Raw genomic sequence first — 144,179 nt, 5'->3', positions numbered from 1 at the left:
AAGGCTGCCCAGCTGTCCGGGCCAGGTGGAAATCAGTGTCCTTTCTGCCACACCATCGTGGACAGCTCTGGCCGCTTGCTTAACTCGGGGACCCCCCTTTGCTGTGCCTCCCCTCGTCTTCCTCCTCTTCCTTGCATACTGTCCAGTAATAACTGGCAACATACAGTCCAGCCCTGGAACCTCAGAGGCCAGGACCAAGCTGAGATTCTGGTGCATTCCTTTTCAAAAGAAGGAAGAGGCTGCCTTTAACTTGGCCACAATCTGAAACTCTGAAAATTCCAGTGATTCTGCAGCACAAAGGCTTCAGGTTTACAGGACTTGCAACTGCTTTCACAAACTCTCGAAGCCTTAAAGATCAGAGTGATGGAGCTCAGCAGTATAGCAGATCCTCTTACTTCCCAAATCCACAAAACACAATCCACTGGGTTTGGTACCTGCAAAGTCTTGCCGCCATCCCAGGATACATTCCTTTATTTTACTAAACCCACCTCATTCCCTGTCGTCTCGGACAACCTCCTCTACCCCAGCAACAGGTGTTTCTTGAACTCCAGTACAATCTCAGCACTCATGAGACAAGGGGAGAATCTCAGAAGCCTCCAGGTCTATTCTTGCCCCGCTGCCTCTGCCCACCTTCTGACCCGGGCTGCAGCCTCTTCCCTTCCCATCACATGCGCCAATTCAAAACGCTTCCCAGGGTTCCCGTGGTTTCTCCTAGTTTTCTGGTTAATTCCTGGAATCCAGCTTCTCCAGGAAGCTGGTGCCTCCTTGGTTTGTCCAGGGCTGCTCTGAGACAGCCACACAGCAGTCAGCCAGACTGGTTCACCATCTGCATAAAAGCTGCAAGGTGATGGTGATGTCTAGCCAAAAGGAGGAGGCGGGGTAGGAGGAACGGAAGAAGAACAAAAGGCAAAGGGCTAAACGGCATCCCTTTCGAAAAGAAGCTGAAGGAGAATAGATATATGTATATATATCACTTTGCTGTACACCTGAAACTAACAACATTGTAAACCAGCTAGACTCCAGGAGAAAATAAAAATGAAAAATAAAATAAGATGCATCCTTTTCCACCCTACAAAGTCCAAAATCTTTTACCACCCGGTTCAAAGCAGAGCCTACCCTGTCACTAACGGGCACTGCGCGTTCATTTAAACAACACTTCGAGCACCTGCTCTGTGCCGGCCCTGGTACACTGGCGAAGGAGATAGGCAAGGCCAGGCCTCACAGAGCGCGCAGGCTTGGGCTCCCGGCACAGGACAGCATGAAGGGTTCAGGCTGGATGGTGCAGGAGCAGAGAGAGAGGCATGGCTGAAGCCAAGTGCGCAGAGCAAGCAGGGCAAGATCCCCCAGAGCCTCGTACTCAGAGGAGTTGGAATTTTAAGTACAATGAATTCTTTATTTTTTAAATTTTTATTATTTATTTTTGGCCGCACCTCGAGGCATGCAAGACTTCCTGACCAGGGATCAAACCCACGCCCCCTGCAGTGGAAGCGCAGAGTCTTAACCACTGGACCGCCGGGAGCCTTTGCGGGGGTTTCAGCAGCAGAGAGGCATGACCTGATTTACATTTGTAAACCCCGCTCTGCCTGCCCTGGGGCTCCTGTAGCATTATCCAGAGAGGAATCTTCTTGGCACGAGAAGAACTCCGTGCAGCCGCCTGAGTAGACATCCCCTCCTGCACTTTAATCTGCCCCAGGAGGGGACGGTTATCCCACCCAGTCTAGCTTGGGGTGTTGCTTTTGGGCCTCCAGGTTTGTAAATCAACCTCTTATGCAAAGCTATGAACTAGATTCTGTCCAAAGTCCTGCCCGCCTGTGAGGTCCTGTGAGCAGTGAGTGGACTGGAGCCCTCTGCTTTAAACCATCGTCATGTTTGCTGAATGAACCAATGAAAAAGCAAGTAGATGGCTGGCTGGCAGGAACGTGTGTGTGTGTGTGTGTGTGTGTGTGTGTGTGTGTGAGAGAGAGAGAGAGAGAGAGAGAGAGAGAGAGGGAGAGAGAGAGAGTGTGTGTGTGTGTGTGTACGTGTGAAGGGAGAGAGAGAGAATGAGGGCGCGCTGGAGGTAGCTAGGGAAGGGTCCCCGGGGAGGAGGGATGGGTCAAGAGCCCCAGCGGAGAGATTGATCTCACCTCTTAAGCGCCGCCTGCTTATTCTGGGACAGCGCTCAGTCTGCCTTCCAGGCTCTTTGGCTGCCTGGAGACAGGCTACGTAGATGGCCCGAAGCAAGCGTCAAAATCTCCCCAGGTGCTTTGCGCCCAGTGGGCAGATAAATCGCCTTCTCTTCAGACCCCACAACTGCATCCAGCCCGCTCTGGGAGCCCAGGCTTTTTCCACATCCCTAGATGTCCCCTCTAGCCGCAGCGGGGTTAGGAGAGCCCAGGAAGGAAGAAGGGGGTGTGGCTGCAGAGACCCCAGGTCAGGGCTCCCCGTGAGGCCAGAGACAAGGTGGAAGCAGAATCCACCCCCATCCCAACCTCAAGGCTGGCCCTCGGATCCCCAAGCACCCTCCCTGCACACAGGTGGGTGCCAGAGTGCTGAGGGTCGGTGCCAAAGGCTCCCTGACCGCGCCATCGTCCCCCACGGCCCAGGCTGCCCCTGCGCAGGGGATCCAGGCCACCAGGCGCCTGCCATGGGTGAGGCTGACACCTTCCACCAGGAGCCGCTTTCAATACGTTGGTCGGAACCCTGCGTCGGACCGGCTGTTCCTTCGTGGGGTCTGGGCCTCCAGAGGGAGAAACGAGCTTGACGTGGAGCAATGTGCCGACTTAGGCTACCCAGAAACGGAGAAGAAAATGCCAGCACTTTGCCGGGAGGCCACCCTGCTTGCGAAATCGGCCTTTTCGGTTTCTGGTGGGAAGTCCCACTCTGCTCTGTTGGCAAAAAGACAGGGAGAGGGAGAGAGGGAGAGGGAGGGAGGGAGAGAGACAGACAGACAGACAGACAGACAGCCAGGGCCCCACGTCCTCGGCAAGGTTGCTTTTGTTCTCCTGTGAGGGAGAAATGCTTTCCACATGGTCTGAGTGCAGGAGGCTTCTTTCCCCCTGCGTTTGATCCCTGGACACCGCAGCGTGTAAACAGTCATCATCCCACAGACAGTTTCCAGAAACAGAACCTCACTGGCTGACCCCACTCCCGCCTCTGAGGGAGGTGACCGCATCCCCGCACCAGCCGGCACCCGCCCCCCTGACCACCTGGAGCTGGACCGCTAAGTCCCCAGGAAGCTCATCCTGGCAGAGAGGAAGGGCCTGAGGCAAACGCTGCTCTCGGTGGCCGTTGTCTGAGGTCACCCAGGCTCCCTGCCCAGAACTGCCTTCTCTGGGGCCCCTGGGCTCCACGACTGCCTGAGACAGACCACGGTCCTCTCCTCCACCAGGGAGATAAGATCCCATGAAGACAAACCAGGGCTGGGGAGAAACACTCTCACGGATGCCTGTGGGCACATCGGATACTGTGGATTTCCTCTGTCTCTGCCGGCAATTTGTAATAAATAAATAAATATAAAATACTCCCTGAAAATGGATAGGATCTCTGAATAAGCACTTCCAGTTCTAGGAATCCATCCCCAGAAAAATAAGCCAGGAATGTGGCAAACAGAAAAAATGGGAAACAACCTACGTGCCCAATCAGAGAGGATTGAATGGTCTCTTCTACTTTGAGTCAACAGTTACAGACCCCTAGCAAACATAATTTTTGAGAGCACATCCTGATAAATAAATGTGTATTTATTTATAATAAGTTGTGTATGGGTACTGTGGTACTACACATGTCATGTGCATTTAAAAACATACAATATGGGCATTCTAAGCAATATTTTAATTTTTATTTTATTCATTAATACCACAGCAATGTTTAGGCTTTGAGAGAGCAAGTGATTTGGGACATGCTCAATCGTCGTAATTACCACTTTGTGATGCAACTGTTGAAAGTTCAATATATTTCTCTGCTTGGTTATAAAGCTGCCATGATTGAAAGTAATCTTTTATGAAGGCAGATACAAATAGGAGGAAGGCATAATTGGGCACACGATAAATCAGTTAATTTTTCGTTCTCATCTACTAAGCATACAGAGATTTGTTCTGGAATGGGGCTAAGTAAATTTTCCATTTCTATGATGTCAGTTAATCCATCCTACATTTTTTTAATACTTTTAACAAATGCATCCAAAACACGAAAACTTTCATGGGAAAATCTTTCAACGAGTTAGAAATTTCTGTTTCCACATTTTAAACTGAGCAAATATGAGAGTATTTATATATAACTGCATTTTTTCCAGCAATAAAATTGCATAACATTGCCATCCACCTGCCATAACAATCGCATCCACCTGCCAATGCAGGGGACATGGGTTCGAGCCCTGGTCCAGGAAGATCCCACATGCCGTGGAGCAACAAAGCCCGTGCGCCACAACTACTGAGCCTGCACTCTAAAGCCTGCGAGACACAACTACTGAGCCTGCCTGCCACAACTACTGAAGCCCATGTGCCTAGAGCCCGTGCTCCGCAACAAGAGAAGCCACCCCAACGAGAAGCCCATGCACCGCAACAAAGAGTAGCCCCCGCTCGCCGCAACTAGAGAAAGCCCGCGAGCAGCAACAAAGACCCAATGCAGCCAAAAAATAAATTAATTAAATAAATGAATTTTTTTTTAAAAAAGCGGGCGCTCTATTTTCTATCTGCTCTTTTACCTATGTATAAGAACAACATTTGTTGTTGCTGTTTTTAACCATTATCGCAAACAGTATTTAATATTGAGACTATATATCCTTCAGTTATCCTTCTTGTACTGGCTTACAAAAACATACTTCATGTGTTTTGTTTTTGAAACAGAACTCAGCAAATACTGTAACCGAATCATGTTGAAAACGTGTGAGATTTCATCCACCTCTAGAGCAAAACTTCCACACTGTGTTGTGTGTTCGAATACTTGTTTCTCCAAATATTCAGCAACTGCTTTCTATGCATCATCCAGTAGTATTTTCTGGCAAAAACTACATTTAAGTTCATCCCCACATTTTCCCCACGTGTTATTTTGGCCAGTTTTACCCTGGTAAGTGGCTTTTAAGCTTCTAAACATTTATTAGTAGTAGTTGAGTCAAAACGTATAAGTTCAGAAATATTTCTTGTCTTTAAACATCGGTGGAAAATGGTGAAATTTGTCGTTATAGTCTCAATGCCTTTTTTTTTTTTAATGTCCTGCCTATGGTGATATTCTTATTAGCTCTCAAGGTACACTTAGAGTAAGGCCATTACAAACGGAATGGCTAATATATCCATTATTCTCTCAAAACGTTGATACGTTTGAGGCTGACTTATTTTCAGGTCTGTTTATGTTGGTGGTGTTCTTACATCTAACAAGAACTATGACAAGCTCATACCAGACACTGAAGAACCTATTCTGTTATCTTCTTGTTTTCCTCTCACTTTCTACATTTTCTTTGCAGGCAGCTTTTTCAGCCATCTGTCCATTTTGTGACAGTTATTAAAGAGTATGATCTGGAGATCTCTCTAACCAAAAATCAAAAACTGCAGTAAATTGCAGTTTGCTAAAAGCAAAGAAAGTTGTGGGGTTCCCCACCCCAAACAGCCTCCCCCAGGACCATGGGCACCACCTGGTACCATCAGGCTCACAGACTGCATGCAGCACCATGGTGAGTCCAGACATCAGCTTATTTGGGGATAAAAATAAATAGCAGAGGAAGTTGCAACATTTTCTTCCCTCACCCCAGGGGACTGTCTTGCATGTGCCTCACTTTGGAGACCACAAGGGAATACTTTGCAGTTTTTAAAAATTATGTTATAGAAGACTATATACAAAGATACAGAAACAGAGTCACAATATGCTAAATGGAAAAGATCAGGTTCAAAAACAGGATATACACAATAATTTTATTTTGTATATAAAAGTGTAATTCAAGATGATTCAAAGAAATGGAAAGGTATCCCATGCTCTTGGACTGGAAGAATTAACATTGTTAAATGGCCATACCACCCAAAGCAATCTACAGATTTAATGTGATCCCTATCAAATTACCCATGTCATTTTTCACAGAACTGGAACAAATAATCCTAAAATTTATATTTTAGGAACCATAAAAAACCAGAATTGCCAAAGCAATCCTGAGGAAAGGAAACAAAGCTGGAGACATAACCCTTCCAGACTTCAGACCATACTACAAAGCCACAGTAATCAAAACAGCATGGTCTTGGCACAAACACAGAATATGGATCAACAGAACACAACAGAGAGCCCAGACATAAACCCACACAACTAAGATCAATTAATTTTTTTTGTGTGTGTGGCACGTGGGCCTCCCACTGCTGTGGCCTCTCCTGTTACAGAGCACAGGCTCCGGATGCGCAGGCTCAGCGGCCATGGCTCACGGGCCCAGCCGCTCTGTGGCATGTGGGATCTTCCCAGACCGGGACACTAACCTGGGTCCCCTGCGTCGGCTGGCGGACTCCCAACCACTGTGCCACCAGGGAAGCCCCGATCAATTAATTTTTGACAAAGGAGACAAGAATACACAATGGTGAAAAAACATTTTTCAGCAAGTGGTGTTGGGAAAGCTGGATAGCCACACGTAAATCAATGAAGTTACAACACACCCTCATACCATGCACAAAAATAAACTCAAAATGGCTTAAAGGTTTAAATGTTAGACATGACACCATAGAACTCCTAGAAGAGAACATAGGCAAAACATTCTCTGACATAACATCATACCAATGTCTTCTTAGGTCAGTCTCCCAAGGCAATAGAAATAAAAGCAAAAATAAACAAATGGAACCTAATCAAACTATAAGCTTTTGCACAGCAAAGGAAACCATAAACAAAACAAAAAGACAACCTATGGACTGTGAGAAAATATTTGCAAATGATGCAATCAATGAGGGCTTAATTTTCAAAATATACAAAGAGCTAATACAACTCAGTAACAAAAAACAACCCACTCAAAAGGATAGGCAGAAGACCTAAATAGACAGTTCTCCAAAGAAGACATACAGATGGCCAATGACAAGATGCTCAACGTTGTTAATTATTAGTGAAATGCAAATCAAAACTGCAATGAGGTATCACCTCGCACCAGTCAGAATGGCCATCATTAAAAAGTCTACAAATAACAAATGCTGGAGAGGGTGTGGAGAAAAGGGAACCCTCTTGCACTGTTGGTGGGAATGTAAATTGGTGCAGCCACTATGGAGAACAGTATGGAGTTCCTCAAAAAACTAAAAGTACAGCTACCATATGATCCAGCAATCCCACTCCTGGGCATATATTCAGACAAAACTATAATTCGAAAAGATCCATGCACCCCTATGTTCATAAGCAGCACTATTCACAATAGCCAGGACATGGAAACAACCTAAATGTCCATCAACAGATGAATGGATAAAGAAGATGTGGTACATATATACAATGGAATACTACTCAGCCATAAAAAAGAATGTAATAATGTCATTTGCAGCAACATGGATGGACCTAGAGATTATCATACGAAGTGAAGTCAGAAAGAGAAGACAAATACCACATGATATCACTTATATATGGAGTCTAAAATATGACACAAATGAAAGAGAAACTGACTTTTATCTATGAAAGAGAAACTGACTCATAGACATAGAGGACGGACTTGTGGTTGCCAAGGGGGAGGGGGGGGTGGGGGAGGGATAGATTAGGAGTTTGGGATGAGCAGATGCCAACTATTATATATAGGATGGATAAACAAGGTCCTACTGTATAGCACAGGGAACTATTGATATATTCAATATCTTGTAATAAACAATAATGGAATATGAAAAGAATATATATATATCAATATATAACTGAATCACTTTGCTGTATACCAGAAACGAGCACAACATTGTAAATCACCTATATAATATCGATGATATCCTGTTAAACTCAGTCTCTTTCCAGTTTAAAAGTAGAAGCCCCATCCTCGTGGCTCATCTGACTGCACGGGGATGGCTGGTGAACACAGACAGAACGCAAGGACCTGAATTATCTACGAAGGACAAGCATACTCCCAAGCCACCAGCCCTAAACAACTACAGACACAGGCTTTAGGGACATTAACTCAGGGACAGGCCTGTGAATTGGACATGGCCAGTTACCTGGAAGGGTTTGGCCCAGGCCTGTGGCAATGGCAAAGTAATAAGACTACCCTTGGGCTTCTGTTCCCAGCTGTGGAAGGGGCAGAGCAGCAATGCAGTGTGGTGGAACAGCAGCCACATGCGGTCCATAAAGCATCGTAGCTGGTGGGAGACATTATAAAAGGCCTACTCGAGTTGTCGAGCAATGCAAAAACCCACTATTCAGCATCTAGAACAGCTGTGCACGACATATAGGACCCCTGGGACATCCATACCAACCAAGGGATCCACTTTACTGGCCGTGAAGTTCAGAAATGGGCCAATGAAAATGACACACTGGCATAAAATAAATGAATAAAAATAAAATAAATTTTAAAATAAAACGAAAAAAGTGTATACACACACGTGACATTTATTCACGTACACGGCAGGGAGCAAATGCTTCACGCTGTCACCACCTGTGTCTGCCTGCCCCCTCGAGGTAAGTGGGTGCGGGGTGCCCACGTCCTCCTGGAAGCGAGGGAGCGGACACAGCAGCAGAGCTGTGCTTCTGTGCTTGGGGGATGGGAGATGGGGGGCTGCAGTCAGGACTCGGCTTAACGAGGGCAGGCCGTGAGCCAGGAGCTGCGCGAAGCCCGGCCGGGTACCAGGTGCCGGCGGAGGGCGAGCACAGGGCGGCGGCCCACTTCCCAGCTTCCCGCCCTGTCCCCGGCGGTAGACTGCCTGTCAGCTTGGTCTTAGCAACGACCTGTGTTATTCTAACACGGTTCTTCCAAGGGGACCTCACCAGACTTCACGTCGTGGCCTCGCATGTCCGACAACGTGGTTTGGGTGCTGGGTCAGGAGAGAGACGGTCTTCACAACCGACGCAGACATGAGGCGCCAGCACCTGGGGAACATTAGGCCGTTGGCCCAGGGCTGCGGTGCCACACTCCCTGCTCCCCGCCGGGCCTGCTCAGCCCTTCGGTCCCGCCTGCCCCCGCTCCAGCCGGGCTGGCTTTGGCCTCCCGCCCAGGTGGCCTGGAGCAGCCGGTGCGAGCCCCCGGCCTCCGTCCTGACCTCCGCGTTGGGAGGCCTTCCAGGGCTGGCAGGGGCCCAGCGCACATCCCTGGGGTGACCCGGGGCTGACCGCACATCCCGGTGGCTTCAGACCCCGCGCCCACCGGAGCGCGGAGACCGGGGGACAAAGCGGGTGAGCCGGGGGCCCTGGGTGCCGTCTCCGCCCCCGCCCCAAGGCCTGGGCTTGCTCCCTCTCAGACTCTCACCTAAAAGCTGAGGCTCCATGGGCCCCGCCGCGGAAACCAGCGCTGGGCCCGGCAGCCTGCTCGCGGGGCAAAGCCTCTGCCCAGAGAGATGAGGAATTGAAGATGTTATTGCCTGCACCTGCAGGGTATTGAGCCCCAGACGACAGGCCCTTTACACACGTGCTGCCCTTTAATCCCATCAACAGCCCGGGCCAGGTGGGCTCTTTCATCTTCACTTTTACAGATGAGGAAACAAGCTCAGGGAAGCTGAATAAATAAATTGCCCGACGCCTCACAGCCCGGAAGTGGGAAGCTGGACCTGCCAGCCCCACGTGTGTGTCTGGGGACCCTGCAGTCCATTTCTGAGGCAGTGCAGCTGGAGTTCCGACCAGTCGGCAGGCAGGTCACTGGGGTGTCTGTCGTGAACTCTGTCCCAAGGTACACTCTGGCACCCACCGAGGACGGGGCAGATCGGCCTATGTGGCACGAGGCCACCGGGGCCAGCAGCTGGGCACATAGCTCTCAGAGACACCCCGTCCCCCTGGTGGGACTTCACTCCCCACCCAGACCCAGGCGGGGCTGCGAGCACCGAAGTCCCCGGACCAGGCCTTCCCAGTCCATACCTGATCTCCTCTGAGATTTGACAGGAGGAGGGGGCCGGGATGCAGGGAAATACAACTGAGTCTGCCATGAACCCACGTGGCTGACGAACCAGCTTCCTGGGCCCCCAGCTCAGCCCACTGAGATACACGCGAGGGAGTGTGTATGTGTACGTGTGTGGGTGTGTGCATGTATGAGTGTGTGCGTATATGAATGTGGGGGTGTGTATTCATGTGTGTGTGCATATGTGAATGTGTGTGTGCATGTGTGTGGGTGTGTGTGTGTGCATATGTGAATGTGTGGGTGTGTGCATGTGTGGGTGGGTGTGTACATATGTGAATGTGGGTGTTGCATGTGTGTGTGCATTGTGGGTGTGTGTGCATATGTGAATGTGTGTGTGCGTGTGTGTGAGTGCATATGTGAATGTGTGAGTGTGTGTGCGTGTGCATATGCGAATGTGTGTGTGTTTGCATGTGTGTGCATGTGTGTGGGGTGTGCATGTGTGAATGTGTGTGTGTATGTGCGTGTGTGTGTGCATATGTGAATGTGTGTGTTCATGTATGCATCTGTGAGTGTGTGTGGCAGTGTGTGTGTGCATGTGTGTGTCTGTGAGTGCACGTCCAAGTGTGTGTTGAGGGGGACCCAGATTCTCAGCAGCCCGAGCTAGGGATTGCACTTTAGTTTGAGGCACCAAAGGCCACACATGTGCTCCCCACTCCCACCAGCTCTGGGGCCTCCTCCTATTTCATGGAGAAGAAAAGCCTCACACAAATGTAAGAGGCCACCAGGAGAGTTGATTATGATGTTGAAGAGCTAATGCTACCACCCACGACTCTCTGTTTACAAAGGACACTTGCTTACCGTCACTCTCGTAAACTGTGTGTACCGTGAGCATGTAAACTGTGTGTACCGTGAGCACTTGGTGGGCAGGGCCCTGAGCTCTCATTCCGGGCAGGCGGGAGGAGAGGGGCCACTGCTGTTGGGCGGGTGAGAGCAGAGACAAAGGCACAGAGGCAGCTGCTCTGGCCCCAGATGCGTGGCGGTTAGGGAAGGTGACAGATCCCGTTAAGGGATGCTGCCCAGCACACACAGGGGAGCCGTGTCCCCATAAATCAACATCAGGCCTAGGTCCTGGGAAGGCTCCTGCAAACCTGGGGCCCAAACAGGCTTCCTGCCTAAGAAAAGACGGGGAAAAGGAAGAAGGGGTCAGTGGCTGTCCTTCAACACTGAGAACAGGGCCCTGAGGGCAGAGGTGGAGTGAGAACTTCAGGGGTCCCCAGTCTCCCAGTCCTGAGCCCCTGGGAGAATCCCGGGGCTCTGAACTGAACCCGAGTCCCCCTAAAACGGAGTTCCTCTGCTGTGTTCATGATTACCCTCTCTATCCAAAACTTTATTCCCCTTCTTGTCCTACACAAGCTCCCCTCAGGACAGAGGAGTGTCAAAGGAAAGGCGGGACTGAAAACAAGCAGGACCCCTCGGGGCCCTCCTGGCTACAAAAGCCCCTCTGCTTCTCCATTTCTTGTTTGTAGAAAAAGGCTTTAGTCTCCTAGGCCTTCCCTGAGTTCCAAAGAGCAGATTTAAGCAGTTACTAATTAGAGAGGTGAGGGAATGCAGAGAGAAAGGAAAAGCAGTTAAACAAGAAAAGTAATGACAGGGATTTCCCTGGTGGCATAGTGGTTAAGAATCTGCCTGCCAATGCAGGGGATATGGGTTCAAGCCCTGGTTGGGGAAGATCCCACGTCTTCCCCGGAACAGCTAAGCCCATGCACCACAACTACTGAAGCCAGAGTGCCTAGAGCCCATGCTCTGCAACAAGAGAAGCCACCACAACGAAGAGTAGCCCCCGAAGAGTAGCCCCCACTCACCACAATGAGAGAAGGCCCATGTGCAGCAACGACGACCCAACGCAGCCAAAAAGAAACAAATAAAATAAATAAATTTATTTGAAAAAAAAAAGAAAAGTAACAACAATGGTTCAGGGATAAAACAGAGTCCTAGTTTGAAATTCCCTGGCGGTCCAGTGGTTAGGACTCCGTGCTTCCGCTGCAGGGGGCACGGGCTCAATCCCTGGTCAGGGAACTAAGATCCTGCATGCTGTGCAGCGCAGCCAAAAAGAAACAAAACAGGGTCCTAGTTCCTCCTCCAGGGATGTGGGTAACAATCTGGTGGGTACCTTTTAGTTGTTCTTTAGGAACTAAGGACACCCTGCCCCCAAGGGGAGGATGCTGACCACAAGCACTAGACCCCAGACTGGTTGGAACTGGCTGATGATTGAGATTCCTGCAACATCGCCCTGTTACCTCACCACTAACCAATCAGAAGGAAGTCATGCATCCTGCAGCCCTCCCCCCAAATGTGACCTTTAAAAACGCTCCCCTGAGAATCATCAGGGAGTTTGGATCTTTTGATCATGAGCTGCCCATTCTCCTTGTTTGATGCCTGCAATAAATACTATACCTTGCTTCACCCCAACCCGGTGTCAGTAAATTGGCTTTGCTGTGCCGAGGGCAAGTGGACCCAAGTTCGGTTTGGTAACAGAATCCCTAGGGCAGCCAACTTGGGCCCAGAGCTGCCCCACCTGGTGCAGACAGTCCTGCAGCTGCCAGGGAGAAGGTGTGCTTGTTCCCTCTGGGCGTTTGCTTCTGCTCCTGCATCTGCTGCAGCTAAAAGGCACTTCTCCCCGAGAACCACAATGAACTCATCTACAAAATGGGCTCAGGATTAGTCCTTTCTGACCCTTCCAGCTCCTCCAGTTCTGAGTCCACAACTGTGCAGAGATTCCCCCTGATGGTGGGAAGGAAGATGGTCCCAGCACCTCGGAGCGGGGAGAGACCCCGGCAGGCACTGAGCCTACTTCCTGCATTTTGCAGAAGAGGAGACCTGAGCTGCAGAGATGTCACATGCCCAAGGTTAAGGATGAAGCTGCGAGCAGGACCCAGGCGCCTCGGTGGCCTCCCAGAGCCCGAGGCAACAAGGCTCTGCTTTGCGGCGGCTTAATTTCTGAAATGGCCCTTGCGCTCTGAAACAATGACACTGAAATAAAAGCTAACGGGTTTTCAGCTTAAAATAGTGACTGTTTGGTAAAAATGAGAACGCGTTCAGCTCCAGCTCTTCAGTTTTGCCATGGCTCAACTAACCCTCACCACCTCCTGCAGACAAAAGTGGGAATTAATCACTACTATTCACAGAGCAGCACTGTTCCTGCAGCCTCTCAACGATGCTGAAGCCTTGGGAGGTGAACACCGACTTCCAATACTGTGCAAACAAAGTGTGTGTGGGGGGGAGGCAGGACTGGGTGACAGGAGCCCAGGGAAGGCGCCCTGCCCATTGTGGCCCACATGCTCTCTTCACCAGCCCAGTGAGCCACACACTCTGGGAGGCACTCTGCCTCCTTCACGTGAAACCCTTTAGCATTTAGAAAGGCAAAACCTCTACTGAGCACAAATAAAGATCTTTCCAAAACGGATGGGCAAGTTGCACAACACTGTGAGTGCACTAACACTGCTGAGCTGGACACTGAAGGGTTAAAATGGTAGCTTTTATGTTCTGTGAACTTTACCATCATTTTTTAAATGGGGAAAACCCCTAAGGGGAATAAAGAGAAGACTGGTCCATTGTTTCCAGATCTGGCCTCTGGAGAGATGGCATAAGCCCTTGTGCTCCCAGGAGCCTGGAGCAGCATTGAGCCCAGAGGGCCAGGCCAGCCGAGCTCCCAGCCCCGGCCAGCGAGTGGTGCCCAGCACCGGCACGTGCCTCAGTTCGGGGCACCCTGCTGCACCCTCTGCCCGCACCCTTAGAAGCCAGGACAGACCCAAGGCTGCCGTGTCCATGGGGCCAGAGTCAGGGCAGGGCTGAGCTCAGAGCACTCAGATCAGGCTGCGTCCGCACTAAGTCTAGTTGACAGGGAAACAGTTCTCAGAGGCCGTGTTCCAAAGCCACAACCCTTGAAAGGGAGAGTATAAAATAGCCGTCAAAGAGAATTCATTCAGCTTGCCAGGTACCGTGTCCAGTAGACACAGACCTCGCCCTGCTGGAAACCCCAGGAGATGCACCTAAGTCTGTGTGGTCACAGGGCCAGTGTAGGCGTTACAGGACCACACAGGCAGGACACTGTTGCAGAGAGGATCAGCCTTGAGGAGCTGTGCTAGGAGGAGCCCAGGGCATGGAGTTCATGTCAGAAAAACTGACTTCAAGAAATATATGATTCAATTTACAATAGCGAAGACATGGAAGCAACCTGTGTCCATCAACAGATGAATGGATAAAGAAGATGTGGTGCATATATACAATGGAATATTACTCAGCCGTAAAAAAGGATGAAATAATGTCATTTGCAGCAACATGGATGGACCCAGAGATGATCATACTAAATGAAGAAAGACAAATGTAATATGATATCACTCATGTGAAATCTAAGAAAGTAGTACACATGGACTTATTTACAAAAAAGAAACACACTCACAGACATAGAGAACACACTCACAGACATAGAGAACACACAGTCATAGAGAACACACTCACAGACATAGAGAACACACTCACAGTCATAGAGAACACACTCACAGACATAGAGAACACACTCACAGTCATAGAGAACACACTCACAGACATAGAGAACACACTCACAGTCATAGAGAACACACTCACAGACATAGAGAACACACTCACAGTCATAGAGAACACACTCACAGACATAGAGAACACACTCACAGACATAGAGAACACACAGTCATAGAGAACACACTCACAGACATAGAGAACACACTCACAGTCATAGAGAACACACTCACAGACATAGAGAACACACTCACAGTCATAGAGAACACACTCACAGTCATAGAGAACACACTCACAGACATAGAGAACACACTCACAGTCATAGAGAACACACTCACAGTCATAGAGAACACACTCACAGACATAGAGAACACACTCACAGTCATAGAGAACACACTCACAGACATAGAGAACACACTCACAGTCATAGAGAACACACTCACAGACATAGAGAACACACTCACAGTCATAGAGAACACACTCACAGACATAGAGAACACACTCAGACATAGAGAACACACTCACAGACATAGAGAACACACTCACAGTCATAGAGAACACACTCACAGACATAGAGAACACACTCACAGACATAGAGAACACACTCACAGTCATAGAGAACACACTCACAGACATAGAGAACACACTCACAGACATAGAGAACACACTCACAGACATAGAGAACACACTCACAGACATAGAGATCACAGTCATAGAGAACACACTCACAGACATAGAGAACACACTCACAGTCATAGAGAACACACTCACAGACATAGAGAACACACTCACAGTCATAGAGAACACACTCACAGACATAGAGAACACACTCACAGTCATAGAGAACACACTCACAGACATAGAGAACACACTCACAGACATAGAGAACACACTCACAGTCATAGAGAACACACAGACATAGAGAACACACTCACAGACATAGAGAACACACTCACAGTCATAGAGAACACACTCACAGTCATAGAGAACACACTCACAGACATAGAGATCACAGTCATAGAGAACACACTCACAGACATAGAGAACACACTCACAGACATAGAGAACACACTCACAGTCATAGAGAACACACTCACAGTCATAGAGAACACACTCACAGACATAGAGAACACACTCACAGTCATAGAGAACACACTCACAGACATAGAGAACACACTCACAGTCATAGAGAACACACTCACAGACATAGAGAACACACTCACAGACATAGAGAACACACTCACAGACATAGAGAACACACTCAAGACATAGAGAACACACTCACAGACATAGAGAACACACTCACAGACATAGAGAACACACTCACAGTCATAGAGGACACACTCACAGACATAGAGGACACACTCAAGACATAGAGGACACACTCACAGACATAGAGAACACACTCACAGACATAGAGAACACACTCACAGTCATAGAGAACACACTCACAGACATAGAGAACACACTCACAGACATAGAGGACACACAGTCATAGAGGACACACTCACAGACATAGAGGACACACTCACAGACATAGAGAACACACTCACAGACATAGAGAACACACTCACAGACATAGAGAACACACTCAAGACATAGAGAACACACTCACAGACATAGAGAACACACTCACAGACATAGAGAACACACTCACAGTCAAGGGGAGGGAGGAGGGGTGGAGTGGGAGTTTGGGATTAACAGATGCAAACTACTATATATAAAATAGATAACCAACAGGTCCTACTGTGTAGCACAGGGAACTACATTCAATATCTTGTAATAACCTATAATGGAAAAGAATTGAAAAAAAGACTATAGATGTATACATATATATGTAAAATGAAATCACTTTGCTGTACACCTGAAAGTAACACAATATTGTAAGTCAACTATACTTCAATGAAAAACATACATGATCAGATCCTCAAAAAGTTAACACAGAATTACTATATGACCCGGGAATTCCACTCCTAGGCATATGCCTAAAAGAATTGAAAGCAGGGACTCAGACACCTGTACACTCGTGTTTATAGCAGCATTATTCACAACAGCCAAAGGTGGAAACAATCCAAGTGTCCATCAGTGGATGAATGGATAAACAACAGATGGTGTATATACAATGGAATATTATTCAGCCATAAAAAGGAAGTAAATTCTGACACACGTTACAACATGGATGAATCTCGAGGTTATGATAAATGAAATAAGCCAGTTAAAAACGGATAAGTAAAAAAAAAAAAAAAAAAAAAAAAAGGATAAGTAAGGGCTTCCCTGGTGGCTCAGTGGTTGAGAGTCCGCCTGCCGATGCAGGGGACACGGGTTTGTGCCCCGGTCCGGGAAGATCCCACATGCTGCAGAGCAGCTGGGCCCGTGAGCCATGGCCGCTGAGCCTCCGCGTCCAGAGCCTGTGCTCCGCAAGGGGAGAGGCCACAAAAGAGAGGCCCTCGTACCACAAAAAAAAAAGGACAAGTATTATACAATTCCACTTATACTAGGCACCTGGAGTAGTCAATGTCATACAGAAACCCAGAGGGGTTACTAGGGGCTGGGGGAGGGGGAATGGGGAGTTATTGTTTAATGGGGACAGAGTTTCTATTTGGGATGATGAAGAAGTTCTGGAAATGGATAGTGGTAATGGTTGCACAGAATTGTGTATATACTTAATGCCACTGAATTGTACACTTAAAATGGTCCATTTATGTATATTTTACCACAATTAAAAAAAAATTCTTCAGTTACTTAACTCTGCAGCGGAAAAAAACCCGCATCACTCCCAGGTTGCTGCAGGCGTCCACAGGCTGGGAGTGGGGCAGCCGGCAAGAGCGTCGGGTGGACTTCTGACTCCTGCAAGGAGACAGATTTCCAAGCATCTCGGCTGCTTTTACCCTAACGGCTGCTGCTAAAATGGGCAAACTGATGGGTTTTAGCTTTAACAGCCCCTTGGGGCAAAGAAACAGAAACCGAAGCCTGCCTCCCCCACGCACACCGCGATAGGGCGCCCAGCAGAAGACCCTTCCCGCAGGGAGGCCTACCCCGGGGCTGCACCCGTTCTCCACCCCCGGAAGCACACTCACCACGGGGCCCATGTGACAATGGCCTTGGCAGCTGGCAAGGAAAGCGGACGACCCAGGCCTGGCCACTGGCGCTAGACTGAATTTACAGCCTAGATTCACAGGGAAACTCGAGCCAAGCATGTGTGTCAGAGGGTCCCAGATGGGCCTGCTCCGCAGGTACAGGTCAAGGTATGCTAGCAGCCACGCCCACCACGCCGCCAGCGTGACGGCCTCCCCATCACCCCCTCCATACCCTCTCTGACCCCTCTCCCTCTTCCGTCACAGCTCTGCTTCCTCCCGTTTCCTGGGAGTCCGCTGCTCTCTCGCCCTGGCCCCCACGTGGGCTGGACATTCTCTCTGCCACCAGCAACCCTACTCATCCTTTTGACCTCAGCCCCAAAGGCATTTCCTCAGGGAAGCTTGCTCTGACCCCAAGCCTAAACCCCTTTTTAAATACACTTTTATAAACCTGGTTCCTTGCTTTCAGAGCACTTAAATCAGTTTTGAATTATACTTTTATTAGTGGGATCATTCAATTAATATCTCTATCCCTCACTAGACTATAAACACCCTGACAGCAGGAAATATATCTGGTAATATTCATCATAATTCCAGTGTCTAACACATTGGATGGACTCAAAATTGTTTTTGAACAAATAGCTCAGAAGACTTGGGGTTTGTCCCAACTTTGCCACTTGTCTTATGACCTTCGTCAGCCACTGATCTTTCTGAAATTTGGTTTCCCTTCTCGTATAATGGAATAACGTGACTTATATTTGTGTGTACACATTTAGTTTTATTGTAGCAAAGCAACTTGTACTCTTTTAACATTTAAAACTGAGTGTCATCTTTCCTCTCCAGTGAAACAAAAAGAAAAATCGAAAAATAAACAGGAACAAAATTGCAATAGAAAATGTCAATTGCACATAAGATCCTACAGGTCCTGCCGGGTCTCCATGGAGTGGCAGGGCTCAAGTTATCATTAGCAGAGAATTTTATTTTAAAAGTGTCATCTTAAACTGCAAGGATGTCTGTTAAACACCACAATTCCCGGGGTTCTTATAAGGACCAAATAAAACGCAATATATGAAAAATGTAAGTTTTATTACAGGATTGCAGCTGGAGTAATATCATATTTTGCTCTGTGATTAACACTGATTAGGCACTTACTGTAAACCAGACACTATGCAAGGTGCTTCCAAGACATTTTCTCATTTAATCCTTGTCTTAAAAGCTGCAAAGAAGGTGTGATTGTCTGAATTCTATATATGAAGAAATTGAAGTTCTTAGAAGTTCAAGAAATTTGCTTTGACTCCAGCTGAGAAATACGGGATCGGAACTCAGGTCTCTCTGATCCCAGCGCCTGCACTCTCCTGACCCCCAGCCTCGGGGTATTCTCCAAGCTCCCCCTCGCCCAGAGCTGCTCTGGAACTGACTAGTTGGCTGGAATCAAGGAGGGAACGCCAGAGGGTCTCTGCTTTCCATGTCCCTCCCAAATTCACTAGAAGTGTAGTCACCAGAGCACAGCATTCCCCAGTATAAGGGCAGCTGGGCAAGAACCCAGATCTCCTGGGGAAACCCAGGTCTGCAGAGCATCTCCCTGACTTTGGTGAAGGGGGCCACCGGCCTCAGGTCGCCCCAGATCTGCTTCAGTTCACGATCACTCACCCTGCCTTCCACTCACAGGCGTGTTCAAGCAGCCCTTGAGTGTCTAAAAGATCGTGCAAGGAGACGGTGATACCAAAGGAAGTTCTTTTTCAATTTACAAAAGGTTTTCTAAAAGTGATTTTTCAACCTAAGACAAAAACCAGCTTTCAATTTTTGCCATTGTCTCCAGATCCAAAAGCCCTGTTTCCTAAGTTTGAACAGAACCACACCTCGTCCACTTTGGAATCAGTTTAGTTTCCATTTTGCTCTTTGGAAGGCCTTCCTGTGTTTATGGCAAAGTTTTTTTCAATGTCCATCACCCAAGGAGCAGAAGAACCCTCTGCATTCAGTGCGTCTTGGGGGTAACAAGTGACAACCAGAAAAAAATTTTTTTTAATTTTTTTTTTAAAGAGTGACAACCAGAAGAGTTTCCACTATTGTTTTCTAGGACCCTAAAATTAATTACTATGAACAATTCCAAACAGTAAATGCCTACATCTATGTAGGTTATGAGTGGGTAGATATTTTATTTTAAATATAAACATACTAAGTTTACTTTCTGCAAAGAGACATTTCCAACTCCTACCTCAAGCTCAAGGAAATTAAACCACCACACATACACACACACACACACACACACACACACACACACACACATACACACACACACACCCTGAGCCGTATTTTCACCAAAGAAAATGAACAGAGTAGACAAATCAGTCTGACAGGTAATTTACCATTAACGGTTTGATTTCATCAGTCTAGCCACAATGCATTATGAACCAGGAAAATTAGACAAGTCAAGAGCATGATAGCATCAGTGTTTAGTGTTTATTCTCCATTACCTGGCAGCACAATTATTCTCAATAAAATATAACTGTTCTCTAAGAGAAAGACTTGAAGCTGTTTGGCTAATAAAATAGTACTATTAAAGTTTCAAGCAGACTCAGCTACTTGGACAAAGGGACCATGTGCCTTTTATTGATGATCACTGTGACAGCTGGAAAACCATGCAGATTTATCACTCGGTTTAGAAATGCAGGGAAACAGGGCATTCTCCACACAAATAACTTCCACAGCCACTAAATGAAAAATGTTTTTCTCCTTCCCTTTTGAATGTCACGCAAAATGTAGTCATTTTTTAACTGAGTTGACAATTCTGTGTTGGTTACCCCAACCCAAAGTAACATATGACAAAGTTATTGAAAATCTTACATCAATATGAGATATATTAATAAATGTCACACATGCTCTGGTGCCCTAAGCCCAGGTATAAATTCATCCAAAAATGATGAAAAGAGTCTTAACAGTTAGCCTTGCCTATCAGACTTTTCAGAAATTGAGTTTTCAAAAACAGGTAAATTGTTTGAGATTAGCCTCACACACAAATATTCCTGTCATATGGGGGAATTTTTCTTCCCAATGCTCTGTTTTGAAAAAAAAAAATAGTGGAATACAACTTTGGAAAAATGTAGATTCCTTACACTTCAAATGTAATTTCAATGTTCCTAATTTTACCATTGTAGCCCTTATAACCAGTCACCAAACAAAGCAGCTGAGAATCCAAGAAAATCTTCAGTCTGAAGATAGTGTCTTCTTAGAAGCGGAAAGATAGTCATTTCAAGAACATCAAGGCCAAAAGACGGTAAAGGGCAGTTTCTAAGGCTTCATGAGGTCAAGCCTAGCTCGTTCTACCACAGAGACACTGAGGGTTGATGTAAGAAGGGAAGGAGGACTTCCCTGGTGGCGCAATGGTTAAGAATCCGCCTGCCAAGGAAGGGGACACGGGTTCGAGCCCTGGTCCGGGAAGATCCCAAATGCCGCGGAGCTACTAAGCCCATGCGCCACAACTACTGAGCCTGCACATTGCAACTACTGAGCCCGCAGAGCCACAACTTACTGAAGCCCACACACCTAAAGCCCGTGCTCTGCAACAACAGAAGCCACCGCAATGAGAAGCCCCCGCTCGCCCTAACTAGAGAAAGCCTGCGCGAAGCAACAAAGACCCAACACAGCCAAAACTAACTAAATTTATAAAAAAAAAATTTTTTTAATTTTAAAAAAAGGGACTTTCCTGGTGGCGCAGTGGTTAAGAATCCACCTGCCAATGCAGGGGACATGGGTTCGAGTCCTGGTCCGGGAAGATTCCACATGCCGCGAAGGAACTAAGCCCGTGTGCCACAACTACTGAGCCTGTGCTCTAGAGGCTGCAAACCACAACTACTGAGCCCACGGGCCACAACTACCGAAGCCCATGCACCTAGAGCCCGTGCTCCACAACAAAGAAAAGCCACCGCAGTGAGAAGCCCACGCACAGCAACGAAAGAGTAGCCCCCGCTCGCCACAACTAGAGAAAGCCCACGCACAGCAACGAAGACCCAATGCAGCCAAAAATAAATAAATTAATTTATTAAACAAAAAAAATTTTAAAAAGAAGGGAAGGAAGAGGAGGGGAGGAGGAGTAATAGTAGTAATGATAATAATCAAGCTGAAAAAAAAAAATAATCAAGCTGTAGCGAGGGCTAGAGTCTACAGATCACACAGCACTTGCAGTGTGAGGTATGATTGAAAGAAGAGGGAGGAATACACCTCATATCTCATTCATCCTCCACTTGCCAGTTCAGCATCTACTGACGATTCTTGCCTGAATCCCTTATTACTTTCATGGTTGCTCTTCTCTTTCTTCTTCTGTTCATTTTTCTCCTGGATTATTGGTCTTTTACTTCCTAATTTCTAAGAGTTCTTTAAATATTACGGAGATTATTTCTTCGTCTATGACAGATTTCTTTGTCTATTTTGTTAATCATAAAAAAAATAGTAAAAGAATATATAGCTAATAGTTACAGTAAGAGAAGTGAAATATTGAAAACTACTAGAGTCAAAAGAAGACCAGAAAATGAGGGGGAGACATTTCACTTTTATGGCTTTGATATTTCCAGGAACTGAGGACAAGAGACCAAATATTGTAACAAAAGATACTCCCACTGCTCTTACCTCTCAGGCTCTCAGGAAATTCCAAGTGTTTTGGGAGCTGTGAGCCAGGAATTGCAGACAAATACTAAATACATACAGAAAAAAATTTTTATATATATTTGAATATATATGACCAAAATATATCTGAATGACCAAATATATATTTCTTACAAATCACAATAACGCAAGTAAGAATTCTATGTTGGCAGTTTGCTTTCAGTATTTTACTGTTTTTGTTGAGAAGTCAGTAGCCAATTTTATTATTGCTTATGAAGGTAGCGTTTCTCTTTTGTCCCCACTGTTTGGTGCTCTCCCTATGACATCCCTACAATGATGGGGGTTTTGTATTTATCCTGTGTATTCAGAGAGCTCCCTCCATCTATGGTTTGTCGATTTTCAATCTATTTTTGGAAAATTCCCAGCCATTCTCTCTTCAGATGGTGCTTCTACCATATTCTCTCTCACCTTTCCTGGAAGCCCTGCTACATGGATGTTAAATTTTTTTCACCATTTCCCATATAACCCTTATGTTCAATTCTTTATTTTCTATCCTTCTGTCTCTCCAGGTTTCAATCTGGATATTATCTGTTGAGCTATCTTCTGGTACAATTCTCTCTTTAGCTATGTCTAATCTGTAAGCTCAGCTATGGAGTTCTTAATTTCAACTACTGTATTTTTCAGTCCCAGAAATTCCATTTGAGTCTTATTATTTCTAGTTCTTTGCTGAAATTCTCGATCTTTTCATTCAATGTCTTAAACATACTAATCACAGCATTTGTAAAATAGGACAATTCCAATATTTGGAACTCATGTGTAACTATTTCTATTGTCTGTTTTTTCTATTGATTTTGGTCAATTATTGCTTTTATTCTCTGCTTTTTTGCTTTGTTTTGTCTTGTTTTAATTTAATGCCAAACACTGTGTATGAAAAATTGTGACTTAGATGTTCTGGTCCCACAGTGAGGCTAAGCTTCTTTTAAAAGTTTTAAACACATCTCCCCCCTTTTTTATTGTGGCATAATTTACATGCAGGAAAATGTGAAGATCTTAAGTGAACAGTTTGATAACTTTGACAAATACACACCCCACATCTATCAAAATATGGCACATTTTGTCACTCCTTGGGCCTCTTTCCCAATAAATTCCCTCTCCCCACAAAATAAATATAGAGATGAATGTATAAACAAATGCAACAGAGACACAATGGAATACCACGCAGCAATAGAAAGACACACAAACACCTGGGTGAATCACAAAACGCTACAGTGAATCAAAGAAGTTGGACAGAATAGAGTATCTGCATAATGGTTACACTTATATGAATCTCTGGCAGAGTCAAATCTCATCTAGAGTTATAGAAAAGCCCATCGGTATTTGTGCTTGGGACCAGGTCTGGAGAATAGATATTGGCCAAAATGGGCTCTTGGAACTTCTGGGGATGATGGAAATGGTCTTTGTCTTGTTTGTGCTAGTGGTTTACACAGGTGAGTACATCTGTCACTAATCAAACTATACACTTAAATGGGCATATTTTATTGTATGTAAATTGTACCTCAATAACGTTGATTTTCAAATGTTACCAGGTTTTCCAGTTGTTCTCAGCTGGAGAATCTTGATTCTCAGGGACCCAGGGGATGACAGAATTAGTGTTCATTTGTTTAGTCTCCTGTTACATATACACCAACCAGAATAATACCACCAATGCAATTACTAAAAATATTTTTGAATTTTTGCATATGTCCTCCCCATTCTTCGTAACAATGGTACTGAATCTTCATTTGGAAGGGTGTATGTAGTCATTAAGGACTATCTTTCCTCCCTGTTGGCCCTCATTTAGTCTTATTTCTATTATAAGTAACTAAATATTTAATACTCAACCACCAGTCCTTATGCAGATGTCTCCAAGACATTTTGGTAGCCTGAAACTCTGTAATCTGTAAACTTCTGTAATCAATTCTTAAAGATGGGATCATGAGAAGAGGCTTTCTTGAATTCTTAAATGATGCTGATAACAATTTGTGCCTTTTATATTTCAAAGTCGTTTTGTTAGATAGGAAATCCTTGACTTTCTTGAGAATCTTAAACACATTGCTCCACCTGCATCTGGTATAAAATAGTACAGCTGAAAATTCTAATAATCTAGTAATTTCCTCTTTACAGTCCAGTAATTTCACTAGAGTACGTCTTATTGATGGTTATTTTCGGTCAATATTAGTTATCTGGTGTGCTCTTTCAATACATAATTTCTAATTTCAGGGAAGTGTTTCTTTTATATATATATATATATATATATATATATATATATATATATATTTTTTTTTTTTTTGCAGTACGTGGGCCTCTCACTGCTGTGGCCTCTCCCGTTGCAGAGTACAGGCTCCTGATGTGCAGGCTCAGGGGCCATGGCTCACGGGCCCAGCCACTCCACGGCATGTGGGATCCTCCCAGACCGGGGCACGAACCCGTGTCCCCTGCATCGGCAGGCGGACTGTCAACCACTGCGCCACCAGGGAAGCCCTAAAATATTTTTAATGTCTTTTTCTTGCCTTGGTTTTCTTATGAACTCCTATTGGTACTATGTTTGACCTTCTTTACCTATCTCCAATGTCACTTTTTAATCTTTTAAAAATCTTTAAGTCTTTTTTATTAAAAGTTTTACACCTTCTATTTCTTTTAAGGCATTATGTTTTATTTATCTGCTCTCATTATGTTTTATTTAATAGCTCTTGCTATTTATGATCCTAAAGTGTTTTATTTCTAATTCTTTCCTGAGTTCTGCCGTCTTATAATTCTGATTTGATGTTCTTTCATGTCTTATACTATTTCTTAAAAAGCTCATTTTGCAATAAAAAATTAGTTTTCTTTTATGGGCACATGTTTCTGGAATGCTCCCATTTTCCATAGGGGTGTTATTCTGCTTATTCTTTTTCCTTATAACTTCATATGGGATTTGGCCTTGATGTTATTATTTTGCTCATTTTCATGTACAATTGATTTTCCTGAACTTATGGACTAAGGAGTCAGGAAAGCTTTGTTAACTTCACAGATTCATTCTTGTGTTGTTTCTGCATTGTGTTAAAAAGTATGGCAGCTTGATTCCTGGGACTTCCTGGCTCTACTTCCCCTGCCCACCTTGAACTAGACAACCTCCTTTATCTACTGTCCCTATCCCACCCAATTTTGATTCTACTCCCAGCAACTTTTCTTCAGTGTGAGGCCTTGTCCTGGAAGGGATCTCTGGCAAGTTGGTTTTGAGAATTCCTGGGGTGACAGTGACTCAGCCCCTTCAGTCCTGGTGGTTATACTGTGGTTCTCCTGCCCTCGCGTTTACCAGATGCTACCCTACTGCCTCTTTCAAATGCTGTATGCTTCCAGATCTTGGAGCTGGTGGTGCTTTATCCCCAGCTGCTCGTATTTTGGGAGTTGTGAGGGTATCTTGTTACCTAGCTTTGCTGTCAATGTCATCATGCTGTTGTTCTAACATGGGAATTGAAGAACTAGGCCATCACCACTACCTCCCAGGAATCCTTTCCATATATTAATTTTCATACAGGAGGTGTGATGTGGATTACTTGTGTGGCCACTGACAATGTGGTTAAATCCATGCTTTTCCTGACACTTCAGCTGAGAATGTCCCACTTCACATCTTATTGCTTCGTGCCACGATGACCCACCTGCTGTTTAAAACCAGGCCTCATCCGCTGAAATATGCTTCACCAAAGTCTTTGACATCTCCTGTATTTATCTGACAAACCTGCCTAACTTCCACTCCACAAGTACTCAAGAATTATGTCATTCTCAACTCATACCCAATCACGTAGCGATAAATCTTAGTTCAATCTCAGCAACCTGGCCTGGCCACTAGTAGCTGACTGGGAAGGCACATTTATAATAAAACTACTGAGACTGACCATTTCAATTCACCCACTCAATAAGGGTTTATGTCAGAACTAAATATACACCAGCTGTCATAATACCAATCTCAAAACCAGAAAATGGGACTTCCCTGGTGGTCCAGTGGTTAAGACTCTGTGCTTCTGTTTTGCTTACCGTTATATCCCCAGAGGTTAACACCATGCGTAAACACCTAATACAACGTCACTGAATTTGTTGAATGAATAAATGGGATCCTAGCAGGTTGTTTATATTAAACTCTCTTCAGTGGGGGATGTTTCAGTACTACCTGTTATTTAAAACAGCAATTTCATAGTGTATGATGCTGGCTTTGTGGAACCACTGATGCCAACTGAATATGCTCCAGCCGCTTCCGAGTGTGGTAAGATGGGTAAGGAGGCTGAGCTGTTGGTACTGGCAGTGCTCAGGCAATCAATCTGGCTAATGTAACAGGCCAGGAAACAGGGCCGTTATAAGATGCAGCCAGGTGTCAGAAACACCACATCTGATCTGGTTCCCAACGTAAGGCATTGAATTCAGGGAACCTCATGGTCAGAACTAAAGATATTGGTATCTTTAGCTACTGTCCCCCTTTATAACGCAGCTGTGCTGGCTTCTGTAGAGGCCTTTGATTCCTCTTTGATTCCCTTCCTCTTTAAGTCTTTGATTCCTCTTTAAGTCCACTGTGGACACAAGGACCTCAGCAAGCCCCAATACGGCCTGTGTGAGTAGCCACACATCTGACTGTCCAAGGCAAACAGCAACTGCTGAGGCAGGCCACCTCCAGATTCATAAGAGATGTACACAACATATAAAAGCAAGAAAACAGACGTTTCAGCATGCCCCATAAATAAAAATTTAGCTTGAAAACAGATGTCCACAATAGGTAGACAAGCTACATGCTTCCTCCTCAAATGATACTATGTGAACATGCCACAATATGCTTTACTTAAATTCATCACAAACTTTTTTTTTTTGGCCACGCCGTGTAGCATGCGGGATCTTAGTTTCCCAAGCAAGGATCAGGGATTGAACCCGAGCCCCCCGTAGTAGAAGCGTGGAGTCTTAACCACTGGACCGCCGAGGAAGTGCCTGTCACAAACTTTAAACTGAAATAACATAACTAACCAACATCCCTCAGGCTTCTGAGCCGCTAACCAGCCATCAGGCTGTAGGCACTCACATGCACTCTGGGCCTCCATAACATAAGACTGTGAGTGTGAGAGTCCCTATGGTTCTGGCCTGCTTTATCAATCAGTGAGACTCCGTTTTACCTGACTGTTAAGATACCCATTTCTCTTGACTACATATATAAACAATCTCTCCAAATGCCCAGGAGGCGGCCCTGAAGGCCATGCGGAACCCGCACTAGTCATGACCCTGACCGGACGGCTGTTTTCACTTCTACCTCCGCAAGGGCTCTGTTGATAAGAGCTTCCACGACGTTGTCACTCTGGTATCAGCAGGTTCCATGAACGTTACAAGGTTCACGACAATTTACAAGTTTCAGTGCTACCTGCAGTGCGAGCCACAAGGATTAGAACTACCTAGAAGATCTGGCTGTCAGTTAAAATCTTTACCAAAGACTGCTCTTCTGAAAACGTGGAGAGAGCAAGTGAAACAGAGGGAGGGGCAGGCTGATGAGAAAAAGTAAGAAACCAAACTTCTTTAAATTCGTATTGTAGTGATTTGTTAAACAGTTACCTTGTCCTGGAAGTGCTCTGTTTATGAGGACCATGGAAGTGCTTTTTTCTTTCCTGTGGGAGAAGGGAAGCAATGAGGGAAATGAAAGAGTTCATTTGAGTGCCATATTCACATAAGGCTAATTTGAAAAAGCTCAAAGCAGCTGAACACATTTACGGCCAGCACTGCCCCACAAAACTTCACTTGAGAAGGCTAATTGAGATTCTTCAGGAGAACTCCCGGCCTTCAGCAGTTAGGGAACGTTTCATTAGCATTCTGAGCCTCCCCCTTTTCTAGAAGGCTAAGTGTGACTCTGCCTGGCCTGGGTTCACGGCTTGTGAATTTCCAGCAGAGTCTAATCACTATCATTGTAAGGCTGCTGATGCGGTTTTGCAGCCCCTTTGCCTTTTTTTTTTTCCTTTTGGTTTCAAACTAAAGTTGCATTCAACACGACTGTATTAGTTATACAGGAATACTGTTTAAAAAAAAAACAAAAACAGAAATGATGCCCCACCTCCAGGACTGTAACATACAGGCTGAACTCGCTAATTAAGACACCTCTGTCTCAAACTAGAGGCGTGCTTTCTATAAAAGAGAATCGTTAGAGCTGACGGCTGGAGTTCAGAGACCAGTAAACTCAATAAAATCTTATATTCTACCATTTTCAACTCTATATAGATGCAGTATTTGAACAGTTGACTTTTTAAGATCAGTGAGAGGATGACACCCATTTGACTATGCTTATTTTTTACTAAAATGACATGTTGTAGGTTCCTCTGTATATTTTTTTAAATGCTTAAAGATGTTGGAGAAATCAGTGTCATGGGAAACTGCATGTTTACTTTAAACATTTAATTAGAAGCCTCTCCCACGAACTAGGAAAAATTTCCTCTCACTGCTATCTTAATATCTATTATTACAGGCTTACAAAGAACCATAGGATAAAACTAAAATAGTACAAAGGTCTCCAGGTATCTGCCATGATTATTATTGATGAGTTTTCATTTGTATGTAAGCAATGACACATACACACACACATTCACATACACATATATGTGCATACGTGTATATAACACAACTGCCTAGGCCCGAAGTGCGGCTGAATTATTCCATCTGTACTTTTCACATAAGAAAAACAAAAATCTATACATTTGCCTCTATCTAAAAGGTAACATCGTCTTCCAAGAAATATTTCATAATTTTTCTAGAGTAAAAGGTAAAATTTCTTACTGCTGTAACATTTAAATAAGTATTTTACTTCTATTGGATTATAACAACATACTTGAATATACTTTTTCCTTTCAATTTCCAACTACTTTTTTTAATGACATTCTGAAGGAACGCCTATTAGTAAATGAAATTCCACTGACAATTTATTTCAGCCTTTAATATATTTTCTACTAAAAATCAAGCTGTCAAGACAGAAAAATATTACTGGTTTTGTTATGACAAGAAAACAAGTGAGAATTTTTAATTCACAAAGGATGAAAACACAAGACATTGATCTCATTATACATACAATATTACAATAAGCTGATTAGCTGTGGACTATTAAAACATTCAAGACTTCACATACACACAGGTGTACTTGGAAACAAGAAACACAGGACAATTTTAATCTTTGATATGTCATAACTACCAAGAGAAAGAACATCACTGATTTGAGTCTAATTGTTTTCCTGGCATTACAATCACTATATAGGCCAGGCCTAAAGCATACTGTATATTGTTAAGGACATCTTTAGGCAAATACAAACATTCTCATTTGGGAGCTTTTTCTCCCTACCCAAAAAACAATACTTTCCCATTGCTGTCAAGTAGCTTGGTTTGTTATCAATTTAACAAGATCACAACAACAAACAACATTTTCACCACAAAACTCAGGTGAGAGGTTTTTACGCAGGTCATACAAAAAATATTTGTCCCCAAGAAAAGTAATCTGTAAATTATAGATGCAACCCTAAGAAAAAGAATCTTGGTTACAAATCATTCACTTTCAAATATTGATGAAAAAATAAAGAGTGGAGGGATGGGAGGGGGTGGGAGGGGATGGAAGGGGTGGGAGGAGGTGGGAGGGGATGGAAGGGGTGGGAGGGGGTGGGAGGGGGTGGGAGGGGTGGGTGGCAGAGGCACTGGCATGGCAGGGAACACAAAAGGTGTGAAACGAGGAAAACATTTGCCACAGGAAGTACTGGATTCAGTTGATTTTTTAAAAATGAGGTATTCTATAAGAGTGTGCCAGTAAATGCAAAAACAAAACAAAATTATAAACCAAAATACACATTTCCAATGGAAAAATCTCTAAACCTCTTATAGTTTTCTTTATTCGGATTAGACATTTCATATACAGCAGTTAATCTAGAAAAATACATTTTAAAAAATCTTCAGCAGACCATGCTCTCTGTAACAAAACCTTCCAAACCCTGTTTTATTATACAAACCAATCTACAATAGTAATGCAAAAAGAAATTCTCAAATTTAGCAATGTCATTTTCGATCTGACTTCCCTCTAATTTACATATGGGTTTCCACTATTCATACTGCAGTTAGAATTCTGTAATAAATTTTTTCTAATGTATTCTGTACATATTAAATAATCTAAAAGGTTCCTCTTGTAGTGCATTTACCATTTAGCAAGTCTATTCAGCATTGTTCCAGTACCATTTGCATTACAGTGATTTGCCTGTAAATGTAATTAAAATCTAAAAGTGCACACAGTTAACTTTCTCAAATAACGGCCTATTTCTGGAGGAACCCTAATATTCACGGAGAATTACCAATATCGTGATTAGAAATGAGAGGTTAGAATGTACTCTGAGACTATATAACACAATTATATACATAAGCTAAAGGACAGTGAGTCTTTAGCCTGTATTTACATCAAACAACATTGGTTTCCACAGGATCATACCAAGAACTCAGTATGGCACTAGGTAGATTAGGACTGTTAGCTACAAGTCAGTGTAGCACAGACAGCCCCAAAATACCCTGAACCGGCTTATGCTAAATTAAACTCCAGTATATCACAGTGTTTTAAGTGCTGTTAGTATGCTGCTGTGCTACTCCGTGAAGACAGCAAGCCTTCATCGAGGGATCGCATCTGGGTTATAATGGGTCCTAGCAATCAGGCTGCCACTGCATGCAGAAACCCCGAAAAAAAACAACACAGGTTTCAAAACAGATATACTTCATTTTGTTTAAAATGCCCAGGAGCGTTTTCAAAATAGGTGATAGTAAGTATTGTTCTATCGAGTGATCAACCTATTGAATCATGAGAAGAAATTCTACGTCATCCAGTTTGAGGAGAAAAAATGTAGTATTCTTACCGAATTATCCAGTGTATATGACTGGTTAGAATCGCAAGTTTTGATTTTTACTGGAATTCAGAGTATGAAATGCAAACATTCAGGATAAAATTAATTCAAACGTACACACAGTTCTATCAACTTGCAACAGAGCAGCAAATATGAGGGCCTATCACACATCTGGACTCTCCCATTCCCTTCCGGTCCCTCAGAAAAGTGCAAAATCAAAGAGTCACTACTTGGTCCAAACATAAAATACATCAGGTGTAAGGACTTGGAATCTGATGAAATCCGGCTTCTATTCCACAGGTTCTCTTCAGTAAGAGTCAACGTCCGAAGATGGAATTTACCTCGAGAAGAATTAACTCTACAATCTGATTCTGGTAGACGGTATGAACTGCTATGTTGCCAGTCTCCTTCTCTGGCTTTAACAGAGTAGGACCGAACACAATTGCTATACTCTGATACGTCATTCTGTTTTTCTCTCCGTTTTCTATCACTCTAAGAGGAAAAACAAAAATTTTAGTTAAAAGAGAAAATTTTTAAATAGGGGAAATTCTTCAAAAAATATTATAAACAGCTTGCATTTAGAAAAGAGAAATAATGCTCATTTTCCTAAGGTACATATAAACTATTTAACCAAATAGAATTCAGTCTGAATAGCACGTAAAGCTTTCTTTTGCATAAACACAGCTGAAAGGTATACATACTCTCACAAACTTTAAATGTGTGATATTTCAGCTTAGTTTTAAAAATAAGACATAGACTTGAATACCTATTACAATTCAGGTAACAATGATTCCTCCGCTAGGGTGACGGGGAAAATATCATTAGGGCACAGAGATTAAACTTTGAATTTTACTCATTTTATGCTATTTTTTAAAAAAATCTCTCATACTGTGATCACTTATTTTAGTAATCTCGTGTTCTTTGTATCAGAAGTTTCAGAGTGACTATGTAGTAACTTAGACCTAATTACCTTGACTTCAAGGTAACTGAATATTCCTCACTTAACCAATCTCATCTTCATCATAATTAACTTTTAGCAACAATTTCTGAACACTTACTACGTGCTAGGCATTATATAAATGCTTCACACATGAAATCTACTTCAATGTATTCTTTATACCGAACCGTTTTACCTACGAGGAACTGGGGCTCAGAGAAGTCATCTTTCTCATGTTACAAACAGGCGAGCAGCACAGCGGGGCTCTGAACCTAGGTCTGCGTGGCCCTGGCCCCGGGGGTCCTACACCACATCTCATACCTGTGCACTTCTCCGACCTTCTTTTTCCCCCTAATTATGCCTTCTCTTTTGTGGTGAGACTCTTACCTTTTGAGATGTCTAAACAGAGTCTGCATTGTGTCCTGATTAGGCTTTGGCAACTGTTTGATTAGATCCTTCACAGCAGAGACACGCTGTCTTGGTTCTTGTTCTGAAAAAAGACAATGACTGGAGATTTTGCATGAAACTGAAAGCAGTGACATTATTTTGGAACCTGGTATTTGGTAATACACAGTGACACCTGGTGGTTACATTTAAAATTTCTGGAGTAAAACAATCCTTTGAAAAAACTTGTTTAAAATATCAAGCAGTGTTGTAGCAGCTACAGAGGGTTTTCAACATCTAGGGAAAAAACCGAGTGGAGTTAATTACATACTTACTAATTGCATTAACAAAATCATTAAAATGATTAAATGTAAAGAGAGGTTCTGGTAATTCTCGAAAAAACATTTTCAGTGCTCCAGTGATGACATGAATATCTTCCCATTTACTATCCTTCAAGTCCAATTTCTCATCTGGAAAACAGTAGGAACGGGAAAGTTTCTGAAATTATTTTAAACCAATTCTAACAGTTGTGAGTTATTTATTCTGTATATAACAATACATGATCTTACCATGATTGACTGTAAACCTCAGCTTCTGGATCACTGCAAGGTTGCCACTAACTCTATAAATCCCATCAACATCCAACCCTAAGAGACAAATAACAATAATTTTATGTTTAAAGTTCTTGTTGGCGTCTTCTAAAGATGCTTTCATGTTTTAGAATTCTTATTTATTAACATTAGCCTAAAATAAAATTACTCTTTTCCTCTAAATGGCTTTTTATAGATGCTTGGCAGTGAGAGGGGGGTGGGGATTCGCTCTGCATCGTCTGGTAAACAGCAACAAGTCTACTTTATCATGCAGACCGTGGATCACCATCTCAAGGAAATCATCTCAAACTTGAAACACTAGCAATTTAAGATAAACTTCGGCAAACACCTGAAGATAATTCAAAGAGTAAAGGAAGCCAGTAGACAAAATCAGCCCACCCGTTTCTCGGCACGTCACTTGAGAGTGTAAATGTACATATTAAGGTGCTCTCTGAATCAAAGTGCTTGTCATATTAAGTGCTTGTAATAAATAAACTTAATACAAGCCAGCAGCTAAAATAATGGTTCTATAAGAACAGATAATTTGATAGTTATTAATTTCTTTTACATATGAAACAGAATCATTTGAAATTCACGCAATGAAGCCCAAAAATTCATATATTCATTAAATGATAATGATGCACACACTTAACACTATCTAATGTGCTACTCATTTAAGTTCCAGTAAAGCCAAGGAGCATGGCGTCTCTATTGTCAGGCTGAGAGTCAGAGACCTGTGACTAGCAGAAATTACATTTTATGCAAATATTTTAATTACACAAGATATTTTTGATGATATACTGATATAAGTTAATGGGACTGCAGTCAAGATACTGTTATTTTAAAAGCTAGTATAAATATTATAAACATGTTAAAATTAACCAAAACAGAAATTAGTTTAAGTCTTCAGAAGTACAGGAAATGACATAAAGAGGATTTGTCTATTTGCACACTTTAGAGTTGATTTAGCAGTTTGGGAATGTCATCTCATTTTTATTATAAACAGAAGAAACTTCCCCTTAGTAAGTAAACACTATCTCCTCCTGTCTCTTACACTGCTGGATCATTTCTTAATAAACACAGTTTCACAATCACCACGTCCATTTTAAGCAAATGCCAACAACTCCCAATGGCTTCAAGGAATACCATACGCTGAATCAACCCTAAGTACTGAACATGCAATAGATGACTGCAAAGGCCTTAATTTGAAACAATGCAAAAAAAATGTTTTTTTGCAAAAAAGATGCTTTTCTTGACAACTTATGACTATAAAGAACTTTTGGTTGCAACACTCAAAATCATAAAAATCCTAGAGATTTTGATGGCAAAACAATGGGTGGTGTGCTTAACTTTAAAAAAAATTCATTTTCTTACCATATTGCTCAACATGTTCAATGCACAATTTCACAAATTTTGGCACGGTGCCATTCTCTCTCTGACACAGATTAGCAAGATTGGCTCCAAATACCTGATCTGAAAGAGATGTCAAGAAATGAGTCACCTTGCTAAACTTTAGTTCACAAAATGGCTAAATGATTCACAGTGCAACAGAAGATACCCCTGCATGCAGACACTTTCACCACAACGCACGCCTGTCTGATCTGCACTCGCCTACCTCTTCCGACTCCAAGCTCCAAGAACACCCTCCTTCATTCCTGCCTGGCTCCCTTCTTACCTTCCCCTCCTGTGCGGAGATCAACCTTCCCCCAAAGGGAGCTCCTTCTCACCACTCCTGGTCTCAGCTAAAATGCCACCTCCTTTTAAGAACCCTCTGACCATCCTAAGGCAGCCCAATTCCAGTCACTCTCTGTTTTATCACTATGTCAGATTCTTCAGGTAAGTCACCATTATTCTAAATTACCTTGTCTGTCTCTCATCTTTATAGAAGTTTCATGCGGGCAGGGACCCTCTCATTCTTGAATGCCAATAGTTATTCCCAGCACTGAGGCTCAAGTCCACCACTTAGCAAATACTCAAATATTTTTTAAACTATTAAAACGTGCCCATCTGGGCTTCCCTGGTGGCGCAGTGGTTGGGAGTCCGCCTGCCGATGCAGGGGACACGGGTTCGTGCCCCAGTCCGAGAGGATCCCACATGCCGCGGAGCGGCTGGGCCCGTGAGCCATGGCCGCTGAGCCTGCGCGTCCGGAGCCTGTGCTCCGCAACGTGAGAGGCCACAGCAGTGACAGGCCCGCGTACCGCAAAAAAAAAAAAAAAAAACACATGCCCATCAGATTGGGATTGACATATATACACTAATATGTATAAAATGGATAACTAATAAAAACCTGCTGTATAAAAAAATAAAATAAAATTCAAAAAAACAAAAAAAAAAACACATGCCCATCGTGTGCCAACATCTGATTTCACAAAATATATCAAAGTCCGTTCTAGTAATCTTTCAACCCAACAGTTTTGAAATTCCACATTAGTGCTAAATATTCAGGAAAACAAATAAAATACAGTATTTGAAGTGGATGAACAACATCAGAAAGTGGCAAGTTTGTATTTCTCATTGAAAAGGTCTGACGAAGAATGAGCAGCAGTTTCTATCCATTTATTTGTGAGGCTTTTTTGAAGGTTCTAAGCTCAACATGCTAAATTCACGTGCATCATCTGGGGGTGCCTGCTTACCCTTAACTCTTTAAGGCTGCTAATCTGAATCACTTAATTAGCTGAACTCTTCCTAGAAGTTTTAAATAGCTTTTTAATGAAACTCATTTGTGTATTTTAATCTAGATGCTTTGCATAACAGATGTTTCTGCAATGGTCTTTGTTAGAAACTTCATAATCAAAGACAGCTCTAATATATATGGTATAAATTATGTTACCTTTTCCTATAGTTTTATTATGAACAAATGTCTCTGTTTTGAGTCATGTGTTAGAAAATTTTATCTTTGGAATTAAACATGCTTGTAAAAACTAAAGGTATATATATACAAGTATATGTGATTTTAAAGAATACTTTCCTATTAAGAAAATATTCTGTTAGTACATTATGGTTCTTATACATGAAAATAAAATGTAAAAATTAGTTAGAAAAAAACACTTTATCCTAATTTTAAAATTACCTTAAATGAGAACTGAAGGCAAACCATCAAGAATAAAATTGTACATTATCTTTTCTTTCTACAGCTAGTGATTACCTGAAATTTCTTCTGATCTGTGCATCTCAAAACTAAAAATCTGTCATTCTGAAAATCTCCCACGCCACCCCATCACATCCATGTAGCTCCTCTGGTACAGGGTTTCTAAAAAGCTAATTTGGTATTTATGTCTGTTTGATGCTTTAGTTAAAATAAACTCTTCATGTGCATTAAAAAATCAATTTTAATTACTCAAATGTATTTTAATCACTGAACCTGATAACTTTATGAATAAAGAATGAGACATTTTTACTGTTTGGAAAATTTTCAGCTTTTAATGTAAAATGTCTTACTTCCGATTTAGGCCAAAGTTCATTATTATAAACATCATTTCTACCTACCTTTAATATAACCTTTTTCACGAACAGCTTGCAAAGTGGGGCGTCGTGTAAGAAATTTCTTTAAGTTTTTCTTGGTTTTTTTCTGTTCTGAAGAATCTATGCTAGATACTTTCGTGGCTTAAGACAGATAGATATTAAGCATTTTATAAAATAAAGGCTTTTTTGATGAAAATTTTTCCACCTAGTACTCAAAACATATTAATCTCATATATAAAAAATCACAGTATATAAATTCAGTTTTTCTAACTTTAATACGGTTTAAGAGTAACACATGAAGAATCAAACACTAACACAATTTCAAAGTGACAAACCAAATGAAACATTTCATTTTTATCACTAAACACTGACCGCAAACTGTGCCTTCTTTAGTATATGTGCCAAGACATTTGTAAGTCATTCTAATTTATATTCATTATTTCACAAATGATACAGTCTTGGACTCTCCATCAGGTTTAGACGGTAAAATGACCAGCAAAAAATAAAGTAACCAACCCATAAAACATAAACAAAATCCCTACCCTTCCCCATACTCACTGAACTAGGAGTCAGGGGATATATATGTATAAATATCCATCACAACTATTTGTACTTCAAGCTAAGACTCATCATAACTATCTCTACTCCGAGCTAAGGATGGGACCACCTGGATTTCCACATGGCCTGCAGACCTGATTTATCTTTGGGTTACAATAATAAAAATTCAGGAAGTAAATTTCTTGAAAATAACCATATTTGAAGAAAGTTGAGAGCACAAACAATATATTAGTAAAGAATTAAAACAATAAAAGTTTCGTGGTTTACACTATTATACAGTGACAGTGTCAGTAACAGGCCTAAACTTCATAAGAATGTGGGAGAAAAAAAGGAGAACTGATTTTCTAACCATTCAGTTAATGTGAAGACCAAAAATTTCTCAGTTAAATGTGGATTTGTTAAAATAGATTTAAGCAGGTTCAAGTCACGGGTAATGGCCTATTTAAAGCACATAATTCACAAGAGGCCTGTGTTAGAAAATGCAATCCTTGGGACTTCCCTGGCGGTCCCGTGGTTAGGACTCCCGTGCTTCCACTGCAGGGGGCACGGGTTCCATCTAAGATGCCTCATGCGGCATGGAGTGGCCAAAAAAAAGGAAAGAAAAGAAAATGCAATCCTTACAACCGCTGGCGTTTCTCTGGTCCTGTAACATAATATGTGGTCTGGAGATTAAATGCACAGACATAGCCCAGTCTAGAGGCGGCTGCCTGGCATCCAACAGGGAACTATGGTACATACCCCGTGACTTCTGACTTCTTAATGTCTAAGGGTCTATCTAGAATCTTAAACAGTAATTATATATTTTCCAATCAATGAAGTTCAGCTTCCTAGAGGCCTCAACACAAGCGCATTCTGTTGTGCGCATTTTTTTTCTCTTGCAAGGGTATCATAACATCTTAAAATTAATGTGATTCCATCGGGGTGCATACGATTAGGCTGAAAAGTGATGATGAGTTGGGCTTCCCTGGTGGCGCAGTGGTTGGGAGTCCGCCTGCCGATGCAGGGGACGCGGGTTCGTGCCCCGGTCCGGGAAGATCCCACATGCCACGGAGCGGCTGGGCCCGTGAGCCATGGCCACTGAGCCTGCACATCCGGAGCCTGTGCTCCGCAACAGGAGAGGCCACAACAGTGAGAGGCCCGAGTACCGCAAAAAAAAAAAAAAAAAAGATTATGAGTTAACGAGGAGAGAGAACACTGAACCACTGAGACCGCAACTCCTGAATCTTAGAAGTCTTGCAACACTGGAGAGTCCACTCAGCTTTCATATATTTACTCTAAACCTTTGCTAAGAGAAAAAGCTCACTCAAACCACTAGCAACACCGGGAAAGAAAACTTACAACGCGATTTCTTCAGATCCTTATGGTCCTTTTCTTTATCGTGCTTTTCTATTCCTGGTGAATCTGGTACGTCCTCCTCAATCGCTTCATCGGGTTCTACTGTCTGTTGGTTAGAGATTTTCCAAACACATATTACTTTTGCTATTACTTTAGATGTAATTCTCAGAATGATCAGTAGTCAACTCTTCCAAATGATTTTAGGGAACCAATTAGTATATACGATATATGATTTAGCTATTTGATAAATCTTTAAAAATACTCTTCCCCCTACCCCCAATGATGGCATTAACTGAATTTCGATAAAGAAAAAATTATTGATAATTCACAAGGATAATGCGCTTGTACTGATGGTGATGCTATCTTGCCACATTTTGATCAAGCGACAAGTAATAACAGTTAAAAGGTTGGGCTATATAATCTGTGGTGATAGAACAGGATGATGGTACATTGTTGATGATAGGACAGATAAAGCTAACTAGCAATGGTACCTTAACTGCTTCACACCAACAATCTTTTAAAATTGCACTTTGTGTCAAGTTAATTGACATCACTCATTACTCACAGACCTACGGATATCAGGAATTGAAAGAAATCCTAGAACTCATTTACAGCCTAACTACGGTCACTTTTACAAGTTAAAAAGCAGACTGAATTCTCAAAGCTAAAAACACTGCTCTGCCTTTTACTCTGAGGTCCTCTCTCCACCCAGAGTTTATTTTTGTGCACAGTGTAAGGAAAGGCTCCATCTTCTCAGACATCCAGCTGACCCAGCACGTGCTCTACCTGGCACAGAGTGTCCAAAGGTACGTGGGTCTGTCTCCAGGCTCCTTATTCTGTTCCACAGGTCTGTATATCTATCCCATTATGGATACACAGCTTTATAAGGTCCTGCCTGACATATGCTACAGCAAGTCTTCTTCAAAGGTGTCTTGCATATTCTTAGCCCTTTGCATTTCTATATGAATTTTAGAATAAGTTTGTCAAGTTGCCCCAGAAAACCTACTGGGATTTTGAATGAGATTCAAAAATCTCAAACCTACAAATTTATAAGCCATTTGGAAGAATATTATATCTTTACATAATTGAATTTTTTAATCCATGGACATACTTCTCATTTAAGTTTCTGTCAATGTCTCTTGATAAAGTTTTGTAATCTTGCCCATCTCTTTGCCCTCAGTATCTTTTGCCACTTTGTAAACAGTACACATTTAAAATTTTTAGAGTCAATTATATGTTCCTCTCTTTTCAGTTGGCTTATTCCCTGAACCCTTAGGCCTTAATTTAAAAAGCCACTTTCTCTGCAAGGCCTCCCTTGATCCCTACACTAGATTAGCCCCTACTTAATCAGGGTTTTTATAGTTCATTATATGAACTGTTCAGTTGTCTGTCCTCAGTAACCTTCTGTCTTTGACTGTAAGCTCCACGCATTAGGTGAGCATCCGGTTGCACGCTGCTATACCCCAGTGCGTAAGGCACTCACATGTGTGTGAGATGGACGCGGCCACCCTTGCTTTCAAGGGGTAGCGAGCACATTACAGTGACTAGACCTGCAAGTCCGTACTGGGTAGAGGAGAAGGTACATTTGAAAAGACTGGGCTCAGGTTGCTGAATTCTAATAGGAGTCACGTAAGGTTTCTGTGCAGGGGAGGATTATAAAAGTGACATCAGGAAGTTTCATACAGTAGTGGCATTAACAATGCATTGGTGGGGGATGAGATGAAATAAGGAAAACTGTTTAGGAGGTTACTCTTAATATCAACATTTAAAGGCCTGCCCATGGTTTCAGGAATAAATGGAAAGAAAGGGACAAGGTTCAGAAACATCACACAGTATTACAAACTGCAAAGGAAGAATTCACATCTAGATTGGTAAATAATTTGCTAGAAGAGGTAAAAGTTGGAGGCGGAAGAGTTAAAGAATACTCAGATTCCAAATCTGGGTGATTTGAACTGGGTGAATCATAAAATTTTGGAGCTTAAAAGGATACTTGGAGACAATCCAGTGCAATCTCTCTATTTTTTTTAAGTAGAAAAACTGAGACTCACAGAAGGAGAACACCTTGATACAATCACAAACCTTATTAATAATGAAGCGTCACCTATAAAGTCTCTGAAAGACATCTCCATCTCCACTAAAGCCAGTGATTCCCAAACTTTTTTTGTCTCCATTTAGTTTAAAACCTGTATTACATACTCCCGTAAGTATTCACTTTCATTTCACTTCTGTCACTGATACATGATCCTTAATCAGGAACCATGTCCCCATATGGTGAAGGGGTAAGAGTACAGCCTAAGAAAGTACAGCTTCTGGTTGGTTATCACTGCTCTTACAAACACAGCTTCAGAATATAAATGCGAGGTTCTTTTTGGTTGTAATACACATGAGAAGAAATTTTCCAGGAACATGAGGGTACTCTGAGTAGAAAGGTCACTAGGAAAGAAAAAGTACAAATGACAAGACGACAGCTTCATGCATCTCACCATTTTGCTCAGGATCTGTTTCCACCAAATAGGATGATTTCCAAAGCATTCACTCCATGAATAAATACTACATACTAGGCACAGTTAGACCGTCCCTACCTCCTGAGCTATTTTCTTTTTGAACCAATGCCTCATGTGAAAGTTATGTGAAATCTACTGGTGGCAAAATCCTATAAATGCCAATGTTAAATCACTCATCAGCCCCTGGGAATTGCTAAACTAATCACTGTCTTTCCTACCTCTTTCAAAATATGTATTTTTTAAAAGTATTTTTTAATATAAATTGGAAACTAGATATATAATAACCAGTTAGAAAGCCAAAAAACAAAACAAGAGAAGCAGCTCTAAAGTTAAAAAAACATTTACCTGAGTCAAACACATACCTGATTACTGATAGTGCTACTAAGAACTTTAAACCACTCATTGATAACAGCATCATTATCAGACTGAATCAGCAGTTCGGTCCCTTGACGGGTTTTCAGCTTTAGAGATAAGAAGGAAAAAAAAAAAAAGCACGGTTAGTGCTTTCAATGAAGTAAATAAATACATTTAATTCAAAGTCTACAAAACCACCAGAAGATTGGATGCCATATATCATATTAATGGTGGAAAGGTTACAGTACTCCACAGTGATGGAATTATCTTTTATTTTAGTATAAAAGAATACCAGCTGGATAATTTTATAAAACATGACGTTTTTCTCACAGTAAATTCTCAATGAAAATCTAATAATTTAGGATCCCAAACTCCGTCACACAAACAACATAAAACTTGCTGGAATCTAGAATACTTTATCATTAAAAAATAAGTTCAAGTACCTACGCTGTGCATTTTAAATGAGAATTGAAACATAATTTGTTAAGAAATAAAATCTATAATATTTTAACATAAGTTTGAGAATTTCTCTCTCTGGTTAATAACAAAAAATATATAGAGAAAGAGAATATACAAGAGTTAGACTTTCAATATTGACTATTTAATAGGAAATTATACATCACAAGCCTTCTGGACAGAAACATCACTAAATTGTAAAATCATGAACTAACTAAAGTAAGGACACGATATATGATTCTACATGAACGCAATAACCCATTTATGTATGATCTCCTGGGTTCAAAGTTTCTCACACCTGACTGAGGAAGAATTTTGAGGTATTTATAGAAATCATTCCTTCTATTTTCTGTTTGGTAAGTGTCTGATTTTCTTTTTTCCTAGAGGAACATATGGCAATGTTTCCCAAACAACATTCTGAGATACATTCCTCAAACAGCTCCTGAAGTAATGTTTTAAAAGGCATTCCTCAAAAAAATAAAGAACTCATTATGTGATGTTAATTTGGGAAGTGCTAGATTGAAAAGAGCTAAACAAGACTCTATCCTTCAAGACTTCTCAGAGTTTTGCTATTCCAGGGTGCACCGTGACTTCCTAACAGAGGAATAAAATATATACTTTCTCCCAAATTTATTTGACCATGGGACCTTCTTCATTCTGGAATGAAACAAGGCTACCTCAGGTAACAGTGACTTCCTTTCCTGCATTTCTTCTAGAAAGTGGGCCAAGATACTGTTAGAGGGTCTCACTTTGTAAAAGTAAGGAAAAGCATGCAGTCTCTTTGCTTGCAAAGAAAATTTTTTTAATAATCTAGCGGGGGAATAATTTACAGATGAGGAAAGCCCCAGGTGCATGAGAACAAGCGCTACATTAAAAGCACAGAGCAGCAGCATCTGTGCTATGGTAATGTTTCTTGTGGGTCTTGGAAGAGAGGGAACATTTGACAAGGAGAGACTAGCAACCGTTGGTATTAAAGGCAGATCCATCAGGAGCGAAAACCATCAAGACAGGAAAACCCGGGTTCCACTTGGGAAATATCAACTGTTCTAATCTGCCTAGACGACAAGTAGGAAAGCCCTGAGACAGGAGAGATTCTTTGCAAAGACAGTCCGAGCGCCCTCTGCCCTCTGCATATGCAGCCCTGTGCAGTGTTGCTGCCCCTCCACCAGCGGGGGGGCCGTGCTTTAAGCCACAGAACACACTGCTGTTTGGCTCTTACATCTGGTCCCCAAGAAGCCTTGCGGCTCCCACTCTGGCCCCCCCGGAACGCTGACATGTGAAGAAGCCTGGGGTCACCTCCTTGAGGAGGAGAGATGGTGACCGGGAGCCCAGCCAACAGCTGGCACCAACCCGGAGGGGGGAACTAGACCGTCCAGCCCCAGTCAGGCCACTGGATGACTGAAGCCGGGTGACTGGACCCAGGTGCGACCAGAAGAACCATTCAGCTCTGCACAGGCCAAACCAAACAAGCAAAACGGTTCTTTCCTCAGGCTACTAAGTTTGGGGATGGTCTGTTAGGCAGCAATAAGTAACTGATACAGGATCGTGCATTACCGCGGAGGGCTTTTAATGGCAAATAGGAAAGTTTTAATTTGTTTTTTAATATTAGATTTGGTAGGCAAAGGGAACCACACCCTTTTATTGTTGCTGGGGAAAGGCACGACTTGTGGAACAAAGGCTTGTAATACATCTTCGGAGATCCAGTGACTTCTGCAAATGAAGCCAGATCTTTACACCAGCTTTTTTCCTTAAATTATGAATCAAAGTAACTTAATGACTAACTTTGCCTCAACTAGTCACACTGAAAGAGCATTTCCCGAAATAACTCAAAACAGAACATGAAGCTACTATGGTTAAGAATGTGGATTATACTCAGAGAATAATTTATTACCTCAAATACATTCTTTTTGCTGGATTTATCCTTTGAAGCCATCTCAATCGTTGCCCCCTTAAGGTCCACCGTGAACTCTGGTTTGGACTGATTACTCCCAAACTTCGTTTTAGAAAAAAGGAAAAACCTTTATGTTATATTCATGTACATGTGTGTATCCAAAAAGAATACGGCCAATTTTATATTGTTAACAATAAATCAAAAAGGTGGTCACCTCAAATTCCTCTTCTCTTTTCGTATTATAAAATAACAATTCCTACTTTAAATTGAAATTGAAAAATGTAAGACATGATTATATATAGTTCATAGAAAAGGAAACAAAATGGCTCAACCTCCATCATTATAAGAAAAATACAAAATAAAGCCATAGTAAAATCTTTTTTCACCCATTAGTGCAAAAACAACAAAAAAAGTTCGATGAAAAACTGCATTGGTGAGGCTACAGAGTAACAGGCCCTCATTTGCAAGCAGGATATAGATCAGAACTCCTAGAGAAGAAAAGCTGCTCATACGGTATTTACAAATTTATAAAGACATGTATCCTTTGGCTCAACAATTCTATATTTTGGAATTTATTCTAAATATCTATGACTAGGTAAAATGATGTGTTCAAAAGGCGATATTCTTATATACGTATAAATAATATCTGGCAGAAAAACAAGTTCTTTTCCACCTAATAAATATTCTCTAAACCTGATTTCGTGCTTTCAAGGGTTATTTTCTTATCAACTATTTATGTTGTCAACAACTAACAATAACTTGTAAAAACAACATCCTAAGCCCCATGTTCTTCTATTCAGCCTTTGTTAGAAATAAAAACTAGAGCCAGGTGCTCTAAAGCCTCAGCAATTTAATGAGGAACCGTGAACAGAAGAGGAAAACAGTTGACATGGGTGGTTTGAGAAGAAGCAGCACTTAACTATTATATTTTGTTAACCAGACAAGGAAAAGATTAGAAAATATCAGAAAATTTATGTTAAATATAGACCTACTCTGTATCTTGCCATCATAACTTAAATTTCTGTTTAGTCTGTTAACTGAGAATAGAAAATAGAATTCCTATGTTAGTGTAGGGTTTGGGGGTTTTAAAATCTTTAAGAGCTGATGAATTGTAATCTTTAAGGTCATAAAGATTTGTTACAGGAAATTTCATTTGCTAAAATATTTTCAAATTATGTTTGTCATTGGAAATGGATCTTACCCCCCAATCCTGTGATAACTTACCGCTATTCATAACATTAATGACTACTTCGTAGTTTCACATTTAAAAAACGGTTTGACTTCATCTGTTCCCGTTTACTTCATCTTTTCAGTGTGGACTTAAATAATATACTTGTTATAACTAAACAAAACTTAGGATGTTATATTGAATTTATTAGTGGAATCAAAACAAAATTTAGGGTATTTCATGGAATTTTATTAGTGGCATCATAATAAAATTCACAACAAAAATTTCAACAATTCTACAAAGCCTTTGCCTTCCTTAGTACCTTTTGTCATTCAAAAGACATGTAATTAATCATAAAGCTATGATGGGCACAGATAACTTTCTGAGCAAATTTGATATATCTCAAAAGTCACAAAACTTAAATGGACACATTTAACAAAATGATAGAAATCAACTTAATTTAACTTGTCATCATGACATGTTCTGTAGATAGTTAACTATAAGGTAAGATATAAGTAGCCAACCAAATAAGTTATAGCAACCAAATACAAATATCAATACAATCACATAACATGGAATGCTATAAAAATGCTTCAATGTGGTTGGCAAAATTTCGGGTTTGTTACCCATTATTTCTCAAAATCTAGTCCTGCTTTTCTCTACTGTAATCATCGCTCCAATACATTCATGGCAAAGAAAACAGAACGACCGTGGCAAAGGACATGCAACAAGAAAACATACAGTGACAGCGGACACGGGAGCAGATTTTACATATGCGACAGCAGGCCGGCGGCTGACAGAGTTTGTCCAAGAAGAAAGCAGCGAGAGCAGGAGCTCAGAGACTGAGCCCTGCCGGCAGAATGACTTGATGGGAAAAGGGAAGAAAATGACGATGTCATTACAGTGCACAATGGCAAAATGACGTACAAGAGAAAACCATAACGGAACCAGAGAGGACAAAAACAGGACTCCGTAAGCAGGTAACACAGGCCAAGCTGCATCTCCAAAATATTTTTCAAAGGCCCTAGAATTTATCTCAGAGTATTTTCTGACTTCTGAATTTATTCTATAAATTCATGTTTTATTTTTAAGATGAATGCTTTATACAACTTACTTTAAGCTAACTTGTTCTCCCGTATACTCACAATGGAAGCCTTGGGGGAATGCAGAGGAGTCCCTGAGCCCCTCCTATGGCCTGCGGGCCTTGTCTTCTGGTCCCTGTCCTCTGGTCCCTGTCCGCGTCCTCTCTCGGGAGAGGCCCTGCCACCCAGCTTGCCCTCCCCGTCCTCTAGGACAGTGGAGCTCAACCAGAGGCGATTCTGCCACTTGGGAACATCTGGCAATGTCTGGAGACACTTTCAGTTGGAGGTGGGGTGCTGCTGTTACCTGCTGAACCCCCCAATGCATAAGACAGTCCCCACAACAAAGTATTATCTGGTCCAAAGAAGCCACTGTTTTTAGAAATTTGAAAGCATCGTATAAATGAATTTGAACAACTACCAATATCTGTGGGGTGACTTTTGAAATACTCAAGGAATATGAGTATTTAAATCTGCAGTGAACACAGTGTATGTCGTGTCGTCTTGTGACTGTGCACGTGCTGGTCCCCCTGTTACAGTGTAAGCTCTGAAGACGGGGGTCACTCACTTCTGAACCCCGAAGCCTAACACCAGGCCCAGAACAGAGCAGGCTTTTATGTCTGCTGAACAAATGAGGTGAAGGAAGTAAGAAAAGAGAAAGTATAATTTAAGTTACTGATACAACAACCCGGGAGATAACTAATATTTTCCGGAAAACAAGTGGCGTCTACCTATCCCGAGGAGAAGGAAAGGCTCGGTGGCTTCTGGATGGTACAGCACTGGTGTAAAATCATCTTACAGCGGGGCTGCGTGTGGCATATGCGCATTTCATTTACTCAGTTTTTACTACCCGTGAAACCAAAAATAAACACGAAGCATGAATGGTTTTCTAAAAACAGAGCTTCCAATGTATGGATGGATTTACTCAGCGTCCCGTCGATGAGTACATGCCCTGGAGTAAACTGGAAGATCTGAACTGGCTGTTTCTTCCAGGGGATCTCGGTATAGGTTTTTGCACCAAGTGTGACACTAATCTGTAAAGAACCATACTTCTCCAGCATGGCCCCGGAACAAACCATCTGAACCCAACTGAAGGAAAAGCAATCTCTTCTAACATCAAAGGAAAAAACTGGCTCTGCGAGAGACTGACTTCTCACAGCATCTTCCCGAGAGACACTCAAGGGAAATTTTCACTACAGGTGATTTTTGTCCTTTGGGCTTATGTGTTAGCCTCAGGTTAGGTGTGATTTCACTGTATAAACAGGGTAACATTTTACCTACGGAAGATCTAGCTGGTGACCGAGCAGGGAAATAAAGCTAGGATTCTTTCAAACCCTTTTTGAACAATCCTAATTACTGGGTTAATTAAGAAGCATCTTGCATATTTCATCAGTTTTTAATATTCATGAGTGTTGTATATGCCAAAATATATTACACACACTTACATGCTTTTTATTTGAATAATCTTACTAGCTTTTACTTAGGCCACTTAAATTAGTTTTCGTTCCCTTAATATGTGTTACATATGGGAAGAAAAAGCAAGGCAGTCTGAGATTTTTTAATTAGCCATAAAATAAAAATTAAGAATTGACTGTACAGCCAAGCATTTTATCATATCTGTTTAGTTTTTAAGACTATAAAACACCGTGTGACTATGTTTTATTTAATTATACCAACCTGAAATGATTACCATAATGTACCGTATTATTAACAACATATTAATAAAATTTCATTTAAAGGCAAAAATTCAAAGAGTGAATCTCTAAAGTTAAAACTCCATTAAGAATTCTTCAATTTCAAAATTGGCTAGCTCAGTGAATTTTAGGCTACGCTTCTGCTATTACCACATGGTAATGCTATAACACAACTTCAGCTGATAAACAGAAATACCCCACACCCTCTGTCGGCGTTAGTTTTAATCATGAGTTCTGAATTATGTAAGGTCCCCAAGAGACCTTCATAAAATGCAACCAGACTGTACTAATGGTTCTGTGCCAGGGTATTCACTTAACATCTTCAATTTTTTTTTTAATTTCATTTTCTTTAAATCACATGCATATCTGCCTACCTCAACGATGCCTCACTTACCACAATGATCTATGTACTTGCTTTATCTGTATATACCACAACCTTCAATCTTTAGGGGTCAGTAATTATCAAATAAATGACCATTATCCAGCTTTCTTCAGGAACTTTTTTGTTATTTTAATCTCTAATTGCTTCTCCATTCCTTTTCTTTCATTCACTTCACTCAGTGTCAAATAAAAGTTGAGCCACAAGTAGGAAGAAGAAATAACTGCATCTTCTTCTAGAAATGCATTAATATAAACAAAAAAGTATCATATGCTTCACCTCAGGGGAAAAAGGAGAAATAATTATCAATTTACTTTAAGACAAGTCAAACAAAAATTTCAGTCTTAATCTGGAAAGCATATCACAGGTCAGTTCCACTGTACTGGCTGACCAGAGAGCAAATCAAAGCATCAGTGAAGCAAAAGAGAAGAAACATTCCAGAAAGTTCACATTCATGCTCAATCCAGCAGATCTGGGGGGTTGCCATAGCAGAGTATTTGAGGACTAATACGCTCTGTGGCACTCCTGGCTCAGAACAATGTTACATGGCTGCACTGTAAACGCAGAGGACTAAAATTTGCTTGAATTTTACACATGGATTTCTCTTTTATCAAACGTAAAGTCCATAGGTCCTGTTAATTTTAAATCAACTCCGTAAGTGTAAGAAACACTGGTTAAGGCAGGATATAAAGCAGACTAAAAACATTAGATTAATTTCATTTTAAAACCTTTTTGGAAATACCCAGAGCATGGACTCTGGAGCCAAAATGGTACCCAGATCTGTCACTTAGTAGCTGTAAGACCTTGAGCGAGGCACTGAACTGTTTTATACTTCATTTTCTCATCTCCAACAGGGGGAGAGGGAATGATAAACAGTACTCTCCCAGAGTTAAGAGGATAATATATATACCATCCTCTACACTTAGAACAGTACCTAATATATTTTCAGCATTCAAAAAATGTTAGCTATTATGATAGGTCACAAATTATAATTTTTGGTATTTGTGTTACAAATAACCAAGGAGTAGCGATAGTAAACACTCAAATATACAAAAAGCTTCAAAGTCCCACAGGTAATGGTGACATTTCTTTTTCTTCTCAAAGCTGGCTGATGTCATATATAGACATGGAAACCTGACTAGTATCCAAGGGTCAGATCACAATTCAAGGTGGGGCTTGTCACATGACTGCTTATTTTCTGACTAAATATCTGAAAGAGCCAAGTCACAGACACAGGAAAGCTTTGGCATCCTGAAAACAGACCAAGAAATATATGTTCTCTAATGCCCAAGTAGTAAGGTCACCTTTCAGTTCAATGCATAAAATATAATTGGTTGGTTTTAACAATATGAGTCAGACTTTTCTAAGTAGCCCTTTTCTTTCTCTTGTGAGTCAAAATGCATCTTTAACTAAGAAAACCTCATTTACTGTTATTTGCAAGCTAGCGGTAGCTGGGAGGACTCTGGAATACTTTGTGAAGTTCAGGTGCAACACCTTCCACGTAATTTAAATGTAGAAAGCCTCCAAAGAAAAGAAATACTTGCCCAACTTGTGCTACTTCCTTGAGTTTTGGTAAACAGTAAAGATGAACCCTGCAACACGGCCCAAGAAGACAACCAGTTCTTTCTGTAATGATAAAGACGGCCAATTAAAGCTCCGTATCCAGTTTTCCCCCCCAAATTTAAAAACTTAAAACCTACTTAGCTGTTATCAATGTTGTCCACAATGTACAATCATACTGACATTCCAATTGTTTTTACTGGGGATATAATTCTAATGGAAATTACAATCATTTTATGGTCCCAAAACTAATGAGGTCAAGGAGAGATGTAAGTTATCAGAATAACCACACACCTAACTATGTGCACATGGGGGTAATCCAGCACATCTGTGATCAAGGACACTAATTTAGAGTCACATGAACTGCACACTGCATTTGGCAAGAATTCTTATTCACAATTAAAAATTCGACAAACATGCTCATCTTACGTAATTCTCTGTAGATACAGATTGTTTTATATCTCTTAGTTATCTTCCTTCCCTTAATAAGGCTATACCAGGTAAGCGGTAGATCGTATAAATTACATGCTGGTTGATAACTAAGGTTACTACTACTAAAATGAGGCTTTCAAAAAATCTTTCCTAAATTACAGAATCAACACACAAACTATATCAAAACTCTGAACGTAGAAATGTATACAGAAAAAGGCCCCCTTTCTTCTCCTTCAACCGCCTCTCCAGAGGTAACCAGTGTTTACGTTATAAGGCAATTTAATTGCTGGCAGGCTAAAACGAACGTCAAATGTATCTTCCACAGGAATTTATTAAGGCTCGCCTTACAGCCAAACATATGGCCAGTTTCGTGAAAACTTTATAGGCACTCAAAAGAAGGTTTATTCTCCATATTCAGAATGTAGAATTTAATATCTACCAATTTGACCTACTTGATTATTTTACGACTTTTTATGTCCACTTGAACTTGAAAAGTGAAATAAAGTTTACTCCTACTGAATCTCTATTTTTCCTTTTATTTCCTGTTGTTTTGCTTATGGTCATTAACATCACTTACTCAGTGAATGGCTATTTCTAATGATGAGATCTTCACTGTGGATTGATCCACAGTGCTTTATCATTTTAAAGATGCTTAGTGCCTTCTCCCTGAGTTGAACCTGTCTGCTATTAAGATCCCTATTCCTGCTTTACTTTTTTATGCCTTTGATATGTGTTATTTGTTTTAACTTTTCTGAATCGTTTTTCAGATGTCTCTTTTGTATGTAATATTGAACTGGGTTTTGCTTTGTGTTCCAGTCTGAGCACCTTTTTCTTTCAACGAATGAATATAGTGCATTTACATTTATTTATACTGATACGACACATATGTTTGGTATCTGTTCTGTCATCATTTTATTATATTTTCATTTTATTTTATTATTTTGTTTTGTGTGGACCTCAAGATATTTTGGAAGGATTTATTTTCATTGGTAAATTTATTTTATATTCCATCTTATATTTCTTTAGATAATATCTAACTTCTCTATGCTGAAAAATGCTAAACTATATTCCCACTTTAAAATATATATATATGTATTTCCACTTTAAATAAACTTTTTGAGTTTAATTTTCAAAATAAAAAAAAATGTAGAATGTGTATCTCAGAACAAATATTGAATATTTGGATACTGAATGAATGACAGTATCCAAATATTGAGTTGCAGGTAGAATTAGTCACACCTTTTTCATGGAACCAATTTTTTCCTGAACAAACAACTGACGGATACACTGATTATTTAGACTTGACTACTTGGCAGGTAGACATTATCTCAAAAATAAATGAAGTGAGCCTTTCATTTCAAGGAAAATAAATGATAGTATATGTTCACAATAACAAAGCTTTCAAACAGAAAGCAGAATTCTGGAAAACTTGGCACATCTGCCACTGTGAGGCTGACAATATTCTAAAACTTAGTGACTTTGATGATGATATTAATGATTTATGATTCTTTGATATTGTAAAATAAAATGTGCCAACATTTGAAAAATCGGCAAACTTAGTAAACCAGTATTTTCCAAATTACCTACAAGATGCTACAAAATTATGCATAGGTAAAGATTCATTCACAATGCAACACAGGCCCATGGATTTTAATGTAACTGTACTAAAAGTTCAAGGAGAGTTTTTCAGAATCTTCATTGCAACTAACATTTTTGGCGTTTTGGTGTAGCAGAAAAATACGCACAATTATCTGAGAAGGCTATTAAAATATTCCTCCCTTTTCCAACTTTATCTATGTAAAGGAGCATTTTCTTTATATACTTCAACCAAAATAATATGTTGCAACAGACCGACTGCAAGCAGAGATGAGAATCCAGGTGTCTTCCATTAAGCCAAATAGTAAAGATTTCTGAAAACATAAAACAATGCCACGCTTCTCATGGAAGTTTCCGGCATGAGAAAATACAGGGGGTTTTCTTCATAAAAGATGTTATTCATGTTAACATGTAACAGGTTATTAGTTTTAAAAGAGTTAACAGAGATTCTTAAAATTTCTCAGTTTTAATTTTTTACAGTAAATAATTCTAGATAAACTATATAGACAAAAGTTCTTTGCACTAACCAATAATTTTTAAGAGTTTAAAGAGGTCCTCAGAACAAAATGTTTGATAAACACTAAAATACAGGAAATTAAAATACCACTGTGCTCAGCTCTATATAAATAAATTTGAATATAATGAAATGGATGATATTCTTAGGAGAAGTATTCCAAAAAGCATTCCAAAGTAAGTAGAAAATCTAAAAAACTAATTATCACAGGAAAAATGACAGCAATGAAAACAGGGAAAGTGGCCAAAGACCTACCTGCACTACATATGCCCAAAAGGGAGAAAAGAAAAAAAGATCCAATTCACATGACTTCTACCAAGGAACAGCTTCAGGAACAGGTAATTGCAGTATTTGTAAAGCTATTTCAAAGCACTTAAAAGAAAAACTTCCAAGTACCAAAATCTGACAAAGTTCAATTAAAGCAAATCTAAAAAACTCAACTACATGTAAATTTTAAACTCTTTCTTAAACAACAGACTGATCTCACTTTGGCTATAAAACCCTAGCATTTCAGCGGTTTTTTAAAACTGGGGAAAATGGAACTTACCTTACAAAGAGTTAATTTCCTTAATTTATTAACCAAAAAAAACCAACAACCCAACAGAAAAAGAGACAAAGGGTATAAACTGATAATTCGAGGACAACAACAAAAAAGAAATAAAAATGGCTTGTGGTACTCTACCCCACTAAAAAGGAACGCAAGTAAAAACACCATTTTCTCTCGAATCTCTATTAGCAAAGATCAAAGAGTTTGACAACGTACTGAATGGACAAAGGCATGGAGAAATCCAAGGCTCCTGAGGTTGGAACTGACTGAGGGCCTTAGGGCACAATTTGGAATTGTATGAAAATGTCCAACTGCATATGGCCTAGCAATTCCACTTTCATAAAATATGTTCTACAGGCATATCTACATACTTGCAAAATGAACCGTGCAAGACACTGAGGGTAATACTGTTTGTAATAGCAAAAAATGGAAACATCCTAAATGTCTACCAATAGACACACTTGCAAATAAATAACAGTTAAATAAACTATGATGCAGCCATACAACATACAACTATGCAGCAGTTAAAAACTATGTGTCAGCTGTACATGCAATGAAATGCACCATCTCCAAGATAAACTGTTAAAAGACTGTGTTAAAAAAATTAATCTATGCACATGTAAATGTATCTGTTTTCTATCTCTGGAGGAAGACAGTACACCTCACTAGACATAACTGGTTACCTCTGGGGAGGGAAACTGATGGCTGGTCACTGACTTCTGACCACATGTTTTGTGTATGTTTGTATTTTGCCATGTGCATTTATTACTTATTGAAAAAAATTTTAATAAAGCTAATGCCTGCTCAGAATCCTCCGCCTTATCACCTCTGAATTTAATCTTACCTTTAGAAATAGGTCAAGACAAAGAAAAATTTTCCTCTACTTCCTGACAATCTTATATCCATCATATTAGAAAACACATTTGAAATTCTTTGAACCTGTTAATCACTTCTACTAGAATATAATTATATTCAGTTTTTATTTATATCAATCAGATGAAATGTGAGAACATTAATGATCTGTGTACTTACCGAACCTTTTTCCCATTTTCAGTAATTTTTGTTACATTTAATAATCCATATTTCTCTTGACCCTATGATATGGAACAGAGGTATTACTGTTTATAGATCATTCATACAGACAGTGAAGTCCAAATTCTTACATAGGACTGAATCAAAATGATCTGGTACTCTAAATATTAGCTTAAAAGAAAAGATCAGTCAGTGTGTAATATGGTTAGTTCTAGACTACCTTAAGAATATAATTTCCTAATACTTCTGTAAAGTTTTTTTCAGTTATTTTTGTAATTAAACACTTGGTCTGGGCTTCCCTGGTGGCACAGTGGTTGGGAGTCCGCCTGCCGATGCAGGGGACACGGGTTCATGCCCCGGTCTGGGAAGATCCCACATGCCACGGAGTGGCTGGGCCCGTGAGCCATGGCCGCTGAGCCTGTGCGTCCAGAGCCTGTGCTCTGCAACGGGAGAGGCCGCAACAGTGAGAGGCCCGCGTACCGCAAAAAACAAAAACAAAAAAACACTTGGTCTTCTCAAGGAATAGCAGCCATAAGGTAAAATCAAATTAAATTTCCACATGAACGCTACAAATCAGCACTGGAAAAATGATTTATGACTTCCTGTTCAAACCAAGTGATACGATGCTATAAATACCACAAAAAAGGAACTGTTTACTTTGCTGTCATTTTAGAACAGCGTAGTCTGAAAATTATTTAAGATACTAACCTACTTTGTCAGAATGTGAAAATAAGTAGGTAGAACAAATGCAGTGACTGTATTTAATAAATTACTTAAAAGTAAGTGGCACTATGCATAGAACTGGCCTTAATGTGGCATAAAGAATTCAATATGTTGCTTCATTAAACATATTATCAGATGGCAAATTGAGCTCTGGACAAACTAGATCTATTAGTCAGCTGATGTAAAAAACAGCGACACAGCTTTATCATCAAACCCTAGGAAGGCAAAAGTCACTGTGCTCGAGTTAAATGTTATCTTAAAATTCTTCCAGGTGGAACTGAAGAAGCACTTTCTCATTGCTCTAGCCTTCTATAGTCAAATGAATTTAATCAAAATGCGTTTGTGCCCACAGCAATCATCCATTAGTGAGCACTGTCTGAAAATGACCAAGCAGTCAATTTTCCTTCAGTTAAAACACACACACACAATACACACACACAGAGGAAAAAATAGTCTCAATGCAGAATTTATTTCTAACTATTTACCTCAGCTATTTTCTCAATGTACTTTAATTAGAAAAAAAACTTTCTTGTATGAGAGATAAACATAGCATTATTTTCTCACTAATGTCTAAAAGATAATGTCTGAAAGTTTTGCCTGGTCTGATAATAACTCACATCTATAGACAAAGCTGACAAACTATTATGTTATTCACTTTTGTTATACTGGGAACTTGGGAAATATCCATATTACTATAATTTTTTCACAAAGCATAGGTTGGATCTCCTAGATATGCAAGTCTGAGACATTTCATAAGAGCTCTCTGTTGCCTCTCAATAAAAATATCAATTACACAGTGATAAGTATGCACAGGATGTTAAGTAAGAACTTTCCCAATTTACCATCAGAAGCAGGGAGGGAAAGAAAAACTTTCAATGATCCAGGAACTAAGTAACATTAATCTGAGAGGATGGGCGCTGGTGATGTGAGCACAGGAACTCGAAGGGCGGAGGTGGGAATAGCCTATTAAAAAACACCAAAGCTGGAACTATGCAGGGTGAAAAAGCAGACACAGGAAGGAAATGCCAGCATCAAAACAGGAAGAAAAATGGAAGGGACAGCCACAGTGACAGACGGCCAAAGCCTACGGGGGAAAGAGACGCTCTGGATCAGGGATTCTTACCTGAGTCATGGCTGGACCAACACCGCACATAATCGTGCGTGTACATGCACCACTCAAGGGAAAGGCCCAGAGCTCCCATGAAATTCTCACAGGGACCAAGGCCCAAGCACTAATGCTCTAAGCAGTAAGCACTCTAACGTGAACATAAAATAAGAACAAAATGTGCCACGTCCCAAACGTACCAACACAATGACCATTACCACGCGGTGTGCAAAGTCAGAGTGCTCTGAGGAAGGCATACCTAACTCCACCTGAGAGGGGAGCAGGGAGGAAGAGAAGCTTCCCGGAGATCCTGACCCAGGAGCGAGCAACAGGAGTCGGCCACACAGAAGCGACGGACAGGCGAAGGCACAGAAGCTGGAAGCGCATCATCTCTACGCGGCTTAGGTTCCCTCAGCGTACGGGGTGCAGCAGAGCAGCAGCAAGGGGGGGGGGGGCAGCGGAACGAGCAAGGCGGGAGCAGGTGACGCAGCGCCACCGGAACGGTGTTCTGATAACTCCTATCAATGCAAGAGGTGCTGACGGCCTGGCCCAGGGAGAGGCCTGAGAGGGTGAAGAGGGGCCACACGTGAGAGCGACTCGGAAGGCAGGACTGACAGGGACAGGCCGGGAGGTAAGAGGCAAGATCGGGGAGACTCCCAAGCTTGAGCAGCTGGGGGCCCTCAGCTGCAACGACAAGCTTTAGAGGAGCCGTCCCTGACCCCTGCGGTAGGAGCTCCTCTGCCCTCCAATGACTGACGACAGCCCCCAGGTTGTTTCCTTCGTCGCACATAATGCAAAGCACAATTACGTATTATTTATTCGCCACCTACTGTCAGGCTGTCCGTCGGGACCACATCTGCTGTGCTCACCATGTATGACAGCGCCCAGCACAGCGGCTAGCATGGTGCCGGGGCTCAACACATGTGTGTTGAAGTAATTAACCAACAAAGCAGCCGTGCTATCACACTACCAAGAAATGTAAGAGAAGGTCAGTGATGGAGAAAATAAAGCTTTAACTTTTAAGCACTGAAGTTCTGAATTTGACATCAAAGTGACAAGCAGGCAGATACAGGTTTGGCTACACAGGTGTAGATTTCAGGGGGGAATTTAGGCAGATTACCATTTCATACTGTTTGGTGTACTCTTCTCTACTTAATATGATTCAAAGTCAACCAATGTTTTTGTGTAGCTTACTAAAATAACTTCATAAAAATACCTTGTTAAGTCCTTTAAAAACTGCCCATACTCACACATGATATTTCTTAGTCCAAATATGTCGATACTCTAAGGGAAACTTCGTGTTGAAAATAAGCAGGAATGTTTTAATATGAACTGGCAAAATATGGTTAAATTTTAACCAAAAATATTGTAGTAAGATTGTCCTATCCTAATTAAGGCAAGAAAACCATAAAATGTCAGTCCTACTGAGTAATCTGGGGAAACTTCCACAGGTTCATAATCACTTTGCAGGCTCCAGAATTTCTAATCGATTTTATTCATTTAGTAAGATAAGCATTTCCCAATTTTGGCTAATAATTATTATATATCAAAATCAATACCTCCCATTGAAATCTTTATCTTCAATCATGTTATAATCATGTAATAAAAAGATTCTTTCTCTGCAGAGTAAGTAACCTTGCCCTGTGATACGCTGAAAAAGAACCAGTGTGACAGAACTTCCAGAGCAGGCAAATCCATGCAGACCTTCAAACTAGAGGCTGCCATGCAGAGGGGAGGAGAGGTGGGGAAAGGGGCAGTGGCCGCTTAACGGTAGGGGGCTCCCTCTGAGGGGATGAAAGTGTCCTGAAACTGGGCAGGAGTGACAGCTACACACATTTTATACACTAAAGCCACTGAACTATATACTTTAAAGTGGTTAATGGCTAATTTTATGTTATGTGGATTTCACCTCGATTAAAAAAAATGTTTAAAGAACCAGTGTTATAAAAAATTGTTAAAATCATGTTTTTAAAAAAGGTTTTAGAATAGTAATATTCAATGAAAAAAAATTAGCCGATTTGTCCACTAAACCCTTTTGGTAACGAACGTGTTGAAATGCCCTTTTCTCCAAAGTGGGTAAAGCATTTTAATACCATAATTGGAAACACAAGGTCAAAAGTTCAAGTTTCCAAATTATATACTTAAAATTGTATTCAGTATTCAGTAAATGAGAATTTTAAAATGCATATCCTCATAGGCACACTGGGACAAACAGAGACGAGGTTCTTAGATCAGCCTACAAACTCCTGTTTAATCCACGTGTGGCAGTCATATTTTAGAGAAATACCAATTTTAAAAAAACGTATACACTACCTATTTCAAAAAAGGACTTGAGGGCCTCCCCGGTGGAACAGTGGTTGAGAGTCTGCCTGCCGATGCAGGGGACATGGGTTCGTGCCCCGGTCCGGGAAGATCCCACATGCCGCGGAGCGGCTGGGCCCGTGAGCCATGGCCGCTGCGCCTGCGCGTCTGGAGCCTGTGCTCCGCAACGGGAGAGGCCACGACAGTGAGAGGCCCGCGTACCGCAAAAAAAAAAAAAAAAAAAAAAAAAAAAACAGGACTTGAAGTGACTATGAAAAATAACAATGCATTTGAAAACTGGAAATAAGACAAGAAAAAATGAACATGTTTAAAATTTAGATTAAGGGATGAAATTTTAATCTGGTTTGATTGGAGGAGACTGAATGAAAGCATCATATGCTACGTGAACAAAGCCTGTCCAACAAGACCATGTGTTCTACGACTCCACGCATGTGCAGTGTCCAGAAGAGGCAGACCTAGTGAGATAGAAAGCACATTGCTGGCTGCTTAGGGCTTGATGGGATGTGGAAGCAGAGGGGTGACAGCAACGAGTACTGCTTTTTGAAGTGATGAATGTTCTAAAATGACTGTCCTGATGGTTGCACTTATCTGAACATACTAGAAACCAATGAACTGTACACTTTAAACGGGTGAACGGTGTAGTATGTTAGTCATATTTCAATACGGTTTTAACAAAAAAAAATTAAAAAAGAGAGATTCAATAGGCAATCTGCAGAGATTTAAAGATGCCATGAGGTAACTAACACTGATTACGATGTCAGTTTCTTTTTCTTACCACTAAGGCTTTACACCAACCAGATTTTAACTCACAAAGAACCAAAAAAAAGAAATCTGCTTGTATTAACTGGGTAAGAGTGGGAAAGACAGGCAAAAGACTCCATTCAAACAGGGCAAGAAGAGAAGAGGGAGCAGAGGCTGCAGGAGGAAAGAAGAGACTCTGGGGAGCAGAAGCCCGGGGGGGCCAGACTGGGGCTTGGGGGGAAGGACGCTGCACACTTACAGGGAAACAGAACAGCCTCAGCAGAATTAACAGAGCCGTTCCTGTTTTCCACCCAAAGGTAAATGAAGAACGAAACAGAACCCTGCTGAGGCAGTTCCTTGCCGTGGCCACCAGAGGGGACCCTGAGTCTGGGGCAGTCAGGTGACTGGCAAACTCTTGTGAAAGGGGTAACTGCCTGGGGGAATAATTTGCAAACTGTCCTTTTAACTCCCATGCGAACACTTATAAACTCATGTTTCCAGGATTACCAAGAAATTCCCTTTTACCAAAATGTAAATAATTTATAAAAGGTCTTCTCAGAAGTTACATATTACCCATATTTAAAATAAGTTAAAAAGCGTTTCTGCCTCTTTTCTAGATGGATGGATAGATTAAGAATACTGCAGTAATAGCACCTTACATTCGTACAGGAAATCCTGACAATACCACTAAAATCATGTTCACTTTGATCTTTATTTAATGTTCATGCACCCAGGACTGTGTTAAATAATGCAAAAGATAAAAAGTATTAGAAAGCAGCCCCTCTCTACCTCTCTGAGTCCCTTCAAAGTTTAAACCCTTAGCAGAGAGCTGAGGGGCACATGAGGTAACTTTCACACCATTAACGCCATCAGCGACTTGAGAGCTCAAAGAAAAAGAAGAGATGCTGTTATGCTGAGGTTAGTGTGGGCAGGCCCTAAGGGGTCATCCCACTGGTCAGCACGAGATTAACTGTAGGTGCAGAGAGGCTGAGGACCACGGTAGGCAGGGAAACCACCTGTGCAATATCAGCAGGACGGGTGGACAACACGTGATAGGAACCAAAAGACCTGATTGCTCAGGGGATGGAGAAAAGAGCCAGACAAGGAAAACAGCATCTGTGAGAAACCCGTGCCTCTAGAAAACCAGAAGTACCCTAATGAACAAGAGTCTGTTATAGTTTCTTAAAATTAAGGCAGTAACAATAAAAGTTTGTCTTCCGGAAAGCTTTAAAAGTTTCATTTCTTCCTTTTAGCAAAACCCCACAGAACAGCGGCTCTATGGCGCTGGGGTTACGCTGGCCCTGCTCTAAGGAGTCTTTTCCTTGTCTAGTGGGGAAGACATTAACTGAGGGTTGGAAGTTCCTATAAGAAATAGGAAATGAGAAGAGTTACTCGATTTTATGGAATCAAATAACATATAATTAAATGTTATTAAGAGTATCACAGGGAAACCTGACCAAATCTAGAGGATCTGAAGAAAATTCCGAGCCTGAACCAAGCTCTAAGGAATGACCAGAAGTTGACCAGGCAAAGACGTCGGGGAAGATGGGTTTCAGTGAGTGAAGGGGCTGGAGCTGAAGAGCAGGCTCCTTTGCAGAGAGGAGAGTAGCAGGGCTGCAGGAAAACACACAAGTGGGGGCAAGGAGGGGGTATGAGGACCCGGGACAGGCGCAGTGTTGCAGAGCTCGTCACGAAGTTGCATCCTCCTTCTAAAATGAAAGAAGAGCCGCTGGAGGGGAAGAGCAGGAGGGGCAAATCACAGGCTAGACTTGGGGACGGGGGCGCTGCAAACACCAAGATCAAGTAGGATTCCTCCAAAGTTACGACTGAAGAGAAGGGCTTCCCTGGTGGCACAGTGGCTAAGAATCCACCTGCCAATGCAGGGGACACGGGTTCGAGCCCTGGTCCGGGAAGATCCCACATGCCGCAGAGCAACTAAGCCCGTGAGCCACAACTACTGAGCCCACGTGCCACGACTACTGAAGCCCACGCACCTAGAGCCCGTGCTCCACAACAAGAGAAGCCACTGCAGTGAGAAGCCCGCGCACCGCAACCAAGAGTAGCCCCCGCTCACCACAACTAGAGAAAGCCCGCACGCAGCAACGAAGACCCAAGGCAGCAAATAAATGAATGAATGAATAACTGAAGAGAAGTCACTGTATCGCCAATATTACCTGGCCTAGGTTGGGCAATGCATTTGACAGCTTAGCGGGGGGGCGGGGGGTGGGGTGGGGGGGAAGGCATCTAAGGCTCGTTAAGGACGGAAATGATTCTTACCTTTGGACTGCTGGCCTGAGGAAGGAAGGGTGAAGTGTAATTTGACAGTATTCTCCAGGGATTTTTATATTTATGTTTAACAGCCAAACATAAATTCACTGCTTACAAATATGGTATATAAGTTGATCACGAAGATACCATATTTTACATAAAAGGGGGAATTTTTAAATCAATAAAATCTGATTTTTAATTTAAACCTATTATCTGATTATTTTTGAAAGACCAATGAACTTTAATAGAAGCCCAAGAGGTATTTTTAAACATTACACTTAGAGAAAATTAATTTACTGAAATTGATTGAAGTAATTGGACTATATTATCTATAAGCTGCTATCATACTAACTGTATCTTGGTTCTTTGGTGAAGAGGGAGAAGACTCATTTTCAGGATAGCAGGGTTTTGAGGCAGTTGGAGATTCCTACAAGAAATAAGTAATGAAAAATGTTACTCTATTTCATATAATTATATTTCTCCCTCTACTGACAGTGGGAAAGCTTAATAAGGGACGCTAAGAAAAATTTTTTCCTAGTTATTTCCCTTCTATATTCAGCTACGGAACTAATATGGTACAGATCTGAAAACTACAGATATCATAAACTTTATGAAATATGGCATATTTTATACCAATTACAGTAAATTTAAATACCGCATACGGAATTACTCAAAAGAAATGATGCATGTTGCCTTAAAATCATGATGTTGCATCAGCTTAAATTAACCATATTTAAAATAAGTAAAATCCAAACACTTACGGATAAAAATGTAACAGTCCCCATACTAACTTGCTCTTGGTATGAATCCTGGTTTAGGATTTAGGATTAGGCAAGGAATAGTCACAGGAACTACTTGGCAACTGCCAGAATGAGAACTTGTATTAAGAAATTAAATTGCTATTAATATTTAATATAATTTATAGCTAACTTTCCAATTATTAGAAATAAGCAAGATTGTTTAAAATGCAAAGAAGAAACCTCAGATTTACAGATTAATAACTCACCAGGAAAAAAAAATATTTTAATGTCTAAGCCTACAAGAATATATAATAGGAGCAAACCAATAATGTGCATTTTTAAAGCAATTCTGCTTTGTTAATATTAAAACATGGTATGTGATTTCTACCTCAGATATCTGTAAAACTATTCATGGAGGATAAGACTGAAAAAACATTTTTTGGTACCAAGAGCCACTGGTAGCCAATGGTACCAATGGTATCTACCAAGCTCCATTTTTCTCTGTTCTCCTAGAAGCTCTGAATAATTTCAGGAAACGAGAATTAGGAAAATCATATGCCAATGTCTATTATTATTTTTCCTATAAAACCAAATAATTTACTTGACATTCATCTTCGCATCTGTATCATCTACTTTACTATACTTATGAAACCGGATAACGTACTGTTGATAAGCCTGGGAATTTGTATTAAATCACAATCCAAAACACCATTAATAAAATCCATTCACTTAGAAAAAAGTCTTCAGGTTTATATCCTGTACAATTTGTAAATACAGAAACCAGGTAGCAGTGAAACTGTACAGGGAAAATCCTTGAAGGTAACAACCTTAAAATCCAAGACCTACACTATAAATGGAGAAAACATTAAAATCATTATCAAATATATCTTTATAAAAATTAATTACATGTAATGTCCAAATATCAGTTTAGCTTCATTTAAGTATATTTTCTAACAGCTTCAGATGTTTTACTTTTCAATTTCTTGACTTCTGAAAGCGTCTAATATTAAAACACTCTGAGAAAAAGAGGAAAGATTTGATGACCCATAAACTGTAAAATAAGTAATTGAATAAAATGAATGGTAATTACAACTTATTTTTCATGGCATTATCAGTCCTACAGAAATGAAAACCATAGCAAATGTAGTAATAATGTAAACACAACAATTATAATTATTATAATCAATTTTACATTTACCCATTTGTTTATGTATACTTATAAATGTATATGCACATATAAATACATCTTAATGTCTACAAGCAGCAGGTTTTGGTAAAAATCATACACAGGCAGAGACAAACAGATGTATCCATACACACACACACACACGCACACACCCCTAGCTCCACCAAGGTTGTCTGGCAACCGAATTAGGACCCATATCATCATAACAACATTCACTACATAGCATTAGGTCTCTCTGATTACCTTTCAAGTTATATGCATTTCACCCCTTATCATATATCAGTCAGCTAGTTTGTTCTGGTATAGTCCCTCTTTTATAATCTCAAATCTTAAAATCGTGTATACTGTGTAATGATAAATAGAAGAGTTTACTTGGTAAAGTAGCTATCTATGACTCCATTTATAAAGGTGGGGGGGGGACATGTCTACCAAAAATAAGTAGAGCTCTGGTCTCAAGAAAATCACGTTATCACATGCTGAAACAATTAGATGAAAAAGGATACATAATAAGAACTTCATGCAGGTTATTCTAATAATAGACTGAAAATGAATCTCAAGAAAGATTATAAGGGAGTAACAAATTTTAAGTCTACCTCACTAAAATAACCATCCCTTTTGTTCTAGTACGAAGAGGCAGTAGAGTTGGCTCAACAATGGCTTTCGCACTAGAGCTTTCATTACATACAGTAGGAGCTTTCTGTATACACTGAACTGTAATCTGGTTCTTGGAGTTAAATGAATTTTTCTATTAAAATCTCTAGGACTCTTACCTACACAGGTTAACCTCAATGCTAGTATACTGGGTTGGCCAAAAAGTTCGTTCGGGTTTTCCCACAAGCGCTTATGAAAAACCCAAAGGAACTTTTTGGCCAACCCAATATTTTCAAGCATTCCTCAACAGACAGACTCCAAAATTTCATTCCTTTAATATGCCCCCTACATTCAACCACATCACATCCTTACAAACAGAAATCAGAAGTACTTGTCTGACTGACTGACTGACTGAGATAATTTAGAAAGGAATTTAGGACTGAAAGCATACAAACACAGAGAAATACGCCTCAGGAGAGTTCATCCCGTTTTCACTACCTACCTAAAAATGCAGGAAACATTAATTATGTCAAAGGAGCAGCCTTTGGACTAACAGAGTCCCCAGCGACCAATATTTTAGCTTTAGGGTGTTTCCACCACCCTCAGATTTTAACATTAGTATGTCTGCTGTTCTACAAATTCGTACTAATTTCCTATTCTATCCCCAAAATGAAGTCACAATGTAAAGATGTAACTCACAAGGAAATTCAAAACTTCATGGCTTTTCCAATCTCATGTTTGCATCAAAATCCATTCCCTGGGGCTTCCCTGGTGGCGCAGTGGTTGAGAGTCCACCTGCCGATGCAGGGGACACAGGTTCGTGCCCTGGTCCGGGAAGATCCCAAATGCCGCGGAGCGGCTGGGCCCGTGAGCCATGGCCGCTGAGCCTGCGCGTCCAGAGCCTGTGCTCCGCAACGGGAGAGGCCACAGCAGTGAGAGGCCCGCGTACCGCAAAAAAAAAAAAAAAAAAAAAAAATCCATTCCCTATTTGAAACAGAGAACATGACTTCTCAGAAGCACTTGTGCAAATAGCACTTAGGGAAACAGGAGGAGCAGGGTTCCAATCTTCCCTGGGATGGGAAAGTTAGTTAAACGTCTTTACCGTTAAACCTCCTAGAGACCGAAGACAAACAATAACGGATATGTGACTTTAAAAAGAGATTATGAAAAAAAAACCTGTCACCTACTAGGCCCAAATGTATCATGGAACACATCGTTATGCCACATGTAAGTCAGTCCGTTGTGCAAAACTCAAAAAACTTCAATACCAAACCCCACTCCAGGACAAACTGATATGACATACGATAAACCAGTCATCACCAAGGTATGAGGTTCAGCTGAGGAGAAAGTACAGCAGAAAGAACTTGGCAGAGTCCGCAGCAGATGTTCTCAGAAGGTCCTACCTTGTCATTGGCGTCCAGCACAATGGTGCTATGTCTCCACTTTGTCAGCACTATTGGTTCTTGCAGCCGCCTGTCCAGACTCCTACTTTTAATAATTTCTCTTTGCTGCTGAGATGAGGCATTATACTAAAGAAAACAAATTATACCTCATAAATAATAGAAACAAAAGTGGAATCTAAACATGCTGGCTCCGAGTGACACATGGTGTTAGGCAAAATCCACCACGTGACACTAACCTGAGTTTTCTCATCTTTGACCAGCACTATGACACAATCAAGAAGATCACAGACTTGGGTACTGGAGAGACCAAGTTAATGTTATCTTTGGCAAAACACTTAATCTCCACAAGGCTAAGTTTCATCAACTATAAAACAGATATAATGGAAATAGGGTTCTAAGGATTAAGCAGTATAAAAAGTGCCAGATGTAGCCCTGATAGGTTCTCAATAAATATTAGTAGTTGTAATTTATAAAATGAGGTCACTGGACAAATTAATTTTTTAAGGTTCCTTCTACTTCGAAAATCCACATGAATTCCATTTGTGGTTTAGGTTTTTTTAAAGATGCTTTCATATACAACAGTATTCTCACATTTAAAGGAGTTTTTGTTTTTACTTTTACTTTCCACATATAGGCCAAACACACTACTATTTGTTTCTCTGAAGTGGTGAAACATAACCGAGTCAAAAGGCAGAGACGGTACTCCTTCCAAACACCAATCCTGAACATACCAGTTGTGTACAAAGGATAAGTCATAACTACCAACTGAAAATGAAATATAAAATTAAGAACACATTATCAATAAGGTATTAGGTCTTGTACCTGAAATGTCAAGCAGACCACCAGGCATAAACATCTGAGAAACGCGGGGTTTAAGAGTTACGCTGTTTTATACAGGCAGTTTTGATAAATTATAAATAATAATAAAGTGACAAAAGAAAATTCATCGACTTTTTAAGGGATACATCCTTCTCCTGAAACCAAAGGATACCTAATATCTACTTCTCTAAAAAGCCCAGTAAATCTTAAATTTTAATGACTCGTAATTTCAGTGAAATGTCTTATTATATGTTACACTACTAAATCTCAGTAATATATTATTTATATTGTTTTTAAAATTTAAAAACCTTCCAACATCTTTCTCCATAATACGCCATTTCTTCACTTCCCAAAATGAGTCCAGACAGGTCCCCCAAACTGCTTCCAAAGCCGTTGCTTCGTTTTTTACATTAAAAACTTGCCAAAGCCGGGCAAGCACATGTGTGTATGTTTTTCATTCACTGCTGCTTAACAAACCGCCATCGTAAAATCTGTCACAGAAGTTAACACAGGGATCACTTCTAGAATGAACAAAGATGAAGCTTAAAGGCTTCCCCCCCAAAAATTCTGCGCCGTAAATCACTAAGTGAAGAGAGACCGAGTTATTAAGCAGAGCTCCTTCCAGACAATCATCATTAGCAATAATTAAAATGTGTAGATGCGTGGAAGCTTGTGTATGAACTTTAATGGATACCTACCCTAGCTGTTGAGCTTTATAACTACAGTTGTTTAGAAATCCTTTCCAAGGGGCAAGAAAAATAATGTAAAATTTAACTGGGTAATATTCACAATTTAAAAGGTGCTGGTAATTTTATTAGGCAACAGTATGTTGATAAAAGCAAATAAAGCACCAATAAAATGTCATATAAAATCTAGTGTAGACAGAAGACAAAAATAAAGTGTCACATAATCAGAGAAAAGAAAAATAAGATGACACCACAGCTAAAATACACACACACACACGTATAGTTAAACAAGATGGCTAAAACAACATTTTAGAAATCTTTTTAGAACACCTTTTTTCTTTTAAGAATTTTAATTGCAATTTTATTTGAATTATTTCAAACATACAAAAGAACAGCGACTATAATAAAAAATCCACCACAAGTTTCAGCATATCTAACATAAAACAGGTACCTTTTTTTTTTAAAGAAAAAAAAATACTAGAGTCCTCTGAAGACATCTTCCAGATTCCATTCCTCTCCCTCCCTCCCTGACAGTACCATATAGTTCAGTGCTCACCATTCTCACGCACTTTACACTTTAGTACATATGTGTGTATCTGTAAATACACAGTACCTGTAAGCTTTTAGATTTTATAAAAGTGGAATATCACATGCATCAATCTTCAACTTGCTTTTTCACTCAACATGTTTTTATTAAAACAAAAAAGCCTGCATCCATATCGGTGAGTATGCAGCTCGAACTCATTTGTGTTTCACTTCTGTGTAACACTACGTTATATGCAGACACCACGATTTAACCATTCTGTTGTAAATGGACATGTCCGAGGTGGTAGTACTAATTACACTTCTACCGGCAGAACATAATACTTTGGACTGCCCTACTTGGTACTGTTGAACTTATATGCATTTGTGTATAAAAAATAAATGTATGCACACGTGCACAAATTTTTAAAATTCTATTAGAAGAGTGAAATGTTATCTTTTGCATTCTCTGATTACTTATAAATTTGAACATCTTTTCATATACTTATTTCATGAATCTCCTCTTCTCCGTATTGCTTAGTCATATACTTTGCCTGTTTTTGACTGGGTTCTCTCTCTCACTAGTGTGTACAGAAAGAACCAAGAGGCTCTTTATATATTTAGGCTTCTAAGGCTTCGTAAGCTATGTGAGTTGAATGTAGCTTTTCCGAATCTGAAGCTCATCTCTTGCCTTTTGTGTACGGTATCTTTTGTATCAAAAGGTGTTCTGTTGAATTTTATGTAGTTGTATCTGTCCATCTTTCCCTTTATAATTTTTCCTTATATAGTCTTGTTTAAGAAATCCTTCCCATTCTTAAGTCAAAGATATTCTTTGACATATTCTTTAGCTATTAAAGTTTTGCTTATTACGTTGACAACTGTCATCTACCTGGAATTAATTACTAGGTGTGAAGTCAAGATCTATGTTTATTTCATTTCTTCATGTGAATAACCAATAATCTTCCCAACATTTATTGCACAGCCCACGCTTTATCTGTTAATTTGTGATGCCACATCTGAGATTCCTATTCTGTTCTGCTGGTCTATTTCTCTACACATGTGCCCACAACTTAATCACTACAGCAGGAACCCCATCCCTACCCCCAGATTCTCCCTACTTAGGAACATTTTGGTTCTTCATAGACCTTTGTTTGCAAATAAAATTTACCATCAGTTCAAGACAAAAAAAAGGTAGGGACGGCGACAGGAAATGGAAATACAGTGAACTTACTGATCAATGGGGACATTTATAAAATTAAGCGTCCCAACCCAAGGTCATAATGGTGTATTGCACCATTTCAGGTCAACTTTTATGTCCCTCAATTCTGCTCTGAAATTTTCTTCATTAAGATCTTACAAACCAAACCTTCTGCAGGCGTATTCTTAGTTATGACTCTTCTTAGTGTTGCTGCTGCTTCTAATGTAAAAAAGATCTTTATTCCTATCACATTTTCAAATTGACTTTTTATTAGAGACATGGGTGCTTTTTAGGTTGATTTTAATATCATCACTCTTCAGTTTGCTGAATCTCCTGATTTTCTAATAATCAAAAGAACTGAATCTTTCAATTCATTTTTTTTTCTTATTTTATTGTTGAATAGAAACACTGATGGGAAAGTTACAGTCTAGGTCCTAACTCTATTGGCAAAGCTTCTGTAATCGCACCATGAAGTATGAGATTTACTGTTGATTATATGATAAATAACCTTTAGCATGATGTAATATATCATTACATGTGAAGTGATCTTTTTGTAGAAACATATAGTTGGGTCATGGTTTTTTGTCATTTCTGAGAATCTTTTAACAGCTGTGTTTAAACCATTTACACTTAATGTAATTATTTATATGTTAGGATTTAAGTCTATTTTATTTGTTTTCTGTTCTGTTTATCATTCCCGTTTCTCCTTTCTGGCCTTCCTGTGGACTACCCTGAGGAGTTTTTACTATTATAGTTTAATTTACCTGTAGTTTCTTGAGTCTATCTCTTGTTACAGTTTTTTAGTGCTTGCTCTAGGGATTACAATGTACATACTTAATTTCTCTCAGTCTACCAACATCAGCATTTTACTATTTCAAGTGAAATGTGGAAACCTTACCAACAATTACATCATAGTACTCTCCCCTCTCTATGATATAGTTGTTTTAAATATCATCTCCGCCTACAATGAGTACTTCTTCAGAAATGTTATAATTTTTGCTTTAAAGGTCAAACATAATTTTTAAAACTCTCCTCAGATATTCATGCTTCCCATTGTACTTTCTTCATTCATAATGTTCCAAGTTATCTTCATTTATCATTTCTCTTCTGTTTTAAGGACTTCCTATAGCAATTCTTTGAGAACAAGACTGCTAGTAATATATCTCTTAGTTCACTTTCATCTGAAAATGTCTTCATTTCACCTTCATTCCTGAAGGATATTTTTGCTGGATGTACAATTATGGGTCGACAGGTTTTTTTTTCAGCATTTGTAAAATGTTACACCACTTCCTTCTGGCTTCACGGTTTCTGATAAGACATCCATGCCATTCAAATCATTATTACCCTACAGGTACTATGTTGTTTCACTGAGCTGCTTTCAAGATTTTTTTTGGAGGAGGAAAAAGGGAATTCATTAATTTTCAGAAATTTGATTACAATGCATCTGGATGTGGATTTCTTTGAGTTTATCCTGTTTAGTACTTATTCAGCTTCTTGAACCTGTTGATTTGTCTTTTGCACATTTGGGTGTTTTCAAACATTGTTTCTGCATATATTTTTCAGCCTCACACTCTTTCTCCACTTCTTCTGGAATTCTGATGAAATGAATGTTACATCTTCTGTATTTTCCCACAGATCTCTGAGGCTCTGTTCATTTTCCTAAAATGTATTTACTCCTTCTGGGTCCAGGAGACTAGCCTGGTGCATGCCTCTCATGGCAGTGGCAGAAGTGGAAGAGCAAGCCCTGGCACACAAGCCCATTTCAATACCATGTTTGTGACACATTTGCTCATGTCCCACCAATGGAAGCAAGTCACATGACTAGACTGGATTCAGTCATGATGGTAACAGCAGGACAATACGCCCCATCCACAGCGGGAGGCCACTACAAAGGTACACAGCAGACAGCACTGATACAGGAGTGGGTAAGGAATGGGTCCAATGCTGCAGTCTGACACCACAGGTAATCTGGTTGTCTACCCTGTGATGGCTTTTAAGATTGTCTCCTCTGCTGAGCTTCCATAGATCCAGTAAAATCTGTCAACACGTGTATTTCTTTTTCTCTCTCCTGGTCTGTACTGAGGGCATATTTTCCAGTTAAAAATGCATGCCTGGGGCTTCCCTGGTGGCACAGTGGTTGAGAGTCCGCCTGCCAATGCAGGGGGCACAGGTTTGTGCCCCAGTCTGGGAGGATCCCACATGCTGCAGAGCGGCTGGGCCTGTGAGCCATGGCCGCTGGGTCTGCGCGTCCGGAGCCTGTGCTCCGCAATGAGAGAGGCCACAATGGTGAGAGGCCCACGTACCACAAAAAAAAAAAAATGATAGAAAATAAAAAGTGCATGCCTTCCTTTAGTTTTAGAAAATTCCCAGGAATTATATTTTCCAATACTATTTCTCTACCATTTCCTCCATCTTCTTCTTCTAGAATTCCTGATATATGAATGTAGGAAACTTCCCACCCATCTTCCATTTCTCCTAACTATGCTTTAATATTCGTTACCTTCCTGGCCCTCTGTCTATAGTTTACACTATCCACTGCACTTTATATTTCAATGATTTTTTTTCTATATCCATGTATCTTTATACTAATAATATTTTTCTTTAAACTGACTTACTCCGGGACAAAGAAAACTAAAGTCTATCTGGTAATTGACACTACAGATATGTCTGCTACTTACACTTGCCTTCTAAAACATTAAAATAATGTACCAATTAAAGTTTAAATGTCTGCTCAGATTTCACTTAAAATTATCTGAATACTAGTAGTGATAAGTATATGACCACTATGAAACCTACTGCTTTAGATAAACTCAGCCCTGGTGCACTTATCTAAAGAGAGAGAGCCAATGAGACCCTAGATCTCATTGCCACAAGCTGCTAATGACTGACTCAATTACAACACACATCTACATACAAGAATAAACTTGAATACTGAGTTGCTTTTCTTTCTTTAAAAAAAAATATAAGACCAACTTCATGTAGAAGACGCAATATATTCAAGGAAACTACTGGCATTATTGGCACTGAAGGGGACACTGTATCCAGGAACAATGAAAAACTGATTTCAAGTTAAACCAAAAGAATTTTTAAATAGGGATTACCAGTATTATATAGCTATAAGATAATGCACATCTTAGAAAAATTTAGCCAAAGGATTCTCGATGAACTCTGAAAAAACTAGTCTTGCTGCTTTTTAGAAGTTGAATAAAAATTTAAAAGTGAATCTGCTGTAACCATTTTCAGATATTATTTTATCTACTATTTCTAAACAGAAATCCAGTGTTAATGTTTATTACCTTTGGCAACTCCCATTCTGACCGAGATCCATCTGCACTGTAGTAATATTGTCTACCTTGATCGTCAACATGCTTGAGCCACTATAAAGACAAAACAGGTGTTATATTTTAAATGTACATAAAATTGAGTTTAAGCCTATACAACCAGAGATATTAGATGACATTCTCATGAATTTTATTCTACTTGCTCAAGACCATTGCAAAAGAAATATAACAAAACCTATACTAACAGACTTGCATTTTAAGTTTGGTAAAAATAAGTAAACTAGGGACTTCACTGGTGGTGCAGTGGTTAGGAGTCCGCCTGCCGATGCAGGGGACACAGGTTCAAGCCCTGGTCCAGGAAGATCCCACATGCTGTGGAGCAACTAAGCCTGCACACCACAACTTACTGAGTCTGGGCTCTAGAGCCCACGTGCCACAACTACTGAGCCCATGTGTCACAACTACTGAAGCCCGCACGCCTAGAGCCCAGGCTCCGCAACGAGAGAAGCCACCGCAATGAGAAGCCTGCGCACCGCAACACGGAGTAGTCCCCGCTCGCCACTACTAGAGAAAGCCCGCACACAGCAACGAAGACCCAATGTAGCCAAAATTAATTAATTAATTAATTGATTTTTTTTAAAAAAGCATACCTCCATTTATTCCCAAGGGTCTTATTCTTTAAACTAGCACAACAACCCATTACCTTCTCTGATGATAAACACATAAAATTTCAAAATGCATTCTCAAACTGGTTGATGAATCATAAAATACTAGATTCATGGTTTTTGTTTTATGTAACTTGGTTATAAAAGAAAAAGGAGTGTAGGAAGTGAGGTGGTATGTCATAACAGCATGTTGAAAAAACTATTCCCAAAAAACTATTCCCCAAGAAAAACACAAAGAAATATGTTTACTGAAGAAGTGTAAGCAGATTGACACTCAACGGGTCTTCTCTTCAAAGGGTCTGTCTTAAACAGGTTGACACCACAAACATTACTGTAACTGGAAGCAGTTTAAAACCATGAATAAGTAGTTACACTGAGTTTTCATATTGTCAGTTGACATGATTACAGAACTACAAGAAAATATTTTCATGAGTTTTAAAAATACTAAAAAAGCTTCAGTACATAATGATTTTATGAGAGGAATCTGCCAAGAAAACTAGATGAGAGAAAAAGAAAGTACCTTTTCATTGGTACAGTCACTGGTATACAAGGTATGCCCATGTTCATCCAGCTCTTCTGACCAACCCCTTGGAGGAGAACCACACTGACTATCTGACTGGCTGTAACAAACGCTGTGGTAGTTTTCTTCTGATGAAAGAAGCTATAAATAGTCAGAAACATAAGGATTTTTCTTCTTTGAACATATATATATATATGTGTGTGTGTGTGTGTGTGTGTGCAGCAGTTGAAAATCTAAGCAATTGACTTTATTTGGCTACACATACTAATATATCTTGAATATATTTAAATATTTAGTTTTCCAAACAAATTGTTTAGTCTTTTTAATGGTATACTGTAAGTGGTAAGGTGAAATTAGTAAGTTATTTTATCGCATTAATGCAAGCCTAGAAAAATTTACTATAATGAAATTGAGAACAATGTTTTCAGACTGAGAGATCAAATGCTACCTTCTATTTAATGCTGCTTTTGAACTGAAATAAGGTTAAGAAATGACAGGGGTGCGTGTGTGTGTGTGCACACATCCATGTGTGAGCAAAGCAGGAAGTGAGGGCACTTCTGTAGACTGAGATTCTTGAAACTTCTCACCGATTTATTGCAAGTTCCTAGCCAAATGCCCCGCAAAAAGTGCTCAATATATGTTCAACCATTTTCTTAAAGCGTGTGGGATGGAGATGGAGGGAGAAAAGACACTAGCTTTGTAACACTATGTTTTATGTTCTAATTTATTGTCAAGTTTTCCTAACTCACTCAACCAAATGCTTCTTAAAACTATTCAAAACTACACTTTGAAAGAAGAAAAAATAATATTGAGAAAATACAAACACAATACAGAAAGATTAAGAAATTCAGTATGTAATATTTACTAGGCTAACTCTAATGTGCAAATGACCCTTCCAGGGTCACGTTCAGGTAAAATATCTTCTACAATTAAATCTACTCAATCAGACTGGATTTTCTACCATAATTTGGTCTGAAACACTAAGATGTAGATTCTCAGTGCTGTAAAAGTAACATACGTAAACATCCTAATGTTAGCAATATGTTCACAAAAACTGACATAGACAACAGAAGTCTTACGTAGAGTGAGCTATATATGTTTTGTAACAGTAACGTTTTTTAAAAATGAAAAACCTAACTCAAAAATCAGGATTTATTTTAATTTAATTGAGACCACTTAAAATGTAAGCTCATATAGGAGAGGTACAGTAAAATCTTTTAGAAACAGAGTAAAAGAAGGCAATCTGTACAGGAAAATATTATTCAACCATCAAAAAAAAAAAAAAGAAGGAGGGCTTCCCTGGTGGCGCAGTGGTTAAGAATCCGCCTGCCAATGCTGGGGACACGGGTTCGATCCCTGGCCCAGGAAGATCCCACATGCCACGGAACAACTGAGCCCATGTGCCACAACTACTGAGCCTGCGCTCTAGAGCCCGCGAGCCACAACTACTGAAGCCCGCGTGCCTAGAACCCATGCTCCGCAACAAGAGAAGCCACCGCAGTGAGAAGCCCGTGCACCACAACAAAGAGTAACCCCCGCTCGCAACTAAAGAAAAGCCTGCGTGCAGCAACGAAGACCCAACGTAGCCAAATAAATGAATATATAAATTTATTATTTTAAAAAAAGAAGAAGAAGAAGAATCCAGAAAGGTAAGTACAATAAAAAGGCAGCTTTCTCCTTGATGGCATTTGCCAAATCCTGAACTGGAACATTAGCTTTCAAGGCCATGCAGAAGTGCTGGGGAACAGGACTCGGAACAACCTAAAGCAGTGAGTCCCACAAGAAAGAAAGGGGACCCCAAAGAATTATACCTGCAGTTTACGGGGTGAATCAGAAACAAATCTTGGTCCTTTATTCCATGCTAGGAAAATCACAGGACTAATCAGGGGAAACTGGGGGAGAACGCAACAAGCCACTCTTCGTGCAATCCAAAATTACTACTACCTAGGTGGCCTGTGAAAACGCAAACTGAAAATTTAGTTTCAAATGTTCACAGCATACTAGTTTCCCCAGGCACCTGGCAGAAACAAAAGCAAATCCTCTCTGAAGGAACCAACTTTCAACCCTAGCATTAAACTTGCTATATATGAATTTCCAACAACTATAATCTCACATTAAAACACACACACAGGGCTTCCCTGGTGGCGCAGTGGTTGAGAGTCCACCTGCCGAAGCAGGGGACACGGGTTCGTGCCCCGGTCCGGCAAGATCCCACATGCCGTGGAGCGGCTGGGCCCGTGAGCCATGGCCGCTGAGCCTGCGCGTCCGGAGCCTGTGCTCCGCAACGGGAGAGGCCACAACAGTGAGGGGCCCACATACCACAAAAAAAACCCAAAAACACACACACACACACACACACACGATGTAAAACAAACACCATGAGTGAGAGTCAGCAGAAGAACAGCATATTCAGACTCTTAAAGACTATATACTGAAATTAGCAAAAATAAAGTAGAAAATAAGACTTAAGAAAGATATGACAAATAAATGCAATATATGATCCTTCACTGGATCCTTCACTGCAGGAAAAAAACTATAAAGGATATGAGTTGACAAGTGAGAAACACGAACATTACCTTTGTATTAAATAATATACTGATATTAAATTTCTTGGGTATGATAAAGTATTTTTCACACACAAAAAAAAAGATTTTGCTGGAAACAGTCCTTATACTTAGAGAATAAAACATTATGTTGTCTGGTCCAAATGATTCAGAGAAAAAAATTACTGCAGAGTTAGAAGGGTAAAAGGAGGCAGAAAGTAACAAGGCAAATGTGGTAAAGTGTTAACAACTTGTAAATCCAGATGAAGGGTACCTGGCAGCTCACTATACTATTCTTTCTACTTTTTTTGTATGTTTCAAACTTCTCAAAGTAATTAAGATAGGGAAGCTCCCCAAACAAATTTAAAATAACACATTTTTTAAATTCAAGGGTTGGTTTAATATCAAACAAACATACATGATGAAGAGAAAAAGAGCAAACAGTAGCTTGGCTTGGAAATGACTGGGAACAAGCAGAGAGAGACACAGCAATAAAATGTTAAAGTATAAGGGAAATCAAGAGACATGATAAACGGAGCGAGCAGATTAACTGTTCATCTAATCAAAGTCCCAAAACAAGAGGAAAGAGAAAATGGGACAGGAGCTGTATAAAGACAATGCCTACGAGTTTTTCCAGAACTAATCAAAGATGGAACGCCTCAAATTTGGGATTCCCAACAAAGCCCCGGAAGGAAATAAAAAAGATAACTTCACCGAATCACATCATAGTGAAACTACAGACACGAGATCCTCAAAGCCACCCACAGGAAGGGATCTACAAGTTGAATCTTCCACATCAACAATGGAAGCCAGAAAACATGAGAATAAAGTCTTCAACAAACAAGGGAAAAATAAAAAGCCATCAGCTTAGAACTGTGCACCAGGTAAAGATACTCTTCAAAAGTAAGGATGAAAAACAAATTTCCAGGCAAATGAGAACTAAGATTCTATCACTAACAGAGGCTCACTAAGGAAATTTTAAAGTAGGTACTTAGGACAGTATAAAGTTATCCAAGGTAATCTAATTTGCCTAAGAAATGTGAAAAAAGAAAGTGGTACGTATGAGGATAAATTTTGAGCCACCATGTAGAACAAGTAGTAAGGGAGCTAAAAAATAGAAATAAAATAAACAACAATAGCACCGCTGCACGTATAGTTCCTGTATGGTTTCAAAAGGAGCAAGAAGAGCTGATTAACCGCAGACTTTGATAAGTGCGTCAGTTACAACTCCTGAGGAGGCGTTTCTCATCAGCAGCACGGTGGACAGTTAGGGCCAGGTTGTTCCTCGCGGTGGGAGCTGTCTTGTGAACCACAGGATGCTCAACAGCTTCTCCGGCCTCTATCCACGAGGAGCCAGTAGCCCTCGCTGAGTTGTGACAACCCAAAATACCCCCAGACATTGCCTAGGTCCCCCTGGAGACAACACTGCCCCACGTGAGGACCACTGTGCTAGGGCAACCACTGAAATAACAAACTTCTGGGTTAGGATGAGAGGGCGAGCATCTGCTCCCTCTCTAACCCTACTGAAATAAAAGTATCGAAACAAGCCTAAAAAGACCTGAACCGCCGAGAACAGGGAGAACACAAGGAGACACAACAGCCACAAAACTCTGGAGGCTGAGAAGCAGATGAACAAACCCCTAAATTATCCGCAAAGAAAGCAGAATCTAAACTGGTGGGGGGGATGGGTGCCGGGGAGGGAAGATGAAATGCAACAGGTCTGCAGCGCGAAATCTTCAAACGGCCCAGGAAGTGACAGTATTAGGTCCTCCTGGAACCGAGGGTACTGAACTGAGGACTGAAATCACCAGACTCCCCTTCCTCATGCCTGGCCACTAGGTGTGCACCCCTCCCTTACTCCAGCCCAAGTGTTGGGTTTTACTCCCTATCAAGAGGGATTCTGAGTTGGAAGACAACAGGCACGACTGGGACGCAGGTACCAAACAGAAAGAGGGGAGACTAAGGAACTATGTGCAAACTAAACGCCGGGTACCAAGACCCAGGCGGCCCTTACTGCCCAGGCGTTAAGACTTCTGCAGAGACGGGTCAGTCTGAAAGGGAAGACCGAATGGTTCCAACACTGGAGACATCCCACACGCAGCTGACCGAGAATGACGTAAAGTCAAGTTCAAAATGCCTTGCAACTGTGAGAAGAAATGATTTCCAACCTAGAATTCTTCACTCAGGCCAACTATCGATTAAATAGGAGGGCAGAATACAGACCTTTTCACACACAAAGTCTCAATGTTACCTCCCATGCACAACCTTTCTCAAGAAGTTACTGGAAGATATGCTCCAGCCACTCTGGAAATACCTACTTTACACAATACCTGCAGAGAGTGAGTGGTGTGAGCGCAGATTCTGAAACACTAATCACTCTCATCTAGTCACTGAAATAGAAAGCTAAGAAGGGCTGTTAAAGTTCCCATGTATACTTCAAATGTCTTTAAATTATTCTACAATTTAGCCCTTACCCCAATTCTTCCAAATTATATGATTTTACTTTATTATTGATACACAGGACAACTTATTTTCAAATCTTTCTGGACACACAAATTCAAATCACTTTTCTAACATTTTCCTATTATAGTAACACATGAACAATTTCTCACTATCCTCCCACCTCATTCCTGAATACTAAAAGTACAAGTTACCACCAAAGCAAAGCTATAAATAACCAAATGAAAAACAGGATAAGACGAGGGGTCGTTAACTATAAAAAGCTTCCAGATTCTGCTAGATACAGGATGTGTTACCTGATTTCTCCAGCTCCTACCTATAACTGGAGTTCTGTTCTTACTGTACAAGCCAGCTGCTCTCTCTAAGAGCAGGTGTCCTGTGCAGGTGCGGGGACCGCCGTCTACCAAACAGCAGGATTTAACTCCATTCTATCCACGCTACCCGAGCTTCTCCTGCACACCTGAACAGTCCCAAGGACTCTCTCCAGGCCTCAGAGATAAGTGTTTCTCAAAACGCCGCTGGCCAATTCACCTCACCACCCTTTGAGAGGTGGGAGGGAAGTGAAACCAAGGCAGGTGGGGAGACAGTATGGACACATGTTAGAGAAAATAACGATATAGAGTGAACTGTCAGACTTAGAGGGTGGTCTTTTGTTCGCAGCAAAGGAATTATACTTATTTCCCCTACATAGAAACAAAAAGTGATCTTGTATCTCTAACAAAAACTGACAAGTATCTTGCTAGCCCCACCAAACCATAAAGAAAAGTGTCAATTAAATAACTTTGTTTTTATTTGTTTGGCTAAATCATATCACATATTTTCTCTCCTTTTTCTAAAAGATGTCACTCCTTGGGCAACAACAATGATTGAATTAGTATCTTCTAGCGCATGAGGGAAACTACTGCCACTAGGCAACATTAACCCAGTTAATTCTGGAACTAGTAAGCATGCTACAAGGCTAGACACTGTCCACTAGTTAGAGATTAGTAAGCGACAAGCAGTAATATAATAAAACGTGGAAAAAAGATTTAGTATCTTAGAGATGTCAAGGGTTAGAAGCAAACCTATTCACTTCTTTGAGGAACAAAAAGAGAAAAAGCTCGGTAACTCACTGGTTGACCCCCTAACTCCTCATACCTCTTGATCTCCTGGACTCTGGGAATCTCCTTTGCTTATGTTTGTATCTCGAGTCCAACGAGGGGGTTTCCAAGTTCTTTCCTGTGTTCCTCTGTTATAGTAATAACAACGCCCTGAACTATCTTTATGAGTTTCCCATTCTCCATTAATCTGAATTGCTGGGCTTCCAGGGATCGGGGGGAGAGCCGACTGGGATATTTTCAGTTCTTGCAGGTTAGCGTAGACAGGAGAATCTGGCCGCCCTTGATTTGGAGGTGTTGTCGCCTGTGAAAAATGTGAAATATCCATGTTTAAACTGGCATAACGCTTATAAATTAAACATGAGATTTATAAACATAAATACTAATTCATTTTAAAACATATATACAGGTGTATATATTCTTTATAAGGAAATAAGAATTTAACAGTTTTAATATTCATAGTTTGAAAAACAAACATAAGCTTTAAAGAGAATCCAAAGTGTGCCTGGGCTTCCCTGGTGGGGCAGTGGTTGAGAATCTGCCTGTCAATGCAGGGGACACGGGTTCAAGCCCTAGTCCAGGAAGAGCTCACATGCCGCAGAGCGAATAAGCCCGTGCGCCACAACTACTAAGCCTGTGCCCTAGAGCCTGCGAGCCACAACTACTGAGCCTGCGAGCCACAGCTACTGAACTCGCAAGCCACAACTATTGAGCCCGTGAGCCACAACTACTGAGCCTGCACTCTAGAGCCCACGAGACACAACTACTGAGCCTGAATGCCACAACTACTGAAGACCGTGCACCTAGAGCCTGTACTCTGCAACAAGAGAAGCTACCGCAATGAGAAGCCCGTGCACCGCAACGAAGAGTAGCCCCCGCTCGCTGCAACTAGAGAAAGCCTGTGCGCAGCAACGAAGACCCAACTCAGCCAAAAATAAATAAATAAATTTTTTTTTTTAAGCGTGCTTAATTACTTCCCCTCACCCTGAAAGACTACTCGACTAGAAGTCAGGAGCTATGGGTTCCAGTTCAAGATCTGGCCTAACAAGTTGTAAGACAACAAAAAAGATCACTTCATATCTCTGAAACTGAACTTTTTAATCTCTGTAAGTGAAGAAACTGGATTAAACCACCTAGTCCCCATTGGCTGTAAAATTCTGTGATTGTAGGCAATTTTCAAAATATAAAAAGTCTTACATATAGGTAACTCAGCATTTATTCAGAAAACTACCAAAAGAAAGATTTCATATCCTAAGCTCTAATATTAAATCAAGAATATAAGTAAAAGACAAAGGAGATACAATACTTCAGGTAAGAATTTACCACATACTACTTCTCAGCTGTAATTTCTCAGTAGCCATAAACAAATCTTTCCTCTCTTCCTAGTCTACTTATTTGTGAATTTCCTAAGCCTGGAAAAACAATTAGTAGTAACTCTGTTTTACATGCTTATTCAGTCTCAACCTTCAGTTTTACTTTTTATTTTTAAATGTCTCACTAGATGTCAGTCAAGAGCAGAATACTCTTCATACACTTTGCATAAGGACGTTGTAAACTGTATTAAGTTAGAATTATAATTGCTGAAAGAAAAAGTGCACATCTGAGAACGCCTTTTTAATACTGTGTGTTTGTATTTGTGTATACATCTTTCCTTTTACAAGAGGGTTTCTCAACCTCAGCACCACTAACATTTGGGAAGAGATCATTCTTTTTGTGGGAGGCTATCCTGGGCATTGTAGGATGTTTACTAGCATCTCCAGCTGCCACCCACCAGATGACAGTGGCTTCCCCTCACTGTGACAATTAGAGTCTCCAGACACTGCCAAATGTCTCATGGGGACAAACTGCCCCTGGTTGAGAACCTTTGCCATATTAGTCCTAGAATGACTCAGATGTTCAATTACTTCTATAATATACCCATAGTTTTATGAACACTTGAAAACACTGAATTAAAAAAGGGAAATGTGGGCCATCATCAAAAAATCTACAATAAGTGCTGGAGAGGGTGTGGAGAAAAGGGAACCTCCTGCACTGCTGGTGGGAATGTGAACTGATACAGCCACTGTGGAGAACAGTATGGAGGTTCCTTAGAAAACTACAAATAGAGCTACCATATGATCCAGCAATCCCACTCCTGGGCATATACCCAGACAAAACTCTAATTCAAAAAGATACACGCACCTCTATGTTCATAGCAGCACTATTCACAATAGCCAGGACATGGAAACAACCTAAATTCAGCAGAGGAATGGATAAAGAAGATGTGGTACATATACAAAATGGAATATCACTGTGCCATGAAAAAGAATGAAGTAATGCCACCTGCAGTGACATGGATGGACCTAGAGATTGCCATACTGAGTGAAGTAAGTCAGAGAAAGACAAATATCATATGATATTGCTTATAGGTGGAATCTAAAAATATGGTACAAATAAACTTATTTACAAAACAGAAATGGAGTCAAAGATGCAGAAAGCAAACTTTTGGTTACCAAGGGGGAAGAGGGAGGGAGGGACAAATTGAGAGACTGGGATTGACATATACACACTACTAGATATAAAATAGATAACTAATAAGAACCTACTGCATAGCATAGGGAACTCTACTTAATACTCTGTAATGACCTATATGGGAAAAGAATCTAAAATTAAAGAGTGGATATATGTATACGTATAACTGATTCACTTTGCTGTATAGCAGACACTAACACAACACTGTGAATCAACTATATGCTAACAAAAATTTTATAAAAGGGAAATGTGGATGGATACACTGAATCAGTTTTATTGAAATTAAAGTACTTTAACTGCTAAAATATTATTTGCCTATAAATTAATTATAATGAATCTAAATTACAGAATAAGCTTTACAAAAGAAAACAGTAGGGACTTCCCTGGTGGCGCAGTGGTTAAGAATCTGCCTGCCAATGCAGGGGACACAGGTTCGGGTCCTGGTCCGGGAAGATCCCACATGCTGCGGAGCAACTAAGCCCGTGCACCACAACTACTGAGCCTGCGCTCTAGAGCCTGCGAGCCACAACTACTGAGCCCACGAGCCACAACTACTGAAGCCCGCAGGCCTAAAGCCCGTGCTCCGCAACAAGAGAAGCCACCACAATGAGAAGCCCGTGCACCGCAAAGAAGAGTAGCCCCCGCTCGCCGCAACTAGAGAAAGCCTGCGTGCAGCAACGAAGACCCAACACAGCCAAAAATAGAAAAATAAAAATGAAAGAAAATAGTAAAACTAACCCGAGACCTGAATACATTTATAAAATGGTTACCTTTGGTCTTTTTAAACATGGTAATTATGTAAATATTGTACTCAGTGATACAAATTAGACCGTTTTCCTATAAATGTTAGCTTTGAATTTAGACTATCACCAAACAGCATTTTTCTATGAAGAAAATCTATCCATGAAGACAGATTTCCATGTGTTTCTCTTCCAGACTAATTCCATATCCTGATGACTTAGCTGGATAACAGTGCTTCTCTGACTAAAACCAACCCTGTTAGTATAACAAGTAATTCTATATAGTAAATCATTTCCCAGGACCTTATCTAGAAAATTCAACAAGTGTTAAAGTTCTTTGCTCCTGATACTTCACTAGACTTGGGGAAATAAAGACACCAAGAAACAGCAACTTTCTAAACAATGTTAGAGACACACTGTACTACGGCTTTAAGAAATAACTAATTCCTGTTGTTTAAACAATTCAAATTTAAACAGTTTTCCCAATTAAAAAAAACTGAAATGCCTTAACAAAGTTTATAAGGCTAGTATAATTCTGAAACAAAAGCAGAGAATTAAATGAAAGAAAAGTACAAACCAATGTCACTTATAAATATAAATGAAAATATACTAAATAAAACATTAGCACTCAAATCTAGCAATGCATTAAATAAATCAGGAAAAAGTGGAAATATTACGGGAGTCTGTCTTCTGGAAATCTCTTACTGTAATTCTTTACATTAACAGATTAACTTGATCATCTCCACAGACACCAACAAAGCTACTGATAAAATTCAACATGGATTCAGGATAAATCTCTTAGCAAGTGAGCAACAGGTGATGCCTCCTTAATTTGATTTTTTAAATTATTATTCAAAATAAACATCATACTCAGCAAGACACTGATAGAAGCATTTTCATTAAAGTCAAGAATAATTCCAGGGGGCGTTCCCTGGCAGTCCAGTGGTTAGGACCTGGCGCTTTCACTGCCAGGGCCTGGGTTCAATCCCTGGTCAGGGAAGTAAGATCCCGCAAGCCACACAGCCCAGCCGAAAAAAGAAAAATCCCAGCATGCCAAGTATCACGGCTTTTATTCAACAAATGTGCAATACTAAGATATGAAATGTACTGAGACATTCAGTACATTGAGTTAACGCATAAATGAGTTAACGCATAAATGAGTTTATGAGTTAACGCATAAATACCCAGTAGGAAAACAACCCTGATATTTGTCACTGACATAATGAATATTTGAAAATCTAAGTCCATGAAAACTACTTAGAAGTTTAATAAGTTGGCCAGATAAAAAGATCATTTAATCAGTTTCTGATACATGAGCAATGACAAGTTAGAAACTGTAACAGAATTTTTAAAATCTCATTCATACTAAGAACTGTTAAAACACAGTTAATAAGTTTAACAAAAAGCTTTAAAAAAATAAGCTTAAAAAAAATGAGGAATACTTCTAGATAAACTGTTGTTGTTCCTTAATTTTGTAACTGTGTTCCTTCTCATAAAATTAATCTATACATTCTACAAATTCAATGCAATGTTTGGCACACAGTATAGTTAGTCCACAGCCTTGCATACAGTAGCACTGAAGGAAATTTGTTGAATGAACAAACAAGTGAACAAAAGAATGCAAACATATATACCCAAGTAAAAGCAAAACTGAAGGACCTGGAAACGGTTACATGTGATAAAGAGAGGAAACTAGGAAATCATTCACATTTCTAGTTTGGGAACAAGGATGGACAACTGTGTCACCATTTAAGACAGGACTAAAAGTGGACTAAGCATCAAACCCTCAGCAGTGCTAAGGTTACGAATATGATTAAAAAATGAGTCTTCGTCTTCTAGGACCTCATAATGTAGTAAAAGAACGTGAAACAAAGGTCATTTAAATGCATAACAGACCTCATGCTAGAGCTACACATGGGACAGTGTAGGAGCAAAATCGAAGAGACTTGGAACCACAGGAATAAGCCTCAGAAATGAATACATCAGAATTAGCCAGGTCAAAGCAGGGGACACAGGAGGCAGAAGAACAAACGTCTGAAAAGCACAGTGCATTTAGGGAAGGATGCCGACTCAGAGGGCAGGTGAGAGGAGAGGCACGAGAAAGATGTAAAGAGAAGCAAATGCCAGAACAAGGAGAGTTTGTGTGTCATGTTCAAAAGCAGACGTTACCCAGCAGCATTTAGGGAATAACTGGAGAAGTTAAGCCAGGAAGTATATTCTGAGTCAAAATTTTGAAATACTGCAGATTTTAGATGAACACAATTAGAGGCAGCGATCAGTTAGGAGGTCGGTACAGACAGAAGATGAGAGAGGCAACAGGCCAAGAAGAGTAGGAATAGAGAAGCAGGGCCAGATGCAGGAAACAATTAGAAGTTACATTAACATGCAGATTGTATGTCTGTTTATGTGAAGCATGTTTTTTGGTGTGTGTGTCTTTAACCATGGGTTAAATAATGTCAAGATGAAGAACAGGATAAAGAGAGGAACACAGAGAAGTTCCATTTAGATTGTAGGAGGTTGGAACTCCTTTTCAAGTCCAGGTGGAAATGCTCAGACTGTCAGGTACCCAGATTGGGAGCTCAGTACAGAATCAGTGCTAAAAACATAAAAGTCATCAGCATACTGGTGGGGCCATACCTTAAGGGAGCGCACAGAGGGCGGGGGTGGGGGAGGACAGGCCCCTGGGGAGCACCACGCAGCTGCGTTACAAGGTAAAGTGCGGAAACAGGCATGAAGTTAGCCTGAGGTCTGGCACGATGACCTCTGGTGGTGTTATTACAACTACTGATGCAATTAATATAATTAAGGTACTAAGCAAAGTAAGAGGATCCAGTAAAGGAAACAGAAAGTCAGAAGTAAACAGCCTGACAGGAAAAGATGGTATTTAAAAGTCAAGGATGGGCTTTCCTGGTGGCGCAGTGGTTGAGAGTCCGCCTGCTGATGCCGGGGACACGGGTTCGAGCCCTGGTCCGGGAAGATCCCACATGCTGCGGAGCGGCTGGGCCCGTGAGCCATGGCCACTGAGCCTGCGCTCCGCAATGGGAGAGGCCACAGCAGTGAGAGGCCCACGTACCGCCAAAAAAAAAAAAATTATGAGGTTAATGAGAAAAGCAAAATATAAAAGTGCATCTAACTTCCAACTTAAAATTTTAAAGTATGAAGAAGAACAAGCTAAAACATTATGAGTACCTGGCAAGGTTTTCACTCAGATCTAATGGAGAGATCAAAAGTTTCATAGACAAGCAAAAGCTAAGAGTTCAGCACCACCAAACCAGCTTTACAAGAAATGTTAAAGGGACTTCTCTAAGCGAAAATGGCCACAACTAGAAACACGAAGATTATGAAAGGTAAAGGCAAATACACAGTAAAGGTAGTAAATCAACCATATATAAAGCTAGTAGGAAAGTTAAAAGACAAAAGTAGTAAAATCATCTTATCCACAGTAAGTGAGTGATACAAAAAACGAAAAGGTGTAAAATACGACGTCAAAAACAGTAAACCTGGGAGGGAGGGGAGTAAAAATGCAGGGTTGTTAAAATGCATTGGAACTTAAGAGATCAGCAACTTAAAATAATCATAGATGGATAGATATAAACCCTGTGGTAACCACAAACCGAAAATCTATAATAGATACACACAAAAAAGAGAAAGAAATCCAAACACAGCAATAAAGATAGTCATGAAGTCACACAAGGAAAGAAAAGATAGAAATATTGAGTCACTATGTTGTGTAACAGGACCTATTATTGTGTTGTAGGTCAATTATACTTCAAAAACAAACAAATAAACAAACTCATTGAAAAAGAGATCAGATTTGTGGTTGCCATGGGGGAAACTGGATGAAGGTGATCAAAAGGTATATAAGATAAAGAAGTACTAGGAGTGCCATGTACAGCATGTTAAATATAATGAACGCTGCTGTCTGTTACCTATGAAAGTCGTTAAGAAAGTCAATCCTAAGAGTTCTCATCCCAAAAAGAACTTTTTCTCTATTTTTAAATTTTGTATCTATATGAGAAGATGGGTGCTCACTAACCTTACTGAGATAATCACCTCATGACGTATGTAAACCAAATCATCATAATGTCCCCCTTAAACTTACACAGTGCTGTATGGCAATTATATCTCATTAAAACTGGAAGAAAAAATTTTAAATTAAAAAATTTTTATATCAGTTTTCTCGAGAATTCCCTGGTGGTCCAGGGGTTAGGACTTGGCGTTTTCACTACTGAGAGCTCAGGTTCAATCCCTGGTCGGGGAAATAAGATCCCCAAAGCCACTAGGCATGGCCAAAAAAAAAAAAATCAGTTTTCTCTGCATAATGTAATTATATTTTTTTCTATGTGCTTTATTACCTAATTTCATCACAATGAGAATTACTACCCATAGAGTTTGATTAGGACAAGAATCTGGGGCATCTGTCTAGTCTACCGGACTCATAAAGTGACAGCAATGGTATTAACACTATACAAACTAGTGTTTCTTAAGGGATGGTCAATGGATCATCTATAACAGACTCATCTAGGGGTGCTGATTAAAAGTCTTGTTACTGGGGGTGGAGGGTAATGGGGGTGGGGGTCAAGAATCTGTATTTCTAAGTACCCTATGTGATTTTCATGTATACTATTATTCAGAAGATACTCAATCTTTCTGAATGAACTTAGGGCAAACCGGACCCCTGGTCCAATACACTTGTATTACAAAAAACATAAAAAACTTAAAGACAATTCTTAAGTCCATACCACCAGCTTCTTACTCTGCAGATAATTCAAAGGAAGAAGTCTTAAAAGAATAAGCAACAAGAAGTACTTCCAATATATGAATCAAATAAAAATTAGTTCTCAGTTATAAGACTTAAGTATTACACACTTAAACTGAACAAACAGCCTTGTTCGTGAACTGTCACGAACAAAAATGAGTGGATTTTTCATACCAAAAAAAAAACCTTTAAAAGGAGAACACAGAAACAAAGTTAATTTTATGGGTCATATCTGTCATTAATTAACAACTGAACTGGGACCAGTACCTCTGCACATGACCCAATTTAATATTTAAAAAAAGACCTGGCCTGTTCCACTTCTATCTATATGCAGACGAAAATAGTCTTCCCACTGTCCACAGAAAGGAAAAACTGGGGAGCCATATATAAAGAAGGTAACTTTAAACTTCGATTGTACCTGAATTCTTACTTTCATACCAAAAATACTGAGATTTGGCCCTCTTTACTTTTGACATTCAGTCACTGTTTCTAAAATAAACTTCAGAGAACAGGAGAATACATATTAGCTACACTTCTTGTTTCTTAATTAGCATATGCTAATCTGTACTAATACTTAAGTATTTTATCTACCTTACCATAAATGACAAATTGTATCTATATTACTGAATAATCAGTAATTTATATTACGGAATAATCAGTCCCCGCAGCCTATAATCATACCGTTAGATTTAGATTTATGGGGAAAAAAACATATACCAAAGTATCAAACTCCAAAACGGAATTCTAATTACTTTTTAAACTCTATTTTAATTCATGTGGAAAAATGACATTTATGTGCCTTTGGTAATTTACCTGCTTAAACTCTGCTTTACCATAATTGCTAATTATAATAACATCGGGTTAGTTAACAGAAGGAGGACAAAAAGAAAAAATATGGTCAACAAGCCAATATTTAGTTAAAATAGGACTGAAATTTGTTTCAGTTTCACAACTGAAAATTGCACACCAACTTTATTTATTTATTAAATTTATTTATTTTAGGCTGCATTGGGTCTTCGTTGCTGCATGCAGGCTTCCCTCTAGTTGTGGCAAGTGGGGGCTACTCTTCATTGTGGTGCGTGGGCTTCTCACTGCGGTGGCTTCTCTTGTTGCAGAGCACAGGCTCTAGGCGCGCGGGGCTCAGTAGTTGTGGCACACAGACTCAGTACTTGTGGCTCGCGGGCTTTAGAGCGCAGGCTCAGTAGTTGTGGCGCACGGGCTTAGTTGCTCCGCGGCATGTGGGATCTTCCCGGGCCAGGGCTCAAACCCGTGTCCCCTGCATTGGCAGGCGGATTCTTAACCACTGCACCACCAGGGAAGCCCTGGACATCAACTTTAAACTGGAAAATGCAACTTTCCAAAAGACAATATTCTCACTTAAAGTCAAATTTTAGGGGGAGGAGGGAAATATATTACCCTCTGTTTAATAATTTTTAAATACAAACACCTGCAAGTTGAAGTGTTCATATCTTAAAGCATGGCTGCACTGAGATTTCAAGCTCTGTACAGTACTCTGATATTTTCTGCAACTCACTTATTTAACTATCGTTTAAGAACTAATTATGAGCCAGGTGGGAGATGAACATAAGACAGTCCCTGTCCTTCAGGGCCAGCAGCCTAGAAAAGAGGAAGAGACAGGCAGAACACGACTCCAGGGACAGGAGCTGAGAGTTATACAGAGAAGCAGCAATAAACAGAGAGAAGAGGGTGAGATGGGGTGCTCGGGAAAAGGCTCCCGGCAGGTTTAACTGCATCTTTAAGGAAAGCAGGAGGAAGTCAGGGACGCCAGGAAGCGGTGAGGACCCTCCAAGAACACTCACGGTCTTAGTGTTTAAGCTGACATAACACAAGGAAATGAAGCAGAGTCTTTCAATAATGAAACATAACTGGTAGCTAAGTGAATCCAGTGCTGTGAAAAGCTTTCACAGATATTATTTTCATGGTAAATAAATTCTTTTTCTTACTGGTTTTCTAGTTATTGCAACCCAAGGCTGCCCAACTCCTCCGGGGCTTGCTGTCTCACATTCAGCTACTAAAGGTTCCCATTCCACCTGGCTTCTGTCCTCCCCCTGCTCCGCGGACCGTGGCCAACGACCTGAAGGAGCCCTTCACGTCATCACAGGTCCATCACTTACGCCTCCTCCCCAACAGACATAAACAAGGCAGGTCCCAGGCGGGAAGGCGCGGAGACCTGACGGATGCTCGTTTCTGGGAACCACACAAACACGCTGGAGTCATTCCTGTGCCACCAAACCTGCCGTAACCGCTGCCAACAGAGCAACCGGGCCACGCCATCAACAGAAATCGCTGTGGTTCAGGACTCTGGACCTCCAGGGTGGGTAGATAGCAGCTGACAGACACCAAGTGAAGAGCCCAGGGGCCTGGAGCCCAACACATACATAGTCGTGAGGGGGTGTGTGTACAGTTGGGAGGTTTATCATAAGTAAAAGATCTGCCAAAAAGGGACAAGTGACAAACTTCCCCTTGGAGATCAAGCCCACAGCTCTCCAGTGTCAGCTTCTGTTGTCCTCACGTGGGTCCTTCCTGGGCCCAACTACCCTGTAGCTTGTCGTGGACCTTACGACACCGCAGTGTCATCCCACATGGGCTGCCGGCCTTTCCTTCTGGAGCCTGATCGCCTTTCACGCAGAAACGTCTGCCTGGTTTCTCGCTTCGTCTTTGGCGCCAAGCACAGCACTCGCGCACGGTAAACACTCAGGATGTTCTTAAAGGAAAATTACCTTTATAGAACTAAAGAAGCTATCAGGAAATCCATGCACTAAAGTTAATTTCCTACTCCTGTGTTTACAGTCTCCCTGGGAAATCTTAACTGACTCCACTGCTTCAAAAACATCAAACTCTCTCTCAAACACCCACCTCCCTCCCCTGCACAGGAGATGTGTTGTGAAAGACCTCCTGGCATGGACCCTCCAGATGCTCAGACTCATCACCTCCTCGGCCTCAACCTCTGTCCGTAACACACTATCCTAGTATCCTCACCAGTTCAAACAACGGCATCACGAGCTCCTCAGGGGGAGATCTCAAAGTCACCCTGTGTCTCTTCTCTTCACCCCAATGAGCTTCTACTAACTCTTCCCCCTACTCTGTCTTGAATTCCTTCCTCTCCTATCCCAAGACAACCACCTTAATCGAGGTGGTGAATAAGTGAGGACAAGTCCCACTTCTTCACCTTGTCGAACTGACCCACCAGTCCCAAGAGTTATTCTCCAAAAACAAATCTGATCTCGTTACTCACCCACTTCAAAAACATCAATGACTATTTCACTGACTGTAGAAGTTCAAATATCACAGCAGAGAATTGAAGGCTCCTAAAAACTTCAGTCCCAAACAATCTTTTCTGCCTTTTATTGCGACTGTTTTTACATTCTTTGTCCAAAACCCCCATGTTACTCACAATTCTATTAATGTCATGCTATTTTCCCTTTTTACACATTCAAATCATTATCCCTCTATCTACAACATACTGTTCCCAACCACCAACCCGTGAACCACATATAAACCATAACGAGTTGGTTCAAAGATCACTTTCTCTTTGAGATGCCCCTCTATTCTTCAAGGGCAGAATTCGTAGATTTCCTGTGCCTCTAGAGCAGCGCTAACACGAATATCACACGAGCCAGGTGATTTAAAATTTGCCAGTGACCACATTAAAAAGGTAAAAATAAAGAGGTGAAATGAATTCTAATAGTATATTCATTCATTCAAGCTAATATTCAAAATATTAGCATTTAGCTGTATAATGAATATCAAAATTATTGAGATATTTTATTTTTTCTGGACTAAGTCCTCAAAATCCAGCATGTATTTCATAGCATACCTCAATTCAGATCCTAAACTTTCATCAAAAATACTTGATCTGTATACAGATTTCATAAAATTTACAGTTGAAAAATAGATTCACAGACTCAAATGATTCCAAACAGTCTTAAAAGTTTTCCCATAAATGAATCAAGTAGGAGTTTTAAAATTTTAACTTCGAGTAACTGAAATAAAATAAAATAAAATAAATTCAGTTCCTCGGCCTCACTAGCCACATTCGAAGTGTGCGATTACCACACTTGGCCAGCGGCCGCTAGACCAAATAGGGCCAGCTGGCAGCACCTCATATTCCCCTGTACTAACTGTCCCCAGCACACCCCACAGTAATTAATTGCTGTTCTTCTGCCTCCCAGTAAACTGTAGGCCCCTGAAGAGTTCAGAGCAAGACCACGTCTTAATCATCATATGCTTTCAAAGTCTAGAACTGAAGATCCCTTCTCAAGCTCTGACTCAGACTCTAATGATTTCTGTTTTCCCAGTAACTGCTTTCCCAGTCCATAGTATGTTTTAAGTAGAAAGGTAATGGGGATAGCTGCTAGATACTAATATTTATTGATGAAACCTCATTATTAATCTGTGTTAAAAGTATTCAACAAGAGATGCTCATCGTTGGTCAGTTAAGCAAACAAAATTCCTCAGCACGACATAATGCTGAGATAACAGGACTTAGTTACTATTTTATGCTGATGAAGCAACAGTGCAATGGCCTGGTGCACTGCCATTCATTATTACAAATCTCCCTCCCTGGGAACTTGAATGGTAACTCTAGGATCAGCATCCAGGGGATGACTAAAGAATACTCTGTTGCTGAAATTTCTAGAAGGTAAAAGTTTATGGTACAATTACAAAGGAAAAACAAATGCATCTGTGTTTAATTATTGAAAGCATGTACTACATGTACAAATCTAAGCTTAGAAGCTGAGGTATCTGGCAACAACAAAAAATATAATAATTTCAAAAAGATACAAAATTAATCCATAGTAATATGGGATACATTTAAAGGGCTGACATACTATCTTTCCTCTAATTTTCTGACAAATAACTATTCCTTTTTGCTTTTCAAAACTAAGATTCTGGAAATAAAATATTTTGAAAAACTTTCATTATCTAAGTAAAATAATTTATAAATTGTTATTTCGAAAAAATACAACTAAATGAATGGGTTTCTAACCTACCACATGTCCTAATTCATTAACAAGTCTGCATGAGAACACTGTAATACAACTCCTTGGATAATCTATTATTATATTAATTACAAACTGAGTGTTAGTTATAAGTTTTAAAGCATTACTTCCTTAAAGCTATATTGAAAGAAGGTCTAAGTATACAAAGTGAATAAAAAGTTGATGATTTACCATCATTTTGATTGCCCAGCAAAAAATACTTAAGCCCTGAATTCCTTAAAAAATATTCAAAATAGGTATTAAAATACATATAGTATGAATCTATACATATAAAAATATGTGTATACTTTCACACACATACATACATGCATGAAAGAAGATCAAAACACTACGTAAGGGGCTTCCCTGGTGGCACAATGGTTAAGAATCCACCTGCCAATGCAGGGGACACGGGTTCGAGCCCTGGTCCGGGAAGATCCCACATGCCGTGGAGCAACTAAGCCCGTGCACCACAACTACTGAGCCCGTGCTCTAGAGCCCATGAGCCACAACTACTGAGCCCACGTGCCTAGAGCCTGTGCTCTGCAACAAGAGAAGCCACTGCAATGAGAAGCCCATGCACCACAAAGAAGAGTAGCCCCCGCTCACCACAACTAAAAGAAAGCCACGCAGCAACGAGGACCCGACACAGCCAAAAATACAATAAATAAATAAATTTATTGTTTAAAAAAAACAGGGGCTTCCCTGGTGGCACAGTGGTTGAGAGTCTGCCTGCCAATGCAGGGGACACGGGTTCATGCCCTGGTCCGGAAAGATCCCACATGCCGCGGAGTGGCTGGGCCCGTGAGTCATGGCCGCTGAGCCTGTGTGTCCAGAGCCTGTGCTCCGCAACGGGAGGGGCCACAACAGTGAGAGGCCTGCGTACCGCAAAATTAAAAAAAAAAAAAAAAAACACCACACACACACACACACACACACACACACACACACACACACACACTACATAAGATTTTGCAATTTATTTCATGGAATTATGGCTGGTTTTGGTTTTGTTTATCTGTATTTTCTTTCTTTTTTAAATTTATTTATTTATTTATTTTTGGCTGCATTGGGTCTCCGTTGCTGCACGCGGGCTTTCTCTAGTTGCTGCGAGTGGGGGCTACTCTTCATTGCGGTACGCGGACTTCTCATTGCGGTGGCTACTCTTGTTGCGGAGCACGGGCTCTAGGCACGTGGGCTCAGTAGTTGTAGCTCGTGGGCTCAGTAGTTGTAGCTTGCGGGCTCCAAAGCGCAAGCTCACTAGTTGTGGTGCGTGGGCTTAGTTGCTCCATGGATGTGGGATCTTCCCAGACCCGAGCTCGAACCCATGTCCCCTGCATTGGCAGGCGGATTCTTAACCACTGCGCCACCAGGGAAGTCCTGTATTTTCTAGTTTATTCTTCAAGGAGCACATTTATTTTGAAGATTAAAAATTTGTGGGAAAAAAAGCCCATTAGTTTTAAACCCACGAAACAATTCTGGAATGATCTTTAGGGAGTTCTATAGCCTAATCTACAAAGGCAAGAACATTTATGATATCTATGGAGGTCAATACTCAAAACTTCAAGTTTACCCAGCAAGTCTAGAGCAGGCAAGGAGGAAGGGCTTGTTCACGGTCATAGATATTTTGAGTTCATTCTAAGCCAAAAATGTAGCCACTGAACTTAGAATTATGATCCTCATAATAAGCCACAATGAGAATAGAGTTCCCTTTAGCAAGTTCTCCAAGCAGCTAACGGATAAAGCAGGGTAGGCAGAATGGGATTGTTCTATAATGACAGTGATCAAAAGTCTAGCGCCTCTTTGAGCCATTCATCTTAAAGTTTCACAAGCTGAGACCTGTCTAGACATTGGGTAATGGTTCCCAGCCCTTCTTTCTTTAGAACCATCAACACCATCCATCTCCAGAACTTTTTTCATCTTGCAAAACTGAAACTCTGTACCCATTACACAATACTCTCCATCCCCCTCTACCCCAGCCAGTGGCAACCAACATTCCACTTTCTGTTTCTATGAATCTGACTACTCCAGGTGCCTCATATAAGTGGAATCACACAACACTTGTCCTTTTGTAACTGGCTTATTTCAGTTACCATAACATCCTCAAGATTCACCCATGCTGTAGCATATGTCAGAATTTACTTCTTTTTAAGCCTGAAAAACATCTTATTGTATGTATGCACACCCAAAATTTTTTCTATGCATCTGCTGATGGAACTTGGGCTGCTTCCACCTCTTGGCTATCATGAATAATGCTATGAATATGGACACACAAATATCTGTTGTAGTCCCTGCTTTCAATTCCTTTGGGTATTGTGATGATTGACTGGATGTGTCAATTTGACTGGGCTAAGGGGATGCCCAGATAGACAGTAAAGCATTACTTCTGGATGTGTCTGTAAGGGTGTCTCCAGAAGAGATTAGCATTTGCATCAGCAGACTGCGTCAAGGAGACTGTCCTCGGGCTTCCCTGGTGGCGCAGTGGTTGAGAGTCCGCCTGCCGATGCAGGGGACACGGGTTCGTGCCCCGGTCCGGGAAGATCCCACATGCCGCGGAGCAGCTGGGCCCATGAGCCACGGCCACTGAGCCTGCGCGTCCGGAGCCTGTGCTCCGCAACGGGAGAGGCCACAGCAGTGAGAGGCCCACGTACTGCAAAACAAAAAAAGAAGACTGTCCTCACCAGTGGCGGCGGGCATCTTCCAGTAGTTCAGGGCCTCAACGAAACAGAGGAAGTGCAAATTCACTCTCAACTTGAGATGAGACATCCACGGCTCCTGTCCTAGGACGATGGCTCTCCAGGTTCTTGGGCCTTGGACCATGGGACGTACCCCTCCCCCCACCCTCGCCCCAGGTCTCAGGGTGTCTGACTTGGACTGAATTCCGCTACTGGCTCTCCTGTTCCCCAGCCTGCACACGGCGCACTGTGGGCTTTCTCAGCCTCCAGAACAGCATGGGCTGATTCCTGTAACAACTATGCTCTGATATGTATCTGCATACACCCTGCGGGTTCTGTTTCTCTGGAGAACCCTGACCGATAGATTTATACCCAGAGCCCTTTTCTTTTGAAACTGCTTAAGGAAGGCTTACCATTACCTTTAGACGTCACTATCTAAAAATAGCACTGATGCTTTACACGTTTTCTGCTTCCCAACATCTTATGCACACTGAAGACCATTAATCCAAAAGAGAGGGGAAAATCAATCCGCAGCTAAGTTTAAAAGCAATTTGTTTTTGCTCCTCTTGACCTCCTCATATAGCCCCATTCCCACGGAGAAAAATATAAAACATTCTGCTTATATTTCAACGTGCAGGAAACAAAATCCACCTCACAAATGTACTCCAGGTCAACGGAGAGTTAAGCTAGTCAAAGCTGCAGTTTGTTTTCCAAGATCCTTGGTCTCCTTTTAGAGCCCCTTCCAACCTCTCTTCTTCATCACAGCTAGCTCTCAGTTCAGAATTTTCAGAAAAGATTCCTAAATACAAAAGACATGTTTCCCATAAGTCAAATTAACCCCAATCCTCATCTAAAGACTCACAATTACTCCACCCCGTTCCAAGGCTCACTTGAGACATGGTGGCTCCCTCTGTTCCCAAGCAGCTTTTTTTTTAAGACTTTTTTGATGTGGACCATTTTTAAAGTCTTTATTGAATTTGTTACAATATTGCTTCTGTTTTATGCTTTGGTTTTTTGGGCATAAGGCATGGGGGATCTTAGTTCCCCGACCAGGGATCAAACCTGTGCTGCCCCTGCAGCAGAAGCGCAGAGTCTTACCCACTGGGCCACCAGGGAAGTCCCCCAAATCAGTTATTTATATGTCTGTTCCTTTTTATCAGGTATCTGAACATTCACAGGAGAAATAAAAAGGTTTTCATTCAGGGTTCCGAAGTCTCTAGAGAACATCTGCGGCAGAGACGTAAATTCTGTATTAGCTTCTTGCCCAATTTGCCCTTTTGGGATACTGCTGCTCTTCAGAATGAGACATACTGAAAGTGGCATAAAGATGCTTGGTTCCTTTTAAGAGAAGAAAAGGCTGGCCACAGGAAGGAACAAGTCTGGTTATCACAGTTTTCAGGCTCCACGTTCTATTTCGGTGAACGCACTAACATAAAATCTATGATACGTATGTGTCAGAGCAAGTAACTGTTTTAAGAGTATCCATACCATTTTTCTAATTACAGCATATTTAGCTTTTATAGGAACACTGAGATTTATTCATTACTATTTAAATCTTTAGAGCTGCAGCTAAGGAGATAAAAAGGTCACATTCCTCCCCACTTGATTACGTCACCCGTTCTTTAACAGCTGGCGATTAAGTTATCGTAACTGAAGAATAAACTGATTGTTTTTCTCCATAAACTCATTTAAATTACAGTAACAAAACTGTCCATGAGAAAAATTACTTTAACTAAAACATAAAATAGATGGTTTTTCTATAAAAACAAAAGGTTTTCATCTCTATGTATATGTCACATTACTTGAATATTTAGCAGTAACATCCACATGACATGGGTCTTTCTCAATGCTTTTCTACAGTAAGCACAATAAATCAAGTAAAGGAAAACCTGACATACTCAAGGGAGATATTTTGCAGATAACTGATAAAACTTTGAAACCACACTTTGCTGGCTAGAAAAGTGATGTATTAATAACCTGCACAAAATCTATCTTCCTTTTATAAAAAAACGGAAAATAGAGACTAGAATTAAAAAGGAAAAAAAAAAAAAACCTCCAGAAAACTACTCAAGCATAACCTATTGATGTCTCCGATGAAGCTGTAATCATAATAGGTGCAGGCTGTGACCTTTTGCTTAGAATTTTTAACTTTTAAACATCTTGCACTTCCATAGTTTCAAAATCAAACTCCTAAGCTTCCTTTCATACATAAAATTTGAACTGTCTTATACCAGCTGATGAACTTTCTGAGCAAATAATGGCAACAATTCTGTTTCAGAAGCCTTAGATTTCTCTGTATAGCAATGCTTCTGCAGTCTTGTATTTGAGTATTTTATTGAATCTTACACTTTTTAAAATAAGGTAAAACTATGAAAATGGAAAAAAAAATACTGCAGCATCTCCCTATTTATAGTAAAGGGACAGGCAAGATATGGTCCAAATGCAGCCTGTTGCCTGTTTGTGTAAATGAAGTTTGACTGAAGCACAGCCATGCGCCCTTGTTCCCACTGTCTCTGGCTGCTTAATGCCAAATGGCAGAACTGAATACTTGTGACTGAGACCATATAGCTCACAAAACCTAAAATATTTGCTCTCTGGTTCTTTAAAGAGAAAGTTTGCCAACTCCTGTGAAAATGCCCTCCTTGGGCTTCCCTGGTGGCGCAGTGGTTGAGAGTCCACCTGCCGATGCAGGGGACACGGGTTTGTGCCCTGGTCCGGGAAGATCCCACATGCCGCGGAGCGGCTGGGCCCGTGGGCCATGGCCGCTGGGCCTGTGCGTCCGGAGCCTGTGCTCCGCAACGGGAGAGGCCACAACAGTGAGAGGCCTGCGTATCGCAAAAAAAAAAAAGAAAAAAGAAAATGCCCTCTTCAAGTTAAGCTAGATTTTATTAAAACCAAGCACACAAAAATTAGACAGATATGCACTGTGCTGCATTCTTCCAAAGCAATTACTTCAAATAATTACAAACTTTAGATTCCTTCAACCTTGACATTCTCCTTCTCTAGAAACCTCAAAAAGGATGGACAGAAAGTGCAATCTTCAGCTACGTACAAGTGTCACTTCCATGTTAACAGTGAGTTCCAACTGATTTTCTTAATTCACATGTTAGTTTTAATACCTATTTCAAAGATAAGAAATTTTCTCTTCCTTAACTATGGAAATAAACACTTACCACAGAGAACTTCAGTGGTTTCCTTTAAAAAAGGAAAATTTTATTTAAAAAATATAACTTTATTAGAACCTAGCCTAAGTCAAATAGTCACAAAAAGTAAGTGCAGAATCTCTAGCTTTCTTGTTTATTGTTTAACTTATCCTTCCCCGTGAATCTTTCCTCTGACCTCTGACCTTGTATTACCTAGTTCATTGCCTTATCCTACTAATTACCTGCAACCCCACAAAGCACCTAACACGCTCACGTTTGGCTCCACTTTTTTTTTTTTTTTTTTGCAGTACGCGGGCCTCTCACTGTTGGGGCCTCTCCCGTTGCGGAGCACAGGCTCCGGACGCGCAGGCTCAGCGGCCATGGCTCACGGGCCCAGCGGCTCCGCGGCATGTGGGATCTTCTCGGACCGGGGCACGAACCCGTGTCCCCTGCATCGGCAGGCGGACTCCCAACCACGGCGCCACCAGGGAAGCCCTGGCTCCAGTTCTAAAAGCAGCCAATATAGACTAAGAGACTGACACTAGGCTGGCAGTTTTTATATCAAATAAATTCCTTAACTAAAATCGCCACCACCTACACTATCAGAGCCGTATTAGAATCTCCTACACAGCTCCTCCACGGTTACAGTAACGGCACCTACACACTTCTACAAGGTTTCCGGCAATTCTCTGCAGGTACTTTTAACAACCCCCGGAGGTCAGGGAATGTCCAATTAAAGTTTTCTTATGGGAGATAATAGGGAAGCAACAGAAATGATCCACTGTTCTACATGGGTATCCTGTGTGCATTCATCAAGTAGGGCTCTATTAAAAGATATGCTCCACGCTGGCCATCAAAGCCCCAGAGTCTTGCATGGTACAAGGTACACAGCTGGTGCTCAACAAATATTTACTGAATGCATGAATTATTTAATTATTCCATTAAATCTACAGTTACGGTTTTTGTTTTATTTTATTCTTTTCCATCAGTGTTTTCCTTTCTAAATAAAAAATGATTAAAATATTTAACAAATATGTATGAAAAAAATCTAACAGTTCTATTAAAGCCAATAGCTCACAGTGGGTATTAAAAAACTATTGTTTAGTGGTGATTATTTTTTAAATTAATTTATTTATTTTTTGGCTGCGTTGGGTCTTTGTTGCTGCATGCAGGCTTTCTCTAGTTGCAGCGAGCGGGCTTCTCACTGCGGTGGCTTCTCTTGTTGCAGAGCACGGGCTTCAGTAGTTGTGTCACATGGGCTCAGTAGTTGTAACTCACAGGCTCTAGAGTTCAGGCTCAGTAGTTGTGGCTCTCGGGCTCTAGAACGCAGGCTCAGTAGTTGTGGCGCACGGGCTTAGCTGCTCCGCAGCATGTGGGATCTTCCTGGACCAGGGCTCGAACCCGTGTCCCCTGCATTGGCAGGCAGGTTCTTAACCACCGCGCCAGCAGGGAAGCCCCTAGTGGTGACCATTTTGTAATGTATAGAAATATCAAGTCGCTATGTTGTGCACCAGGAACTAACATAGTGCTGTAGGTCAATTATACTCCAAAAAACAAACTCATAGAAAAAGAGATCAGATTTGTGGTCACCAGAGGCGGGAAGAGGGTGCTGTGAGGGGAAGGCGAACCGGATGGAGGGGGTCAAAAGGCACAAACTTCCAGCTATAAGATAAACAAGTAGTAGGGATGCAATGAACAGCACGGTTAATATAATTAATGCTGCTGTATGTTACCTATGAAAGTTAAGAGAGTAAGTCCTAAGTGTTCTCATCAAACTCTTTTTTTTTCTTTTTTTTAATTTTGTATCTACACGAGGTGATGGATGTTCACTAAATTTACTGTGGTCATTTCATTATGTATGTAAGTCAAATCATTATGCTATACAGAAACGTACACAGTGCTGTATGTCAATTGCATCTCGATACAACTGGAAGAGAAGAAAAAAACTACTGTTTAATTTGACGTGTCCAAACCTCTCTGAAATACAGGGAAGACACTGCAGATTCTATCTTCAAATATCCTGACTTATGGTCTCAGAAAAATGCTTATCCAGAAAACATAGCCTTACATCACTTCATGGAAAAGAACCAAATGTAGATACACATGTAAGTATCTACATCGAATAACCACAGTAATTAAGTTCTACCTTTAATACTTTGATCAACAGATAATTATATTCCTATGACTTATACATTCAGCCATTCGCTTACTAAGTAAACTTTATTTCCTACATAATTAAAATAGGCTTTTGCTATTTTTCTTCTATTTTTAATTAAAATGTCAAAAATATATAGCTCTATGGGTATGTTTGAGATCAAAGTAATAAGAGTACACCTACACATAAACATAGAAAACACTTAGCAGTATATTTGTGGACCAGACACTATTCTAAGAACATATAAATCCAACTAATCTTCATAAAAACCTATGACATAGGTACTACTATTATTCCCATTTTACAGATGGGGAAATAGTTCCAGAAAAGTTTGGGTACTTGACCAGGTGTGGACAACTAGAAAGTGATCGATCTGAACTTTGAACCCAGGCAACCTGGCTCTTTGCCTCTCTTATACTATGCTGCCTCTATACTTGATTAATGGGAAAAACTTTTATGAAAGTTATAATATTGAATTCTTAGAAAGAGTTATTAGTTATGAACTATAAAAAGTAAACCACACAAAAATTCATGTCTTCTTTGGAAGTACATTATTGACCAAATTGGAAAAACATGAAAAGGGCTTGTGCCAGTGAATAAGATTTCTGTTTGACAACACAACGTTAATTAAGAAACAGAACTGAGAAGTCACGCTCGTTAATGTCTTTTGATTTAACTAGAGCCTTTTATGCTCTCCTTCATTCACTTACTCATTCAAGAAATGTTCAATACATCCTGATTGACAGGATAGAAAAAAGTAACAGACAAATCCCTGTCCTTGAGAGGCTCTGCAACTCAGGAATGGGAAGCAAGGCTCAAAGCAGTGAAGTGTATTTCCCAGACTTTACATCATAGGCTCTCCCCGCAAAACTATATCACGTCAGCTTTCCATAAGAACATTAAAACTGACAGAGGATTATCAAATATAATATATAAATGTAGTGACTAATGTCATGTTAAAAAAAAAACCTGTCTAAGAGAATAACATTATCCCTATAGGCTGAGAAACGGGAATAAATGCCCTGGGCCCACAGATGCGTTACAAGAGGCCCAATATAGTATACAAAATACATAAAACACACCCAAATAAACTGATTCTAACCCAATGTGCCAACTATGCATTTCTTAAAAATTTTTGTTTGCGTCCTTAGAAGTTAGAAAATCTCTTTTGAACGGTCTCAAATAGAAACCCACAGAGTTTAGAACTGTCTTTTCTTAAATAAAATTTTACTTTAGCAATAAAAAAATACTACATAGCAATGACTATTTACTAAGCATATACTCTGTTTGAGGCACTTGACTCTCTCATGTCATTAGTGTCCTCAGCACCCAGGAGCTTCATGATTCCTCCCTCCTCACAAGGGAGTTGCGGAACCAAGATTTAAAACTAGGTCTGTTTGATTTCAAAGTCCAGGCTATTACTCACTACCTACACTGTCCCTACCAAGTACAAGTAACAGTAATCATCTTACAGCTGTGTTTAATAAATAGTCTTATTACCACAGTGTAAAATATTTTCAAATTTAAGAACTGGCACATTCTCTCTCCCTAAAGTTACAAACAGAAAAACACTAACAAGAAATATTAAGTGCTATGTTATTCCACTTTAATTTCATTTTGCCTATCTTCCAGTGAAAGATTTGAGAATACTGTTCTGTAATTTCTAAATCATGCCTGTCACAACAAAAGTAAGCAAGAAATACTTACCTAAATAAATAATGCTCTCCTCTCCATGAGCACGGCAACCGTTTGACGCAGTTCAGATTTCAAATATTACCTCCCACGCGTTCCCAGAAGTACATTCTCACTTACACTCATCAGAACAAATGTTGTGACTTTTGGTTCGGTAAGTACGGCTGCCTCACCGTGACACTACCAAAATTCCAAGCTCAAAATGCTGCCAGCTCTCCAGCTAAGTTTGCAATGCAAAATAAAACAGGATGATTAACAGTGGGCAAGTGTGTTCGACTAGGAAACAGATTCCTTGATTCAATACCCCAAGTCACCGAGCACCTGTAAATATGGGACACTAGGTAATTTTAAGTGAAAAAAGAATCCTCAAGGTTCATTTCATGGTTCTTCAGTATGCTCAAGTAACAAAAAAAATCACAATCACTTGGGAACTATAAAATGACTGCCAAGACACACCCACCATTTTTTCTTTTAAATGACCTTCACAAACATTTCTGCCTACAAGTGCCACACCTGTCTGCTCTCCCAGAGCCAGGGATGGGACACCCGCCCCAGCTCAACTGGTTTCCCAAAGAGACAGGGAGGCTGAACTCCCCCCACTGACAACCTTGCACTAGATTACATGCTTGGGTACTTATGAGATTCTCACTAACACAACTCTGGGCTTCATCTGTGGAGAAGCATTAGACAAAAAGATAAAAAAGGCCACAGGACTTCCCTGGTGGCACAGTGGTTAAGAATCCGCCTGTCAATACAGGGGACACGGGTTCGAGCTCTGGTCCAGGAAGATTCCCACATGCTGCGGAGCAACTAAGCCCGTGCACCACTGAGCCTGCACTCTAGAGCCCATGAGCCACAACTACTGAGCCTGCGCTCTAGAGCCTGTGAGCCACAACTACTGAAGCCCGCGTGTCTAGAGCCCGTTCTCTGCAACAAGAGAAGCCACCGCAATGAGAAGCCCGCACACCGCAACGAAGAGTAGCCCCTGCTCGCTGCAACTAGAGAAGCCCGCGTGCAGCAACAAAGACACAACGCAGCCAAAAACATAAATAAATTTATATATATATAAAAAAAAGGAGATAAAGAAGGACAGACATATGCTCTGGGCTCTCATTAAGAGGCCAAGAATGATAAGTAAAATTCAGAGGGTAGAGTCACCAAAATAAGTCCACATCCACAGGATTTTAAGTGAACGTCAGAATAATGCACACAGAGATAAAGAGATCACAGAGTAGGAGAAACAAGTGTTTTGGTTTACATGTATTTTTTTTAATCAGACAAAAAGAAAAGTAAACATATACATTTAAAAAAAATTACAGTAATTAGAGCCTATCTAACCAAAACTGTTACCTGGAATTTTTCAACATTTTCACTTTAGCAGAATTAGACAAATGACACCTGACAGTACAATTATTTTTTTTCCTCCAAAAGTAACACTGAGTATGTCCTGGAGACACTATGAACTAACAAATATACTATGTACTATACAGACAACTAATAGTAATAATAATGATGGCTACAAACGTCTGATTCTTTGAAGGAAGGTTCAATAATCTTTCATATGCTAGCTTTACTATTGCTGGAGAGCAGAGTGAAATACACTAAACTATGAGCTCCTTAAAGGCAGAAACCAGACTAGACGTGGCATCTCTTCTAGCACATAGAAAACCTTTAATAGGTGGTGAATGAAACATAGATACTGGATATTCAATTAGGCAAAAATTTCCATCCCCCAGAAAAACTGATTGAGGTGTCAGTGCATTAAAAAGTACATATTTATTTACTCCCTAAGGCTCACATTAACTATCTCCTTGCCTGAACTTGCTTCAAATTTTAGTTCAACAAGCTAAACAGATAAAAGAAGAGAAATGGTGTTAATTCATCTTATATGAAAGTACTGAAAAACAGTCCCGGCACTGATTGAGGCGTCCCTCACTCTGCCTAAGGAAGAACAGATTCAGAAGGCAGACTTCCCCCCGCCCCAGCCCCTTTGATAAGCTTTCCATTTTCTAACTTCAGCACAAAAAAATATTTAAAACAGTCTGGCTACGGGAAATCTTCCTCTTTTCCATCCTTACTAGAGACACACGTCTTTCACTGCTTGTCATGTCTGTTTTTGCATAGTCAAGGTTTTCAGATCTTGAAACTGAGTGTGTTCATGTTGTGCCCTTCTTATGGGGATAGGACTTTATGTATACTATATATAATATTTTATATTAAGTATGAAGAATTTCTAATGCAAGAAATTTCCAACATTTTAATATTACTATAGTTCATAACACTGCCTATATGCTTAAAACAAAAAAAATAAATTTAATTCGATGTACTGTTAAAACACCACTGACTATATGCCTACCAAATTAACTGATAATAGATTTTAACAAAGAATTCATCTCTCTAACTGAAATAGAGTTTAGCCAAAATGTCTCTGGCCAAATTTTATAACATTTTACCAAAAAAATGTTATCATCATCAAACACTAAACCACTAACATACACCCTGAACCTATAAATAAAGACATTAGATTCTAAGGAGAAGAACCTTGTGAGGCCTCAGTCAGACACTACTTTCCCTTAGCTAAATGCAGACCCTTTCACCAAAACAGCATTCTCAAACTTTTTGATCCCAGAGCCCCTCTACCCTCTTAAAAATTACCTGGGATACAAAAGAGCTCTTGTTCCTGTTCAATATCATATCTATTGATATTTAGTATTAGAAGTTAAAACTAGGAAATTTTTATATTATTTTTTAAATTTATTTAAAAATAATTGTTGCATGTTAATATGAATATGTATTTAGAAAAATGATGACAGCCTCCCCCAAAAACAACAGTGAGGAAAACAGCACTGTCTCGCAGTTTCAAATCTCCTCATCTGGATTCTCATACCTGCTTCCACATTAAACCTCTTGCAATATGTTGTTCTGGCTGAAGCACATATAGAATAAATGGTCTTATACAGACAGGCAGACAATAAAAGGAGAATTATTTTAATAAGCTTTTCAGATAATTGTGGACATTCTTTAACATTCCTCCAAAACTCAATGAGTAGCGGTTTCTTAAAGATTAGTTGCAATGTGGAATCTAAAATCACAATTAACGAGTTGTACTTTGTCACATTAAAATCCACTGGTCTATCTTGCCTCTGAATGACTCTTGTATCCATCATGCATTGGTCACTTGAAAAATAATAATTCACTGAGTTAGGCTTATCTTATTTTCCAAATGTTGGAACATTTCACTACACAGTATCAAAAACAAAAAACAAATACAAAATCTTTAACATCACCACTGCTTTTATCAGGAAAGTCTTGAGATTGAAAAACTATAAGCTCACAGCAGCAGATACAAGTTTTCAAGATTCTAATTTTCATCTGAAAGCTTGATTTTTATCACTTGCAACAAAAATCAATTTTTTTTAAAGCAATGGCCTTACTTTGTTCATTTTTGAGAAAATGTCCAACAAATGCCCTGCTGTGAATAAGCAGTCTGTCAGTCATTCTTTCAAGTAAAATTGGTGTTCCATTAAAAAAGTAACTGGCTAAACTCACAGCTCAATCAAACAAGGTTAGGGGACTTCCCTGGTGGTCCAGTGGTTAAGACTCCACGCTCCCAATGCAGGGGGCCTGGGTTCAAACCCTGGTTGGGGAACTAGATCCCACATGCCACAACTAAGGAGCCTGTGAGCTGCAACTAAGGAGCCCACGTACGGCAACTAAGAAGTCCATGCCTGCCGCAACTAAGACTCAGCACAACCAAATAAATAAATATTTTTTAAAAATCAAACAAGGTCAGAATTTTGATCTAATTATTTTTAAGTGGTTTTTTTTTTTTTTTTTTTTTTGCGGTAGGCGGGCCTCTCACTGTTGTGGCCTCTCCCGTTGCGGAGCACAGGCTCCAGACTCGCAGGCTCAGCGGCCATGGCTCACAGGCCTAGCCACTCCGTGGCATGTGGGATCTTCCCGGACCAGGGCACAAATCTGTGTCCCCTGCATCGGCAGGTGGACTCTCAACCACTGTGCCACCAGGGAAGCCCTTAAGTATTTTTAAAGGTATAAATACTCCCTTGACTTCATAAACTGAGAATATGCAATTGTTTCTTCAATGTAAAAAGAAAGTTATCCCTACCTGCCTTACAAAGCAGCTGTGAAGCAACCACATATGGAAGCGTCTATTCTAGTGCCTGACACAGCAAAGACGCTCGACTAACCATGGTTAGTTCCTTCCATCATCCTGTCTCTCACTATATTATTAATACTAATGAATCCCCTCTAGTTCTTCATTTTTCTATTTCTCCTCTATAACCAAGTTGTCACTCACCTACCTTCCAACCACTTTTAAGTTACTGAATTCCTCTCTATGAGACAGAAAAACAAGACAGGTAGTATTCAACCATAGGTTACGGAAAGAGGGCTTCAGAAGTCAAGCATCTTGTAGAAGGGCTCCGAGACACAAATTTCTCTGGTTTAGAAGCCTAGTCCTTTCCCTCTCCCTTTAATGTACCAAGTTACATTCATGATTCTCCAGAAATGTGAGCTCAAATGTTGTTATAACACGTTTCAAAATAATTGTTGTGATAAAATTGTTCAAGGAGTCATCCTGAGTTTAAACCATCTGTCTGGCATTTACTGAAGCAATTGCTAAAGATATTCTATGCATACAGATGAGATTTTTCTCAACAAAAATGCAAAAATGTTTTCACATCTGTTGTTTTTGTTGATATGTCACCTAGATTAGCAAATTCTTTCCTACGAAGGAAACAGGGTGAAAACACAGAACATTTTTAATGAACACATTTTTAAATGAGTCTTAAAATTATGTCATCTTTCCAACCATCTTTTTCTACTGCTACTCTATGACAATCATACTAAAATTATGTATGTGTGTATACATACATACACACGCATGCACACACATGCATACACACATGCACACATACATGTACGTACGCATGCATATGTACACTCGTCTGTGCAGATGCATACACTCATACTTACGCACATACATACATATATGCATACATACATCTAAAGAGACAGAGAGAGAAATTTCCAGTATCTCAAGTCAACTGACACTGAGACTTTAATCTTTAAACATGTCTAAGACTTCAAATCACAAACTGGAAAATTCACGCATTAAAGTCCATCAGAACTGGTCTACAGAAGTGAAGAAATTTATATGCAATTGATGTTACACAGTGTCCAAGAATTCTAAAACATAAAGAATACACTCATTCCATATTCCAAAAGATAGATATATTCCAATGTGTAGCAAATAATTGTACCATATGAACATGTATTGTTTTGACTGCCCAGCAGGCCCTCGTTTCAGGTGCGAGCACCACCGCGGCCCTTTCTTTGGTTATCTGCCCTCCCCCGAAAGCTGGGACTCTGGTGGTACTGCCAATCATACTACCCTGCACACCTCATGCCTTCTTTGTGATGGGCTGGCAATAAATACAGTGCTGACGCATGAGAGTGCTCAACCTACCTACCAGAGGAATTGGTCCAGAGACGAGCACAAGACTTAATTAAGCTAAGGTGAGCCGTCCCTGCAAAGGATTTCACATACAAACTTCAGGTCTTTCTTCTGGATCTAACTGTGATGATAGAAGCGTGGAGCAGTCAGCAGCTGTAACCTGTACATTACGGTTCTCCAGAGAAACAGATACAAGAAGAGGTGTATAGACAGGCAGACAGACAGAGAGATAGACAGATAGACAGATATAGAAAAAGATTTATTTTAAGGAATTGGCTCATGCAATGGTGAAGGCTTGGCAAGTCCAAAGTCTACAGAGCAGCCTGGCAGGCTGGAGACCAAGGGAAACATAGCAGTTCAAGTTCAAGAGCGGTCTGGTGGCAGCACTCCTTCTTACCAAGGGGAGGTTCTAGTCTCTGTTCTGTTAAGGCCTCCAACCGATTGGATGAGGCCCACCCACATAATGGAGGACAACGTGCTTTACACAAGGTCCGCCAATTTACATGTTAATCTCATCCAAAAAACACCTTCACAGAAACATCCAGAATAATGTTTGACCAAGTACCTGGACGCCATGGTCCAGCCAAGCTGACACCTAAAATTAACCATCACAAGTTCACCTCTTATCAACTGCAGACGTATCACGTTAAGCATATTAAGTTGCTTTTTTTTTCATCAGTATTGCCTTCACTGTACAGATTCTTTATTATTTGTTGTCAGAAGTTTGCTGGCAGAAATGGGTAGGATACAATCTTTGGCTTTAAAGACTACAGTCTGAAGAGAGTAGGACGTGCACAAAGGGAATATTACTTTGCTCTTCCTACGCTGGACTGGAATCAGCCTGATAACTCTCTCCTGGCCAGCTCTTCCCCTGGCCTTCGTGGCACTTGATAACTGGCCTGGCACAGAATGGGTGTGAAGTGGGAAGACCTCAGAAGAAGAAGGTAGGGTCGACAACTATTATCTGCCTGCCTGGCTCCTCTCCCTTATTCTGGGAACAGCACGTCTGCTCCTTCCGTGGGGGAACTGCTTCTACTCAAATTCCAGCTACGCAGTCTGGGTACGATCCACCCGTGCCCCTGGTCATAGCATAAGCATAATCCAAGCCAAGCCAATTCTCTCTCCAAGGTTTTCTGAATTAGAACTAAGGGAGGAAAAACAGATGCTCTAATAGACGCTCTAATAGGAAGACTAAGGATGTGACCCTAGCACTTGCCAGCAACTTGTCTACAGCCACGTGGAAGAAGTCTGTGTGGAAGAACGACAGAGCCATGGGAGGGGAATGAGAGATGAGAGAGAAAGGATAAAAGGAATCCTGACAGTGAGAAGGCCTTAGTTCCAATCACCCCTAACGCCTACATGAATAAACCCTTCCTCTAGTTTGGTTACATGAGCCAGTAAATTCCCTTTTGCCTAAACTAGGCACAGTTGGGTTTCTACCACTAAGTCCTGACTAACAGACAGGAATTAAAGCAGAAAAGGGTAAAATAAAGCCAAGTGCATCTAGGATCATGAGGCAGAAGGACAGGTCAAGTTTATAAGAAAGGTAAAGAAGAGACCAACGTGTCTTAGAAAAGGAAAAGGTGAGAAAAGGGCAGGAAAAAGGTGAGAGAGGTGGATGTAAAGAGATTTATGTGGATTGTGAGCCCAGCGGCACCATATGCATGAACACACGTGCAGGCATTTTCTTGAAAAGATGGTCTACGGCTGTCACTAGATCCTCGGAAAGGAGCCTGGTAAACAGATCGACGCTAAATTAAAGCAGGCTCTTGATTCCAGGAGGAAGTTAATGATAGATGATAAAGCATTTACTTTCTAATATCAAGAGTTTCTGAGAAAAGACCCGCAGCAGTTAGAACAAGGTGCTCTTCTCACGGAGAAGAGAAGGCATGCCAAAGAAAGTAAGAACAGTCATCCTAAGAGACCTCGATTCATTCTGCCTTCAGGTTTGATCCAAGTGTAATTTCAAGCAGATCTAGCTCCTCTCCCAAATTTCCATCTAATTAGACATTTATGCCTAAATTTCCTTAAAGATTTATCAATTTTCACTCCATAATTACCTTGCCCAGAACTTTCACTTTAAGAATCTGGGTTTCTGGATACCCTGAAATTAAAGCAAAATTTGATGTAAATGTGCATTTCTTAAGAGAGGAGTTTGCATTTTTCACCAAATTCTGATTGCATTTTTCATCAAATTGCATTTTTCATATAAATCCTGTGACTTTATAAATATGTACGTAGTCAATTAAATAAAATCAAAACAACTTTATTCTTTCCTGTTTTGATTTAGTAGAAAGATTTGACAAGAAGATGATCCTAGAAAGCAGAAACAGAAGATAGTTTCCCAAATGCTATTCAGAGGAGGAAAATACAAAGAAAGGAAGGCTAAAGGACAAACTAACAAAACCACCCAAAAGAGCACTGCTGATCTCATCACTCCCAGGGATGCCACGAATTAAAATATTACTGAAAGAAGATTCAAGCTTAATACAAACAACTCTCCGTATGTGGCGATGATGACCATTTCTGCAGACCATCAGAACCCTTTTCTTTATTTCCCACCACCCCTTTAGTACTTTATATGCTCAAGCAAAGGACAGTCCAAGAACTGGAATGGAACTGAAATGCTGATCAATTACTACTTGCTAAAGTAAGTTTAAAGAATAAAAAAAGATTAACGAGGGGAGAGAGAAAAACTACTTGATTATGCCACCTACAGAGTTCACATTAATACATTTCCTGTTCAACACAGGCAGAGACTATTAAGGGCTTACTATAAATATGTTCAATTTCATGTACATCTATTCTTATATTGAGTCTTTTATTTATTATTTATTTTAGTTATTTAAATGAAATGTCAGTTCCAGTTTACCAGCTTTTTCGCTTTTATCTTCTAATGATTAAGCCACCAGATACACCTATCTTGGTTGTCTCAAAGCAGTCAACTGTTTTAACTAATTTTTCAAGAGTCAAGTACTGTTAATACTAGATTATGCATTCTGGGCAGGGGGATATAGAAAATCCAGAATCTGACAGTAATTTGGCTGGCCAGCCTTCGAAAGCAAAGCCACTAAATATACCGGCCAGTTGATTTGATTAAGTAGATCTGCCACCCATGAGATCGTCTTTCTGAAATTTGGTAGAGATATTAATCACTCCAGTTTCTGTGCCAAAAAATATACCACCAATTCTACTAATAATTATTATCAAAAGGAATACAAAGTTCACACTCAAATAAGTAAAGGTACAGCTTTCTACTTTATAAAAACATTTAAAAATAATTTTGAAAATTGTTTAAAAATCCAGGAACCACTTAAAATGTTCATCTCCTATGATTCAAGGTCTAAGAAAGATTTTAGTGATTTTTAATATATATATAAACTTAAAACATCAGGTTTTAGAAAACTAAGCATTCTGAAAGAGCAGTGAAACCCTTAAACATACTGTGCCTGGGCATTCTAATCTCTAAGACTGCCAGCAACTACAAGACTTGGAGAGAATAGAACTAGTATCGTGCTTGGGGCTTCCCTTGTGCCAGATACACAAGGAGTTCCACACACAGTATTTCATTAAATATAACAACAATTCTCAGTTCATTTTTAGAGGTAAGAAAACTGAGGCTCAGCGATTAGGGGACTTGCCCATGGACATACAGCTACACAGCAGCAGATCCCAAATCTTAAAAGCCACATCTGTCCTAACTCAAGTTCAGACACTACATTGCCCTAAATTTAAAAAGTAAAATAGGGCTTCCTTGGTGGCACAGTGGTTAAGAATCTGCCTGCTAATGCAGGGGACACGGGTTTGAGCCCTGGTCCGGGAAGATCCCACATGCCGCCGAGCAACTAAGCCTGTGTGCCACAACTACTGAGCCCTGTGCTATAACTACTGAAGCCCGTGCACCTAGAGCCCGTGTTCTGCAACAAGAGAAGCCACCGCAGTGAGAAGCCTGCGCACCGCAAGGAAGAGTAACCCCCGCTCGACGCAACTAAAGAAAGCCCGGGCACAGCAACGAAGACCCAACACAGCCAAAAATAAATATAAACAAATAAATAAATTTATTTTTAAAAAGAGAGAGAGAGACATAATTTGAGAGCAAATCACAAAAGACAACAACAAAAAAGTAAAATAAACAATACCAGCACTCAAGAGACAATTCCAACTGCTCTGAAATAAGACACTGAACTTCATCCATACTTTACCAAAGAAAATCATGATATAAATGCTGAAGATTAGGTTTTCAGACAAATTCACTAAAACTTATTCAAGCCATTATATAGCATAAGCCATCAGCACCCAAATCTCCTAAAATTCCTAATTTGGGAGCTGCTCTAAGCGATAAAGAAATTAAACAGGAAGTTGTGGTGAGTCTGAGCAGGTGGCAAAGCAGCATTTCAGAGAATTTTAAGGAAGCTACGTAATGACTCCACGCGTTCCAGCAGCAGGGCAGGGGAGGACTTCACAAAAGGGTCTACCAACAGCGAGCGAGGATCTGGACGAAAGGGGACATTATTAGCTGCCGCTACACAAAGCTAATTTATGTCTGTTTTTAGATTCAGCACCATCTTTGTGGAAACAGATTTAGGAAAATCTCTAACAAACACTGAAACCTTTTATACCTAATCCTGAATTAACCAGAAAATCTAATTAGCCTGAAAAATTACACCTCTCAGCATTCTTCTTTGTTTAGTAAATATTCTGTTTGCATAACAGATATTTTGAAAATACTCCGTATGGTGAAACTGCACATACAGTATGATTCTTTCTTTGTAAATACACAGATATATTTATGACTGTATAATTAAAATCTGTATTTTTAAATACAATAAACATCTGTATTAACAGTCCACATAATATGGGAATAAAGACTAAAAAGAAATATTTAAATATTCTTCAATTAGAAACAAAGCTTCAATCTATAAAAAATTACAGAATTGATTTTGTGAACCTAGTGTACTATGATAACACCTAGAAATGTTGATGAATTGTTCCATATATAAAATTTTCCAGATGAATTTAATATTAGATTTCAAATACCAGAAATACATTAGTTTAGCAATGTCAATGAAGAAACTTGCTATAAATATATCTGCCAATATAAAAAAGCTAGTATAGAACATAAACATTTCTAGATTCATAGTCATCATAAACATTCATATTGTACTTTTAAAATAACATGATTCTCAGCTTTACAGTATTTTGGCCTTCTTCCTAAAGTCATCACTTCTTCTGGCATCCTGTCAGCCTCACAGATGAAGGTCTACCATCTCGACTTTCCAGCTTTAGACCTCACTTTCTAACTACAGGGAACCGGGAAACTTGATACTCAAGGCTGGTGAGACACACATATTAAAGGAATATTAATGAGATCATGAGAGAAAAATAGGGCATCAGGAGCAAAGTGTATAATTTTTAAGGCTGTTCTAAGGTTTGGAGCTCGGAACACTGATTTTTCAGTTTCATCTTCATATCAACCATTAGTATAAACTTTGAAATGACCTAAAAACTTGATCTGATGAAGACCCTGCATATGATGTACCCAATTTAAGGGGGGGGTGGTGGAGACTGAATATTACGATTTTTTTGTTGTTGTTGCGGAGCACAGGCTCCGGACGCGCAGGCTCAGTGGCCATGGCTCACGGGACCAACCGCTCCACAGCACGTGGGATCTTCCCGGACCGGGGCACGAACCCGCGTCCCCTGCGTCGGCAGGCGGACTCTCAACCACTGCGCCACCAGGGAAGCCCTATGATTTTATTTTTACTCAAATTTTGGAATCTCTCTATTGCATTACAGTTTTCTACCCCCAACTTCACCTCTCTAATACCATTCTTCATAGAGCCTATGCTGTGTCAAAGGTCACAGCACTGCTGGATGGCTGATTTTCAAGCAGAAACATGCATCTTTGATGGGACATTAATCTAGGTCTCCCCTTCCATGTATTTGTGGCTAAACACTGGTCATTATTACAGAAGCATTTAGCACATCTACTATGTACCAGGGTACTATGCTAGGCACCGGACAGACAGAGAGATCAAGACATGGTAGATAGCTTGGCCTCGGAGACCACAGACTGACTAGTGAGAAGAAAGAAAACAATCGTAAGTGTGATGAGTACAGCAAAGGGAAAAGACAGGGCATGATGGAAGCTTGTGGTGAGAGGATCCCCCAGAGAACTTTCACCACTGCCAAGTGGCAAAGAGGCCATCCTCTAACCAAGACTGTTAAGAGGTCAAGACAATGAGTACTTAAAAACTACCATTAAAAACTTACCAATCACTTCCAGTTCTGGGAAAAAGGAGGAAATGTACTTTACCCTATTCTTCACACTAGGTATAAATAAAAACATAATATATAAAACAAACAGAAGACAACTCTGAAAGGCAGAGAGAAGGTAAACCAACTGTGACCTTAGGACCCAATGAACAACAAACCGGTGAGTTCCCTGGGTTTAGTTGTGGCTTCATACACCACAGGTTTGAAGAGGGAAGTCAGGGACTTCCCCGGTGGTCCAGTGGGTAAGACTCTGCACTCCCAATGCAGGAGGCCCAAGTTCGATCCCTGGTCGGGGAACTAGATCCCACGTGCATGCTGCAACTAAGAGTCCACATGCCACAACTAAGAGTCCGCATGCCGCAACTAAGAAGTCCGCATGCCACAACTAAGAAGTCCGCACACTGCAACTAAAAACAGGTGCACCCAAAATATAATAAATATTAAAAAAAAAAAAGAGGGAAGTCAGCAACCCAGAAACACCAACAGCCACAGACCAAAAAAGTCCCAACAAATCCCTGCTCTACATCTAGCAGAAGATCCAGAAAAGGGGAAGACCAGCAAGGCTGAAAGGTTTTGGATATTACCGCGCTAGTCCAGCCAAATGGCACAGAACAAACCACCGATTCCACCCACAGACCACCAGCGGCGGCAAGCAGGGCTATAACAGGCACCCTACAACCCCCGCCAGGGTGCTGTCAGAGAAGGCAGAGGCGGCAACCAGGGAGGTCACTGCCAGACAGTCACAAGACCCCCCAACCTATGTACATACACACAGAGGGCGCTTACTGGAGACTCAGAACCTGCACCACCGCCGAGCAGCAAGGAGGCCATCCTCTGACCAGCACATCGGTGGAGGGCATGTGGGCCAAGGAATGAGGCACTGCCGCCACCCCCCGCCCCGGTCAGGAAGGCAGCAGGGAGATGTACTGGGGAGCCAGGCACTAATGAGGAACTCTCAGAGAAGGCCAAAAACATGGGTACTTGAAGAAGTTAAAGCCTCTGTCTGGTACCTACAACTACATCAAACCTTAAACACAGTCCAATTTCTAGCCCGTTGAACATAACACTGCACGCTAGAGGCCTATTTACTTCCATTCCTATTACCCAATAAAACATGTCTGGCTCTCAACAAAAACTACGAAGCATGGCAAAAGGCAAGAAAAAAAATCATCTAAAGAGATAAAGGTAGCATCAAACTCAGATACGGCACAGATGTTGGAATTATCAGGCGGAATTTAAAATAACTACTATTAATATTTTAAGGGCTGTAAAGGAAAAAGTAGGCAACATACAAGAACAAATGAGTAATGCAAGCAGAGGGATGGAAAATCTAAGACAGAATCAGAAAGAAATGCCACAAATTAAAACACTGTAACAGAAAAGAGAAAATGCCTTTGATGTGATGATCAGTAGACTGGACACGGCTGGGAAAAGAATCAATGAGCTTGAAGATACGTCAACAGAAATTTCCCAAACTGAAAGCAGGATAAATACCAAAAACTTACACAAATACCAAAGTACAAAAAAACGCACACAAACTGCAGAAAACCAAAGATGAAGAGAAAATCTTGAAAGAAGCCAGAAGCAAAAACACTGAACTAGTGAAGAACAAGAATAGGAGTTACAGCATACTCCTCTCTGGAGACCATGCAAACAAAAAAAGAGTGGGAAAAATATTTCAAGTGTTGAAAGAAAAAAATCACCAACAAGAACTCTGTATCTAAAGAAATCATGCGTCAAAGTGAAGCACTTTCCTGAACAAACAAAACTGAGAGAATTCAGCACTAGCAGACCTGCCTGCAAGAAATGTTAATACTGTTAAGATGGCATTACTCCCCAAATCAACCTACAGAGGATCCCTATTAGAATCCCAGCTGGCATCTTCAAACCTGCCTCTGCTCCATCTTCACACCTTCCCTCTGTGTGGTGCCCCTCTGCCTCTCTATGGACATCTGTGGTTGCATGTAGGGTCCAGGATAATGTCCTCATCTCTAAATCCTTACCTTAATCATATCTGCAAAGGCCTTCTTCCCCTCTTCAGCCTACAATAGCAAAAATATCTTGGAAAAAGAAGAAAGTAAGAGGAATCAGTTTACTCAATTTCAAGGCTATTATATAGCTAGAGTAATGAAGCCTGTGTGGTATTAGAGGAGGGACATAATGTCTCTGAGTGAAACAGAAGAGATGGCCCAGAAACAGACCCATACAAGTGTGGCCAGCTGATTTTTGACAGAAGTGTAAAAGCAATTTATTGGAGGAAAGATAGCTTTTCAACGAACAGTACTGTAGTAATCAGATACCCATAGGCCAAAAAAAATGAACCCTGATTTAACCTCATACAAAAATTAAACTCAAAATGGATCACAGGGACTTCCCTGGTGGAGCAGTGGTTAAAAATCCGCCTGCCAATGCAGGGGACACGGGTTCATGCCCTGGTACGAGAAGATCCCACATGGCGCGGAGCAACTAAGCCCGTGCACCACAACTACTGAGCCCATGTGCCACAACTACTGAAGCCTGTGCACCACAACTACCGAAGCCCGCGTGCCTAGAGCCCATGCGCCACAACAAGAGAAGCCATCACTATGAGAAGCCTGTGTACTGCAGCAAAGAGTAGCCCCCACTCACCTCAACTAGAGAAAGCCCGTGCACAAAACCAAAGACCCAACACAGCTAAAAATAAATAAATAAATAAATTGATTTTTTTAAAAAATGGATCACAGATTCAAATGTAAAACTATAAACTTTTAGGGGAAAAAAAATACTTGAGGCAAATATTTAGAATCTAAACCTACTGTGATGGTTAATTTTGTGTGTCAGCTCAGCTGGGCCACATATTTGGTGAAGCATTATTCTAGATGTTTCTGTAAGGGTGTTTTGGATGCAATTAACATTTAAATTGGTGGACTCTGAATAAATCAGCTTGCCCCCTGCCCCCAATAGAGTGGGTGGCCTCATCCAGTCAGTTGAAGGCCCTCAGACAACGGAAGACTGACCTCCCGTGCAAGAATAAGTTCTGCCAGCAGACAAACTTCGGATCTGAACTTCAACACTGGCTCTCCCCTGGGTCTCCGGCCTACCATCCCATCCTGCAGGTGTTGGACTTGCCAACTTGTATAATCACATAAGCCAATTCCTTAAAATAAATCTCTCTCCATACACACACACACACACACACACACACACACACACACACACACACGCCTTATTGCTTGTTTCCCTGGAGAACCCTGACTAATAGAGCTATATAGCGAGTTCTTAAGATTTGACACAAAAGCCTGATCCATAAAAGGGAAAATTAATAAATTGGACTTTATCAAAATTAAAAACCTTTGCTCTGCAAAAGACACTGTTAAGAGTACAAAAAGACATTGGGAGAAAATATTTGCAAATTATATATCTGACAAATGACTAGTATCTAGACTATACTAAAAAGAGACTCTCTAATCAGCTTGATGCTTTGTGATGACCTAGAGGGGTGGGATAGGGAGGGTGGGAGGGAGGCTCAAGAGGGAGGGGGTATGGGGATATATGTATACATAGAGCTGATTCGCTTTGTTGTACAGCAGAAACTAACACACCATTGTAAATTGCAATTACACTCCAATAAAGATTAAAAAAATAAAAAGTAAAAAAATAAAATAAAAAAATTTTAAAACTCAACAGTACAAAAGTCTAATTAAAAATAGGCAAAAGCCTTGAAGAGACATTTCAATGAGAAGGATCTATTGATGGCAAATAAGCACATAAAAGGTGTTCAACATCATTAGCCATTCGGGAAATGGAAATTAAAATCAGGAGCAATCACTACACACCTATCAGAATGGCTAAAATAAAAAAGAGACAACACCAAATGCGGGTGCGCATGCAGAGGACCTGGACCACAAGCACTGCTGACATAAGTGTAAAACGTGCAGCCGCTCTAGGAAACAGCTTGGCAGCTTCTTGAAAAATTAAACGTGCAACTGCCATATAACTGCTGCTTAATTTTCTTGAAAAGTTAAACAGCAATTATACACACGGGCATTTATGCCAAAGAAATAAAGAAGGTACGTTCACACAAAAACCTGTGCACAAACGTTATACGTAGCAGCTTTGTTTGCAAAAGCCAAAAACTGGAAACGCAGACATTCTTCAACGGGTGAATTATTTTTAAGTACGGTACATCCATACCATAGAATACTAGTTAACAACAAAAAGAACAAACCCTGATACACACAACAACCTGGATCAATCTCCAGAGAATCGTGTGGAATGATAAAAGCCAATCCCGGGGACTTCCCTAGTGGTCCAGTGGTTAAGAATCCACCTTCCAACGCAGGGAACGCAGGTTCAATCCCTGGCTGGGGAACTAAGATCCCACATGCTGCAGGGCGACTAAGCCCACATGCCACAACTAATAAGCCCACGCGCCACACCTAGAGAGCCCACGCATCTCAACTACTGAGCTTGTGAGCCACAACTAGAGAGAAGCCCACGTGCCGCAAAGAAGAGCCTGCACACTGCAACAAAGACCCCGCGTGCCGTAACTAAGACCTGAAACAGCCAAATAAATAAATAAATATTTTTTAAAAAGCCAATCCCAGAAAGCTACATAGGCTGTGAGTCCATTTATATAACATTCCTGAAATGACAATATTATAAAAATGGAGAACAGATTAGTGGTGGTGAGCGGTTAAGCGGCGTTGGGGGTGGGAGGGGAGCGGGTGTGGCCATTAAGAGGGCAACATAAGGGTTCGTTGTGTTGATGGAAACGCCCAGCATCTCACCTGTACCAACATCAACACCCTGACTGTGATACTACAGTCCAGTCTGGCAAGACGTTACAACGGAGGTAAATGGACAGAGGGCACAGGGGACCCCTCACTATGGTTTCCTACCACTGCTTATGGAGCTACAATCATCTCAAAATGGAAGTTTAGTTAAAGAAGACTGATCAGTACTACCATGTCAGAAGAATGAAAATCTCCTAGCAGAGACACGGCGGGGAGGGCGTAGATACTGACTGGGAAGGGGCTCATGGCTTTACACAAGCACAAATCTATCAAGCCATACATTTAAGATTAGTACAATTTACACACATGATTATATGCTATGCCTCAGTGAAAAATTATTTTAAGTTGCCTTTTGGTTATTAACCTTGTTCACTGTAACCATGATATGATTATATATATAATTTTTTTTAACTGTCTGTACATTTATCAACAATGAAACCGTGGGCAGCTTTTAGCAGAAGCTGTTTAGGTGGGGTGGTGAAGCCATAGGAGACCAGGTTAAGGAATGAGCAGGAAATGAGCGAACACAAAGAAGCAAATACGTGCAACTCTTTCCAGAAGTTGCCAGTAAAGAGTGATAAGGTGATACTCGGAAGGGAAGGTATTGCTGAAGAGCTTTACTAAAACAGGAAAACATGAGCAAATGTACATCCTGAGGGAAAAAACTTGGTAACTAATGAGTCTAAAGCCATACGAGCACAACGCTACACAATGTTTAGCAAAAGGTTTGTGAAAAAGAGGGAAAAGCAAACATGAAGAGACCACTCATTGATAGAAGATGCCACGCCTGCACTGCCTGTACTGGGGGGAGATCACTGATGACACTGGTGCACCTGTAGGTTTCATGGTGGGAATAACTGTAACAGAAACGACGACGACAACCGTAATGACAGCTCTGTGGTTCCGAACGCGTACTGCGATAGCCAGCCCCGAGGTGACCCTTAATGTCCCGTAGCCTGACATTCACACTCTGTGCTGTAACCTCCACAGAGAGCAGGGCTGAGCTGTGTGATTGCTAAGACATGACAGGGCGCAACTTCCAACATCGGGGCATAAAAGACAACGCAGCTTCCACCCTCTTCCCTCTTGGATGGCTCTGTCTAGGGGAAAGCTAGTCACAACATTCAAGCATCTGCAAAGAGGCCCAAACAGGACCACGGGAGTGACCATCCTAGAGGCAGCTGCTCCGGCCCGGCCAAGACTTCGTAAGACGCCAATCCCGTGAGAGACCCTAAGCCTTTAAAACCACCAACTAAGCTGCTTCTGAATGACTGAGCCACAGAAACTGTGACATAATAAATGTTTACTGTTTTAAGCCAGGAGATCTGGGGGTAATTTATTAAGCAGCAGTAGATACCTACTCTACTTGCTTGAGTGCCAGGCACGCTAGGTATACAGGAACCCACTCGTGATCCCCATGTCAAGAGGAGGAAACTGAGACACACAGAAGTTAAGTAACTGGCCCCAATTATCACTCAGCCGGCAAGAGATATGGACCCGGATTCAAATCTAAGGACAGCTCGATTAACTGCTGTGCATACGTCCTCCCCAAGCAGAAGCAGTTCCCACCCCACAGTTTTCACTTCTGCCGTGAAACAGAAGGCAAGACTATCTGCTAAGACAGCAGGGAAAAGCAGGTGAATCAGAGAACTGAATAAAACGGAAAAGGGCTGAAACAGCTGCCACAAAGAGCTAGGACGAGGTCTGGCTAGAGAAATCGAACAGGATTTCCAAATAGTCCAGGAGAGGTTAGGAGCCATGACCTTCCACGTAGTGAATTTAAGATGAGCACGATGAAGAGAACACAGGGCTGCTAGTGGACCTACACATAAAGCGTAATTTCAGGTGTGAAACAGTGGTGATGGCCAGATGGAAGAGAAAACACATGTCTTTCCCAAGTCCAACTAATACATAAGGAGCCACATGCAGAAAAATTCCAGGACACACGAAAGAAATATTCTACATCAAAGTATCACGTAAGGACTGAAGAAAAGACTAAGACGAATGATGATAAACTGACAGCAACTGCCTTGATCTCAAGCATCAGAAGTTTTTCTAGAGAACCTTCCCTTTTTCCTGTCTCCACTCAAAATGTCACAAGAAAAATTAAAACCTATAAAAGAAAAAGAACATACTAGTTCCATTACAATCGGACACACCTTAAGAGCAGCCTCACTGACTGAATTTGATGAATAAAACTTACAACAGAGCTTTAGGCCCAAAATTTATCAAATTCACTAATAATTAAACTTTTCTAAACACATTTCAGTTTCACGCATGTGCTTTTAAAATTACTTCACTTTACTTGACAAATTGACACAAAGGGGCTTCCCTGGTGGCGCAGTGGTTCAGAGTCCACCTGCCGATGCAGGGGACACGGGTTCGTGCCCTGGTCCGGGAAGATCCCACATGCCACAACGGGAGAGGACACAACAGTGAGAGGCCCGCGTACCGCAAAAAAAAAATAAATTTTAAATAGTAACACCTATAATTAAACGGTTATGAAGGTGGCACAAGTGTTCCATCGTCCACTTTCAGTCTTACCCTTATCTGCTCAGTGGAGCTGCTGCTAAGCTCATCACCGGACTCTGAATCGTGATGTATCCGTTCCGAGCCTTCTCCTGCTGAATCACAAGACTGTTCCTGGGAGAAGCCAGCTTTCTCTACGTCCAAGAACTCCGGACCAGGAAAGTGACCAAATAACCGTGTCCTATTCTGGCCAGAAACTTTGGGAGAATGTGAGTCACTGTTGAACTTTCCATTATTATGGGTCAGGTCCAGGCTGAGGTTGACAGTCTGACCTGGAATATAACTGGGTCCAAAATTCTGATTGGCATCACGAGTAAGACCTGTTCCTTGCACAGACGGCGACGGCTTTCCAAAACTTGAAAGCTCGGGCAATTTGCTCACATTTTCTGTGGACCTCTGCAGGTGGAGACTCTGCATCGTTTTCACAGAATGATTCGGCAGCCCCGCTGCCTGTTTCACAGGTGGCATCAGGGCTCTGCGGCCGACCTCCCTCACATACTGGGCAGGCACGTAAAACGCTTTGGAGTTCTCATCCAGCTTCACCTGCCACCAGTCATCGTTGGTCTTCTTCACCAGGATATATCGCTCCCCTTGTTTGATCACGACCTTTCTGTCCTTCGCTTCGTATTCGTAATCATATTCCACTTCAATATACACCTGCCCTGGAACAATCTTCCCACCTCTGTCAGCCATTTTCATTCCGTAATATTCACCTCTCAAAAAGGATGCTTTGCCACATTATGGCTCTGTGGCTTGTTGGATCGATACGGCTATTTTTATTTAAATGAAGGAAGAGAATGAAGAAAAAAGTTAACATAGTCTGGATTTTTAATATTCATTCACAAGCATCATAGAATAAAGAACATTACCTTCAAATCTCAAACCCAGAAATTAAACATGTGTCTAATATTGTATGTATGGTCCTGCATTACAAACACTCTCATTCTTACTGTAATCTACATTTTTCAGTCATTTATGACCAAAACTGAACCAATGACTGGAATGGTAAATACGCTAACCAACCAGACGTACGACTATCAAAAATAAGAGGTGAGAAGAACTTTCCTTCCTTTCATGACTACCTCAAACCTCCTTCACTTTCTTAGAAAGGCTCACTAACAATAACTAATACATGTTAGGCACTTAGCAAGGCCAGGCATTGCTCTAGGTTCACTGTATGCCTTATCAAAAACCCTCTTGGAAGCTGAGGCTGAATTTCAATGACCCTGAATTTCATTCACTGACCCTGTATTCTTTATTTTCTAAAATGATCAAGTGCATTAGTGAGCTGAAAAAAGTTATCCAAATATATGTTTCATTTTCTAATATAAACTGATTAAAAAGCAGCATTGTTTATTTTTAGGCAAAATACACACAAACAGAGAAAAGAATCTGCTAGTTTACTTTTGTTTCCTCTTACATCCACCCCAGGACGACGACATCCTCCTTAGCTGAATCCCACAAATCCCAGCAAATAACCAGTCTTTTTATTTGTAAATTTTACACACACACACACACACACACACACACACACACACACACACACACACCATGCAAAGTCTACTAGAAATATCCCTAAAATGGCTTGAGAAACCTAGGATTCACTGTTACAATTCCAAATATTTTAGTACCTCATAAAACACAGCATTCAAGCTTCAGAATGATCACAGCATCTCGATTTTGCTACAATTCAAGTCGAGCCCCAACTACTGTGGGATGAATTGTGTTCCCCAAAAAGGTATGTCTAAGTCCTAACACAGGACCTGTGAACGTGACCGTACTCGGAACTAGGGTCTTGGCAGATGTGATCAATTTGAGATGAGTTCACATTGATTAGGGTGGGCCCCAAATCCTTGGAGACAAGGAGAGGAGACGCGGAGGGAATAAGACCACGTGCAGACAGAGGCAGAAATGGGGAGTGAAGCAGCTACAAGTCAAGGAATGCCAGCAACCGCCAGAAACTGGAATGGGCGAGGAAGGATTCTCCCCTAGAGCCTTCAGAGGGAGCACAGAGGACCTCTGGCTCCAGAACAGTGAGAGAGTAAGTTTCTGTAGTTTTTAGGTCACCCAGCTGGTAGCACTTTGTTACAGCAGCCCTAGGAAAACACACTCAACCCAGCACTCCAGGATCCTCAGGCAAACCAGAGTAACTCTGACTAGTGAGATGTACCGGAAATGTTCCTACAAGGTCGCGTAGCCTCCCAATTTTCCTCAGCACCTAAGTACCGGCGCGGAACTATTTACACTATATGTGCAGTAACCACCACGCCCCTGCGGAAAACATCCTCTGAAACAGACAAAGCCCAGGTGATAACTAGTTAGGCATACAATTTCAGCAACTAAAATTTACTTTCTAGACAAACTACTTGAATAATAAATTTAATATAGTAATGTTGTTTCAAAAAAAATAATAAAAATAAAAAACTTACCTTAGAAGGAGAACTAAACAGCCAGTCTTACATTTAAACCTATAGAAAAAAAAATAATAAAGTTCATTAACTTTAACCGAGATTGCTTAAAGAAGGCTAAGAATGCAATGTTGCTCGCGGTTTTAGAAGCATAACTTTTTTACAACAACTATAAGGCACACAGTACAATTTTACATATCACGACTGCATCCAGCACCGCCCTCCAAACAAAGCACACTTTACCACTACCCCTCCTACTTCATTTCCACTTCATTTCAACTTCATTTTCGCCCTTAGTTTTTATCCTGACAGAAATATCTTTTCAAACTTCTAATAACATGAGTAACAACTTTTGTAAAATCGTTAGTAAAAAACAAACCCAGAATGTGAGACATTCCATGAGAAACACACCTGAACTCTTCAAAAACTCAATTTCATGAAAAATGAAAGAGAGAGAGAGATTCTTCTAGATTAAAGGCGACTACTGACACACAACAACTGAATCCACTCAGTGTCCTAACAGGTACCTAAAACTTAACCATACCCAAAATCTACCCCCCCACACCCCGACCCGCCCAATCTGCCTGGTCTTTCCCCACACAGTAAATAGAAATTCTAAGCTTCAAAGCAATCAGCCTTTATTTTCACGCATTACCAGGGCATTAGTCACTATGAACCTTAATCCTTTTACCTACATAAAAGGTTTTCACTACAACTTTTCAAAACTCCACATTGAAATACTTATCCTCAGGTGATGTTTTTTTTCTTTTACTTTCCAGGAAGTAATGAAATAACTTACGAAACATCTCTGAAGATACTGAAACAAGTCAGGGAACACACAGAAGGCTATAGGAGCTCAGGTGTACCAGAACTGCTCAGACACTGATCCGCGGGCATGGAGCAAAGGAAAGTATGAAGAGTAAGGAGTAAACTGCATGGTTTCCTGGTAGCACGGGAGGGGCCGTGGGGTGGAGTGCAGCACAGGTTAGCGGCGTCCACGCCCGGGCCTCTCACTGCCAGGCTTTACGACCACACCTTCCCCACCGACCGCAGAGGTATGGAGGAAGAGGAACCAGGGAAAACGGGAAGTCAGTTTCACCACGCTCAACATGGGACACCCAAACTAAAGTTCTCAGTACTGTAAAGCAAATAAGAAGTGGGAGGACAAGAAAGAGGAGAAGCAGTCAAAAGACATCCAGATAGAACAGGTAGTTGATACAAGGCAGATGACATGAGCAAGAGTGAGCACAGGGGTAACAGGACCTGAGAACAGGTTTCTAGTTAATACGGGGATGGGGGTGGGAAACGAACTGGGAAGCCCGAGACAACTGAAATAATAAACTTCTAGAAAGTCACGTAGCAGGAATTATGTATCACAATCCAAGGTCTAGGAAAAGTTAGATAAAATAAATATGAAGAGAAAAGCCCTATTATAAACTACAGATTCAAATAAAATTAAAATAATTGTGGGGTAGCTCTAGAAACTTGGATCTAAGGGAAATTTATCTGCATATATGTGAATAACATCTGCTGCCTATTTTTATTTAAAAACATAAGCTGCATTAAAACAAATGTTTGTGGTTTTAATTTTGGTTTGTTTCTTCGTCTATTCCCCAAACTGTGGATTTTTTTTTAAGTTTTTTATTGAAGTACACTTGTTTTACAATATCATGTAAGTTTCAGGTATACAGCACAGCACTTCAGTTATATATACATTCTTTTTCAGATTATTTTCCCTTATAGGTTATTACATAATATTGAGTATAGTTCCCTGTACTATACAATAGATCCTTCTTGATTATCTCTTTTTTAATTAAGAGTGATCATCTCTTTTATTTTTAATTTTTATTTTATTTTGTTTATTTATTTTTTGGCTGTGTTGGGTCTTCCATTGCTGTGCACGGGCTTTCTCTAGTTGCGGTGAGTGGGTGCTACTCTTTGTTGCAGTGTGCAGGCTTCTCACTGTGGTGGCTTCTCTTGCTGCAGAGCACGGGCTCTAGGCCCACGGGCTCAGTAGTTGTGGCATGCGGGCTCAGCAATTGTGGCTCGCAGGCTCAATAGTTGTGGCACACAAGCTTAGTTGCTCCACGGCATGTGGGATCTTTCCAGACCAGGGCTTGAACCCGTGTCCCCTTCATTGGCAGGCGGATTCCTAACCAGTGCGCCACCAAAGAAGTCCCTTGATTTTCTATTTTATACAGACTAGCCTGTGTATGTTAATCCCAAACTTCTAATTTATCCCTCCCCACACTGTGTATTCTTCTCTTTAGATTAGGTTGAGCACTGTTTATCCTGCTATCTTAACCTCTCAAGTATTTCGATTAGAATCTTGTTCAACTACGACGCCCTCTGAGCACAACACTCCTCCAATTGAAACATATTCTACACTTATCACCACACTCCTCCACCCTTTTTCATCACACACACACCTACTAAGCACCCAACCACGAGGATAGAGTTTTTGCACATCTACTATTCGGTAACAACCACTGCTTTTCTTTGAGGCGTGAAAAGCCTCTTACCAGTGGTCCTCTTCCTCAAGCTTCAACAAGAACAGACACACCCAGAGACACAGAACGTTTTACAACTTTTATTTCTTCCCCACCCCCACCAAAGTCAGATTCATTTCTACCAGGCTATTTTAAAATCTAATGGACTCCTCCTTTCTGTCTACCAATTTTTCTCATTTTCTTTCCTAGCACAAATTACACAGCCAGCAAATGTTATCTTCCCCCAAGACATCTGCTTTAATCAACTACATCTCACAGCGTGAGATCCTTACCAGGTACATCAAAAAGTAAACAAGTAAACAAAGTCTTAAGAGGACTGGGATAATTGTATCCATAATTAATGACCTTACAATTTAAGTCTGATACATACATGTACAACATACTTAGCAATTCTAACACCATGAACAACAAAATGCTAATATAGCCTCACACACATATTAACCCACTTAAAAATACCACAATTTAAGCACCGATTCTTGACACTAAGTCCTCCAGTAGCTTTAAAAGTACTTGTTTAAAATTAACACTCCCTAAACAGCCCTCTACTAAAGAAATCAATTAAACTTAATGAGCACAACAAAAAAGTTAAAAACAACTCCAGCATAAGTTCCACAATAAGAAATTATTCCACCAAATAATTTTGTAGATTGTACACTTAACAAGAAATCACAGGCCATGATAGGGCACCTAAGGTTTTTTTCTTAATGCATGATCCCTGTTTTCTAAGAATAAAAACATATAGAATATAAGATATATATTTAGGCCTAAAGAACAGAAGCAAAATGTACTCATTGCTATTATAAACTATTCTGGTCATAAAGAAATAGCAAAAATAGGAACACCAGAAAGGAGACAGGAAATAATCAGGTAACTGGAAAGCAGCAGAAAACTCAGCCAAGCACAAACTGGTAAAGGAAATTCACACCCAGATTGAAATATGAAACAAAAATGAGGAAACAACAAAAGAAGTACTTGGGAGAGCAAGCAGATTTTAATAAAAATGATATTTGCGGGCTTCCCTGGTGGCGCAGTGGTTAAGAATCTGCCTGCTAATGCAGGGGACACAGGTTTGATCCCTGGTCCAGGAAGATGCCACATGCCACAGAGCAACTAAGCCCGTGAGCCACGACTACTGAGCCTGTGCTCTAGAGTCCGTGAGCCACAACTACTGAGCCCACGTGCCACAACTACTGAACCCACGTGCCACAACTACTGACCTGCGCTCTAGAGCCCATGCTTTGCAACAAGAGAAGCCACTGCAATGAGAAGCCCGCGCACCGCAACAAAGACTAGCCCCCGCTCGCCCCAACTAGAGAAAGCCCACGTGTGGCAACGAAGACCCAACATAGCCAAAAATTAATTAATTAATTAATTAATTTTTTAAAAAAAGAAAGAAATGAGGTGGACGTAAGAAATTTTTCTTGGATTGTTACAAGAGTGAAGAAAATATTCCAATTTAAAAAGGAAGAAATATAACCTTGGGTTTGACAATTAGTCTTTAGATATACCGCTAAATGCATAATCCATGAAAGAAAAAATTAAATAGGACTTTATTAAAATTAAAAACTTCTGCTCTGTGAAAGATAATGCTGGGAGAATGAAAACACAAACCACAGACAAGAAGAAAATATTTGTAAAATACACATCTGATGAAAGACTTTTATCCAAAATATACAAAGAACTCTTAAAACGCAAAAGAACCAAATTCTTTTTTTTTTTTTTTTTTGCGGTACGCGGGCCTCTCACTGTTGTGGCCTCTCCCACTCCGCCTGTGGCGGAGTACAGGCTCCGGACGCGCAGGCTCAGCGGCCATGGCTCACGGGCCCAGCCGCTCCGCGGCATGTGGGATCTTCCCGGACCGGGGCACGAACCCGTGTCCCCTGCATCGGCAGGCGGACTCTCAACCACTGCGCCACCAGGGAAGCCCCAGAACCAAATTCTTTAATCGAAAATGATCTGAAAAGAGACATCATGAAAGAATATATGCAGGTGACAAATGAGCACATGAAAAAATGCTCAACATTGTCATTAGGGAATTGCAAATTAAAACGAGATACCACTGTACAACTATTAGAACGTCTAAAATCCAAAAAAACTGACACCACCAAATGCTGATGAGAGTATACAGCAACAGGAACTTTCATTCACTGCTGATGGGGATGCAAAATGGTTCAGCCACTTTGGAAGACAGTTTAACAGTTTCTATTGATACAAAGCTAAATGTTGTCTTAACCATACAATCTAGCAATCACATCCCTAGGTATTTACCCAAATGAGTTGAAATCTTATTTCCACAAAAAGTCCTGCATGAAAATGTTCAGAGAAGCTTTATAACTGCACAAAACTGGAAGCAACCAAGATGTCCTTCAGTAGGAGAAAGGATAAACTGCGAGACAGCCAGACTTACAATACTATTCAGTGATAAAAAGAAAAGAGCTATCGAGCTACGAAAAGACAGAAATGAATCTTAGATATATTTTGCTAAGTGAAAGAAAAAAACATAGCCTGAAAAAGCCACATACGGAATGATTATATTATATGACATTCTGGCAAAGTCACAACCATAGAGACAGTGATTGCTGGTGTTAGGACGAAGGGGGGGGGGGATTCCATAGATGAAGCACAGGGGATTCTTTTAGGTCAATGAACTATTCTGTATGATACTGTAATGGTGGACACATGACATTATGCCCTTGTCAAAACCCATTAATCTTTACAACACAAGCATGAAGTTCAATGTTTGCAAATTCTAAACAATCATTTAGGAGGTCGGGGGAATCCCAGGATGGAAAGCAGATGTGACAAGATAGTCTAACGGTATTACACATACATGGAATGACCTCACTGAATGGAGAGGGGATGGAGGGAGAGGTTAACCTCACTCATTCTGGAAATAAGTGAGGTTTATAAGAACACAGATAAAGGAACTGCACATAAGCACCGTGTTCTAACACATAAAAAACATTCCCCATGGGGTATGAATTAAAAATTCTGATACTGCTATACATGTACACACACTGGACTTGAATAATTAAGTACACAGAATGCAGATGTGGGCACCAAGTTTCCCAGTGTTGGAATACGAATTTATAGACATGCAAGGGAGAAGGCTAGAATGGTCCTGGGGTAACACATTAGACTTGGAGACAGAAATATGAACTCACTTTGAGCTTACCACAGACAGATGATTACATAAAGAAGTATTACAGGTATATGTCTATACACTGCTTAGTACACCATACACAGATCCTTGCTGTCAGTAAAAATGACACCTTGGCAGCAACAAGCACACCTAGCACCCAGATTTGGTTTCTAATACCATTCTCCAAATAAAGGAACCGAGGCTCTTTGGAGAAATGACTGATTCAAGGGCTGGGGCAGGAAATATACAAGGTGAGCCTGGAGCCTGTAGTGACACATTCTCCCCACCTGGTTTTTACGTACTTGATTTAAATGCTTCCTATCATTAGACACTGTCTTCTTAAACAGTAACTCAAATTAAAAGTGGTATCATGCATATTTGATATTCCTATTAACATATCTTACATTATGCTGTCCCACCTTTAAATAAGTTAAACAAAATTACATTTCTTTTGTTCTTTACTTTTACACACTGCTTTTCTCATCAAAATACAAATTACAAGTATTTAAGAGGTATTAGGAGTTCTCCATTATCACTGTTTGTTACAGCTTCAAAATCATTCTAAAATGATCTCTTCTTATACATGGAAATCTAACTACTGACCCAACTGATATAGGGTAGAAAGTGAGGAGAGTACTGTATCCAAAAAATTTCACAAATTCAGTACTTTAGGAAAACAGCCCTGATCAAGCCCTTCAGACCAAAAACTATTAAACTGGCTTTTAAACCCCTCGGATTCACTTGCACACACTAAGACTTTTTTTTTTTTTTACATCTTTATTGGAGTATAATTGCTTTACAATGGTGTGTTAGTTTCTGCTTCATAACAAAGTGAATCAGTTATACATATACATATGTTCCCATATCTCTTCCCTCTTGCGGTCTCCCTCCCTCCCACCCTCCCTATCCCACCCCTCCAGGCGGTCATAAAGCACCGAGCTGATCTCCCTGTGCTATGTGATGATGCAGGATACCAAGAAGATAGCCTAAAGGTAAAAAACACATAATCAGTAAAAAGTCTAAGGAACAAAAAGAACTTTTTCTTGAACCAATAGGTTAAACCTCCCTTTCCTTCATATGCTGTGTCATCAAAAGCCACCTATACCAACAATAGCTCCACATCAACCTCTAAAACCAGCCTTCTACGATCTTCACTTAGCCTCTACATTCTTCAGCTCTTTACTTCCTGCTACATGCACTCTAGTCAATGGATTCTTCCTCCTATATCCTCATCACCTGAGTCCCATATTTTAATTTCTCACTAAGAACTTCCTAAAATAATCAGCTAAGGGAGTTCCCTGGTGATCTAGTGGTTAGGATTGCCAGCTTTCACTGCCGTGGCCCGGGTTCAGTCCCTGGTCAGGGAACTGAGATCCCGCAAGCCGTGTGGCCTGGCCAAAAAAATAAATAACTAAAATAAAATAATCAGTTAAAAAAAAAACCCAGAAGAAAGAAATTAAGATTTTTACAGTTCACACAATTTTCCTCTTGCCTCTGTGGCATCTCGCCCACCCTACCTGTTGTAACAACCCCATGCCCAGGGTCTCAGTCCACATCATTATACAAGTTGTTATGTATTAAGGAGAAAATCATAATCTTGGTCTTTAAGCAGTTTAATAGGATTTCCAATCCTCTAACAATTCACTTTAGAAGAAAAACTCCATTCACTTCACAACTCCACTGGCTACCCAAGCATTAACCACCAGCCCAACCCATTCAGATATTCCTCTGAAACTATACATGCTACCGTCTTAATCTCGGAGATGACTATTTACATTCAACCACTTTCAAATGTTTACCTAATCCCATGCTTTAAAAAAAGATACAGTCCACAAAACAAACACAAATACAGCTACAAGTCCAGTGATCATTACGGTCTGGTCACTGCAAAGTTCTAGTCAGACATCAGCAACTTACTTAAAAAAAGAAATAAGTACTCATTATAATGCTTAAATTATGCCAATCTACTTCAAATTAAATTGTGATAAGGACAGTCAGGTAGGCAAAGGACTTGAATAGACGTTTTTCCAAGGAAGATACACAAATGGCCAATAAGCAAATCAAATGCAAATCAAAACCACAATGATAGGACCTTCCTTGGTGGCGCAATGGTTAAGAATCCGCCTGCCAGGGACTTCACTGGTGGCCCAGGGGTTAAGAATCCACCTGCCAATGCAGGGGACACGGGTTCGAGCCCTAGTCCGGGGAAGATCCCACATGCTGCGGAGCAACTAAGCCCGTGTGCCACAACCACTGAGCCTGTGCTCTAGAGCCCACGAGCCACAACTACTGAGCCCGCGTGCCACGACTACTGAGCCCGCGCGCCTAGAGCCTGTGCTCCACAACAAGAGAAGCCACTGCAATGAGAAGCCCATGCACCACAAAGAAGACCCAACACAGCCAAAAATAAATAAATAAATAAATAAAGTATCCGCCTGCCAATGCAGGGGACACAGGCTCCAGCCCTGGCCCAGGAAGATCCCACATGCCTCGGAGCAACTAAGTCCATGCACCACAACTACTGAGCCTGTGCTCTAGAGCCCGCGAGCCACAACTACTGAGCCCACGTGCCACTACTGAAGCCTGCACACCTAGAGCCCGTGCTCCACAACAAGAGAAGCCACTGCAATGAGAAGCCCACGCACCGCAACGAAGAGTAGCCCCCGCTCGCCGCAACTAGAGAATGCCCACACACAGCAACGAAGACCCAAAGCAGCCAAAAATAAAATAAATGTATAAAAACAAAACAAAAAAACACAGTGATACACCACTCCATACCCATTAGGGTGGCTACTGTAAAAATAACAACAGAAATAACAAGTGTTGGTGAGAATGTGGAGAAACTGGAATTCTTATGCATTGCTGGTAGAAATGTAAAATGGAGAATGCAGTTTAAATCACCTTATACCTGTCTATTCCAAAACCATAAAAATCACTAAAATCCTCACATAGCTTTTACAGATTCTCTTTCAAAGTAAATACTATAAGGCAAATAAACATTCAACCTTTTAGAAAACTGAAAAGTAGCACTTCTGTAGCACACAGACAATGATGAACTACTACTGCTACCAATCCCCTAGAGGTTTCTGTCCTCTACTGGGGAAAAAAACCCCCACAAAATTCCATGATTATTCATCTTTATTCCATTTAAATTATTTTACAAACCATTAAATATCCTATAATGCAAACTAAAACCAAAACAAGATATCACTATCCACCAACTATAATAAAGTTATTTTTAAAAAACAAAGACAATGTCAAGTGCTGACCAGGATACCAACAACTGGACACACATTCAGTGCTAGTGGGAACGCTAAATGGTATAGGCAGGCAGTTCAGTTTCTTATAAACATACATTTTCTTTCTCTCTCTTTTTTTTTTTTCTTTATTTTTGGCCACGCTGTGTGGCATGTGGGATCTTCAATTCCCGGACCAGGGATCGAACCCATGCCCCCTGCATTGGGAGCATGGAGTCTTAACCACTGGACCACCAGGGAAGTCCCTAAGCATACATTTTTTGTTGATTATATTCTGGACCATGAAACAAATCTCAATAAATCTAAAAAGACTGAAATAATATGAAGAATGTTCTCTGACAATTGAATTACATTATAAATTAATAAAAAGATATATTAAAACCCACAAATTTGCTGTTAGAATTTAAACAACATACTTCTAAATACCTCAGAGGTCAAAGAAGAAATCAAACAGGAAATTTGAACCGGATGAAAACGAAAAGGTGACAGCTCAAAATTTGTGGGATGCAGCTATAGTAGTGCTTAGAGAAAATTTATATACTAAATGCCCATAACTAGAAAAGAGAAAGGTCTCAAATCAGTGATGTAAACTTGCACTCTAAGAAACTAGATAAAGAGCAAATTAAACCCAAAGCAAGCAGAAGAAAGGACATGATAAAGGTCAGAGCAGAAAGCTGTAAAAGATAGAAAAATGTTAGAGGGAATCAATGAAACCAGAAGGTAGTTCTTCAAGAGGATCAGTAACACTGACAATCCTCTCGCCAAACTGATCAGGAACTGAAGAGAAGAAACACAAATTACCAGTATCGGGAATGAGACAGGAGATATAACCACATATCCTAAAGACACTGAAAGGAAGATAAGAGAATATTATGAACAGCTTTATGCTGATAACTTCAACAACTCAGTGAACCAGATAAACTCCTTTGGCAAATTACCAAAGCTTAAGAAGAAACAGATAACCTAAATAGTCCTATATTTATTAAATAAATTGAATCCGTCTTTAAAAATCTTCCCACAAAGAAAACTCCTGGCCAAGATGGCTCCACTGGTGAATTTTACAAAATGTAAGGAAGGTAATACCAATTCTACACAAACCTCTTAAAGAAAATCGAAACAGAGGAAAAACATCCCAACTCATTCTATGAAGTCAGCATTCTCCTCATACCAAAACCAGACAAAGACGTTATAAAAAAGAAAAACTACAGACCAATATCCCTCATGAAAATAGACACAAATGTCTCAGACACAAACTTATCTCCAACAAAGAACTCATATCTAGAATATATAATAACTGTACAAGCCATTAAGAAGAAATATGACCCAATTAAAAAAGGGCAAAAGATAGGAACAGACAAGCGTTCATATCCAAGGAAGATCTATAGATGGTAAATAAGCCCATGAAAAGATGCTCAACATCTTTAGTCGTTAGGGAAATGCAAATTAAAAACACAAAGAAATAACATCACACGTCTACTAGAATGACTAAAATTAAAAGACTGACGATACCAGTATTTCTGAGAATGTGGAGCAACCAGAACTCTCAAATACTGCTGGTGGGGATGTAAAATGGTACAACCACTTTGGGAAAAGTTGGAGAGAGTCTTAAAAGCTTGAAATATACATCTACCATATGACCCAGGGATTCTACTCCTAGGTAGTCACCAAAGAAAATGAAGACACATGCCCACACAAAGACCTGTATGTGAATGTTCACAGTGGCTTTATCTGTAATAGTCCCTAATTGGAAACAACCCAATGTCCACCAACAGGCGACTGGATAAACTAATTGTGTAATATCCACACAATAGAATACCACTCAGCAATAAAAGGAACAAACTACTGATACACACAACAAACTGGATGAATCTCAAAATAATTTTGCTGAGTGCAAGTAAGTCAGAAAGAGAAAAACAAATACCGTATGCTAACACATCTATATGGAATTTAAAAAAAAAATGGTTATGAAGAACCTAGGGGCAGGACAGGAATAGAGACGCAGATGTAGAAGATGGACTTGACATGGGGAGGGGGAAGGGTGAGCTGGGACGAAGTGAGAGAGTGGCATGGACATATATACACTACCAAATGTAAAACAGATAGCTAGTGGGAGGCAGCCGCATAGCACAGGGAGATCAGCTCAGTGCTCTGTGACCACCTAGAGGGGTGCGATAGGCAGGGTGGAAGGGAGACGCAAGAGGGAGGAGATATGGGGATATATGTATAGCTGATTCACTTTGTTATAAGCTAACACACCATTGTAAAGCAATTATACTCCAATAAGGATGTTAAAAAAAAAAATTTGCTGAGTGAAAAAAATCCAGACAAGAAAGAGTGCATACTGTACGATTCCATCTACATAAAACCCTAGAAAATGCAAAGTAATACATAGTGCCAGAAAGCAGATCAATAGTTACCAGGGAACAAGGGCAACAAATTACCTTTGGGCTCAAGGAAATGGGGAGGTGGGTGAAGGATATGCTTGCTATCCTGATAACGGTGATGATTCATATGTCCAAACTCATCAAACTACACACTTAAAATATGTCCAGTTTATTTTACAGCAATTATACCTCAATAAAGCTGTTAAGACAAAACCCTTATAATGCAATGGCTTTATGCAGGGGACACGAGTTCGAGCCCTGGTCGGGGAAGATCCCACATGCCCCAGAGCAACTTTATATATATTTAGAATGGCTTTACATACATATAAAGGATATTTTGTAGGGTAAGGATACCAGCAACAGGAATTCTCATTCACTGCTGGTGGTAATGCAGAGTGGTACAGCTACTCTGGAAAGCATTGGGGCAGTTTCTTATAAAGTTTAACATACGATCTCGCAATTCCTCTTCTAGGTATTTACCCAAGAAAAATGAAACCATAAATCCCTGAAAAGGCCTTACATGAACATCCATAACAGCTTTATTCATAACAGCCAGAAACTGGAAATGACCCAGAGGCCTATCAACTGGTGAATGCCTAAACTAACTGTGATACACTCGTCTGTAAAACAGCAAACAATACAAACTTCAGAAGATCCCTGTGAAAATGGGTAGAGAAAACATGAAAAAGTACTTAGTAAATTATAAAGCGTGATAAAAAGCTTCACATTAATCACAGTTTACTCAAGGAAGCCAAATGGAGACAAAAGCATATATACATGTAGTATGTAGCCTTTCATGTCTGGCTTGTTTCACCTAGAACAATGCTTCTGAGATTCATTCATGTCTTTGTATGTATCTGCAGTTCACCCCATTTTATCGTTGAGTGTTTTATTTTATTGTATGTATATTTTAACTCAAAACTGATTTTTTTAAAACAAACCAGTAATATACAGCAAAATACAGGTAATTTTCAACTAACTTTAAAGATATCACTCTAACTGGTAAATGTATTCTGAATTCTCCTGTGGTAAAGGAACAGAGAACTCAGGGTGGGAGGACTGAAATTTAAATCAGGATTTGCCATGTATTAGCTCTCAGGCCCTCAGCACCTCAACTATCTGTAATACAAAAGAAACACCACAAACCTCAAAAGATCCTTGTGAAAATGGAAAGACAAAAAAGTACTTTGTAAACTACGAGGCATGATACAGAACACGCACATCAATCAGTGCTTATTCAAAGCAGCAAAACTTGTAGAGAAGGAAAACACTCACAAATGAACTGATTGCTCTTAAATTAGTCCCTCCTCAAACGTCCCTGTTTCTGCCTCTTGCTACCTAAGACAAGTCACCTAACCTCTCTGAGCCTCAGTATTGTTTCCATTTGTGAAAAGGAGCTAACTAATGGTACATATCACATATTGGGAGAGTTAAATGAGTAAATATGTGTAAAGGACTTGGCATAATCCCTAGCACATGCTAAGTGTTTTATAAGTTTTAGCTCTTATTACAAAAATACTATTATTGGGAATTCCCTGGAGGTCCGGTGGTTAGGACTCTGAGCTTCCACTGCAGGGGGCCTAGGTTCGATCCCTGATCAGGGAACTAGGATCCCCGAAGCCATGAGGCGTGCCCCCCCCAAAAAAAATACCATTATTACCCTATGAGACCTAACAGTAGCCTCCATCCTGCCCACCCAAGCTGCTACAGTGCAGGTCACATTAGCGATCTAGATCACTGCTTCTCACTTTTAGTGAAAGACGGCGTCACCTGGAGAGCTTCTTTCAAAAAAAAAACAAAAAAACATTCTTGTAGATGAGCTTTAGATCTACAGAATTACTGCAAAGATGGCAGAGTTCCCATACACACTGTCCACAGTTTCCCCTACTACAAACATCTTACCTTAGTATGGCACATTCGTCATATTCAGTGAACAAATACTGATACCTAATAATGTCCATATTCCTTAGTCTTTCCCCAATGAACTTCTTCTGTTCTGGGATCCCATCCAAAACATCACATATACATTTCGTAGTCATATGCTGCAAGTTACCGAGACTCCAGATATTCTAAGGAGAGTAGGTTTGTGGGGGCCCTAAAATGTCCATTTCTAACACGTTCCCAAGGGCTGCTGATAGGGCCAATGTGAACACACACTGAGAACAGTACTGATCTGGATTCTAGACTCCAGAACCATGCTGCTCAACACAGCAGGCAAACGTGGTTCCTGAGCATGTGAAGTACGGCTAATCTAAACTGAGACGTGTGGAAGTGTCAAATACATATGGGGTTTTGAAGATGCCATGTAGACAAAAATGATGATAAAATTTATTTCATGGTTTCTTTTTAACTTTACCTATCATGTGAGTACTAAAAACCTGAGAATTACACAGGTGACTGGCATTACATTTCTATTGGACAGGAGCAGTCTGAAGTCCCGGCAGCAACGGTATCATCGGGGGCTTGTTAGAAGTTCAGGTGATTCCCATGCACAAAGAAATCTGAGAAGGAACAGATTATCAACAGGGGAAGGGTGCTCACAGACATCAGTGTCTGGCAGTTCAGTTCAAATGAAAAGCTGCTCAACTGCAAAATGAAACTGCAAAATACTAAGTCAATATAATAAGAAAATGGCTGAATCACTGCAAAGCCATCCACAGATGAGGGTGTGGCACGATCAGAACAGTTAACAACTGAAGGAAAGAAAACACAAAGACAGTGGCCCAGTGGGTTCCTCAAAAGAGAATGATTTGAAAAGCATGATTTGAAGCACAATGATGCTATGTGGTACCATCCTGCCTTTTCACATCTGATTCATTCTACAAAGCAGTGCGTATTTGCAATTACGACTAAAATTGTTAAATGTAAGATAAGATAAACGTTTAATTTCACTTTTTTTTTTTAATTTCACTTTTCTCTCCCACTATTATAAAACTGTTCTGCCCATTTTAGGCAGGTTTACCTTTAGCTGCTTTTTCCTAGTACCAATTTTCTCAGATAAGCAAAAACCAGTACTACCACTTAGTAATTTTACACATCACCACATTCACTGTTTGAATTAATTTAAACTGTTTATTACCCTTTTGTGCTCAGAAATGTCAACTGCATTACTTAAAGAACTTACATTCGTAAAACCCATTTTCTGTCAACTTATTAAAAAAACCACTCAGCAGATACTTTCTAATTAATGAAAGAAAAGCCAAATGACTGACTACAAATAACACGCTGTTTTTCTGCAGTATTTACATATTTTCACTTGTGCCTCACAACTAGTGCAGTAATTTGAAAAATCTAAAGGTATGTAAAATATTGACTATATATGGACAACTATTCTACAGAGGGCATCATATTAAGAATCAATGAAGGACTTCCCTGGTGGTGCAGGGGTTAAGAATACGCTTGCCAATGCAGGGGACACGGGTTCGAGCCCTGGTCCGGGAAGATCCCACATGCCGCAGAGCAACTAAGCCCGTGCGCCACAACTACTGAGCCTGCACTCCAGAGCCCGCGAGCCACAACTGCTGAGCCCGCGTGCTGCAACTACTGAAACCCGCGCGCCTAGAGCCCGTGCTCCGCAACAAGAGAAGCCACTGTAACGAGAAGCCCACGCACCGCAACGAAGAGTAGCCCCCGCTCGCCGCCACTAGAGAAAGCCCGCGCGCAGCAATGAAGACCCAACGCAGCCAAAAATAAATTAATTTTTTAAAAAGAATCAATGAGTTAGCAATCTTCTCCAACGTCTGTCGTTCATCAAGTATAAATAGAAACCTATCAGCCAGTACTGCGGCATGCGCACGTAATCTGGTACATTAGTCTGTATTTAACTCATTTTTCCCAGAGAGCCCCCCCAGAGCAGCAGAGCTACTACCTGCAACCACGGGTCACACCTACATGCCCAGCTTCTCTGGCTCTTCGGGGTGCCCCACTCAGGGTCAAGTCTTCAGAGCCCGGCTCACTACTCTGGGCTCCCAAATCCCTGCTGTGAAACATTTGCAAGGCATTTTTAAAACAGAGATAAAGAGAAAATACTGGAGCCAGCAGCCAGACTGTCTACTGGGACCAAAAGACAGACAAAGATGCCCCATCCTGTAACGCACCCTCCTGCGGATCAGGAAAGAACACTGGATATGGACCAACATACACCTCCAGGCCTCCGTTTCCCAGCGTTTAAGTGGGAAAGAGGCGGGGCTAGGAACTGGACACTTGTTTTAACCACCTTTCACTGTAACATTCAAGAGTCTTTGAAGGTCTCGCCTTCAGACGCGGGGGGCGGAATCTGAACCCGAGCGACTCCTCATTCAAAGCTCGTTCCTCTCTACGTCACCTCCCCTTAGGAGCATGTGCGTAACTGCTCAATAAAGTCTACCTCATCGCGTCATGATTAACCATAAGGCAGCACGAGTGTTAACTGGCTCTACCCACCACACACACTCTACTTGGAAAGACATCAGAACTTTCATAAAGCCACGCTCTGAACATTTTTGTTTTCGCCTTCGCAAGTGCATTGAAAACTGCGGCTGCAGTCAGAAAGAAAACACCACACGCCTCGAGAACGCCAGGAGGCCGTGCCCTTCTCAGGGCTGATGACCCTGTGGCCTTTTCGTCTCAAAGGGTCTTCGGTACCTTCAGCCGCAACACGTCAAAGACAGTCATGCTTATAAGACAACCCACCACCCCCGAGGACAGTGCACAGCATTCTTTAAACTCAAGGACCCGGAGGAGATTCCTCGCAGAAGGGCTGGAAAGGAGCAAGAGCCCATCGAGCAGGGGCGGGGCACCTCTGAGGGCTGCAAGGCCTCGCGTGCCCAGTGCTGAGGTCAACAGCCCTCGAGGGGAGGCCCTGGGGGAGGGAGGTTGCAGCCCCGGCAGTGCTGGCGAAGCGGGCACGGCGGCGGCGGGAGGCCAGGAAGGAGGGCGGCACCGCCGGCCTTTTACACACGCACACGCGCACACACACACACACACACACACACACAACCCAACACCCTCTTTCCTGGGGGCGGGGCGGGGCGGCGGGCACTGCCCTCTCACAGGAAGTCAGGACACCCGGGGGGCAGAGGAGCCGCAAGTTCCAGCCATTTAAACCCCGTCGCCCCAGTCGGCCGACCGACCGGCAGCGGCCCCCGGCCCCGCGCCGGCCCCGCGCCCCGACTCCGCCGGCCGCGCCCACGACCGCACCTCTCGCACCCCAGCGCCGCCGCGCGCCCGCACACGCCTCCCCCAGCCCCGCAGCCCCGGCCCCGGGCGCCTTTGTGCAGCGCCGCCCCGACCTGCCCGCCCGCGGCCCGCCCCCCCCTCACCGAGGGCCCGGCGGCCCCGCGGGGGGCGGCTCCCTCCTGGCCCAGCTCGGCGGCGACGGCGGCGGCGGCGGCGGGGCGCCCAGGCGAGCCCGAAGGGCGCTCACTCGGCGGCGGCCGCGGCCGGCGCGTCCCCGCAGGCTGCCCTCCCGGTGAGACAGAGTTCCAGGGCACGTCGGAGCGCGCCGGCGCGGGGGCGGGGCGGGGCGTGGCCACGTGACGGGGGCGGGGCGCGGCCACGTGACGGCCCGGCGGGCGCGGGGGGAACCGGCGGCACGGAGCCGGGAGGGGGAGGGGAGGCCGAGGGAGGGGCGCGGCCGGCGCGCGGAGCTGCCGGCGGAGGGGGGCGGTGGCGCCTTGTACATGCGTAGTGGGAGACGCTGAGGAAGCGCTCGTGGGGAAAACGTGGGACGGGCCCACGGGAGACGGCCCGAGCGCTGCGTGGCGGAAGTGGGACCCAGGGAAGGAGGGCCTGCCCCGTTCCTCGGCACGCTGGGAGCGCTGCCGGCGTCGGTCAGCCGTTCCCGCGCCCGGAAATCCCGCGGGGAGGCTCGGGAAGAGTCCTCGCGCGACCTCAGCGGGACGGAACGCAACTCTGGAGGCCCTGATCCCTGACCCGGTCCTTGCGAAGCTGTCCTTCGCCGGGACCACCCGGGCAGAGTGCGGGGCCAGCGCGCACACTCCGCGGGCGGGCGGCCGGCGCCAGGGCGGCCTGACCGCTCACCCCGCGCCCCGCCGTCCACTGGCCTGCAGTGTGCAGGCCCCGGGGGGCCACGGTGTCATTGCCCGAAGTCACCCCAGCTTGCAGCGCTTGCAGGATGGCAGCACAGACTCCGGAAGTCAGAGGCGTGAAAAGGTTTCCCGTGGGGATCCGGGGGCGGGAGTTGTGCTGGCCTGAGAATCGAGAGAGACCTGGCTTCTGCCATTGTCACTTCACCCGTCTCGCTTCAGCTGTCAGAGGAGCATGTTGACAAGTCCGAAGGCTCCTTCTAAACTCTAAGATTCACCGACTGAGAAAACTAACTGATGTGTATTAGGACTGCAGAAACCATTCATTAGTAACCAGTTGTTGATCGTATCTGTTATGGCCGGGATGAAATTTTAATAATACAAGAAAAAAGGCCAGGCTGTGATTCAAGAGACACTCTCTGGAACTGGTTCCTTTCTATTCTTCACCTCATGCTTGAAGATGCCGTTGGATCTGGATCTAATGGGGGTCTAAAGTTGAACGATATTCTCCTTTTAGAAAGAAAAGATACCTAAGCCTGAAACCATACTATCTCTGCCAATACACTCGATACCCCCTTTCCTTGGCATCAACGGTCTTTTCAGTCTCCCTCAGTTTCTAACAAGTCATCTTTTCCATGCCCTTGTTCAGCAGACACAGTATTGCTGCTGTATGATTCTGACACTGTTTTCCATAAAATCCCTTGTGATCTCTTTGTAGAACCAAAACAGGAACAGACAGCAATAAGGAAACTGTGCCCTGATGGGAATGTGCTGATAACCCTATCTTCCCTACGCCCCAAGCCTGCGTTGGGCACCCTTGGTTCCAGCTAGAGATAGAACTAAACAGTTTGCTCATCCTTGCTGATCTGCCTGTAACCCCGCTTCCTATTTCGCAACCTAATCTCAGATGCTACCACAATGCCCACAGCATGCTGATCACTACCGACAGCAGATGGAGTCAGATAAAAAGAGCTCTCGCCCAAGTGTGTTGTTTAAAAGGACCTGATGGAAAGCTATGAAATCATATGCAGCATTGCCTCTGGTTAGTTTTTAAATCACACCGGTAGCGTATGTCTGGCGCCAGGGCTCAGGATCGCAACGGATCATTTTCAGGATATTGACATTTAGCTCGCTTCTTAAGAAGTAGCCTAGAGTTCCAAGATGTAAGCTCCACAAAGGCAGAGATTTGAGTTTGATTTGTTTAGATACGTGTGTCCAAAAGCCTAAAAGCACTTGGCATGCGGTAGATGCACAATAAATTTCTGTTGAATGTATTTTTGAGTGAAAATATACTCTGTAAATTGCCAAATAAACTTGCCTTGCTTTCTTCCTTATTCTTTAATAGGTGACCCACTTTTCACTGTGCATTTCTGAATGAAATGAAAAAAAGCATAAAATTATAGCTGGCATCACTGCTTTGGCTAAAATATAGAGAAACAGGAATTTGGCAGCACCTATCAAAATTACAAATGCACGCCTACTCTGAACCTCCAGCTTCACTTCTAGGGATCTAGCCCACAGATGTAGTTACACACATGAGAAATGATAAGGTATTTCTTATCCTTCCCTGAGAGTAGCAAATGATAAATATATCCATCAACAAGACACTAGTTTAATTATGATATATCCATCCATTTGAACACTATGTAGCTGTTAACATGTTTTAATATTAAGCTCTCCAAGATTTTTTTGTTCAATGAAAAAAGCAGAAAAATGGAACAGAATAATGTATTGGCTTGTATATGCATTAAACTGAGACAAAGTAACGAGGTATGAGAAATCTGTGGATGGAAGGCATAGGTAGGACTTTTCACTGTGTTCATATTTAAACTTTTTGATAATCAAACTGTGAGAAGGATTTACCTATTCAAACAAATTAAAATGTTTAATTTAAAAATTTTCCGGTATCTTTGTTATTAAAACATTCAGGCTTCATCTATTTTATCAAAGTTTACCTGGTGAGAATAAGAATATCAGGTAAATTATTACACATACCAGGTAAACTTTTTTAAAAATTGAGTTATTTTCGTTAAGTTCAAATATCTGTTCTTTACTCTAATAATTTAAGATCCAGTCACTACATTCAGTTTGAGGCTTAGTATACATCGTATCAAATATAGGTACATTTTCAAGAGTGCTTTATTTTTCTTAAAGTGGGGCCTTAAGTTTTAACGACTTGGACCCTCTGTCTTAAACAATAAAATTAGAATTGTATGGACCATTTGTTCATCTCCTAATTAAGGTTGAGAAAAAACACCGAAGGCACGTGTTTCTGTGTGTATCTGTTCACTCACCTACTTTGTAATGTCACCTGCCTCCTGTTCCCACAGGTCACAGAGATGAAAAAAGAAAGTTAGAAAAAGGAAGTTTAACTCCATGGAAACTTAAAAAAAAATTCATTATTTAAACCACTTTAAATGCATGAACAACCTTTAATATTTGCCACAGCTAGACAGTAGTGCAATGTTTCAATGTGAAACATAGCTAAGGTAGAAATAATTTTTTTTTTTTTTTGGCTGCAACGGGTCTTCGCTGCTGTGCACGGGCTTTCTCTAGTTGCGGCGAGCGGGGGCTGCTTTTCGTTGTGGTGCACAGGCTTCTCATTGCAGTGGCTTCTCTTGTTGCGGAGCACGGGCTCTAGGCGCGCGGGATTCAGTAATTGTGGCACGCAGGCTCAGTAGTTGTGGCTCGTGGGCTTCAGTAGTTGTGGCGCACGGGCTCAGTAGTTGTGGCGCACGGGCTCTAGAACGCAGGCTCAGTAGTTGTGGCACACGGGCTTAGTTGCTCCGCGGCATGTGGGATCTTCCCGGACCAGGGCTCGAACCCGTGTCCCCTGAATTGGCAGGCGGATTCTTAACCACTGCGCCACCAGGGAAATCCCAATATTTCTTGATTTAAAAATAAAACTACTTCCCTAACTTTGGGAACGAGGGAAGGATATCTGCTTTCACCACTTCCAGTCAACATTGTACTGGTGGTTCTAGCAAGTAACTGGTGATAAGTAAATATGCAGATAATACTTTATGTAAATTTATGTAATTTGGTACAGTAGATAAAACATGCAAACAAATCACTTTACTAAAATCCTCCCAGGGCAGCTGGGAGGATTGAATGAGGTAAAACACCTAGCCCTTTTGGTGCCATCTGACATTTGGTAGGTGGTCAGCAAAGGATAAAACAAGTTCTGTAGAGTTTTTTCAATTCTTAGTAAAAGAGTAATTTGTTATAAAGTCGTGAAAGACACACCTTGACAGATTTACACAGGAGATGAAAGTATACCTCTTTCTTAATTTGGGTTCCTCCAGAAGCTGACCTTGAGGCAGAGATTAAAGTGCAAGATTATTTGGGAGGTGATGGAAGCACCAGTATTGGGAGTGAGGAAGTGAGATAGGGAAGAAGGCAATTAATCCAGGGTGCTGAATCCAGCCTGCAGGCAGTTGGAGGTAATCCCACTAGGGAAATTCTGGGAGCTGGAAAGAATAACCTCTCTTTCATTTTCAAATAAAACTGAGCAGCCCTAAGCTCAAATACATACTTGATTTTGTGGGATTTTCAAAACATATGTGCACATGGAGCTGGCCATCATAATCGTATTTTCCTGAAGATCCAGGATGTGCCCTCCAGCCCCACAATAGCAGGCGCCTTGGCCACTTTTAGTTGAGCCTGTGACATTTACATTGCTTGCAACCTTCGTACTTCCAATTCACCCTTATAATCTTGTATGATACTTGTTTGAGGACCTACTGTATAGCACAGGGAACTCTACTCAATACTCTGGAATAACCTATATGGGAAAAGAATCTGAAAAAGAATCGATATAGGTATATGTATAACTGAATCACTTTGCTGTACACTTGAAACTAACACAACATTCTTTTTTTTTTAAATTTATTTTTGGCTGTGTTGGGTCTTCGTTGCTGCGAGCGGGCTTTCTCTAGTTGCGGCGAGCGGGGGGCTACTCTTCGTTGCGGTGTGCGGGCTTCTCATTGCGGTGGCTTCTGTTGTTGCAGAGCACGGGCTCTAGGCACGCGGGTTTCAGTAGTTGCAGCACGCGGGCTCAGTAGTTGTGGCACACGGGCTTAGTTGCTCCGCGGCATGTGGGATCTTCCCGGACCAGGGCTCGAACCCGTGTCCCCTGCATTGGCAGGCGGATTCTTAACCACTGCGCCACCAGGGAAGCCCTAACACAACATTCTAAATCAACTTACTCCAATAAAAAATAAAAATTTTAAAAAAAGAAAATGTTTTTGTGCTGTCAGAATTATATTAAAAATATTAGAGTATTAAAATGCACATTGTCATCTTTATTGCTACATAA

General features: G+C 41.1%; 1 protein-coding gene across 1 annotated transcript; it reads right to left on the bottom strand.

The window, feature by feature from the left end:
• Positions 1-29,116: 29,116 nt before the first annotated feature.
• Positions 29,117-139,182, bottom strand: ARHGAP12 (Rho GTPase activating protein 12). The gene is made up of 20 exons (XM_082648279.1): positions 139,136-139,182; positions 122,564-122,602; positions 120,150-120,904; positions 78,441-78,704; positions 72,301-72,441; positions 71,131-71,211; positions 64,610-64,735; positions 61,042-61,116; positions 53,531-53,592; positions 49,394-49,475; positions 45,439-45,561; positions 43,530-43,631; positions 41,191-41,289; positions 38,328-38,430; positions 36,456-36,572; positions 34,344-34,442; positions 32,949-33,026; positions 32,715-32,849; positions 32,383-32,485; positions 29,117-31,550 (listed from the first exon to the last, which is right to left on the bottom strand). Exons 3-20 carry the CDS (start codon positions 120,831-120,833, stop codon positions 31,376-31,378), a joined length of 2,649 nt encoding a protein of 882 aa, XP_082504405.1. The 5' UTR covers positions 120,834-120,904; positions 122,564-122,602; positions 139,136-139,182; the 3' UTR covers positions 29,117-31,375.
• Between the last annotated feature and the right edge of the window lie 4,997 nt (positions 139,183-144,179).

This window comes from Grampus griseus, assembly GCF_964374135.1.
Source record: "Grampus griseus genome assembly, chromosome: 2".
In the NCBI taxonomy this organism is placed as follows: Eukaryota; Metazoa; Chordata; class Mammalia; order Artiodactyla; family Delphinidae; genus Grampus; species Grampus griseus.
The sequence above is the reverse complement of the archived record's forward strand: the minus strand, read 5'-3'. Positions and strand labels throughout refer to the sequence as shown.

Coding starts and splice junctions, on each gene's coding strand:
- ARHGAP12 (XM_082648279.1), bottom strand. CDS start 120,833: ATGAAAATGGCTGACAGAGGTGGGAAGATTGTTCCAGGGCAGGTGTAT. Junction 72,442..78,440: donor AGAGTCCAGGAGATCAAGAG/GTATGAGGAGTT, acceptor GACTATTTATAG/CTTCTTTCATCAGAAGAAAA. Junction 36,573..38,327: donor GGATCTGAAGAAATCGCGTT/GTAAGTTTTCTT, acceptor ATCTGTCTTAAG/CCACGAAAGTATCTAGCATA.